The 144,179-nt window shown below is 45.6% G+C and overlaps 2 protein-coding genes across 2 annotated transcripts; one reads left to right on the top strand and one right to left on the bottom strand.

Annotated features, from left to right (window-relative positions):
- The first annotated feature begins 41,470 nt into the window (after positions 1-41,470).
- On the top strand, positions 41,471-72,865 carry IQSEC3 (IQ motif and Sec7 domain ArfGEF 3). The gene is made up of 11 exons (XM_044416995.1): positions 41,471-42,549; positions 47,794-47,955; positions 57,980-58,102; positions 60,110-60,276; positions 60,765-60,904; positions 62,592-62,717; positions 67,554-67,653; positions 68,946-69,107; positions 71,105-71,197; positions 72,664-72,707; positions 72,791-72,865. Exons 1-11 carry the CDS (start codon positions 41,471-41,473, stop codon positions 72,863-72,865), a joined length of 2,271 nt encoding a protein of 756 aa, XP_044272930.1.
- Positions 72,866-76,099: 3,234 nt separating this feature from the next.
- Positions 76,100-141,843, bottom strand: LOC123016518 (sodium- and chloride-dependent GABA transporter 1-like). The gene is made up of 14 exons (XM_044416986.1): positions 141,693-141,843; positions 138,232-138,363; positions 135,737-135,837; positions 133,578-133,687; positions 132,233-132,365; positions 131,219-131,353; positions 128,670-128,773; positions 125,642-125,766; positions 121,594-121,706; positions 117,207-117,338; positions 114,449-114,551; positions 113,155-113,255; positions 111,377-111,544; positions 76,100-76,177 (listed from the first exon to the last, which is right to left on the bottom strand). The coding sequence occupies exons 2-14, from the start codon at positions 138,239-138,241 to the stop codon at positions 76,100-76,102; spliced, it is 1,413 nt and encodes a 470-aa protein (XP_044272921.1). The 5' UTR covers positions 138,242-138,363; positions 141,693-141,843.
- Positions 141,844-144,179: the final 2,336 nt, after the last annotated feature.

The following is a 144,179-nucleotide window of genomic DNA, read 5'->3' as shown; positions in this document are numbered from 1 at the left end:
ATGGGGTGAACAGCGAAGCTTCTCCTGATGCCTCCTTACGGGGTCACAGCAAGGCCTCTCATCTGCTCTCCTTCCCCACCTGAAAACCCTTCCATCCCTTTTGAAGAAGGCCAGTGCTAACACTCTGCTCGAGAAACTTTGCTAGGTGACCCTGAAGCTACAAATTCTCCCACCCCCCACTCCAGCGAACCCTCCTGCTCAAAATCCGACAAGAAATCCATCTGAGCAGCCTGCAGTGGGTGAGAGATGGGCCCACTTTCTACAGTCATTTATAACCATCACAACTTGTAGCCATGGTAGCCTTTTAAATGATAATGTCCATAATCCTAACCATAAGAACATTTTAATACATTTTGTGCTATATTGAAATAAGCTCCTAGATCACTTATATTCCCATTCCACAAAGTTCACAGCCTGAAGGCCTTTGGTCTGATCCCACAGATTGTTATTGGCCACCCTGCCTTGCTTTCAGTTTCTTCAATGGAGCAGTCCAGCTCCTTTAAATTTTATTTATTGATTGCACTGATGGATATCCCACCACTTTTTCAAGGAGCTCAGGGGTGCTTACATGATTTCCCTCTTCCTCTCCATCTTATCCTCACAACAACACCGCTGTGAAGTAGGTGGGCTGAGAGTTTGCAACTGGCCCCAGTGTGCAGCACGGCCTGAGTCCTAGACCTGCACTCCAACCACTGCACCCCACTGGCTCTCTAATTTTTTTGTCCATTCTCACTTGCTGCCCCCAACAAGTTGAACTGTTGCTTCACGTGTTGGACCACCTCCCTCCCTCCCTTCCTGCAGGGCCCTCCTCAAGCCTGGCTGATTCCATCTGGCCTTTGGCTGATTTCCAGAATCCTCACTGCACACTGTGACCAAGTTGGAGATCCCTGTAATGGTGCTTGGTCAATATTCTTCTTTCCCCTCCTTCTGCTGTCTCCCCACTGTTTATTTTACCATCATTCTACACTGAGCTATAGGTCTTAAAGACAGGGCAAGCCGGGTTTTTCTCCCTGCTCCATGTCACTTTTGGAGATAGTCCCCCTTAAATCCATTCTGTCCTATTTCCTGCAATAATCTGTGAGTGGTTTTATTTTATTTTTAATCTGCTGAAAATTTGCATTTAAATACATATTTTAAAACCTATCTCCTTTTAACATAGCATTTTAAAACCTATTTTTGATAAGCTTAAGCTGCTAGAAAAAGCCAACAACAACTCCAAGATGGGCAGTGCCTGGTGACTTCCTATGTTCCAATTCACACATTAGTCTGAAAGGCATGGATCAGGATCATTCATACTGGAATTTGAATTCCTCCAACATCTCCGATTTCAATTGTCTTTATTTTCTGGCACTTATCCCACGTTAAATTCTGCTTTTTTGCCATTTGGAAGGCCTTATCATTTTTTCCTAACTCTTGAGTTTCTAAAGTTGTCATTTTCTAGGGATCTTTCACTGGATTTCTATCTCATATTTCCTCCTATGGCTGGTTCTAGCCCAGAAATGGGGACTCTTTGGGGGAAATCTGTCTCAAAGGACAAACACCAGACAGAGGCCAAAAGCTCAGTGTCACTGGCCCAGCAGACTCAGCCTTTCCCAAGCAGGGTCTGGGGCAGAAGCTGAGCCAAGCCCAAGCAGAGTCCAAGACAAGCATATCCTAGGAGCAGCACCTTATCAGGAGCAAAGCAACACGAGAGATGGGACGAAGGGCAAGCAGGGTCAGGAAAGCTCAGCTGCAAGGCAGTGAGAGCTGCTTTGCTGACCCTTCCAGCCTGGGACTGGGCGTTATAAGGTGACAGGTCCTTCTCACGAGTCCTTTCCTCATGAAGTATCTCCTGTGTGAATGAACACTCCTTCTTGCAGAGGTGGTTCTGGCCTGCCTCTCAAGATGCTGATTCTCCAGGCAGCTGGGTGGTCATTCAGCATCTGCCCTAGAGGCAGGACTCACCTGGGGTGGTGGGCTCATGGCCATCTCCTCCTGGTCTTGTGGCACTGGCTGCTCCTTGATATCATTTGACTCTGGAAGCTCCAGCTTGATCTCTGAAGAGGAACTCTGCCGGGGGGACATGCACCACCCTACCTATAAAGAGCTCAGAGTAGAGTACAAGGTCCCTGCTCACACATGTGAGATGGATGTACTCCGGGAAGGACATTAGGAGGGTGAGTACTCGGAGGAGGGCTTTCTCCGCAGTGGCGCCCAACCTATGGAATGCGCTCCCCAGAGAGGTCTGCCTGGCGCCGTCGTTATTTGTTTTTCGGCACCAGGCCAAGACCTTTTTATCTGAACACTATTTTAATTCTTAAGGCTTATTTATTGATTTTAAACTGACCAGGCTGTTTCCACTATTTTATGTATTTTATTTATTCTATGTATTTTTTTGTATTTATAGGCAGGATTTGAACGATTGTAAGCCGCCCCGAGGCTTATGCGAAGCGGGCGGCATATAAGCTGTCTAAATAAATAAGTAAAACAAATAAATACTCTGTCAAGGAAGCCACAGCCTTGAATTGACAATAGCTGAGCAGGGCTGTGAAGGACAGGAAATTTTGGAGGGCTTTCCTTCACATAAGTTGGAGATGTTTGATGGCACACAACAGCAGCAACAGCATGCTAGACTGAAAGATGGCGACTGATCTAAGCTTTTGCTCTGAGTGCGGATCTGACCTGGAGTCTCCTCAGTCTGGGCCTAGTATACTAACCACTACCGTACACCAGCTTTTAGCTGCTGCCTCCACAGCTTCCCTAGAAGTCAACTGAGCAGGGACCTCTTTTTGCTAGTGCACATTAAGCCATTGCATGGTCTGCTGTCATTTTCCATGCTGTAGCTTCTGATCTGTGTGTTGCAGATAAGACCTTCTTAGGGAATGGTGTATTCCACCATCGTGGCTTGGAAATAATGCAGGAGAAGCTGTTGCAGAGTAAACCAATACAGGAACAAACATTCAGCAAAGATCAATAGTATATCGTTGGTGACAGAGAGGTGGGGTGGGGATACAGGCAGAGCTTTGGTGTAAGAATCAGGTGCTTTCATCTATGAAATGTTGGAGACTATGTTACCCTGATGCAGAATTTGGTGCTCCCCATCTTTTTTTGACTAAAGGATATGCAGTTCTGGATCTAGGAGGCTGGATCTTCGGTAGACAGGGACAAGGTTCAAGCTGCACCTGGAAAAAGTGCAAAAATGGAAATCTAGCAGAGGTGGATTTTTAATTACTGTAAAAAGGAGATGGTGGGGGAAATGTTCTGCCCATGGGTTTTGCATGTGTTAGTTTCCTTTTGAAGTTTAATTTTCTCATGTATAAAGTGCTGCTTAGATCAAACTTGAAGCATGATCAATGCAGCTGGTAAGTGTTTACTTCATGATTATGGAGCAATTAAATTCCAACTCAATACAGTTTAGGCATCAAACAGCTGTGCACTTATTCCTGAAGTGCCCACCAGATCACTCATCGTGGCAACCAGGCTGTTGCTTCCAGCTGCAGAACCAATTAGTGATGAAGAAACATCACATAATCAATTTCTATGGGTCTTGTCCCTAGACCAATTCCTTTTGTAGCCTTGCTCAGACTGTCTCCCTCAGTAGTCCTCTCAATTGCTGGATGCGTCTAACCTGGAAGGGAAGCTGGTGAAGGGTTTGTTTTGATCCCTGAAGGAAACCGAGTGTCCTCAAACCAAGCAGCCAGTTAAAGCTGTCCTTGAGAAGACACGCAGGAAGTCACAGGAAGAAGCTGTCCCTGATGCATGTCCACTGCTGTGTTTTGGAACATCGACAACACATTTTCACATAAATGGAACTGTAAAGTCTTTCTGCCGCCAGAGGGATTAAACTGTTAGTAAGGGCTAAGCCAGAATAGCTCTTCCTGTTTCCCAGCTTTACCTGACGACAGGGAACCAAAAGTGATTATACTGATTTTTTTAAGGTGGGCAAAAAACGATCCCAAACTGTTTCAGGGGAGGTATTTGCTTTTTAATGGTCTCTTTCCTTCTCCATCATCCCAGTTTGAAATGTGCTTTCTCTCTCTGTCTCCCTCTTGCTTCAGAGTGACTGAGTGAGGGAAGGAAGGGTGGGGGGGAGGTGAATTATTCACCATTATTCTTCTCCCAGAACACACTAGCGCAGCATCACAAATTGGCATCAAGACACAGCACCATCACCACGCCTTCTGGGGAGATAATGATGGCAATCATCATTAGAGCCAGTGTGGTGCATTGGTTAAAAGCACAGGACTGGGACTCAGGCAATCTGGTTTCTAGTCCCCGCTCAGCCATGGAGCCAACTGGGTGACTTTGGGCCAGTCACGAACTCTCAGCCCAGCCTACCTCACACGGTTGCTGTTGTTGTGGGGAGAAGCCTGAGAGCATCAGGAGGAGAATGATGTAAGCTGCTTTGAATTCTTTGTAAGAAAAAAAATACGGGATTTAAATCTAATAAATAAAATTAATCATCCTCATCAGTCACCCAGAATAATGCTGTTTCTTCCTGCTCAGAGGAAGCACTTTGTAAACTGTGTATTTGGTAGTGGAAAAATAATGCAGGGGGGCCAACTGTGCTCTTTAGAGAGGATGTTCTTCCATATGAACTGTTGGAGGACAGTTCTGTATTTGAAGGTATCCTCTGTTTGCAGTGGTCCCTTGTTCAATTCTAGCTGAAATACAAAGAACCATAAAAACTGTTCCCCACTAGCTCTTAGCACTTGAATGGCAGATGGAACAGACAAACATACCGGTCACTTCATCTGTTTTCCACACTATGGTGAGATGGTCTATATGCCTATTTAAATTATCATAACTATTTCTAAATTTGCATTTATCTACATGTATAACATAGGCAAATTTTATGGGCCCTCTTTAGGCTTTTTTTCTGGGTGATACCCTCCCTTCCTTCCTTCCTTCCTTCCTTCCTTCCTTCCTTCCTTCCTTCTTGCGGTGGGCAATTCTTAAATGGCCACTTCAAAAGGACAGCACCCCCAGAAACAGTTTGGGGAAGCTGTACCTCCCCCTGCCCTTTCATATGCTTTAGTGCCGGATGTTGCTGCCAAAACTGCATTGGTTCTGGGCCAAACCAGTTTGTATTGACTAGTTTGGCGCACCTCTTTAGCTCACCTATTTATGTTATTTTGTGCAAAACAAAACACTGGTGCAAAAGGCTCTTTGCAGATTCATTCTTTAGCCAAACTTCTCTGATGAAATCCTTCTTGATGTCACACTATCTTCTTTAAAAGGCAATGATAAATTTTCCCTTGAGGTCAGCATCAGATCTCAGTGTCAGTTAGTCCACTGAAGTTCGTGACCCATAAAAAACCTCTGTTCTTTTATGGTGTGAACAGCAATATTTTCACAGAAATTAATGTGGTCTTTTCCGCGATTCCCAGTTTTGTTAAACCATCCCTTAAACCAAAGACTGACATGCTAGGCACCTCTAGATACTAAAGATTAATAATGATTTTTATAATGTTTCTTAACAGTTTATATTTCTCATGGCCTTATTTCAGCAATAATGATTACTATGTTTAATTATTTAGTTTATTTGCTATATTACAAAACGTGATGGAAGGCTGATGAAAAAAATTGCATGTTCAATATTATCCACTGAGTTACCAGTTAAGTAGAAATGTGAACTTGGATATCTCAAGTTTAGCTTCCAACAAAGATTTAGAAGAAGTATGAATGCCAGTGAGCTTAGACTCTGAATAATCATCTGAGAGCACAATTTTTACAGCTTGAGACTGACAAAATGTTTACAATTCCCATCATTCCCTAACCAGAAGTATTTGCCATTATCTTCTACAATTATGTTAGCTGGGGCATGCTAGCAATTGGAAACCTTTTCTTTATCTAAATGTGCATATGATTGTACCTTGAACTGAGACACCAAAGTTTGAATCTATCATTACTTCCTGCATGCAAAGCATGGTGGTTTGGTATTTATTTCTGTTCGCAGAATTCAGCTTCTTGACAGTTCACCTTCCCTTTTTCCCTCCCTTTGCATTTATTTTAAGAGCAATGTTTCCAGGGAACAGAATTTCAGAGTCTTGCATAGCTCTCTACCATGACAAGAAGTAGCCAAATAAATTTAGACTGGTTGCAGAATTCTGCTTTTCTCAGCATGGAGGTTTGGGAGCAGATATGTACAGAGTTGTTTGCTATATTAATCTAACTTAAGTCCCATTCATTTTGATGAGTCTAAGTAGGATTAACTTTGGAGACAACCCACCGTATTTCTTATTAGCACATTGGATACAAACTCCTGCCAGAAGACCAGCCCATTAGAAAGGTACAGTCACTATCTGGGTGATGTTCTAATTGAGGCTGTGAAATTGCTGTACTTTTGCAGAAGATAGTGCTGAGAATGCATTAATAGTCTTTATATTATGGGATAAGCCCTGTCCTTTAAAACAGGCTTTGAGCTTCATTTCAAATTAAGTCCTGCTTGTTGATAGAACCGATAGAAGTAGAAGTGGGAAAGTATATAAAATTCCCTTCTAATTAACTCAGAAATTGCCGTATTTCTTCTGGTGGGGGGTGGGAATAGGAAGAACTTGGCTAAATTTTCTAGGCACAGAAAAATTCTGCCTGTTCCCTGTTGCCAAAGGAGCTGAGGCAGCTGTTAGTTTGGGGGGAAGTACTGCCCCCAGTGCTTGCCAAGCGGCAGGCTGCCCTGCTTACCCCAACCGGGTATCTCTCCCAACCACCCAGTGCGAGCCAACGGAGCAGCCTTGCCCCATTCACTTGCAGGAGAGGCAGGTCATGCACAAGCCAAATCAGAAAGAAAGTGTCGTTTGTGGGGTTTTTATTCTGGGGGTGGGGGTTATTCTTGGGGTTCTGCTTTCCTATACTGTATTCTGCAACCACAAGATGGAGCTGCAGTATAGTGCAATTCTGGAATTACATGAGCCTTTCTTCCAGTTTCTTGCTCCTTTAAAATTAATTTCCTCATTATTATCCTTGCTCTGAAATAGCTGTGAAAATAGCTACCAAATGTGGGAGAGGCCCTGGAGGGTGATAACGACGCATAAAGAACCTGCCAGCTTCTCTGGGTAAAGCTCACATGTGGACAAGAAATGCCTTGTGTAGAGAAGCGCATGGAAGTATGGTGCAGGCCCTGCTGGATCCCAGTTGGTGCCTTCCTGCTGACCTGTATATTTATTAATTTGATTGTAAGTGTGCTGGCAGAGCCTCTATTTAAAAAAAAAAATCAATGAATGGTAAGTTCAAAAGCATTCTGAAATAGCAATAACCAGCTTTTTCTACATGAGGTTTTTATAGTGTGCTTGTCTTTCTTTTATCAGGCGTATTTACAGGGTTCTAGATAAAGTCTTGGCTCTCCAGTTTCATGTCTATTTTTTAAGATTCCACCCCCTGCCCTTTTTGTTAGAGCAATAGAGCATGAAATGCATTACAAAATAGGTACCACATCCCTGAGGTCAGCCACCATGGAGAAGGGCTGGAGAAAGCCAGTGTAGCACCCATTCTTAGCATAATGCCTGTTCCAGTAAATTGGTTGAAAGCATTATTGAAGGTAAAATTAGTAAGCATATAGAAGGACAAGCCCTGCTGAAAAAGAATGAACATGACTTCTGCAAAGGTAAGTCCTGTCTCACTAACCTTTCAGAGTTCTTTGAGAGTATCAACGAACATGTGAACAGGGGTGATCCAGTAGGTGCTGTTTCTTTGGACTTCCAAAAGGCCTTTGGACTTCCAAAGGTCCTTCAGCAAAGACTCCCCAGCAAACTCAGCACTCACAGAATAAGAGGAGAGGTCCTCCTAAGGATCAGGAACTTGTTAAAGAACAGAATGCGGAGAGTAGGTATAAATGGTACATTCTCCCAATGGAGAGATGTAAACAGTGGAGTTTCACAGGCATCTCTATTGGGACCATCTGCAATTGGGAGTGAGCAGTGAAATGGCCACGTTTGCTTATGAAACCCATTTATTTAGGGTGGAGAAAACGAGAAGAACTTGCAAAAGGATCTCTCCTGACTGGGAAAATGGATATCAAAATGGCAAATGGGTTCGAAGTAAGCAAATGTGAAGCCATGCACGCTGGGGCAAAATATTGCAACTTCAAATATAAGCTGATGGGATCTGAATTAGCAGCGACTGACCAAGAAAGAGGTCATGTGTTTGTGACTAACAATTCAACAAAAATGTTGACTCAGTATGTGACAAGTGCTGTTGTAAGCCGCCCCAAGGCTTCGGCGAATGGGGCGGCATAAAAATGTTTTAATAAATAAACAAATAAATAAATAAAGTGTAGAAAAGGCAAATTTCCTGTTGGGAATAATTTGGAAAGGACTCAAAATGCCAGTTTCATACTGCCTCATACAAATCCGTGGTGCAACCACATTACAAATACTATGTCCAGCTTTAGTCACTGTTCCTAAAAGAGGACAATGTGGAGTTGGCAAAAGTGCAGAAAATAGCAAGCAAAATGATCAAATGGCTGAAGCAACTATCTTATGAGGAAAGGTTACAACATCTGGGATTGGTTAGCTTAGAAGAAGAGAGAATAAGGCAAGACATGATAGAAGGACAATGGATAGGGAGATTTATTTTTCTCTCACACGCACACTTCCTGTCCATCATGCATAATAATGCTGTCTTCACACAGCACATAATTAAACTGTAGAATCCACTCTGCACGATATAGTGATGGCCACTAATTTGGATGACTTTAAAGCAGGATTAGACACATCCATAGAGGAGAAGGCTATCCATGGCTACTGCTCCTGATGGCTATGTGCTATTTCCAGTGTCAGAAGCTGTATGCCCGTGTGCACCAGGAACTTGCTGCGGAACTTGGGCAGGAGGGTGCCACTGTACTCATGCCCTGTTTATGAATTTCCCGAGGGAAGTTGGTCAGCCTCTGTGTGTGCTGAATTCTGGGCTAGATGTATCCTTGGCCTGATTCAGTATGGCTGCTCATAAGTTATTATGAGTATTACTTGTAGAAGAGAGAATAAATGTCTTTTTGTGCTTGTGCAATTGTGTTATTCTGCTATAGCACATCACGATCAAGAGCTTACGTAGAGGAAATGCAAGAAAAGAAAACCTCTTTGTGAAGCTTTCAGATTCTGAAACAAAACTGAAAGTAGAGCCTATGGATTAAAAACTAGAAAAGCTCAGTAATAACAATGAGGATTATAATGATAATATTTACATCAATAATAGTACATTATGAATTCTCAGCTCAACAGTTGGGTTTTACTGGCTTTTTTGCAAATGACTTGGTTTCTTGCAGATTTAACCCAGAAATAGCTGCGGCTATTTTCATCCTGCTTGTTGAAGAATCTGCCCTGAACGTCTGCCCTTAAGTGGTTGAAAGGTGTTTTGTGAACAAACAGAAGTGTTCTTAAGCAGCTTCCCAACACCGCCCCCCCCCCAACCCTGTCCTGGTTGCAGGCAGAATTCACATTCATTATGTCATACTTCCTTGAAAGTGAAGTTCCTTCCTCCTGGAGCCAAAGAAGCAGAAAGAAAGCTCATTTCAAAGGAAGTCAGAATATGTTCACTTCGAATCCTGGAAGAGTCAGTCTAATCCGACATTGTGTGTATTTTGTGGACAACTCATCTGACAGCCTCAGGCAGAGAAACACAAAAGGAACAATTTTTATAGCTTCAGGTTTTACCCTGCTTCACCCTTTCCCTCTTTCCCTTGCTTCAGAGTTCAGCCTATATTATTGTTACGTGCCACCCTGCCTGAACAACACTGAAAGGAGTGCCTTGTTATTGTGCTGCCTTGCCTTCTACTCCCTTGGATAGTCAGGGCACTGTCTCAGGTGGCTGCCCATACCCTTCTGAACTCTGACCGTGATGGACATCTAGTCGAGTGCAGGAGGAGCGTGGATGGAAGGGTTGCCTCCACACTCACCTCACCTGCAAAAATACTCTGATGGCTGATTTTGGCCATCTGTATGTTTTCCCTTTCCCTGTGAGGAGGAGAGAATGAGCCTGAACCTGGGGTGCCGTGAAGGAGAGAGGTCCAGCTGTGTCTTCTAGACCCACGAGGCTTGTTTGGCTGAAGTTCGCACTCGCTAGGAGGGACACTTGTGGATCACTGAAAATGAGGACAAAAGAGGATGTGGTTGTCTATATCTGCCTGGACACTAGGATCAAGTATTGGGGCCTTTCTTACCTCCAGCTGGGAAGAGAGAAATTTTTCAACAGAAATACATAGGGCAATTTAGAAGATGAAATACCTATGGCAATTTAGAAGATGAAAGATGTGGTTGTATTGTGCATGGACAGAGAAATGGCGCATCGCTCCCAGAAAGCTGCTATCTGCATGTCCGGCTGGGGCATGCTGGGAAGTTGCAGGCCTTTTTCTGTCTGAGTGTGCATAGGATTGTGCCCATCATTGGACTGAAGAACCATGAGATTTACAGGGACAAAGTAAGACAGTGGCTATTGTGAAGGAAAAGCCAATTGCATCATCTTGACATTTGGAGTCTGGGACTGAACCAAATGCCTGGATTTCCTGAGGATCTGGATTGGGATTTGAAGGTCATGTCGCCATCAAACTGATGAGCAGAATACATTTTCTCTCTGCGAGCTGAGACTGGTCTGGCTGTTGTGGCTTGTTGTGACAGAAACCCTTTCTGCTCAGGTTCATGTGAGGAATGGGGAGTCACTACAGATTGTTGTCATCTTCTGTTCTTTTTTATTGTGCTGTGCTGAGCATGGGGGATGTCAAAAGACTCCTCTGACCTTACAGAGGTAAACAGTTCTGGGCATGCATCCACAACCACTTCCCCAACTTGACTGCAAGCAGCTGACACATCAACTGGGTTCAGACACAACGAACCATGGTGCTTTTGTTTACCATTGTTCGTCTGTTGTGTTGCTAAAACTGTCATGTCATTTCACCATGATAAGTTTGGTCTTTAGAAACCACAATATAAACAATGGTGTGTTCTGTGGTTTCTCTGCATTACCATGGCTTTCATGTAGCCCAAACCCAGGACTGTCGTTTCCACAATCCTAGTATGCAGCTATTGAAAAAATCCCCTGGAAAGAGAAGGAGCTGCTCCACCATCCAGATCTACTAGCCTTCTCTGCCCAGTGACAGATATGTGGACCAATGAGAAAGAGTCAGGCAGTGTAGGCAGGGAGGGGTACAGTTTGAGATTGAATTTCAGGCAGCCTGGTGGCTGATGTATGTTGGTATGTATCCCAACAGCAGGAGGACTGGACAGGGAGGATGGAGACCATGATAACATAGAAACCACTTGATTGTCTGCTGGGTAGATCATGGTTAAAAACCACAAACCACAGTAACCATGCAGGGTTACTTGTTGTGCTGTGTGAACCCAGGCATTCTGTGGTGAGCTTCTGTTGTTTTTCAGCATATTCTTGTTTTCTGGGGAAGAGCTCAGGGTGAGAGTTCAAAGGCAGAGCACATATGCTGCACATGGATGGTCCCTGGCTTATTTGGCTTAGGGCCAAATTAGATGTGGCACGAAACATGTCATTAGGAAGCTCAATTGCAGGTTGTGTGTGTGGGTGGGGTGGTACCCAGAGTCCTGGCAAAATTGCCCCTTCCCATGCTACAGTTTCCTGCAGGCCAATGCAGCATGGGGTAGAGGTAGTTTCTGATCAGAACTGTGGCTTGGAAATGGAAGGTTAAACTTCCTCTCCTTAGTTGTTATTTGACTGATTGATTGCTATACTGTCCAACAGCTGAAGCTCTCTAGGTGGTTCACAAAACTATGAACTAGGGGTGCAGAGAGTCTCCCTGGTCTTGCTTTTAGTTAAAATGATTATTGCCACCACTGGCATCAACCTTCCTAATTACTCACTTAGCATCACATGTTTTGGTCATAAAACAAGGGTAGATGACTCATAAAATCATAGAATAATAGAGTTGGGAGGGGCCATGAAGGCCATCGAGTCCAACCGCCTGCTGTTGCAGGACACCATGTCACACCATGGCTGCCCAGGTTCTTTTTGAATGTCTCCAGTGTGGGAGTGCCCACCACCTCTCCAGGCAGCTGGTTCCACTGTTGTATTGCTCTGACCGTGGGGAAGCTTTTCCTGATGTCCAGCCTGAATCTGGGTTGTCACAACTCGTGGCACTTCAGGTGTTCTGGACTGCAAGCCATGGGCTACGCTGGCTAGAGCTGATGGGAGCTGTCAAACAAGACACTTGGAAGGCCACGAGTTGCCCATCGTCCCCTGGAAGACCCATGCCGCTTTTGCAAATGTTTGTCTAGGGCTGCTTCCGCTCAAGAGGGATGGAGCGGCTTCCTGTGCTCATTGTATATTTATCCTAGCTGTACACAGGCAATTTTCAAGTACAGAAAAATCACTTGGGAGTGTCAGTTGAGGATTACCACATCTAAAAATATTTCCCTGAACAGAGAAAGACTAGCGTATCAGAAAGACTATATTAGGATTCTTCTCACTGGCAGGTTTTGATATGGGGGGCATTTGGCCGTATAGCCTCTCTTTCCCATTCTCCTTTGACATTCTGAAATAGTATAAATTTCCATGTGTGATGTGATTTCATTGAATGCTTTATATGAGCTCCAAGATACCAGGCTTGGGGCGGGAGGGGGGCGGCGGGATCCATTCTGTTGCTTTAAAAAAAATGTTGCAGTTTCCCCCAGTTCTTGCATCCCAAGCCTTTCAGCAAGCTGAGACAGAGTTGTGTTCCAAAATCACACGTTTATAGGCTTTCTGATGCAGCTGATCCCTCAAAAAAATAGGCACACAAATAAGCATTTTGGGAGAAAGTATGCAGAAAATGTGCATGTTTGAGAAAAGCGAGCACAAAATAATATTTCAACAATGCAAAGTACTTGCAGGGGAAATGCATATGATTAAAGGAAGGGCATAAACATTAGAGGAAATGAACACATACAAAGTACTCATTTTGAAATGGGATTTTCTAAAAAAAATATCAAAGGAAATGGGATAAATAAGCAAAATCCCAGACAATCTCAGCAAGGGTATGTCTTGTAGGGTTTTTGCAAGAATCACTAGACTATGCAGGGGCATGAATTTTACTCCGTGATGTGACGGACACATAATAAGCAGTATAATGTGCTAGCTTACCACCACCCCATTGATTCGTACATGATGAGGAGAATCTGCCAGTAATAGCATGACAGATAATAGAAGCTTCTGGTGAGAGAGTTGTAATGAGATCAGTCATTGTGTGAAAAATGTGGCTGCAGGAAACAGTCCACAGAAAGCTTGGTTTAAAGGCACGATCTTATGCAAGCATGGACAAGACTCCCCGCCCTCCCAGCAAGTCCCAGCTAAGCTGAGTGTTGTAGGCTCTTTTTCTGTCGATGTCTGAATCAGATGGTGCCGTAAGAGATTTTAGGAGATGTTGTTCCACTGAAGGGCTTCGATCATGTCAAACCACCCACTTGGCTAAAACAAGTGCTGCATAACCAAAATACTCACATAGGGCTGGTCTTACAATGAAGTCATGGGAAGCAGTCCTTTTGTGTACTCCATTCCAGAGGAAACCATATTTGTGTGTTTCTAGTCTTTGCAGACGTCTAGAGTGGCAGAGCGCGGGCTTTCGTGCTGCTGTACCTTCAGGTGCAAAAATAGTTATGACACTTGTGAGTTTCCATTACCCAAAGGGCTTTTCAGTGTAGTAAAACAGACATTGTTTTTGATGCATTGTTATCCACCATGAGCCTATGGAATGAACTATGCATTTTATGAGGAGGGCACTGATAGATCTGGGAAAGCTCAGTTCGTACTGGTGTTCGGCAAGACCCAGGAGTGACTTGAAATAGCTTAAATCATACTTCCTAAGCCTCATTTCTCCTGTCTGTAAAATGGGTGCAGCAATAATATACTTCATTGGCTAGCGTGAGGAAGAGCATGGGCAAAGCTTTGCACTGAAAATGGTGAATAAAAAGGACCTTAGCCATAATGGGATGTATTTTCTATGCAAGTTTATATTTTTGTTGGATGAAATATATTTCTGTCCTCACTCAGCCCTTGCTGCCTTGCAATGCTCAAGTCCACTCATTGTAACAGTGAAATCTTTTCTTCTGCTTGGTTGCGCCAGCAGGCTTTTGTCAGCAAATTTGGTGATGCTTGAGCCTGCCTTGGGCAGCAGGAGCCGAGAGAGATGACTCGAAGTGGCAGAAAGACTGCTGCTGAAAAGCCAAGTTTTTCTTTCCTGGGGCACAGAACGGGCGGTTAACACTAATTCAGGCTGCCATCTGTTTCTTCCTTCTGTAAAAGGTCATGTTTACCAAATAAAGCAAAGGCAAGAGGAGTCTAGGGTTAAAGTGAAAGTAATTAAACCTTGCAGCAAAGAAGAAAACGCTGTCTTCTTCCTTGCTGTTTCCGATGGATACTTCCAAACCCCACTGGGGCATTGCTCCTCCAAAAAGGGGGGCAAAAGAAGACACCAGTTTACATAGCATTCACATATCTGTAAGTTCCAATTTAGAAATCATAACTATGATTTACGTAGAAATAGAAGATATCTTGCCACAGGAGAGAAGGCTGGCCAGGTGTCTCCTCGTGTGTCTGCCCAGTCTGCTGCCCAGGTGCGCATGGTTGCAGGTGACCTCAAGACCTCTGCTCTTCTGTAGGCTGCTCTGACTTCAGACCAAACTTGGGCTAGAGAAGCCATCAAAGAGAGGACACATATAGAATGTCTTCTGTAAAGCAAGCCACCTGGGCACCTTATCCTATGGGGAAAAGGGCTCCGTGGAGTCCCCTCAGCCAGCAGCAGCAGCATGTAGACCTCCTGATTCCAACATGCCAAGACAGGGTGGGAACTTGAGCTACTCTTCACTGAGCAGGAAACTTAATTCTGCCCCGGGAGAATCCAAATTCTACACCAAGAAATAATGAACTCCATGAACTAGCTAAATTATGTACACCAACATGAGGGGCCCACCATTTTCCCAGTGGTGGCAGTGGCAGCAGCCACTTTGATTTCCTGAAATTTCTTGGAGTGATGCAATAAGCATGGACATTGTAGGAAACACTTGTCTCCTGCTACCAGGTAAGTCCATGGCCAGGTGTCCAAGGCAGGTATCAGTGGCAGAGGGAACCAAGTGCTGCAGCCAGGCCTGAGCCAAACTTGTCTGCATAGATTTGCCCTGTTTTGTGCACAGGTATGCAGCTCAACTCCCAAGGTTGCCAGCAGGGGAACTTATGAGATGTTTCAGATCAGCCACATGGAAAATTAATTACATACATGATCAGTAACAGCATGGGACATGTCACCACCCCAAAAGAAAGCAGGATTGGGAGAAAGTTGTGGGAAGAGATAACAAGCACGAAACTTGAATTAGTAAGTTTATTCATTATATTCATAGCCTATTTTTTTCTTGCAAGGAACCCAGGACCACTTGCATAATAATTCTCCTGCTCCTCTCCATTTTTATCCCTACAACAATAAAGAGAGACAGTGGCTCTCTCTGGCTGAGAAACAGTGACTGGTTCAAAGTCACCAAGTGCCTAAAATTCAGGGCTCCTGAGTCCCAGTCCAGCACTCTCATTGCTATGCTGCAATTTTTAGCAAAACTGAAAAAATGTGCTGAAAAAAAGAAGAAGAAAGCAAGCACTGTTTGTAAAGATCAGGATTTTCCTCACCCTGGCCTGCTCTTCACCCTCCCATTAAGAAATCCTGTTCATAATGGATTTGTTGGCTCTCCGGCAACTTCATGGAATTCACTGTTTTTAGAGGTTGTCTCAGGTTAACAGCTCCTAAAATAGCCCCCATCAGTAAACTTGGGTAAGAGAATGGGACCTCTTATGGATCAGCAACTGTTTAAAGGCCAGGAGACAGTAGAAGATAAATGATTATTAATGTATTGTATTCATTATAGCCGTATGCTTGTCCACAGATGTTCCCACCATGCAGGGCTTCAGTTCTGACCGGACTGTCCAGAGGTGGTAGCGGAAGGATGCTCTTTATTTTGTAACTTGTATCTTTCCTTTGCAACTTCCTCAGCTGCTTCTGCTTTCTAGAAAGCTCCCTGGAGGGCTTAACCAGGACTTCCTCCCTTGGCATTTTCCAATGTTGCCTCCGAGGAATGCCTGCACAAGGCATTTTTGGTTTGGTTTCAGCAACAAACATTTACTCAGCTTTAAAAAAATGTATAAACATCCATAAACATTTTGTGCTCCTTTCTTGTATTGCATGCAATATTGAACACTTATATGCCATATATTTGTGTGCTGCTAATAATTGTTGCACTATTATGTTTTTTTAATGGGGGGTTTGGTACTTTTAGCTGCAGTTTCTGACTGGTGAACTCCATTGAAACATTTGGAGGAGGGTGAATTTTGAAGGCTTACTGTGTTTCAGTTCCTGTCATGGTTTGGAAGTACAACATTTGCCCCCACTGCCTGCTAAGACTGCCAGTTGCTGATGGAAAGGGGAGAGCAGGCAAAAGGCAGGCAGTGGCAGCTGTTTTGCATGAAGAAGGCCTTGAATTCAATTGCCAGCATCTCTGGCATTTGTCAGGGGGGAAACATGCCTGTCTGAAATCCCAGCAATCTGCTGCCAGTCAGTGTTGGCAGTACTAGTTTAGAGGGGTCCATGGACTTCTCAGTCTGATTTTCCAGTGGAGAATTGACTTCTACTGGATGAATGTTGACTGGATAACCTACATCCCTGATCTAGCAGGGCTCTTCTAAAGTCTGAATGCCATCAGCCAAAAAGCCCATTAAATTCTCAGCAGTAAATTCCCTACATCTGTTTTATATAAATCCCAAAGACTACTTTTAACAATGTGTAAATGATGCTGCCTAGTTAAATTTATCTTCAATGAAGTAATACTTCTGCATTTGCATAAATGTTGCCTTATTGTGAAAGAGGTGCTATGGATTTTTAATGGTGCTGTCACTGAGTCAGTGTTTCCCGCTAATGCACTGTTCTGCTCCTTCACAGACCTGTTGATGGATATCTAATTGAAATTAATATTTTAGTCTGCACATCTCGCTGTAGGCCATTTTTTAAATCTAATGGTAAGTGGCTCTTTCTCTTAACTGATAAACACAGGAAAAAATTTGTTTCTTGAAAAAATAATCCAAAATGCATCTAAATCCAGAGGCATACATTAAGTATTCATGGTTATTTGTCATTATTCAAGATGAAAATGATAACAATAAAATGGGATTTCAAATGTTCGCTTTCAAAGTGAGTATTGAAAATGGAGAAAACTTGGCACAGCAAAAATGTAAATATTTTCGTGACCAGTCATGGGGGAAGCCCTGTTGCATCTTTGCCTGCCAAAAAGACAAATCTGTAGAAAGAAGAGAGGAGTATCGCTCCGTTTTTGGAAGGTAGTAGAGTAGAGGTATAGATCCTCAGTTGTTCATGCTCAGGTCTCACATTCAGTCCTGGCATCCTAGGGCAGCTGGCAGAACATGGCCCCTTCCTGGACCCTCCATACCTAGCAGCCATTTATGTAAGCCTCCATTTTGCTTTCCCACAATGCTCCAGAGCTATGGTGGCCAGGCGTTCTACTTTGCAGGGGACGGTTTTGCAGAGCAGGCAGAGCACAGTCCTCTCTTTGAAGCTGTCCTCTATTTGATGGGCTATCTACCCCAAGTCTGGTGCAAAGTCAAAGAACCGTAGAAAGGGAGAGCAGGCAGACACTCTGAAGTTGCCTATCAACCACGACAGTAGACTGACCAGACCAACATGGCACCCAGTCAGTCTTCTCCACGACAGAGAGATGCCTTGCATTTTATTTTAATATGCATCATTATTTCCAAATTGGCGTAAGTGTCCCTATTCTAATGTTATGTGAACTGTCCTTTTTGGTCTCTTTCCGGATGATGCATTTCATCTTTTTGGTGATGCACAAATGACCACCCAACTCAAAGTGGCAGTGTGTGTTGTGGGCATTGTGGGACATTGACGTGGCAGTGCACAGCCAGCCTTGCAGTGCTGCCAGGTAAACCTGAATGGGTTGTAAAAGCAGGGGTACCCCAGGGGGCACTTGGCCAACGTGCTCATTCCACCCCGGCTCTCGTTCATTGGTCACACACCCTCTGAAGCATTTCAGAGTCTAGATCCTGTATTTTTAAGGGAAAGTTACACTGCGTGCACTTCCTCAGTAACAGAATAGTGAGAACTTTATTTCTCCACTATAAGATTGCTTTTAACTGGCATGGAATTCAGACTGTTAGAGGCTGTAATGTCAATATCTTTTCAATAAAGATAACGTTTTATATAAAAGAAATTACAGGATTGAGACAAACGATTGACTATAAATCAGTGTGGGACTATTGCCTAACTTTGGAGACCGTCTTTGCTGGTACAGAAAAGTCTTGCTCTGGCCTAGATTCCTGGGGGTTACGGCTTAGCAAATTCTGGGAGCAGATGTGGGCAGAGAAGAATTTACAGGGGAAACTATCAGGACACGCATAGTCGGATCTCATTGTGAGACCCCACTGGAGCACTGCGAGAACAGAGGGGTGGAATGGAAGCCCTCCTCCTCTCCTTCCGTTGCATTTCTATCCCACCTTTCTTCTTGCAAGGAATTCAAGGCAGCTTACAATGTTCTCCTCTCCATTTATCCTCCCAACAGCAACCGTATGAGGTAGTTCAGGGGGCTTCATGGCTGAATGGAGAGCAGAGCCCAGATCTCCTGAGTTCAAGCCCAGCCCTGCAAATTGCTATTCACCTTCCTTTGGCCCTGCCTAGGGTGGCCAGATGCCCGAGATGACAGCCGCACTCCTGCAGTCTTGCTAGTTGTGTGGAAGTGAGATACCTCAGCTGGTACAGATTGTTTTACCACTTGGGCATCTGCTTCAAAAGTCACGCGTGTGACAGAATGCCGGAAAGGACCGCTGCAGAGGGTCCCTGGGTGCTGGAGGCAGGGCCAGCCCTACCCTTAGGTAGAGTGAGGAGGTCACTTCGGCCAGCAAATGCTGGCACAGGGGTTGCTGAATCTCTTTCAGCCCAAGGGCCAAATTCACTTTAGAACATTGCGTGGAGGGGTGTGTGTGAATCTAGTTGTGGGTGGAACCAAAGGCAGAAAGGAGCAGGGCAAAACCAGCAACGATGCCAGTTTATTTCAGCGTTAAGTGTTTACTGTCAGCAACTCATCCTTAGAAGTATTTCAGTCTTTCAGGATGGGGGAAAACTGAACAAAAGTCAGGAAGCCTCCAAATGATCAGAGGTTGGGAAAAGGGGTGGGGGTAGGAGAAGGTCATGTGGCCCTGTGGGGATCGTAGGAAGGCCGGCTGTGGCCTGTGGGCCTGAGACTGAGCGCCCCTGTGGTAGGGGTCTGCAGAGCAGCAGTATTCTGGGCCCTGCAGCTCTCAGGGCACCAGAAGATGCCCCTCCACGGGGCGTGGTCAGTGTCCCAGTAAGATTCAGCAGACTGCTTTTGGCATGCACTGGGAGGCAGCATCTTGCCCTACTGTCCTGCAGGCGCGGCCAGTCCGTACATGGATGCTGGAGCGAGGTAATGGGTGTGCTACAGCCCTCCCCTTTCAGTGGTTGCAACATGTAGCTGGAGGGCAAACCTGTGGTGTGGCGGGTGCCCATCATGTCCGCTCCAAGAGCCACGTCCCCCACGGAAGCATCAAAACTGCGGCCAGCTGTGTGGATCCATGGCCAAAAGCCAGCTCCAGGATTTTCAGGCACTAGGGACGAGTCTTTTGCAATCCCAGGGGGTCTTACTTGCTCATTCAGGAGAAAGCCACCCTGAAATGCCTCCTGTTACAGTGAGGAGCAGTGTGTTGTTGCTGAGCAAATCCCTCCCACCCCGGCTTGAGTGAGGGGGGCTGCTAAGCTCAGAGGGGTCAGGGGATTTTAAGGATGGTGGATGACTTAGCAATTGTGCTAGTGAAAAAAGTGCAGGGACTGCCTCCCTGTGAACCCAGGCTCCTCTGTGCCACCGGGGCAAATGCGCACACAGCCCTTCTGACACGTAGCAGACTCTCTTGGTCGCCGGGACCTGCTGCGTGCAAAACATGGATCTGCCTACAGGGCTCAAGCCCTCTTTTAGGCATCAGGCTGACATTTGTGTCTTGCCTGAGGACAAGAAGGGTCGTGTGTATGAGAGTGTCTCTTCTACGATTTCAGAAAGGTCTGAGTAAAGATGGTATCTGACAGATCCCCATTGTACAATGAATAAAAGCCGGGGAAGCTCTGCTTACCATCTCTGCTCTAAAAATAAACTTTGCGACCATTCTCTGGCCGTACAGACAGTCTGAAACAGTAGAGGATTAGAAAGTTTAAATTTAGCATGGAAATAAGTCACACTGAGAACTGCCTCAGTGTTGCTGCACTGTTTCTTTTCTCTCTGACCGCATTGTGACCCCTATAAAATCCCTTGCAGGATGAGCGCGAACCATTCGGAAATTGGAGTGGGATGGCTTAGACTTGGTAAAGAGCGCAGCAAACCCAGGTTGCTTGCAATGGGCCATTTCATACCTCTGTTTGGCCTCCTACAAAGGCAGGCACCTGATTCATATATTATTACTTTCAGCCTGCTTTGGACTCCCTTCTGCTAACAGCCACGGCAGGGAAGTGGTGTAGAAAAGACCTACAGAGTAAACCATTCTATCTCAGCACTGTGTGCAAATGGGCTTTCTGAAATCCTCCACCCTATTTGAGGTCAGAGACCATTTCGTGCTATTTCTCCAGGGACAGCAGAAATTCTCCAACAGTTGCCCAGTGAAATGGTTCACCATCACCAGTGGTGAGAATGCCATTTTTCCTACTTGGCCACAGTAGCAGCTGTGTTGGCACTGAGGTCACCCTTTTTCATTGCCCACTTGCCCCCAGCTGTGGCCATCACACAAACAAATCAACAGTGCAGAATATTTGGAGAAAATTCTGCAAAGCCTCCTGCTTTTCTAGGGGGCTGGGAAAAACTTGAATCTCAGAAATGTCAGAAAAATGAAGAAGCTTAGCTTAGCTCCAGCTTTAGCTTCAGGCATTTTCAAAGCAGGGACAAGATTTACAGCAAGATTGAAAGGCCTGTTCTTGGATATACTCAGCATTAAATGGTTAAAAAAACAGTGTGGTTGAAGAACATTTGTTGAAATTACATTTCAACCTGTGACTTTAGAAAAGTCAACTACCCAAGATGTGCTGCACAGACAGAACAAAAACACATCCTCCTGTCTTTTAAAAGACATAGATATTTGTGACTTTTTGATACCAGAGCCTTTTTAATTGCTTATAACTATAGTCAGGTTTGCAGATTAAGCCCCCATCTGCAAATATATTTATTCCAACAGGCCAGTATTGGGAGAGCTGGTCTTTTGCACTAGGTCTGAAAAAGACATGGCTGTAGCCCAGTGCTTATTCAAGGCTGGGCGATTAGATTCTACTCTTTTCATATAAAACTGCAGTACACCCCTGGGTTCATACTCTAAAGGGTCCACCGCCAACACACTGCTGGAATTGCTTCTCTTCTTCCTGATGCATCCCGCTTGTTCACCTGCCCCTTGCTTTGGTCCAGCCTTTGGAGGCGCTGAGAAGGTAGAGAGCGGTAGAGTCGGCTGCCTGCTTGCACTCTTGCTCTCTGCCTGCCCGATGAGCAATGATGACAAAGAGGATGACCTGCCACCAGTGGTGGAGAGAAGGAGGGCCCCTGAGGGAGTCTTGACAAGGAAGGACTCAACTCAGCATTTTCCTAGCTAGTCTGCCGGGATGGCCAGCTTGTGGCCTTCCAAAGGTTCTTGGACCTGTACTTGTAGAAAGGAGGGGACAGGGGAGAGGAGGGCATTTGATTGTGGAAAAAACTTCAGGCAGAAAGATTCAAGGAGGAGCAGCAGCAGGGGAAGCACATGGTGGGTGGCCAAGAGACAGCTAATCCAGGGAGCTCACCTGCAACATCAGGGTAGCAGGAGCCTGTGGCAGCAGGGTGGAGAGGAAGGTGCCCTCCCGGAGGTTCAGGGCTCCAGCCTGGTTGGCTTCTCCCAACACTGCCTGTGAACAAAGCAGTGGAATAGCGCTAAATTTTGACATGCTAGTTCTCATCCTTGCAGTTTCTAAGGAGAATCCCCAGTTTGCAGACTGCTGTCTTGATCTATACAACAAACCAGTTCCAGCGGTTTGCATGTTCAACCAGGAACAAGCTCTTTTTCTAGCTAATGGGTCTTAGTTGCTCATCCAAGACCAAGATATGCCAAAATACTTTGCATTACAATGAGGAACTATGACTGGCTACAAACAGTTTAATAATCTACACTCAGAAATGGAGTATGGATTGAATGTGGGCTATTCAAATGTAGATTATTCTGGTGCTTAAACCCAGCTGTACTAACAAGGCATGGTCTGTTGGCCATGAACAATCCTTGAAGAGAACCCATGCTTTATTGTTGGGTCTTGAACTATGGGTTGTTCACCATAGAGCCTTATATTAACTGGGATCAGACAACACGACAACCCGTGTTTCAACAACAACCTACAGTTCAATGACATCTCATACACAGTCCCTGGGTATGGGTTATTGTGTTGTACAAATCCAGTCAATATATTGTTTCTGGGAAAAGTCATGTCGCTTCCACATTCAGAGGGAATAGAGAAATCTCGGGGGTGGGGTGGCAGATGACCTTGTCTCTCCTAATAAAAAGTTCCAGGGTTGTATTCCTGTGAGCCTTGGACCCACCAGACCACTGCAACGGAGCCCTTTTCCTGGCATGTGTGCGCGTGCTCGTGTAGACCATGCAATATATAGCTATTCAACAGGCTGAGCTTTCCCCAGCAAGAGTCTTTTCCTCACACATACCTGCTGCATGACATGCAAAACTTCAAGGACTGCAGCTTTCTTTGCAGGAAAATCCCAGTGGTGCCTGTGCCTGTTGGATTTGTGCATGTTACAGAACTCAGCTCTTTGTAGCATTTTCTCTATATTCTGTGGGTTGGTATTTTTTTAAAGTAACTTGTTGGAGATACATCATAAATCACATTTAAACAAGAAGTCAGCATAGTGCAGCGGAGAACAAGCGCTAGCAGAGGTAAACCACCTACACTCATGCATGCATGTTTTCCAGTCTGCGATCTCAGATGCTGGAATGCACCACATCTTGGCTTGTGCCATTCCAGGGACGCTGCTCATTTGCAGCAGGGTGTTAAGTGCTGAGCTGGCGCGGCTGCTCAGCAGCACAGCTTGTGCCGGCGTGCAGAGGTCCCCAGGTTCAGTGCCTCATCACTCCGTGTCGATTGGAGAAGACACCTGGCTGGAGCCCTGGACAGTTGCCACCGGTCATGCTAAACTAGGAGGACAGAACTCCAGGGTTGGGGCCAAATCCCATTCTTTGGGGGGGTGTAAATGTGGGGTTTCTACAAAGGCCCCACCCCTTCTTCTTGACATCTGATTGTTTGCTGGGTTGCTAGCTTTCGTTTGGTTTTTTCCCTATGCTGAAATGTTGATATCCCTCTCTTAAATCTTAGTGGCTGGCAGGAGCAGCTTTGAACGGCAATGTGCTGCCTCTCTGCCTTCAGCTGGGCCCTTTGCCTTTGGCCCTGCCCATCCTGGGCCCGCGGCCCTGCGAGCATCTTCAGAACAGAATCTGGCTCTTCGGCCAAAAGAGATTCTGTCCTGCTGTCATGGACTGCACTGAGCTGGATGGACCAAGGGTCTGATTTGGCCTAAGGCAGCTTCCTGTGTTCTTTGAGTGTATGTCTTCAACTGGCTACCTACCTCATGTTGTGGACTGCAACTCCCATCATCCCCACACTGGAAAGGCACCAGACTGGGGGGAGTCTCTCAACGTAGGTTTGGTAATTTTGAACTAACCACCGCACATGCTTGTAAAGTGCACCCCTTTCTTCTCCAGTTGGATATCCTGAATTCCCGATACGGTGATACCGTGTACCTGGATATGATGCACTCCAAGGTGGTTTCCAGTGGCCAAGCAGGCTGGCCTGTGCAGCACAGAACCTCCCGCCACCCCAGGCCTGTCTGCAGAATCTGTGTTAGTGGTGGTGGCCGGTACTGGGTCAGAAGATAGCCTTGGCCCTCTGGTCACCAGCCTTTCCACGCCATCACTTCGCATTGCTCCATGGGAGGGAATGGAACCTATTTCCCCACCTGGGAAAACATGGGCACACACATTCCGGAAGAGGCCTTTCCCACCCTTTCTTCCTGGCTGCACCTTCTGCCTGGAAGTGCCTCCCAGAATTCGTGTGTGATGCCAGCTCCCTTTCTTCTTTCAAATCCTTCCACTGAGAAGCCTTCACAGAAAAGCCTTTGGCTTAATCCCTTGACATGAACACCCTCTAGGAATCCAGCCTAATATGCTCAGCTGAAAGAAAGGCGTATTCTTCCGTTGCTGACATGGTCCACGTTGCCTTGCTTTGTCCCCCTTGTCTCTCCTATGTCGGTTTTCAGACTGTAGAGCCCTTGCGGCAGGGGCCTGGTCCCATGCTTTGTAACCCACAAAGTGCAATAACAATAGTATGAATAAGAAGCAAAAAGCAAACCTCCTCTGACAAAAAAAGCTCCAAGAGTGGCTTGAAAAGAATGCGTAAAAATCCAAGCCAATCTCAGTCCATGGGGACTGTGTAGTTTTTACTTGTCATTTATATATAAATACGTATATATAAGCCACTCTGTACATCATTTGTCTATCATGTCTTTCTGCAATCTAAAAAATACAAGGTTACACAAGGAAAACGAATGGGGAGGGAAGCGGAAGAAAACATTCCATTCTTTTAGCCAGGCTGGTTAAATGGCCCCGCTCCTCCCTGTTATCTGCCTTATACAGGCCCTGCTGGGACAGCAGTGATGCGACCAGAACAACCCATATCCTCCTCTGCTGCTTATTTACAGAACAGTCGGATTGCAAGTTCCATGCGCAATCATTAGCACAGGCATATGACAACTAGTCTAGCATCCCTCTTGCAAGGTGCTATCTAGTGCACAGCTTTGACAGATGGGGCTGGCATTTAGCTTGTTTTCCTGAGGCCCCAAGAAAGAAATCCCAAACTTAAGTGTTAGGGGGAAAGCCCTACAAGGGGTGCAGGCTTGGGTTTGGGTGACTGGATGAAAAGAAAGACAGGGGCCCAGTACTTTTAAGAGCTGTGTGAAAGCAGAAGACACAGCTTTTCAGATTTGCTAAGTAACAAGTGAAATCTACCCGGATTTGTGTTTCTATTCAACTATTAAGAGATGGTTTTGGTTACCCTCTGCTCCCGTGCTCCTCTCCTTCACCATGTAGCTTGCAAGGAAGAGTTCAGAAGCTTTCATTTCTATTTTTAATTAACCACTATGTAGCATGTCATTCAGCCCCTAAATTTTGGTTTCTGCTCTCTGTATTTTGTTTAAACAAGGCAGCATCATAGGCCATGGTTTGAAGTTGGCTTGCTTAAACAAACCATAGCTTAGATCAACATTGTTTGTACAGTTTCAGTAACAGTGCATGATCCCAAAGCTTGCTGCAGCCCAGTCTTGTCATGCAAAAATATGGTTGCGCCTGACATCCAAAGTAGGTCAGTGTTTCTCAGGAGATGTTGATACTCCACTGAGCCAGCTTCATAGGATTTGTTGTATTATTTTTTTTGCTGAGTGATAAAAATCCTTTGCTTAATTCCTTTCCATCCTGCTATTTTGGCAATCGTACTTAATAAGAGCTGTCTCCTTGTGTGCGCTCTCTCTCATTCTCTCTCTCTCTGGGAGAGGGGGCCCCTGATTAATCCTGCAGCACATTGATGTTCTTCTCATGACATCACAGTGTGTTACCATGGAAATTATTGCAATGTCACAAAAATTAGCATTCTGGATTCACTGGAAAGAAGGGGGCAAATTCTGAAGCATCATTTTGGACCAGATTTGCTCTGCCATTCGGCAGTAAGTCAAGAGCAGTCAGTATGAAGCCATTCAGGCTTGTGAAACAGAGCAGAATATTTTTTGAACCATTGGACTAGACTGCTGTCTCACAGAGTGTACATCAATGTTCATTTCTATATCACAGGGGTGGGGTGTCTTTCATTTTCACAACAGTAGTGATTTCCTTTCCTACCAAAGCACAAGCCATTTTTAAAACTGGGCAAAGTTGAAAGGAAGTCGACAACCTGATGTGTTGCGGAAGAGATATGTGTTGATGAAAAGTAAAGATTTCTCCGTTTTCTGCACGCTTTTAAGTGTGCAAGTGTATCTCTTCTGTGTTACTGACAATGATTGCTTTCTGTTTTGTTTTTTGGAAGGAAGAAGGGAAATCCAGATGTTGATTTGGGATTTACCAGGTCCAGAGGTCTGTAAGGAAAGGTTCCCACAGAGGCCCACAGGGAAAGAAAAGGCATGCTAATTAGAACTATTGCTATATACATATACCTGGAAAAATGTCTCAATCTACGTGGTAGCCCTTACTTCTGAGAACACAACCTCATGCTATAACCAGGCTAAGCGGGGGGCCAGCAACTCCTCATAATTTAGCCATTTTTCTTTAGTTGGCACCTGGTTGGCAGCAACTTTAAGATCAGTGACTTCCTTTTTTCCTTTCCTTTTTTCTGTCACACTGGTTGAGTCAAAACAGTTCTCTCTGCAAAACTCTTTTGATAAGAGCACTGAAAACCCCCACAAGTGCCAAAGGAACAGACACAATATGTCCTGCCCTGCCACCATCACGGAGCGAATATACAGATGAGCCTTGCGTAATGCTGCTCGAGAGTAAGACTGAAAAACAATGCAACTCGTGCTGTCTCTGTTATGGCCTAATTAAGCCCTTCTCCCAGACGGACGTCGTTTTAGAGCTCGGCTGAAAGAGCCAAGCATATTACCTCTGAGAGCTGCTTGCGTGGTGTGGTGAAGTTTGGCTGCCACGCTGAATCCACACCCTTCCTGCTGGAGTGATGCCAGTCGTAAATACAGGGCTGCATCTGCCATGCAGACAAGTGGCAAACCTCTCCGTTCAGGCCTGTAGAACCGGTGAGTGGCCTCTCCGGTCAGGCGGCCTTCGCCTCAAGGGCTGGGCTCGCTGAGGTGCAAAGCTAGCCTCGTTCTGTTGCCCGCAAAGTGCCGTCGGCCTCGGCTGTGGGCTGCAGTGGCTGCCGGAGAGGAAAGAGAGGCTGCTTTGCCCCGCCAAACCCCCTCCGGGGTCTCGGCCTACTCGCAGTGCCGCTTTCCCCCCACTCCCTGCAACTTCCTTGCTCGGGCTTCGCCATGCCACGGGCTTTCTGCAGGTCTGTCAAGCCAGATTAGCTGAGGGCTAGAGGATTTAAGAGGAGAGAAAAAAAACCAAATAAAAAAAGAGAAACATTGCATTTTGTTCACAGTGATGACCCCTGCGGTTCAGCCAGCAAGAAACCCGGGTATGATGCGGAGGATCCGAAGGAGTCCGGCAGACACAGTGGCCAGGAAGGCAGGTCCGACACCTTGAAGTTAAAAGCCCGGCACGCGGCGCTGCAGGAAGAGCAGGCAGCAGGGTGCTCCCTGTTGGTGCAGAAGCCCAGCCTCCACCACACGGGTTCCCCTGTGAGAGGGCAGCACAGCAAAGGGGCAGCCACCTGTTCCCATGCCGCTGCCTCCGATTATGAGCTCTCCCTTGACTTAAAGAATAAACAGGTACACTCTCCTCACGCCATGGGAGAAGCGGGCTGGGGCGGGCTGGGGCCATCTCATGGGCGACTCTCTAGCTTAGCTTCCATGTGCATCACACCCTGCCGGCCACCACATCGGCATGCGTTGGGAGTGGGCGGACGGATGGAGGGGTGGACGTAGCCTGGGGACACAGCACCGGCTCTGCATGCAGAAGGCTCCAGGGCCAGTTCCTGGCACCCTCGGGATAAGGCTGGGAGGGAATTTTGCTCTGGTTCCATTTTGAACAGGATTCACCAACATTCCAAATGTTCTTCAAAGAAAGTCGAGATTTCAAAATACAGAATATGGGAGAAATTGAAACTGGCCAATTCGTCCATCCCAGCCCAGAGCATTGGGTGCTTTGCTCCTTGAAGTCTGCACTTGCACCCGTGTGTTCAACCATCAATCCTGAATCCGGCTTAACACTCCCTTTTCTTCCTGATGGTCTCTTTTCATCTTTAACAATGGTACGGCAAGCAGACACATCATGGTCATTTCCATGCTGGGAAAACACTGGGTACCTAATTAATTGTTTCATTTTCCAACTTGTATGAAATACTTCATATTCAAAAGGGCTTGACTTTTTAAAAAATTCAAATTGGACAAAAGCTAAACTGACATTTGCCTATCCCTGTTGCAGGGTCAGGTGATGGGAAGACCCACTAACACAGCGCCTAGATGATTAAACAGCCTACACTGTTCCTCTACAATGACCCTAATTCAGGACTTCTGCTTCTCCACACAGCCATGAGTTGAGAAATCAACCGTGGAGTTGCTGATCTCTGTTGCAGAACAAGCACCGCAGTTCTCAACCCCTGCTAGTTCGGGCTTGCAGTACTCACAGACACATCCTTCATCCCACACACCCTTCCAAGCAATACTATCCCAGCCATGGTCCACAATTCAGAATAGTTTCTCTGTTCCTGTGAATGCAAGGTTGAGGCTTGAGTACAGATGTGAAGTCCTGGAAAAATAAGCCAGAAACAAATGGTGGAAAAAAACAGGTGGTAGTGGGAGGAGAATGTTTTTTTCAGAGCATGGGGAGAGTCGAGGTTTGTTTACAAAATTAGGAGAATTTTCCTCTATTTTTTCCCTGGTTGTTCTGCCTCTCCCACAATTCCCCCCAGGCATTCACATCTCTAGGGCTTTATCTAATCTGCCTCCCATGGTGCACAGCATGTGGAGTAATGGTGGATATTCAACCTTTCACCTCCTTCTCCACCTTTTTCATGTCAGCAGTTCTCTGCACCCCCTCAACAGATTATCAGAGCACTAGGCAAGTGACAAGGAAGAAGGATACATGGATATTTGCATGCAAGTCTTTCTGGGAAAGGCTCCTTCCTGTGCTTTTAATGGCTGCCTTTGACAGGTTGAAAATATAATAGCTGAAATGTTTCCTGCAGTTGTATCTCTGTCAAGGGAAAAGAGTTCAGCTGTTGCGTTCCTGCAGCTCTTGGAACAAGAGCCTGTTCCTTCAGAGCAAATCAACACGGCTTCCTTAAGCACAGGCAGTTTGCAAGGCAAGAATATCACCAAATCTGTTGGTAAAAATCCCTTTTCTAGGCAACTCTTGAATGTACAGGAGAACTCTCACTGCAAACAGCCCTAACATTCATTGCTGTAATGCCATAATGAATGTTAAGCAGCATTTTATTAAAATCATACGCAAGAACAAATGACTTTGAACATATAAAGATGCCTTTGGGTGCTGCAGTTTCTCATGGACAGTATGTCCTCTTGTCTAGCCAGGTCTAGTGCCAAATCTCATGCTGGCTTGGATCCAACCCACGGGCAAGCAGAGGTCTTGCAGGAGGATTTCTCTGTCTTCTCATTCCCCTCCATCATAACCTCATCACAGCCCAGGATCTGCTCCTCAGGGTCCCCCAGTGCTCTGGAGCAAATCTGAAGGCCACTCAGGAGCCTGCAGGTGGAAGAAAAACTGCTCCATCAGCAGTTTCTTCCTACCAGCAGAACGTGTCTTTTTATATCTTGTGCACCCAGGTCTGTGGTTTTGCCTCCCTGTGAGGCAAGCAGCCTAAGTTGCTTTGCCACCTAATTTGCATACGAAAAGGCCATTTCGGGAAGGAGCCATAGAAGCGTTGCGGTGCAGACCAAGGTCTTTGCGATGGGCTCATGTCCACAGATGAATCAAAGATGTACACCTAACTACACGTTTTAAAAATAAGCTACTTTGCTGTTTTTCTGGCTGCTTTCTTAATAATTGCATTTTCATGAATATGTTTGATGGTGTTCAGGCCTTTTGCCAGATGGGATTCTGGATTCAAGATGCAAGATAGAATTAGGATTTCCAACTTTAGTGGCAAAAACTCCTGGTCAGGAGGTAATGACAGTTGTGGTGGATGCTGAGCTGAACTGGTGGGTTGGGAATGAGCCTTCAGGAATTGGGTTGGTCAGGCTAGGCAGATCAGGACTAGCAGATAAATCCTCACTTTATTGGCTTTTTGTATCTTGGTATTAGTTACCTGACAGACACAATTTTATTGGTTGTGCCAATGAAACTGGATGGCCAACAAATCATTTCTTCGAATGGCAAAATTTGTAGTCCAGTGCCAGTCATTTTCAAAGCAAAACAGGGCCACTGACAAACATGAGGGAGGTTTCTGTGCATCTGGAGGAATCTTTTGGTATGTAGCAGTATATTTCTTTTGAAAATAGGCCTCCTGAAAGATTTTGCACTTCATAACAATGTACATAGAAGAGGTTTGCACATGTGGCTGCCATCAGATAATCCGGATTAATAGCACAAACAGATGCATCTTTAAGTGGAACTAAGTCTCATAATGTTCTGTGGCAGATCTGCTGATTTTTTTTCACCCCAGGGATGAGTTTCACTTCGGAAAGGCCCTCAGGGGCTGCCTTGCACCCCGAACTCTGTGGCAGCCCTGCATGAGAAAGTCACTTGGAGTTCCTGTCTTTGGGATCCTGCGCAATATTTTGGTACAGGTCCTGCTTCTGCAAATCAAACAAATAACACACAATAACCTCAAGCGGCAGAAATTTAGAGGGCCCTCCTTGGATGACTGAAATGTAAATAGATATGCATAGGCATGAAATACTAACTGGCTAGGCATGCCAAAGCAGAACGAAAGGGAATGATTAAGAAATGTGTGTGCGATAAATTGAATGCAGAACGTACTTATGCGGTGTAGTTCCAGAAACAGGTATATATCAACAGAGCCCACTAAAAGCCAACAGAGCTATTTTGTATTGATGGGCATGTCTTGAATATCTTAATCCCCCCCCCAAACCTCTAAACATTTGTCATCTGCTGCATTGGAAATTCACCCTAGGAGGATGTGATGCCATAGAAAATGATATTTTTGATATGGAGTGGGTCCTGGCTTCTTTTCCACAGCAATCTGTACAGTGCTTGGTTATATCATAGGTGGGTCAATTCCCATTTTAGATGAGGAGGACATGCAGAATCACCATCCTCTCCAGGCTTCATCTTTTCTAAGCAATTCCATTCCTGTCTAAATGCCTGAACACTACAACTCTATTCAGGCATTTTATTCATGCAGTCTCCTTGTGAAATGGGGTCATATTGAGGAACCACATTCCCCACACCATGGATGCTGAACAACCCCACTCTCTGCCATCCACGTATACACAAAAGCTCCCACTTGCATGCTTTGCAAGTGGACTCCAGGCAGTGGAGCCATTTGGCAGCCGTGTCTTGGGCACATGGTGCTCTTCGTACAGAACACAGTTGACCGGAGCAACACAGGGCAGAGGGCTGCTCAGTGTAAGCAGTGCTCTCCCATACATACACCGGATATAAATTCCTGCAGGGCGTGTGTGGGCAACATGCAGCCAGTATGTTGCACAACCTTTTCTTATGTCTCTGCTGCCTCTCTCCACAGTTCCACACACAGCTGACTTTGCTGTGGAGGAGCAAGTAAAAAAAACGATGGATTCTTGTTGAAAGTTGATGTGGTGCCAGCTGAAGGTAAATTACTCTGGGCTGCAAAAGCAAGGATGCGGAGGAGTCAAGTGAGAGAGCAGTGCAGTCCCTTGACTCCTGGAGGTTGCCTTCCCTGCTCCAGGGTTTTATGCCTATGAATATGTTCTGAATCCTGACCTTTCGCTTTGTTGCCACCACCTTTTAACTGCCAATTCATCGTTGTAGGGAAATCTAGATACACTGAGATGTTTGTGCTTCAGCTCACCAAGGTACATCTGGGTAGGATACAGGGAAGGTTCCCAATGAAGTTTGGCCAACTGCAGCAAAGGACAGGGCTTCCATCCCTTTGACAGAGGTGGTGCAATACCTGTTGCCAGGGATGCCTCGCCCCTGCCATCCTAGGTGTAAAAGCTGCACATGCCAGAATTCTAAGGGTACAAAAGCCCTGTGCTGGAACAGGGAAACATGGCTTGATTTAGCTCAACAGATTTTCCGCCCACTTCTGCTCTGGTGATTGGAAGTGGACATAGTTGAGCTTTTTCTATAGATGTCTGTTTATAAGATGGAAAATTTGTGCATAACTGTTTAGCTGCTAATGAAATTTGCACAAATACATACCCCAAAACCCTGTGCCTCTAATGTGATATGCATAGAACTGGCTAATTAGCACAAATGGTAATTTATATAAAACAGAAATTCCTGCAATCTTACTTTGCAGAGTCCACATCTGATTTTTTGCCTATTTGAAAATATCAGATGTGGACTCTACAAACTAAGGCATGACCTTGGCTTGGTTTCACTTACCTTGGTTTAAATTCTCTTAATTAAACTGAGGTTGGACTAAAACTAAAGCAGATCCATTGCTCACAGCGACTCCAGGAAAGCAGGGAGAGGGATCACATGGGCCCCTGGGGAAGCAAGATGCATTCTCATAACATTAAACCAGGGTTTAGTATTACATTAGAATGCCACCTGTGTAAACTGCTCCTAGTGTTTTTAGTGTCAAGGTGCAACTTGAATGTCAGAAAGTGGCCATGGACTGTATTCTTGGAGAAGAGTGAAAGAGACCTGTGATTTTTTGATATGCTTGAGAGAATTTTCCATCAAAAGAAACAAAGAATACCCCTGTGATTTTCTCATTCATTTTGTTTTTATTAATTTCACCTAAACAGTTGAAGTATTAAGTATTTCGAAAAGTTCAAATTATTCTCTTCAACTCATGAGATTGGTTTTGAAAAAATGAAAAGTATAATTGGAAATATATTACACAGCCTGCAATAAATCCTAGTGAATAAAATCCTGTTGGCATAGAATGAATCTGGATGAACACATTAAATCTACAGTAAACAACAGGGAATGAAAGCTACAGCAATAACATAACTCTGTTCAAGTGGGCAGCTGATCCTGAAAAATGAAGATTAGCAGCACTATCCCATGCATGCCTACTTGGAAGGAAGTTCCTCTCTTCTATGGCAGGAAAGTTGAACCCCTTTGGCCTGGAACTGGCTTATAATTTGGGAAGGGTTTCAAAGGCCATCTTGAAGAGCTGGGTCTAAAGTCACAGGGCAGAGTGAAGAACAGAACAAACCAAGTGGGCAAGACTGGTTTAGATGTTTTCCTGCCAAACATACAAAACACAGCTCATTTATAAGCCAGTCTATTCAGGAGTAAGGCCCAGAGCAAAAGTTCCAGCCTATGTAAGGTATGCAACTTTAATTGCCTTTCAATGCCCTCTTATCTCCAGCCACTGCTCAGAGATGAGAACAAAATCAGCTTGGAGGCTGAGGATTACTCCCAGGAATATGTACATCGGTTTGCAGCGTAACTCAAACATCTATGTTTGAAGATGGTTCTGCTGACATGCTGTCCTGTAGCAATGCTGGTTCTAACCCTCAGTTAAGATCGAATGCCTGCTGAAACCTGGATGGCGTTCTCATGTGCCATGTCCTATTCATGCTTCATTGTGAACATGTGCTTCCAAACTTGGCTTCACTGCTTCCTACCAAGGCCCAGACCTCTGCAGGCACTGCTTTGTCAACTCTTGTGCATCTCCTCCTCTCCTTGGGACCAGTGACAGGACTGAGGATGAGGAGGAGGGGTGAGGATGGCCTTCACTCACTTTGATCTTCTCTGGGTGGTGATATAGGTTTGGCCCAAAGGGAGAAAGCGAGTACATGGGCACCAGCCGCAGCAAGGAGGCAGAGGAGTGGCAGCCCAGGGAGGGGGGCTACTGACTACTTCATGCCCAAGACTGTCCCAAATTCTGGCAATGTCATGGAATAAAATATGAGAGTAGATAAAATAAGAGCAGAGGCACAACTTCACAGGATAGTGAGTAGAGGAATAAAACCAAATGGGGTGAGCTCTTTAACTGAAGGCTCAGAAAAGTAGCTTAGAAATGGATAAATCGAGGGCCAGCTGTGTTCCCTGCCCCACCCCCTGAGAGAACTCCATAGGTTGACTGCTACCAAGGAAGGCTCCAACCTAGCCATTTAGGTTCCTGGAGGCAATTTGTAGCATGAAACAGGGTGAGAAATTACTGGGCAGGTCAATTTGTGTGAGGGGAAGGTGTTTCCTTATCCCAAGGCAGTTAGGTTGTACCAGTCTTATGACAACCTGGAATAAATTCTGCTGATATCCAATTTTAGTCCGACTTAAAATTAACCCATTGAAATGAACAGAACACAAGTTAGACTGACATTGGGTATAACCTACCATCTGGCATCTCAGCATTCTTTCTCTTAACTCCAAAAATATAGGGATATTTGTAACCTGAAGATCTTTGGATGGTAAGATTGTTGTGTAGCTGCCATCTTGAGTGATCCAGGTCTGATGCAAGTTTTCTTTTTTTATTATTCCACTAGCTTGTAGCTTTTTTTTTAAAGTCTTTTGACAAAGTCTTTCATCCTAACTAGAGCAATTTTTCAGTAGTTTCCAGTTGCCTAGGAAGTCTCAAATTGCCACATTTCTGGATCCAGAAATGGACTGAGTTAACCATTATTTTCAGAGTAAAACTCCAAGGAGAAGAGTTTTAAGTAGCAGGCACTTTCTTTCATCAGTGCTTCACTTTATTAAAATGACACACTGGAAGTCCAATTTCTTACTTTCTTCACAAATGGAGAGCTCCTCCAAATCAGAGCAGGCAATATAAGTGCTCAGGAAGAGTGCAGATGGAGGTCTTTGCCCTCCCAAAGCAAGAGGGAGATGGTTGCCAGACTGTAACTGGAGCAAGGCCAGATCAGGGTGTTTTTCTTCCTGATCTCCCAAGATGGCGCCCATCCATTCCTTCTATAGAATCCAGCTGGACCAGCAGTTTAATCTTACTTCAGCACGGATGAGACAGCATCCTTTACTACATCTGGCAGCAGCAAACCAGATGACGAAGTACATGCCAGATTATCTTAGGGGATCCAGGAATAATGGTGGGGACTGTTGCCCACCCCACCCAGCAAATAGAGGAAATATATCACTGGAAAATAAGACAATGGAGGATACAGATTTGCAGAGGTGCCAATTGAGAAATAATGTTTTTACCTTAAATATAAATACATCATATCTCACCATTGCATGAAAGACTGTAATCAGGTGACCATTACCTATTCAGTCTGCTGTCTTCTGGCTGACAATGGGCAACTTAAAGGCCTGGCTCTTCCTTCTTATTGGCCTTTATCGTTAAACTGGACTTGGACTGGATGGGCTTTGCCACAGAGAATGCCTTAAGAATAGGAGGCAGTCCTTCAAATGCAGCAGGGTTAGGCAGCAAGTAGATTTGCAGTTGTTTGAGACCACTGGCCATGCTCACAGAGATATTTGTGAGTTGAAGTCCAAAGCATCTGGAGTTCTGCCCATTCCTTCAAAATAGTGGATGGTCCTCTGGTAGCCTTCAAAGAGATGATAGCAGCCTTTAAAAGAGAATGCGTGGAAACCACCATAGCAATGCCGTATAAAAAGGCTTAGATCAACAGATGGAGGTGAAGCTTCTTGTGATGTTCCAGGCATCTTCTACAATGTCCTGGCCCCCAGTGGTCACAAAGCAAGTCACTTAGCTTGTCCAGGTGTGTCTTGCTCCAATTCAATAAGGCAGCATCCATGTTTTTCCTTTCCTTACAAGTCAAGCACTCTAGCCACCACACATTTTTGGTCAATATCTTTTAAATTTTACATAGTATTTTTTTTATTTCTCTCTCTCTCTCTCTCTCTCTCTCTCTCTCTCTCTCTCTCTCTCTCTCTCTCTCTCTCTCTCTCTCTCTCTCTCTGCTGCCCAACAGCTGAAGCTGTCTGGGTGCCAAACAACAACAATTTTGTATAAATAATGTAATATCTTTTTAAATAGAAAGGTCTGCATGTCCATGGGTTCTGCGCAACTTGTGAAAAGCTGGTCTGTTGTAGAATCCATGGTTGGATTCTTTTCATTCTAGTCCATTGAGGATTTCTCTGACATTTCTAGCTCCAGCCCCTTGCAGTGTGGAGTATGCAGCAGGAATGTTTTCCCACATTGGAAGTGTGAAGAAAGAATGCTTGTCCCAGGTGACGTCAATGTGTTTGGAAGATTGGAAATTAACCAAATCACAAGGGTTTGTCTGCACGGCTGATTCTACCCCAAGCAGCAACTAAAGAGAGGGTCTGTGGGGAGGGGCCATAGAGCCATGGGAGCGTGCAGGCTCCCTTCATGCAGATGGTCACTCCCCAGCCTCTCCAGGTAGAAGGAACCAGGTAGCAACTATCTCAAAGACTTCTCCCTGGAGAGCCACTGTCAGAATAGACAATTCTGACCTAGCTGTACAAATGGATTTTAAAGTGCATGAAGCTTTCAATCCATGCAAGAACATTTGGCTACATGGATCATGCACACCCTTCCATCCAAAGTATTTCAGTTCAGCAAGCAATACTCCACACAGGCCCTTCTGGTAGCTGTTCCATATATGACGTTCGCCACAGACATTGGGATTGCTGTGGGAAGTTTCTCATCCGGATGGAGCCAACTCACAGCACATGTTGAGTGTTGTTTGCTGGCCCAATTGGCAAAGAGAGTCGACGAGGTTCATCTTGCTGCAGAAATTCTGCCCGTTGTGATAGGAAACGATATTGGAAAACTGCATGATGTAAGCGGGTCACTCACCCTGTTTAATCTTGTCTTGCTGTCACTCTCTCATACTAAGTTTGCGGATTTGTGCACTGCAGTATAATGAAAAACAATTTCCCCTTTTATTTCAAGCGAATCATTCTATTTCACAATGTCTAATGTGCGAGTTTGAAAGATTACACTGCCCACCCCCTGGAAAAGCTGTTGCTTTGTCAGAAGCCTCTGGTAATTACATGACTGAAGGCTCCAGGCCATATTGTGGACACAATTTTGATCTTGATTAAGAGCTGTGTACTCTGAAGTCTGCTTCAAAACAACAAGGCTATAGGTATTGTGTTCTGAGCTGTTTGTCAAACTTAAAAGGGTATATAGAATGAGCTTCTCTTTCTTTAGCAAAAGCAGCTGTGGAGGCCCTGGGATTCTGGCCAGGGTGGGGAACCAAATCTGTCCTTTTGACTCACCCTCTGTAGTTTCCAGATGTCACCCTCCTTCCCTGTAGTGGCTGGTGGCCCCAGTGTTAGTGGAGCAGTGTATCCACTCTGGGTTTCACACTGAACTTTAAAGAAGTAGTCGATAATGTTGAACCTATTTTGGAAATAGGTTTTAGCACTACAGCTAGCTCCTTAAAAGTTCAGACCAAAGCCTAGAGTGGATACACTGCTCCACTGACATTGGGGTCACCAGTCTTCAATGACTCATTTCCTTTTGTACAGCACCCCACCACCACCATTTGAAAAGTTTGTGATGCCTTCCCCAAGGCTTAGTTGCTAACAGTATGAACTACAATAAATATGTATATTTTGTAGTTATCCCTGCCCTTTGGTGTTAGCTCCTCCCACCACTAAAATGTATCCCTCAAGAGCTTGTCCCAAATCATATTTGAACCCCAGACTGAGCAAATTTCCCTGTCTTTGGTCTATGGCATGAGTGAGGGAGGGAACTCATACACCCATTTCATTTTCCCATCCAGAATGAAAACCTAAAATTATTTATCCTGGAAAGTGTAGGAGTGGCATTTTGCTACACCTACATCATTTTGTGGCTCTGATTCTCTGGATGCCTGCATGAAAGTCCAGAGGTTCAGGTTTATGGGACAGATTTGGTCTGCCCCTCTGATGCAATGAGTGAATTACGTGGGACAAGGATAGTTTGTAATTTTGCCCTGCAGCTTTGATCCTGGGAGTCCAGTGCACATAACCACTTTCATTTCATAAAATGTTGGTGGCCACTGTGGGACTTGGCCCTTCTAGTGAATTTGGTCATCCTGAATTGGCCATGCAAAGGCCTCCACACATAGGACTGGACTGTGGCTCAACTTGATGACCTTCCATCTATTTTGAAGTTCACTGCATTTTAGGACATCAGAAGCTGCCATCTTGACATGTGTTGGAGGGTTTATAAGACCGTTTCAGCAACTTAACATCAGTGACCATTGCAACACATCAGCCTCAGCATATGTCTTTTAAAAATTTATTTTCTGAATCATGTGCTTCTGCCATCTAACTCACATGCTGGCTAAAATGGGTTTACAGCCATCTCTTATTCATCAGTGTAAATGCCCTGTATTTACACGGCAGAAAGAGAGAGAGGAAGGTCACTCCACATTGTTCTTGGCCACATGTTAGAGAGATTCCATAATGAGGCAAAGAAAGATATTCAGCATAGGTGGGCAGTCCAGGGCCAAGCAGAAGCAAACCCTGTTCACTGAAGGGAGCCCCACAGTCCTCCAAACTCAGGAGATTAAGGGCATCCTAGGTAGGCAATCTCTGCCTCCACACTCCTTACCCCTGCAAGTCAACCAGATGGCCGATTTCAGCCACCTAGCAGCATCTCGCCTCAGATGGGGAAGGAAGGAGGCTCAAGCACCATCGGGATGTCACATCCTGGCTGCCACAGGCTTCTCCTCTGCTCATACCCTGGAAAGCACCCTTTACCCCTCTCTCAGGTTGCTCTTACAACCTCGAGGAAACAGCTGGCATGGTTCTTTCCACACTGGCTGCAAGTGCAGGGGAGGATCTGAGAATGGATCATCAGCTCCAAGGTTGGAGGCCTTTTCCAACCTTGGATCTGGGAATCTAAAAAACACTGTAGCCCCTGTTTAAGAGCCATAGGATTCTTCTGCCCTTTTTCGTGTGTGGTGGGAGAGGGAAGCAGACCTCTAGGGCTCTCAGTATTACAGCTACATTATCCTCCATTACTGCAGTTGAGCAATAGTTGTTGCAACCAACTACTCCCAGATGGAGCTGCATATCCCAGAATGCATCTTATTGGAAGCCATCCCGAGGCTCATGCAAATGGGACAGCATACAAAAATTCCAAATAAATAAATGCATCTGGCCAGCCCAGTGGGGCCTGCAGGATGTGCAGACATGCATATCCACATTTACATGTTCATCACCTGTGTAGGGGGGCAGACATTCCCTGAACCCTGTGGGATAGGAGTGCCTGTCTTTCTACTAGCAGCTGATGGATGAGAGGAAGAATTCGAAGACAGTGTTGCAGTACGGGAGTAGCAGGGGAGTAATTACCTTGCTTTGGGTATACATAGTCTTTTCTTTGTGCATACATATAATTAGCCTGGGTGCTGTCCCATAATATGCACAGGTTGTTTCTAACCATCTCTATCTCCATCTCCAAACAGCTCTCTAAAGCTCTAGCATTATGTAAGTACATGCATTGGCAGGAGCCAAAGATTGTTGGGAGAGCCAGGGAAGCTCAGAGTGTGCCACACTTCTCCAGACGTCACTTCAGTGTGACTCACTCCTATTCTCATTTATGATTTGTTTGTTCGAAAGGGAAAAGCAGGCCCTTTTTCTTAATTGATCAAATAATAAAAATGTGATTTTTTAACAGTGCCTTTTAAAAAAGTGCACATTCTTTGGAATTCAAATGCAAGTTTGGGAATTTGTGAACATTTTCAGAGATCCCATGCTCTTGCTTTTGGAGTTGTGAGCAAAGCACATCAGAGTGATTTGCAAACTTAAATGAAATTCTTGTACATGGCTAGAACCAAGAAGTGAGGCACACAGAGGATGGGAATCTGCTGAAGCATCTCTTGAGAAACAGCCATATCATAACTTCAGTATGATACTGTAAGAGTCTTATCCTTATACAGATATTTTTAATAATGGCACCATTAGGAAAGGTGGAGGGCAGCTGATGCTTTCTGTCAGCCTGGTTAGTTTGATCTCCGCATGGCCATCTGCTCATTGACCCAAAGCTGACTACCACTCAGTTCTCCTTCTCCAGTCCTCTTGCTTGTCCTCATATGTTAACAAAAACTAGTTTCCACCGGAACTTTGAAGAAGAAAGTTCTTTATCAAGCAACCTACCTCAGCTGGAAATCTCTGTGGAGATAATTAGTACTCATCCCATCAGCTTTCTCCACCAATGCCATTGTCTTCTAATGATCATTTTCTGAGACCAAGGGTAGGATGATATACGGGGTGGAGCGAAGGCAGCCTCCAGTGATCTACTTGTTAAGCTTTTATCAGTGAGGTAACATGAAAAAACTATTTTTACAAGGACTTTTCTAAGAAACCAGGCAGAACATTCAGGTACAGAAACTGCTAGTGTGTGATGCCCATTTGATGGTTTTTCATGGTACGTGTATCATTAACCAGCCCAGCTGGGATTCTTTTATAATCACACTTCTCTTGACATTTATCTCTGGTGGCTTATTGCACCTATTAAAACCACATTGTGAGAACTTTTGGAAGGGGAAAGAAACTCCAAGACTTCTTTTCTTCCCTAGCTGATTTCTTTTTCCAGTGCTATCTATCTATCTATCTATCTATCTATCTATCTATCTATCTAACTATCTATCTATTTGATTTCAGTGCTGACCCACTAGCCATAGGCTCTCTGGGCAGCTTACATCATGATAAAATCCACATATACAACATAATAAGCATACAATATACAACACAATAAACTCCACAGTTACAATGAGGCCAATAACAATAAAAATCCATAAATAAACTACCAACATTAAATAAGACAAAATAAGAATAATGAAACAGATAAATAAAATGAGTATTATACAAGGGATCCAAAAATAAAACATAAACCAATTAAAATTTAATTAATATCTAGCATGTATAATAAAATTATGAAGGCAGCAGCATTTAATAGTATAAAATCTTTAAAACTTCATTAAAATCAGCAATTCACCTACTAAAATAACAATGGAACAGAAACGTCTTAAGTTGGCACCCAAAAACGAGAAGAGTAAGTGCCAACCAGACCTCCAGCCGAACTGAATTCTTGAGTTGGGTTGGTATGCTTGAAAAAGAACTTTTCCTTACAATCCCCCCACTTACTTCATCAGGGAAGAAGAGGAATGCCGAGGGGTGTACACACTCTAGAATAGGCATGTGTCCTTCAGAAGAGACAAGCCTCTATTTTAAAGGTTCCGTCCAAATCTGAACTATAAGTAGGGAAATCAGGGCCTTGATATGCCCATTCAGTGCGCACCTGGACAACAGACTTGAATACACACGCAGGAGGTCACTTGGCCAGTCTTCCCCATTATAATGAGTTGCACTACATTCTTATTAAAATAGTATAATAATTATCTCTAAATTTACATCTATGTACATCTGTTTGCATATGCCCAAAGTATGGAAATTGGTGTCCTCTTTTCTTTTACAGTGATGCCTGTCCTTTTTTTCTTTTCAGTCATGCTAGAAAGCTCACTGCTGTGCTTGTGATGGCCTAGATTGAGTGGGACGGGGGAGAGAGTGTTGTCTAATCTATCCCCTCAGTATAATCAGAGGTGGGCACTGCAATGAAGGGAAATCATTCCATTGTGAACAAAGGAGATAGCTTTCAGAGTACCACAACATAAGCAAAAATAACACAATGCCATATTGAGTCCCTGAAAATACCACTAAAAGTTATCATCTTGTAAATTGAGGTCATGGAAACTACTGAAATCAATTTTTAAAAACTTGTCTGTATGTGTTTCAGATCGAAATGCTAGAGCACAAATATGGAGGCCACCTGGTCTCTCGGAGGGCAGCCTGCACAATCCAGACTGCCTTCCGTCAGTACCAGCTCAGCAAAAACTTTGAGAAGATACGGAACTCACTCCTGGAGAGCCGCATGCCCCGGCGAATTTCCCTAAGAAAAGTCCGAGTCCAGAACTCTGAAAGCTTCTCTGCTGAGAAAGCACTTGTGGAAGGATATAACTTTGTTGGCATCCCCTTGGTGAGATCTCCATCTTTGCCAGCCACGATCAGTGGGGCACTGACTGAACTGGAGGACTCTTTCACCGAACAGGTCCAGTCTTTGGCCAAATCTATTGATGATGCTCTTAGCACATGGAGCCTGAAGACTATGTGTTCCCTTCAAGATGGCAGCTCCTATCAGATCAGAGAAACATTCAGCACCAGCTCAATGCAACCAAACCAAAACTTAGAATCTGAATTGAAGGACCAACAGAAAGAGGAAGGACTGCTGCCAGATACACTGCCAAAGAGCAGCAGCACCCTCATGATGGCCTTCAGAGACGTCACGGTCCAGATTGATAACAAGAACATCTCCGTCTCCTCATCTACCTCGGTGTCAATGGCCAACTGCCTTGCCAACAACACCCAGGCTGGGATTTCTCAAACTGCCAAAATAGAAGAAATCCCAGAGGAAGTGGGGAAAGAGGGCCAAGAGTTGCCAACTGCCCCTGAAGGGCAGCTTGATTCTGGAATCCTCCAGAATAGTCATCCAGTAACTGAGGAAAACATCAACACCAATGGCTTGGGGGAAGGGGAGGCAGAGCAAGAGCAAATGAAGCTTGCATTTGGCTCAAACAACGAGGCTGGACAAAATAAAGGCTCAGAGGTGGAAAATGTAGACAATTCAGAGCAACTGAGCAGTAGCAGCACCTCCACCTCAGCCAAGTCTGCCTCAGAGTTATCTTCCAAGGAAGCCCTGCAGGCCATGATTCTGAGCCTTCCGCGATACCACTGTGAGAATCCAGCCAGCTGCAAATCGCCTACTCTTTCCACAGACACCATGAGGAAGCGTCTGTATCGCATCGGGCTAAACCTCTTTAACATGTAAGTGGTTAATAATCATAAATCTTTTAATCCTCCACAGCTTTGTTCAATCTATGCTAACAATAGACTCTTGCAAGCAATTAGGTTAGACTCATCCCAGACATATTGCTTTTGGGTTGAGGGGTTCAGCCATCTAGGGACCAAAACCCCTATTATATTTTAGTCAGACTACTGCAATGAAGCTTTGCCAGAAATGGGAAAGGAGGAATCTGTGTTTCTGTGGCTAGCATCCTGAGCGCCATAGGCAGATCTTTGGCTGCCATCCAAGCATGCGTCTGTGTGAATAAAGGATAAATATCCCATTTAGCATCTGCGGGTTTGTTTGTATGTTTGTTTGTTTGTTTGTTTAAAAGAAAGAAAGAAATGCCTAAGTTTTCATGCATTCTTTATAGAAACTCACCCCCCTAGCCTCAGCATTCGGTCTGCTATTTTTCTTCTGGTGGGCTTGGAAAACTCGGTCCTAGCCTAAGGACGGCATTCTGTGAAGAATGACTCTAGTACTGGAAAAAGCAGAGGCACCGCAGCCCGAAAAGCTGAATCAGAGCAGCTAAAAAGTCATTCTAGATTTGTAGAGAAGGGCCTTGTTCCCCCAAAAACATTTCGCTTCTGTTCCGTCAGCCATCAGTAAACTTCAGGATGGGGCATGGGAAAGTGCCTGCTGACAGAGACTGCCTTTAGTGAGCAGCGGGGGACTGCTGGCTGGCGACAGAAGGGTCAACATGGCTGTGAGGCCCTTGCTGGGAGGAGCACTGGAGCCAGGCGAGAGAGGGTCACCCTGTCCCTTTCCCTTTTGGTCACCTACGTGTCTCCTTCTCTTCTTCTTTGCCACCTGCTGTCAAGTAGCTCTTGCCAGAGTTCTGAACTGATGAGCTTTTAAAATTAGGCTGAGGATCACAACTTCCCTACCTCTGCTTTAGGGGAATACTGCAATTTGCCCTTCTGTATTTTGTTATTGCTGCATGCATTCTATGGTCATAGCAGATAAGATGGTTACTTGTATTGACGACACCAAGATGGAACTAGAAGCACATTTTCCTACCCCCCTCCCTTCCTCCAAGGAGCCCGGGGCAGTGCATATGGGAATTTTATGCTATGAGGAAGAGGTAGATCAGACTGAGGTGATGTGACTGACTCTCAGGCATCTATTGAACTTCTGGAGTGGAGATTTGGACCCAGAATTACACAGATTGATTTGCATGACACAATAACACACCATGGTGTATTAGTGAGTTGTCTGAACCCAGCTCTCTTTCAGAGGGGTGGGTTATACAGTACATGTGGAAAATTCAGAGTTAACATGTTGTGCAAACCTACCCACTGTCTTTCATACCAAAATCAGACAAGCAAACTCCATGGAATTAAGGACAGTTTTATATTGGGAGCATTTGAATTGTTGCCACCTTAATGAAACCATGAGAAAGCTGTTTTATGCTGCATTTTGGAGAGGGAGAGTACACTTCAGCTGTGCAGCAATATAGAAAAAAAATATGTTCTCTACATAGACCGAGTCAGAAGGGGTCTCCCGGGCCATCTAGTCTGACCCCTGGCTTCAGCCAGCTCCACTCATGAAATGCCTACCATATATACTTGGACATAAGCTCCCTTGAAGACAGACTTATTTTGGGGTAAACATTTAACCCAATGCTGTTCCACAAAGAAATATCCGGGGACCTGTATTGCTGGACTAGGCCCACAGGGTGCAGGCTCCCCATCCTGCACTGTGACTTTCCTGGCTGCTTATCACTGTCCTGTAGAGAATATAGGGCAGTGATGGTGAACCTTTTAGAGACCGAGTAACCAAACTGCATCCAAAACCCACTTATTTATCTCAAAGTGCCAACACTGCAATAAAACCTGAAAACTGAGGTTTTAGTTTAGAAAAAGAAACTCACAGCCAGTCCAAGCAAATATACATATATCCTTGGCAGCACACTGACCAGCCATATGAAAGCTCGGACAAGTCACGGCTAATGAGTCACAGCTCGTGACGTCTTCGCCTGACACCGCTTCTCCTTTCCGAGCATGCCCATGGCCCCTGTGTGTGCTGTTATCTGATGCTCAGCTGCTGGGGCGATGCTGGGGCGACTTGGCTCACATGTCAACAGAGAGGGCTCTGCGTGCCCACTGTGGCACCCGCGCCATGGGTTTGCCACCACTGATGTAGGACCTTCTTTATTCTTATTCTGGCTACGTCTGTGCCTATTGTTTGGAGTCCTCTATGGCAGATCGGCAGCCCCAGATCACAAAGCTGCCTTGAGCTGCTTAGGGGAATTGGAAAAAGTAAATACAATTACTCTAATATCTAAAAATGATTAAGCCTTCCAGGATACAGCCATTCATGCAGCCCTGAATGGACAAAAGGCAAAACTGGGGTAATTTTAAAATTCAAAAGGTAGCAACCTTAGATTACATTAGTCGCCACTGACATGGCCTAAGGTTTATTCAAGCAGGAAAAAAACTTGTGCTAAATGTCTAGAGCTGGGGATATGCTACCCCTTTCCTTCACGTGTGTGTGTGTGCGTGCATGCGTGCGTGCGTGCACACACACACACACACACCCCTCTCATTTTGGATCGCAAGATCCTTTTTGTTCTGCTTTCCCCAATGGAATTAATTACCCCTTTTACAATACCCTCAGTGACAATAAAAAATAATGACTTCAGGTTGCCAAATAGCTTTAATGTTATTCCTTTTCACCAGACGGCCGGGTATGTGAGCCTTCAGTTCTAGAAAGTGCTCCCTACAGAAAAACAACTGTTATTGCTACCACGAATAAGTGCTAGGCTGCTTGGTTATATAAACCTTCCTGACAGGATTTAATAATACCAGTGGTTTACCTACAGTTATTATAAGAGCTGCCCCATACAAAATTGGGCCTGGGTGGCCCAATTGGTCTTTGGCCTGGTATTATTCTCCATGACGTCACTCCTGTAAGTCTCCAGTGAGCAGTTATTAAGTAATATTCTGAATTGTGACCATCTCCTGCGAATGGATCGAACGCTTTTGTGACTCAGCATTTCAAGCGGCAACGTACTCCATGGCGAGTGGGTGGAATTCCTGGAATGGAGGAAGCCTCATTATGCAGTGTTGCTCTAATAGCTGTGTTTGTGTAGGCAGCCATCTCTGTAGGCGGAGGGGAAGCCAGGAGAACTGAAGGAATTCCACAGCATCCAGCCAAATGTGCTTAGCTCCTCAGGAAAATGAGAGGAAATAGCACCAGCTAAACCCCGGAACAACAAAAGTCTTTGTGGTGTAAATCATACTGTGTGGCGCACTTATGGGTTATTAGGGAACTGTTACCGGACAGTCACCAGCAGTTACTGTGTAATGCCTAGTCATGTAAACGGGATAATGAAGAAATCCAGCTTCAGATAACCATCTGCAGAAACGGTGGCTGATCACGGTGGCTTTGCAGGTCTGGTTCACATGGAAACCTGTAGCTTCTGCCAAACAAGGCAGAGGTTCTCCAGACATGGCTGAGTTATCATGATAGCCAAACTGGGAACTCTGATTTGTCTCTCCTCTGAGAAGCAAACAAGAAGCCTTGGCTGAACAGTCAAGCCTGTCAGGGGAGAGACAAGACAGAGTTCCCACTGCAGAGGTCATGCTAATCGAGCCTGGAAAGGTAAGGTCTGGCTGGTGTGACTGCTCCTGCTGGCAGGAGGAGCCAAGAAGGAGCAATGCAGCTTCATGCACTGGCAGATGGGCTTACTCAGAATTGCTCTGGATTTTTTAAAAAATGTTTTGCTTCATCTGAAATGAGCCATTGCAAGAGTTGGTCTCTTTCTAAGCCAGTGTGGGATGGGGGTCAGAGTGTGGCATTGGGATTTGGGAGGCCCGGATGCTAGTCTCCACTCACCATGAAGCTCACAGGCTAACTTTGGGCTGCTCACTGACAGCCTAACCTGAAAAGGATAAAAAGAGGAGAAGGATGATGTATCCTTGAGGGAAAGATGGAATATTCCTATAACCAAGAATTCGTAAATAACAATAAACATTAGAAAGATCTCTGCCCTAAACCTTCAAACACAATCAGGCGGGCCACCTATTAGGACCCTGTTTTACCTTGTCATGGTTTCATTTTGTAGGTGGATATTTTGATACCACAAACAAAAACCTGCATCATATTGATAGACTGTTTGATACTCCAGCTTCTATCCAGTAACTCAAGGCAGTTTACAGTTGAAAACAGTAGCTTAAAGTGCAATCCTATGGAGCATGCTGGGAGTGGAGACCTTTTCCTGCTTAAATTTTCATCAGTGTGCACCCTAGGTGTCTTAGCAGATAAAGAAGGGAGTGAGGAGGATAGGGAGGGAGGAAGAGAAGCAGCAGTCATGCATGAGTCCTTGTACCATCACATCATGAAGTTACATAATGATTGGAATGACCATTGGAGGACTGAGGTTTTGGGAGAGGAGGAGACAAAACAGCAGGTTCATAAAGGGAGCTTTTGCTGTCACACATCTGCTGAGGCAGGCAGGTAAAATGACTGCAGGTGGAGACACCTCTGGAGGCAAGTGGTCTTTGGCAGGACTAGCAACTGCTCTCTCTTCAGTTCCTTTGGGAGGAAGCTATGAGCAAGAAACACTTTCATCTCTTTCCTGAATTGCTTCCAGTGTCAGGCCATGCTACCATCATGGCTAGGGAATGAAGTGTGGAAGGCACACTAAGATGGGGGAGTCCAGATGCTCATGCTGAGTCCTTACTCTGAGAAGAAATTATTATTATTATTATTATTATTATTATTATTATTATTATTATTATTATTCCCAGTTATATACCACCCAATAGGTGAAGCTCCCTGGGCAGTTAACCACAATTCAATTGAGACTTGGTATGAGGCAACATTTTCTCCCAGGGAATTCCCTGTTGTCATTCTCCATTCCTGGAGAATGGCAACAGGTCTTGCCTAGCAGGTGCCCCCGTGATCCAAGAGGCCTGTTTGCTCTAAGCCAGGAGTGCCATCGTTCTTTCAGCCCAAGACTACATTTCATTTCAAGGCAGGTCTTGGGGCTGAGTCCCAGCAGTGGCCGGGGAAGAAGGCAAAAGGTGGCAGAGTCAAAAATAAGCAACATCTTTCAGAAATCAGGAAACCACCAAACAGTTGGTGGTCAGGGGAAAGGAGATGTGCATCTGGAAGAACCCAATGACTGGATTTGTCCCAGAGCCTGAGGCTTCGCATCCCTACTCTTTTAAGTGCTGGAATACGTATGCCATTCACCCAATCCTCCCTTCCTTTTCCAGAAATCCAGATAAGGGGATCCAGTTCCTGATCTCTCGAGGCTTCATCCCAGACACCCCAATTGGAGTGGCACATTTCCTGTTGCAGCGCAAGGGGCTCAGCCGGCAGATGATTGGGGAGTTCCTGGGAAACAGCAAGAAACAGTTCAATCGAGATGTTCTAGAGTAAGTGGCCTCCTTTTTCCACCCTGTGCTTTTTCCCACTGCGCATTCTTGACATCCTCCTTTGACACTGACCATGCATGATTACTAAGGTGCTTGCACTTTTCTGTAGGAGGGAAAAGCTATCCATAAAACTTGTTTGAATAAATGCATTAAAGAGGGGCTGTGGCTTGTCATGGGGAAGTGGGCAGACCAGAAATTAGGGGATCTGGACTATCCTCTTGTAAAAGCTGACAAGACTTGTACCCTCAAATCCATTGAGAAAGTATCCACTGTTCCCTTTCTGCCCTTTGACTCCACACTAATAAATGACACAATCAGGACTAGTGATTTCACCATATTTTGTAATTAGTCAGATTGCTACTCAAAACGTGTGCATTCATAACTGTCCCCTTTCTAACTCAGCTCTGGATCACTCTCTTACAAATTCATTAATAATTTGAGAAGAGATTGCATTCCTTGGAGTAGATCCAGCTTGCATTTAAACTATTATATTTTGGGGTATGAGTTGCTTGGTTTAACCCTTTGCTTTCAGGAGGAAATGTAGCGATGTTCCTTTAACCCTTCATGGAAAGGTTGACATTTGAAATGTTCCACGAACCAACCATGTTCAGAGAAACAGCCAGATAGGTTGCAAGCACTTTTGTATATCAACTTCTATCTCTCTCCATATGCCCATTGCCAAAAGCAAGTAAAGATTACATAGGAACCAACATGAAAACAACCAATGAGGAAGAGGTTTTGCCTGAGAACATGATGCTCTACATACAATTTCAAATTACAGCTCCCAAGATGCAGTTTAGCATTGTCCATGTGCAAAAACTCGTATTCAGAGAATGAGATCTCAGAGTACAGAAGAAGCATCATTTGCAATTACACAGCTGAACTCATTACTTTCTGAGGAAATGCATTATTTCTGGGCTTTATTACTCAGCTCTTGTGGTTCCATGAAGGAAAGGCACTTTTGATTATTGGTAATTGAAATAAATAAGAGTAGAAATAGACTGGAGTAGAACTAGTGGAATAGAAATAAACAAGAACACATTCCTACGTGACAAATTCTTGCAGCGGGGAGCGCTCTGTAAGTGAGCACTACTTGTGGGAATTTTAGCTTTAACAACTGGCCAGGGAGCCATGGAACGTGTGGCTCTGAACAGGTTCTGTCTTTTAAATGCATTTTTTATAAATGGCAACAGGGAATGAGAAATTAGCAAATCTCAGTCCAGGAATTCTGTTTTCCATTGTGGATTTTGCAGTTTTGAGGATGGCTAAACAGTTTGCCATTCTTGGGCATACCAGCTTCACTTGTGGCTGAAGCTCCCCCTTGAAATAGGTTTTGCTGCTCCCCCACCCAGTATTGCATTGCTTATTTGTACTGCCCTTTGTATATTTTTCTGCTGCATCTGGCAGACAGTAAATGTTCCATCTTTTTATAGAGAAGCTTGGACTCAGACCTTGATTTGCACTGTTACAAATTAGAGAACCCCAAACCAAATTACTCCTGAACTCTCATGTGATTATCACAGCAGGTTCCAATAAATAGATGCCTTAATTTTAAGTTTGGGTTAAGTTCCTTGCAACTGGAGAACTAAATATTGATCCTCCCTTTTGTGCATGTGTGTTTAATATACTGTATGCATATTGATCTGGATCAAGCAAAGGGATGTCTTTCCTCCAATGTTTTCCTGCCGAGCACCACAATTACAAGTAACTAGGGCAGAAGCAATAAAGATTGCTGAGGTAAAGGGAGGGCTGCATGCATGCAACCATGTCTGAAGCAAAGGAGAAACAACTCTTGCCAACCAACTAGGGGAGCAAGGGCTGCTTGGGGGTTGCTCCCCTTGCTTCCCCAGATGAGCCTTCAGCAGGGAAAGCCCAGCCTGGTTCCAGCTGTCAGCCAAGAAGAAGCTTTTGGTAGATGGAACTGGAAAGCTTAATCTGCCTTTCCTCCCCCTTCAAAATAAGAACGTCTTGTTGCTCTGTGGCTGCTAAACCAAGAAGAAGGATCCTCTGTCCTGAGGAGCATGGGCCAGTGCCATAAACATGGAGAAAATCCGGTGGACTCCAGTTGGCTGTAAATTTCTGTTTAAAGCTGTTTTGTCAAACTGATCTCTGCTTTTTCCCTCCACTCACCTTCCCTTCTGTCTGTCTATTATAAGTCCAAGGGGCGGGCCCTGTGTATGGTGGTGGTGAAGACAGTAAAAGAAGTGTGTCTAAAAGAACTGTGCTGACTGTCCGTCAGCACCATAGCTCCAAGTCCATGACATCTAGACACCCGAAACTTGGCATGCATGCTGAGGGGACTCTTGGACAAGCACTTCAGATATATTCAATGCAATTGATCCAAATGTGTTCTGGTGGTCGAAGGATGCAACATCTGCAACCATTGGGAAGGACTTCCCTAGGCCACACAACTTTCGAATTCATTTTGAAGTCAGTGGGGATTAAGAGACTGAGGGACGGACCCTCTCCTTCAGGGTTCTGTAAGCTCCGCCATGGCAGGGGCCATGCCTAAGGGTGCCAGTCAACATGGCTTCACTTGCACGGAGTCAGTCCAATGTGTCCAACTCATCTTTGCTGGATTAAACTAGGGGCTGTTTCAAACCATGCAAAGACGGGCCCAAATTATAACTACAACAATGATGCAAGAATACTTGGCTCAGCTCAGTTTCTCAGGCCTGCCTGGGGATTGTGGGAGGGGGCAAAGTCTGAGTTTCAGATAACCAAGTTGATATGAAGTTGAGTTCATTTTGCTCACTGTGAACCCAGGACTTTCCTGAGTTTGGGAATTCAACTGTCCCTTGCCTTCCTCTCTCTCTCTCTCTCTCTCTCTCTCTCTCTCTCTCTCTCTCTCACACACACACACACACACACACACACACACACACACAGCTCATTCTTCTTTGTGAGGAGAGTGAGCAGAGAGCGCCAAATCCATCACAGCTCCAGGGAGTGAAGGACATGGCACGCTAGCTCCAGCCACCCTGCATGTGGAAACATCTCCCCCTCCTTTGAGGATGCATTCACTCTTCCCAGTAAGGCTTCCCCAGCCCAAGACCACTGCAAGAGAGATCCCAGGGGTTCCCAGGGGTTCAGGTGCAGGCTGCGCCTGATTGCAAGCAAAACTGCTGCTGTGATCAAAATCTCACAAAAGGAAAGAAGAGTGTCTGTCCCGAGCTGTGGACATCCAGATCAACCCTCCCCAACCTGGCACACTCCAGATATTTTGGACTATGACTCCCTGGATCTACAACCGGGAGCTGTCGTTCCCACACATCTGGAGGGCACTAGGGTGGGGATGGTTACAGTAGATGAATGATCCTCATGCCACGTGGTTTTCTCTCTGTTACAGCGACCAGCCCCTTCAAAGGACTGGCTGTTTGTCTGGCCAGGCAGTTTCCCTGTGCTGGAAGCAAGACGTGCAAATTGCAGATGAACAGCTATAAAGCACACCATGGTGGCCGGTTCTCTTGCCCACTTAAACACACATGTGCACACTTACTGTGTGATTCACTGTAATTACAGATTGTCCTTCCTGTGTCTGCCTAGGTTTTGCCTCCCCTGAACATCACCTGAAAGCGTTACGTGGGAGTGAGAACTGCACACTGGCAGTCGTGTTCCTAGCACTGCCTTGTTAAATTAATCAAACCCAAGCGATGAATAATAGAATACTTTTTATAGAAACAGTGAAATTCTCCATCCTGTGTCCCATAGGAAGAGAGCGCTGCAGCCACCCTAAGTCATGGTTTAGGTCTGATGTTGTAATGTCTCAAACACATCCCAACTGGCTTTGGACATGACTCAGTAACTCACTGTCCTTGCACCTACCAGGCACCCTGCTCTGCCTGATTCTGATTGCATTTCTTTTTAGTTTATTTTTTAAAAAACTTGCAGGCAGAAATGCCTGGTTTACCTTCTCTGTGGTTTAGTGCTGCCTCTGCAGTGGAGAAAGCCTTGGTGAATAGTGCCAGGTTTTGCCAACTTTTTGTTGCAATGGGAGACCTAGTTCTTATGAACAATAGTTAGTTGTAATCCTAAAACTCAAGAAAATGGCAGGGGAATACCTACTGGAGAAGGAAGGAGGAGGAGACATTCCTGCCACGCTTCTTACCACAATTAAGAGATCAGCAGCATTTTATCTGCTTCTCTCTCTCATTCTTGCTCACTTCCCTTCCCTTCAGCCTCCCAGATGTCCTTACATGCCGTTATTTTGCTCTCGTCCATCTATTTTGCCCTGTTTCGGTTCACCTTTTGTTCCTTCCATTCCGTCCCGAGAATGCCCTGCTCCCCTGGTTTATTCATAAGCTCTGCTATGTAAGCAGCAGTGGGTAGCTTGCGCTACTCCGAGAGCTGGCAGCAAACACCAGGGGTGGGCTGCTTGTTCTGCAGGTCGAAGGATTCTGGGAAGGTCAGACAAAACTGTCTTCTTCAATCGCTTTTCAAACTAGAGGTTATTTTTCTGAGCATAAGAGGCATTCTGGTGAATGGGAGCAAGCTGCTTGTTAGATTGGGGGCACTATTTTCTTATGCATTTTCCTGCAGGGTGAGCTGGTCTCCTGGCTGTCCAGCATTTGCAACTCCTTGAGCTTTGCTGAGAAAATGGTTGAAAGCAGATTCCAGAATGCAGGCATGTGATGCTGCCTCTTCTGGGCAGTGTGTAGGATTTTTATGAAGGAGGGGCATGGGCATGGGTCAAGTTCATGTTCAGGAGCAGACCGTGCTGTTCCCAAAGCCTCATGAGCACAATGACGGGACATGGCTTGGCTTCCCCTTGCAATCTCATGTGGAATCAGATCACTGGCCCAATGCTGTATACACCAGGAAAGGGCAACCTGCTTCGGCTGGAGGGCAAATTCAGCTTTTGAGACAATCTCAGGGAGGCGTGTTCCAGTGATGGGTGAAGTCAAAGGCTAGAGGGGTGGGAGAATTAAACAATGCACAAGGCTCCAGTGACATGACTGCCATGTTTCTGTCTTTTATGTAGTCCCCCCTTGCCCATTTTACAAGGTTGAGATGCCTCTCCTACTGGTTATTTAGTAACCAGAAGAGTTTTAGCAAAAATGCTGACTTCTTTTGTATTTGGCGCCATTCACCCCTGGAAGGCTGAGGGGTTCTCCAAATTGGAATTTGGCCCTTGGGCTGAGAGGTTCAACACCCCGGCTTCCTGCTTCTGCTCATTTAAAAACTGGTGTGGTTGTTTGTATATGCCCTTATTGAAGGACCTGGATGTCTCTGCATCTTGGAAGAGACTGACATGGGAAATGAGGCAGCAGCCAAAGTGACCAGACTTTTCAGGAGGGCAGAACTCCTGCAGCTTTTAAGTAATGCCAAAGAGGGGATTCCTCTGTGTGTGTGTGTGTGTTGAAGAGGGAGTCTTTCCCTTGGCTCACTGGCCCTCTATTATGCCCAGTTGTCTCCTTTGCCTCACATCTCCTGTACACTGTGCATAGATGTTCATATAAGAGGAGCAACTGGTGTGATTAATGCATGGAGTCAAGGAAGATATTAGAGAAGAAAGCTTCCCTCGAGAAATAGAAGGCTTGCCCAGGTAAGAAAAACAAAAGGCATCACAAGCTTGCACAGGTGAGATGCAGACAATAATAGAAGGAAAGAAACAGTTTGGGGAGCATATTGGTAACATCAAGGCTAACAATAAAGAATGTTTTAACTTTATCAGAAGAAAGAAACCAGCTAGAGAAGCAGCTGGACCATTGAATGTCAATGGAATTAAAGGAGCACCATAGGAGATTGCAAAGAAGCTGGATGGTCTGGTTTGGTCTGGTCTGGTTTGGTTTGGTTTGTCCCCACAGTAGAGGATGCAGAACACATACCTGTTTCTGAACATCTGTATTCTAGAAAGGAGTCTGAGGAATCAAGACAGATCACAGTGACCAAAGATGAAATATTGACAAATTGAAAGTCAGTAAATCATCTGGCCCAGATGCTATCCATCCTAGAATTCTATAAGAACCGAAATATGGAAATGCAGACCTTCTTACCAAAATATTTAATGTGTCCCTAAAATCAGGTCTCGTACCAGAGAACTGGAGAATGACCAATGTAACACCAATTTTTAAAAGGGGATCTAGGGAATTACAGCGCAGTTGCTTAATGTGGGTTTTGGATAAGTTGCTTTAAAGTATTATTAAAGATAGAATCAGTAAGCAAATGCTGAGAACAATTCCACATGGCTTCTACAAGGGTAAATCCTATCTTACTCAGCTATTAGAGTTCTTTGAAAAGGTCAGTGAGCCCATGGCCGGGGCAATAAGTAGACATTGTTTACTTGGATTTCCACAAGGTTTTTGACAAATTCCCTCACCCCATTCCTGAGCAAACTTAGCAGTCATTAAATAAAAGGGGAAGGGGCTCTTATGGATCAGGAATGGGTTAAAGAACAGAAGATAGAGCATGGGAATAGATGGTAATTTCTCCAAGTGGAGGGATGTAACCGTTGGTGTCCCACAGCCTTCTATATTAGGATCAAAGATTTTCATGCTATTAATAAATGATCCAGAATTAGGAGTAAGTAGCAAAGAGGCTAATTTAACAATGACCCCAAGCTATTCAGGGTGGTTAAAACCAATGGAGGGATTGTAAGGACCTTTAAAGGGGTCTCTCCAAACTGGGAGGACGGGCCTCACAATGGCAAATGCAGGTCAGTGTAAGCAAGTGTAAGGTAATGCCTTTAGGGACAAAAAAAAAATCCTGACTTCAAGCATATGCTGATGAGATCTGAGCAGTGCCTGGTCAGGAAAGGGATCTTAGGTGCTGGTGGACAGTTCAGTGAAAATGTCGGTCCAGTGTGCAGCTGCTGTGAAAAAGGCAGACTCCACGCTGGGCATAATTAGGAATGGAACAGAAAATAGAACTAAGATCATGCTCCCTGTATACAAATCCTTGGTGTGCCACAGTTTTGGTTGCCTTACCTGAAGAAGGACATTATTGAGTTGGAAAAAAGTGCAAAGAGGGGCAACTAAAATGATCAAGGGGATGGAGCAGCTCCCCTATGAGGAATGGCAACAAGAGTTAGAACTGTTTAGCATAGAAAAAGGGCAAGTAAGGGGAGATATGACAGAGTTGTTTAAAATTATGCACGGTGTGGAGAAAGTGGAGGAGATATTTTTCTGCCTCTCCCATAATGCTAGAAGCCAGGCCATCCCATGAAGCTGATTGGTGGGAAGTTAAGGACAGAAAAACAGAAGTCCTTCTTCACACAACATATAGTTCAACTGTGGAATGCACTGTCACAGGAAGTGATGAGGGCGATCAATTTGGGTAGCTTTAGAAGGGGATTGGGCAGAGTCATGGAGGAGGGAGCTATCAGTGGCTGCTAGCCTTGATGGCAGTGAGCTGTCTCCTTTACCGGTGGCCGCATGCCTTCGTCGCTGAAGGACTTGGGCAGGCAGAGGTCTTCTCCCCATCCTGCTTGAGGCATCCCTTGCACTGCTGGGTTGCCACTGTGTGTACAGAACGCCGGACTGGTCTGAGGTAGCATGGCTTTTCTTCTGTTCTGCTGTTCTTAAAGTAATGGCATAATGGTGGATGTTTGGAAAGAGAGCAATGGCTGAATTAAATGTGACCCCTGTTAGTGACTGTTAGTGAGTCCAGGTGCTGCCAAGATTGAGGCAAGAGGAGCTTTCCTCCTCCAGGCTTGTCCTGAAGTGGTTTTCCTTCTTGGGGAAAGAACGGTGCTGTTACTTATTAATATCTTTGTGCCTTGCGGTTTTAAGAGTTTCCACCTGGCTGCTTCTCCTCTATTCCTTCCCTAAGTGTGGTTCGCCAGTTCATTACAGACGCTTTTAGTTGGAAGCCGGCTCCCACTACATTGTCACCTGAGCGGAAAAAGCCTGAAAGTAGGTCATTGCGCTCGGCTGAGTAGATCCCTGGCCCACAACAGCGCAGCTGCTTCCTGCCTCTCCCAAATCCTCGCGCTAGGAGGCCTCAATGCCCCAGTGAGTCCTGTTCTAGGCGCCTTACGGCGGAGGAGTACCAGTGGGATGCAGGCCCTCATCAGCCGGGGAGGCGGTTGCTTCTGGTTTTGTTACCTGTGGCCAGAAAGAGCAGGAAGAAATAAGGACCGTTGAAGTTGAAATGACATTGATCTCATGGGCTCTTGATTCCTTTCCCCCTTCATAATAGTAGCATCAAGGGAGGGGGTCGAAGCTGCCCTGGGACTCAGTGTTATCCAGGTTTCTTGAGTGCAGAGAGCTAAAGGGCAGCTAAGTCGAATCCTTGCTGCTTTCACCTCTCCATGTGGCTGTGCCTTCTTCAGCCACAAAGTTCTCTCTGTTGCGTGGGAGCCAGGAGCAGCTCAGCGAGATGCTTCTGTATCTTGCACTATCAAACTCGATTGGCTAATGGATAATTGAATCAATGTTTTAAGAAGCTACACAGCAAAGTGAAGTTGGGCTGGACCAGTCCCCTGGCAAAGTGTGGAACAGCCAGTACCATTCTTTGGGAAAATTAAGAAGCCCTCTTGAGAAACTCTTAGGCCCATTAGACATTTGGGGACAGTCATTGAACAAAGCCTTGGCAGGACAAGTCTGATGTCCTGCTGATCAAAATTATGAGATCTACAGTTCCCATTTTGTTGGCAAGGCTTCAAACTTTAATGGTGTCTAAGTGCAAAGAAGCAGAGTGCCCTAAAGGACTTGATTTCTCTGCCTGCCTGCTGCCTGCCTGCCTTTTTTTTTCAATTTAAGATCCCCAGAGGTGACTTCCACTGTGAACCTGGTATTGATTAATCAGGATTTTTTCAGCAGTTATCAAAGCTAAGTATTTAGCAGTGAGAAGCCTTGATGGGACCCCTTGGGAAGAAGAAATGCATGTGCTAGTAAAATAAAAATAAAAAACAGAAAGGAGGGAGGCAAAGGGGGAAGGAACGGTTCTTTGGTGTACCTTCTCCCTCTGCAAACAACCTCTGATCTCGCACTTGGAGTGGGAAAAAAAAAGAGTGACTTGGGAAAGCAGTCACACTGATGCCTCCCACCCTTTTATGCTTCAGTTCAGTTTCAGCAGCTCCTTTGGCACAGAAAGGTCTCTGTGGCTAGAGACAGATGATCAGTTGTCATTTCCCCCCCAGAGAGTTAACCATGGTTTGAAAGAGGGGAGCACACTCATGTTGCTTCCATTTATGGGAAATGGTTTATGTAGGGTTTTATATTTGATGAAAGTTGATGGTGGGGAAAAGCAGCAGGTCTGCAAGTTTGGGCTGGCCTGGCTGCTGAAGCTAAAACTATCAAGTACCCCCACCCCAGTCTGGGAAACGTCTTGCCCTGTGGGCTGTCCTCACAGAGGGTGGGGAGCTTGCCTGGTTGGCTCAGTGGAGCTGAAGAGCAGAGTAGGAGGGAGGAGTTTCCTGGTTCAGCCCTGCAGAGCTGCCCGCCAACCATAGGATGATGCCACTCTTGCTATGGGGCGTTCAGGCTGCAGGATTTGTCGAAGCCGGTGCAAAATAAGTGATGTGCACATGCCATTGGAAGCAAAATAGGGCCGCTGTTTATGCATCATGTGAAAAAGAGGAAATGCTTCACCAGAAAAGGGGACGAAGGGGGATAGAGCATGAAGTGTGCATGTGCTAATTTCAATATATCAATGCAAACCTAGAAGTCATTAGTTTACTGTAAATAGCAGTACAGTCCCATCATGGGGAAGGCTGACCTGGTGACCTGTGGGCCAAATGCAGTCAGGGGGCAGCTTCAGGGGCCCTACTCTCATCTTTAGAGGACAGCCCATCAAATAGAGGGTGCCTTCAAACAAAGAACAGTCCTTTGGCAGCCCTCCACACAGAAGAATATGCTTTGTCAAAGAGGAACCAGGCCACCCTAGGATGCCTCTCCTCACCAGTTTCCCCTCTCTTAAAAACTACTTTTGCCTGCCTTCCAGGCATCCTAGAGATCTGTTCCTTGAGGACCTTTGGTTACACAGCCCTCTGGTATTGGGGTCCACGCCTACAGTGACACAGCAGCATTTGTACTCAAACTCAGGGTGGATTCTGAAGCTGTTCCTTTCCCTGTTTCCTTAGCTGTGTGGTAGATGAAATGGACTTCTCTGGCATGGAGCTTGATGAAGCTTTGCGGAAATTTCAAGCCCACATCCGGGTGCAGGGAGAGGCCCAGAAAGTGGAACGGCTGATCGAAGCGTTCAGGTAAGAGCTGAGCCAAGGCATGAGAAATATGAGATTTGAAAACTGGAAGGGAGAAAGGGATGGAGTGAGAGAAGTGCAGAGATGGGCGCCAAGAGGCAGAAACCTCACCTTGAGTTCCTTGCAAGGGGGCAGGAGGAGGGAAAGCAAGATGCTGTTGTTATCACATGTGTGTAATTAAAACAAGATATGGTTAGATTTATATTACTGCATTTATGAAATAATATATAAATGTAATAATAAATAAAAGCTAACAGTGCACAACAGATGTCTTTCAGGCTGCCAGTGACCTTCATCAGAGGGAAGGTGTATATTTAGAAGGCACATTCTCTCCTGATGCTTCCGTTGCAAAGACGGTGCTTTCTAAATATGTTCAGCTCCACAAGCAAAGGAGTGAGACTGTGCCCTTTGCAGCAGGCTTGGAAAAGCCTGCCCTCTGCCCTGTGTGTGTGTGTGTGTGTGTGTGTGTGTGTGTGAGGGGGTGAAGCTGCTGCAGTGGGTCTCTGTGGGCACCGCTGTAGTGTAGAAGACCACTTTCTGCACCACATACAGACTGTTGTCACACAAAATACCTTTTAATAGGAAATGCCCATGGCTGTAAGTCCACCTATGAAGCATCCATGCTAAAGGCAGCTGGTTGCCTCAGTGAGGAAATTACGGGGGGGGGGGTGCATGGGATGTGCGCCAATAGATCCCTGTACATGTTTCCTCATATTCACCTGAAAAGGAACACCTGCATTCTTATTGGCTAGAAAAGCAGGGGCCCCATCTTTCCTTGTTGCACTGACAGAATAGATACAGCGCCTCTTTCTCCTGTTCTCAGGCAAAAGAAAATTGACACTGTAGCCAGTCCTTACGATGCTGTAGCCAGTCCTCACCTGTTTTTTCTTCGCAATATCTGTGGGACAATTACTTGTTCGGCACACGTTAGGCAAGGTGTGCTTTTGTTAGTTTTTTGTTTAAGTTCTCACATGTTTGTATGAATTCAGATCAATAATTAAGACGGCACAGCTATACACTGAGGTGGGGATGTGGCAGCTCACAGACCAGTTTGAAAAGTTTTCTGTAAACAATCCATTCAGACCTCTTGCAAGAGCAATTTATCTGCCTGTCTGGCTCCCTGCTGGTTAGGGAGGAAGGAAGGGGTGAGGAGAGAGAAGGTGTTAGAAAGAGAAAAATGTGTGGCAGTGGGAGGGGGGAGAGGGGGAGAGGGAAGGGGTGGCGGAAAGAAGGGGAGAAGAGGGGTGTGCCCACGTACCTCTGGCTTTGGACACACCCTGCAGACAGCATGTGACCCGCAACAAATTTCCCCTAAGGAAATGCAACCCCACTGAGATGAACCTCAAGGAAGTGTGGCTCCCAACAGATGATTCCCAAGGAAATGTGGAACAGGTTCCCCACACCTGCTATATCGGCTTACCTTGGAATAAACCCCATTGACTTCCATCCAGGTTATGTCTGAGTAGACAAAGGCAGGGTTGCACTGTAGGTTACAGCTTCCCTACAGATAAACCCTGATGCTGGAGATCTGCTTGCACGTGATTAAGTAGTTCTGCGAAGAAATGGCAGGGTTCCAGAGGCTGCGCTTGGCCAGGTTGTCACGGGACAATCATCCTGTGCACCAAGAAGACTCTGGTGTGAGTCTTCAGTTCGGGCAAATGCAGATGAGACATTCTCCCATGAAAGCTGTCTTTCAGATGTTTGAAATTCTGATAATGGACCAGTTGCTGTAGATAGACATCCTATCAGAGAAGAACCAATCAGTGTGAGACAAGCTGGAACTGGCTAAGCTTATCACAGGTTACCTGGTCTTTTGAATCCACACAAAGTGAGCGATACGTTCATTTATTCTGAGACACAGCTTGCGGATTTGTACAACTTTGTTATAATCATTGCTAGGTAGAGAGTAAACACTTTTAGCATCTCCAGAGAGGTCTATATGCATATTAGTGACTAAGGAGCCTTTGATTTCCATTGACATGTATTGACTTTGTCTCCCTCTTTCTGCAGCCAGCGGTATTGCATGTGTAACCCAGATGTGGTCCAACAGTTCCATAACCCAGACACCATCTTCATACTGGCTTTTGCCATCATCCTGCTCAATACAGATATGTATAGTCCTAACATCAAACCCGACAGGAAGATGATGCTGGAGGATTTCATACGAAACCTGAGGGGTAAGAATACTGCTTGGATGAGCCACTCTTCCTTGTTATTTGAAATCCTGCATTAACTAGACTTCTAGTGAAGTAGAGTTCAAGCCAAGGTTGTGTGGAGTTGACATTGGGATAGCTAAAATTTGTGTGTCTTGCGGGAAAGAAGGTAGGATTTCTACTTCTCCTAGAGAGAGAGGGAAAGAAGGCCAACAGCTTTTGCCCATTTACCTTATAGATATATTTACATTTGAAATTGCCTGCTAGTGAATTATGACACTGAAAAGAAATGTATAGTTTGTGGTCAAATTATGTGACAGATTTTAGTTGTACTTCTAAACCATGTGATGCTTATTTGACCGAAGTGCCCAGTGGGCGGGAAATAATATACCCTTACAGAAGACGACTACTATATCTTTACTTTTTTCATGTCCTTAAGAACAATATGCTGCAAAACATCCTGAAAGTTCAGGTATATACCTAGCCTGTTCTTTGCTGTTTGTGCTCCACAGGTGTGGATGATGGTGCTGATATTCCCCGGGACTTGGTGGTGGGAATTTATGAGAGGATCCAGCAGAGAGAGCTCAAATCCAATGAAGATCACGTGACCTATGTCACCAAAGTGGAAAAATCCATTGTTGGGATGAAAACGGTGAGCCTTTATACAGCACTGCAGGGTGTCTGCCTGACAGGGATGATTTCTCACTTGCAGTCATAAATTTTCTGCAGTTGATTTTTCCTTAGGAAGTAACCTCATACCAGAGTGGTTGGTAATTTAGCCCAGTATTGTCTAATCTGACTGACAGAAGCTCAGCAAGTTCTCGGGAAGAGCGAGGTTCAGCTGCTGCACAGCCCCTCTAGCTTGAGGTGCCAGGGACTGACCTGCAGATTTCATTTCCCTTCCCTCTCCTTCCCAACGTAATATGCCCATCTCATCAGCTCTTTCCTTTTATCTTTCCCTAAACCCAGGTGTAATTATTTTTACTTCATTTGGCAATTCTTAAAAATGTATTTGCCCTTTAGATTTTTCCCGGCAGCAGAGGCTTCTGCAAAGCATACCTGCCTTCAGCCTTGGAAACTTCAGTTGCAAAGCAGGGAAATTCTTCAAGGCCCATCTGTGAGCACAGCAGTTACATTAGGAAATTAGTTCCCTAATCCTGACCCCATCTGCAATTAAGCCCCAAGGAAAAGGCTGCATCTGCACATATTAGTTCCCTTTCCCCCTTCCCTCTGTCTTTCCCCCCACTCCTGTCCCTCTGCTTTTCTTCCATTTAATTGGGCTATAAGTTCTCTGAAGCGGGAACCAGGTATTGGTATTACATTGTTTTGCAAAGTGCAGAGTGTATGATGTAGCTGTATAAATCATTCCCTCTAGTAGCTAACACAGGTAGTGAGTTTGGGAAGAATTACTGTCCATCTGGCCACTGAAAAGCAAAGGGAGGGAATCATCCTGCCCAGAGGAACAGCAGCGCGTACAGAAGTACAAAATAGACTTGACAACTCATGAACATGATGTGGCAGTTCCCCCTAAACAGCTCAGTGAGAATTGAGCATGTGTGAGAACCTATCCTGAGACTTTTATGTATAGAATGAGTATAAAAGTTTTAAACAAACAAACAAACAAACAAACAAACAAACAAACAAACCATGGAATGTATAGTGGTTGTTGGAAAATAAAAATGGAAAACCTGTAGGACAAGGAAGAAGGAAAGAAATGGCATGCTTGGAGGAGCACTCCTTGGAGAATGAGGATACGTTCCGACATTTTAGAAACAGAAACTGAGCAAGTCAGAAGGTGTCTCCTGGGTCATCTAGTCTGACCCCCTGCTCCAGCTGGCTCCACTCATGACATGCCTACCATGTGCACGTCTAGCCTATCCTTGGACACCCTCACCAATGGGGCTTCAACCACTTCCCATGAAAGCCCATTCCATACCCTCGGGGTCCTAACTGTCAGGAAGTACCTTTGTGGCTGGGCTCAGTTGTAATAATAAACACATGCTTTTCATTCCCCATTTCTTGCTGTCACAGGGTTTAGAAACTGCCCCACTGAACACACCTAGGAGCTTTTGCAGTCAGGCCCACATCCCATGGTTTGTGGTGGTGCAGGTTCCTAAGCCTTCTGCTTCTGCGCCCATCAGGCAGGGTGAGGAGATGCACAGCAGAGGAAAGCCCTGAAATGAAGGAGCCCTGCCAGCCGTAACTGTGATCTGGGACACTTGGTGGCATGGTCACTTTTTCCATGGCCAGTGAGACTGTGCAGCTTCATCCATGCGTAATGGTTCTGGGAAGGTAGACAAGGCAGGGGACCATTCCTCCTCAGTCTCTCTGCCTTCCAGGTCCTCTCTGTGCCGCATCGCCGGCTGGTCTGTTGTAGCCGCCTTTACGAAGTGACCGACGTGAACAAAGTGCAGAAGCAAGCCGCTCACCAGAGGGAGGTTTTTCTCTTCAATGACTTGCTGGTGGTGAGTGGTCTTTGGCCTGGAGAGTCACAGCGCTGCAGGAGACTTCGCACCATCATTTGGAAAGAGCACATGGTGCAGCTCCCTTAGGGCTGTGCCATGCTGGCTTTCAGGTGGGGCTGCTTATACAGCTCCCTGTACATAGAAAGCTAGCACACCAGGGAGAAGGCTCCACCGAGCTGAGCTCCTTTCTCTCCGTGATGTGGTAGTGTTCCATGGGCTGGAGGTTGTTGGGGGGCGTTTGCTCAGGGGAGCATTCCATCACGAAATTCCCCATTTGCATCATTGTCTGAATTCCCCATCTGCTACAATCCAGGATGACTATCCCACCTGTTTCTTTTGTTTTGTTTTTCTTTTGTTTTGAATATGTAGACCAGTGCTTAAAGTCAACTAGTACAGTGACCTGCCATGACTCAAAGAGTTCTTTGCTCCAAAAAGGTAAATACATAAATAAAAAGAATAACACAAGGAAAACCATACACGGAAAATAATAATAATAAAAGAAAACGCCTAGTCACAATAAGACACCAGAAATAACATGGGCATACAACGGTTCATTTGCTGTCCTCTGAGATAACAGGGTCTTATCTAGATCCAATTAGGGAAGGAACTGAGTGGTGGACAACTTGTGCCATCCAGATATTTGCCTTAACACTAACCAGCATATTGAATTAATGTGTTCATATCTTGCCAGTTTTCCTCATGGGAGGAGCCCAAGGCAATGTACACAATCTTTTCCACACTATCTTGTTAGGCTGAGAGTCAGCAATTGGCTCAAAGTCACTCGCGGACTTCATGGCCAGGTAGCAACTGGAACCCAGGTCCCCCCAGTCACAGCCAACTCTTGAGCCACTCCAGCACACTAGCTGTGTCAAGGTGAAGGGTACTGGAAGTTGTAGGCCAAACATTTCAAGAGCCGCAAGTCGCTCTCCCCGGTCTAAAACATTGTGACTGAAAAGGGCCTGTCTCATGTGGAGGTTTTATTCAATCCCTTTTGACTGCATTATGTGAATCGTCAGGTGGCTGCCATTCGGGTGTCCACCCACAGAAAGACTTGGCTTTTGTGCAAATGAGTTCACAAGCATTTGTGCAAATGTGCTCAGCCACAAATTCCTATTCCCAAACATGCACAAATCCCTCCACCATGCACATATTCACCCTTTAGTCTATGGAGCAAATGTGCATTTTCAACAGCTCTTTTATTCTTCATATTTTTCTACAACTAAATTTGCATGAAGGTATGGAAATTTTAAAAAATGCCCCATAAGTCCATGGAATCTGTGTGAGTCAGGAAAACCTGGCCCACTTAGGAATCCACAGGCCAGATTAATCGAAATCTGAACTCCTTTGAATTCACTGTAGCCCTAGTCTCATGTAAACATCTACTGCAGATCAATCAAGTGGGGGAACACGGAACAAAGTCTCTGAGGAAGAGCTTAGTGGGTGATTCAGTTTCTATGAGAAAATGACACTCCTTGAAGTATCCTGGTCTCAGATCCATTTAGGATGTTAAAAGTTTACAACCAGCACTTCACAAAGAGTTCAGAAACCTATTGGGAGCCAACTGCAGTGATACATTTGATTGGAGTGACTCACTTAGTCCAGGTCCAGGAGAAGTGGGAGTTCTATGATCGTTTTCTCCAATCAGCCTCTCACAAAAGTGGCATTAAGGATGAGAAAATTACACACTGACACACTTTTTCCGTGGCCTTCATTGCCTTCTAGCAATACAAGGGCTGAAAGGTGACAGGCTATAAAATGTTGTTGATAATAGTCCCTGGATTAGTGACTGTAAAGGCTGGTTAATGCTTCTTAATCGACATGGAAGCACTCCCAGGTTTTATAATGCAAGATGAGAAATGGCTGTTCACAGATAAGGCGGACATCAACTCTGGTACTGCGGCTGGGAAAATTCATCCTTGATGGGCTCTATGATGGTTTGGTTCACACATCATTTCAGCCACACACATTTTTTGCAGATGCTTGCATTTGGGAGGAAAATTCTTATGTGTTATTACCACTCCATTAACAAGCATTTAAGAGTACGATGCAAACTGCAGAGGAATTTAGAATTACACTTGGAAAAAGGTTAGGGTTAGGGTTAATCTCTCTTAATGCTGTCCTCTGATGGGACATAATATACCTGAATGAGTTTCTCAATAATATACCTGCCAGCTGTCCAAAAAAGCAGACATTTCCATGGAAACAAAGGGCAGGTTTTATCCATCAGACATGAGCAAAAGTGTGGATTCACACTCTGAAAATGCAGTTTTGTCTGCCTGGTGATGGAGAAGTCACCACAGACTGAAAATGCTTTGTCATTTGAATCCACCCTGCTCAGGTTCACAGAGCTTAATGAAACTAAAAGAAATACATATGTGAAATTGACACAGGCAATTTGACAGGAGTCTTGTGGGGGGAGTGGCTGGTGGAAAGTACTCTCTACAGTCGAGTTCTCATTAAACACTCTACATTATTTGTATATGTAACCAGTCTTAAGATTTTGAAACTGCACTGTTTCTTTGGGAACTAGCTATTCAAATTAGCTATTACATGAAAGTATGGTGCACACAATGCAGCTTGGGACAATGACAGAGAGGTAAGGGGGCTTTTAAGCCTTTGCCCCTGCTTGGTCCGGATACAGATTCCTCTCCACCACCATGCCTATGTTTTACATTGGAAGGAAAGCTTCCACTGGCACTTCTCCCAGTTCAAATAGCAGGTGCTGAGTGGAGTGGTTTGATCTGGATTGGGACCATGGCAGGGGGAAACGGCTATGGTTCTCCCATCCCCTGGCTGGGGCCCAATCCAGATTAGGTTTCCTATATTTGCTGTATACTTTAAAAAACCCACATGTGCAGACAAATTGCATGACGTACTAATCCTGCCCAGTCTGGCCCTGTGAAGACAATATTGCTGCTCTGGAGCAGCAGCATTTCAACCCTGGTTCAAAAACCAGAGTCAGTCGCAGGTACATCTTCGAATGGGCCACACGGCCTAAGTGAAAATAAAACCCAAAATGGAAAACCCCAAGATTTCTTGGAGGTTTCCACCATGCACTGCGGAAGCAACCTGTTCTCTCCGGTTTTGCATCATAACATTTGCACTGAAATAGCAAACCTAAAAACAAAGCCAGCTTCCCTCTTGAGCAGTGTTAGCAGCTGCTGCCATGGAAACCTTACCAACATCCTTCCCCATCCACTCCCACACCTTGGTTGTGTGCATGGTTGGTCCGCGGTGCCCAAGGACAGTTGTATGGGATCGTGGCAGCAGAGGTCAGCTGAGAGCTGATTCTGCAGCCTCTCAAGCATCCTTCCATGGCCATAGGAGAACAAAAGTGTAGTCTGTAAAGTCAAAAGAGACTAAAACAGCGATCCATGCTATTCTATGATATTTCTGAGCCATTGATTTGCAGTGAATGGATCGTGCAGAAGAGGGGGCATGTAAAACAGGTCCCACAGGCTTGTGGCCCCTGAGCAATGTAGGGACTGATTGCAAAAGGGTCCTCACAGCTGTGGTCCAAGTGCCAGCAATTGTCCGTGGAAGGAAGATGGGAAATGAGAAGATCACAGCTGGTGCAAACCCCCTGCCATCTCAAGCAAGCAGCTTGAGACAGGGTCTAGCACACAGAGGCCCTCTAGTGCACCCCAGTCTGGTGCCCTCCAGATACTTCGGGCTGTAGCTCCCATAAGCCCTAGTCAGAACAACTGCTAGTCAGGAATTATTCCCACTGCAGCTGGGAATAACGGGTGTTGCAGCTCAACACATCCGGAAGGCCCCAGACTGGGGAGGACTGACCAGGTTCTTCACTGTGGTTGCCTTCCTGTCCTGTTCTCAATTCACCTTCCAGATTTGAACAGAACAGACAGAACCTTGTAGGTGAACCTCAGAAGATTTGCGCTGGCCATGAGCGTAACTAGTGTTTGCTTGCTTTTAGCCTAATACAGCATGGAGAGCACCAGCTGTTTGGACTAGAGAGGATGGAGGTCACACTTCTTATTTTTGAGTCAAGGCAGGAACATCACCTGGCAGGCATAACCCTTGAATTATCCTTGATATGGATTTTATATGGATATTTGTTATGTTATTTTAAATAACTGTAAATCATTCTGAGAACATGTGCTAATAGAATGGTGCATTAAAACTTTAAATAAATAAATAAATCTGGAGCTGCATTTGCCAGGCCTGATAAGATACCCCTACTCCTATCAGTAAATTAAATTCTTTTCTTTGACTTTATTTGCATACTCTTTGAAGCTTTCATATACCCGTACTTACAAAGAAGACAATACCTCTCCCAATTATTCATCAGTATGTAACATTTCTTCTCCATTCTTGCAGAGCTATAAATGCAAATATAATTCATATGTGGTAGGCTTGCCCAAATAGCCACCATTCTGCAAGCTGGTAACAAAAGAGGGACAGATAATCACTGGTGATACTATCCTAGATGATGCTTTGATTATGCTGTTATGGGTCTTTAAAGAGGCAACTAGAACTGAATATTGCAAGTTAGCATAGAATCCATTGGTGGTGGCTAAGCACTGGAAATAATTGGCATTTCCCATGCATGCAACGGACATTTAAAATATGACATATGGCCAGAAGAGCAAAGTTAAAAGAATTTGTACCATTGAGAAATGGGAAAAGGATAAAAAGCAAATTTCAGGAAACACTGACTCTTTAAGATATAGCTCTGCATATTATGGTCTAAACATGAATGCAGTAAACTGCATTATAAGCCATTTGCACTTATTTGAGCCTCACGCTTTCCCAGACTCCGTTGCTGGTCCTGCTGCTTCTGAAACACTATCTTGCTTTCTCTGCATCCTTTAACAGATCCTCAAGCTTTGTCCTAAGAAGAAAAGTTCCTCAACCTACACATTTTGCAAGTCAGTCAGCCTATTAGGAATGCAGTTCCATCTCTTTGAGAATGAATGTAAGTTTGTCAGCATCTCAGTCCTTTGCCAAAGGACAGAGAAGGCTAGGAGCCATCTTGTGATTTCTCACAGAGAAGTCCATAGAAACCTTGTATCAGAAGCAAACTTAGCCCACCCCTTAATGCAAGAATGACTTTAAGGGACAGGATCCAGCTCCAATGGTGAAGCTAATTTTAATAGTACTCTATTGCCCATTGTCCCCATATTCCAGCACTAGACAGTATGTGTGCAGCAGGTACCTGTGACAACCAAAGGTATTCCCATTGTGCATTGTGAAGAAGTGGAGAATATCCAGAACGATCTTGTTGCCCTGATCTTGGCAGTCTTCAGAATTAACCTTAAATATACACAGCTGATTTTGCCTGCTGAAAGCCAGATCCCTCAGGAATGTGAATATTTAATGTGGCTCCAAAAGGTTGTCATCAAAATTGCATCTATCTTTACAAGGCTTCCCACCAAAGCTTTACTTTGGTATAGTTAGACGTGAAGGACAATCCCACCACAGAGTGATCCAAACCCAATAAGCTGGCATCTCAGGCACCCCCAAAAATGTAATTGATAGATAGCCTTACTACATTGACCAGAAAATGCATGAATAAGCCACTAGCAAGTTTATATAATTTAAAAATGTATATAATTCCATCCCAATTTTTTGCCTAGAAATTTTGAGTAGAAAAGGGTAGAAAATGAGCAGTCATAAAATCATAGAATAGTAGAGTTGGAAGGGGCCACGAAGGCCTTCAAGTCCAACCCCCTGTTGTTGCAGGACATCACATTACAACATCCCACTCAGATGGCTGGCCAGTTTCTTTCTGAATGCCTCTAGTGTGGGAGAGCCCACCACCTCTCCAGGCAGCTGGTCCCACTGCTGTATTGCTGTGACAGTAAGGAAGTTTTCCCCGATGTCTAGTATTTATGAACCTCAGATACAGAAGAGAGATAATCCTGGTCTCATGATGACAACCTTTGTTGCTCTTTGGCTGCTATGGGCACCAGTTAAAATGTTACCCAGTTTTAGCGGGCAACAGCAGGGGGCCACATACAGACTGCATGTTGGCCACCCTTGCAGTACTGTCAAGAGGCAAAAGTTTTTCCCCATTTGCCCTTCTACCTTATGGAGTTGCCACATGACCCTTTTAACAAGAAATCCCTGAGACTGGACCTCAGTTCTTCTGCATTCAACAAGTTAGTTCTACCATTTGGCTATGATCCCTCCTCCTAGGATTCCAACCTTTCTAATATGCAAAACACCAGTTTAATGTCTCACCCCCTCTCCTATTCTCCTTCATAGACTACCCCCATGGCATCACCTTGGTGACTCCAGTTTCAGGCTCAGAGAAGAAACAGGTACTCCATTTCTGTGCTCTGGGTGCAGAGGAAATGCAGAAATTTGTGGAAGACCTAAAAGAATCAATAGCAGAGGTGATGGAGCTAGAACAGATTCGAATTGAATGTAAGGCTCCCAGCGTGGTCCAGACTCCTTGCAGTCATTCTGTCTGTATGTACATATGTCTGCATCCTGTGTATTTTTTGTGTCTCTTCTTGGCAGGGGTGCCATTTGTATATCAGTCAGGGGCAGGGGGCACGGCTACTGGTGAAGCTTATATATATATATTTGATATCTGTTCAGTATAGTCCAGTTTAAATTGCCAAAACAGTGCTGTCTTTAAGAAGATTTCTTTGATGCTTCATAGTAACTATAGGAATATTATTAACACTGGATATTTGGGTATCCTTCTTGCCTTTTTCAGCATAATTTTCATTACGATTTGTTATTTAGAACAACTACCAATGTAGATGTAGTGAATTTGCCGGAAACACTGATGTTCCGAAAGAGTAACCATGCAAAGTCTGAACCCCCATGCTCCCACGCCCCAAAATGGCACCCCTGGCTGTGGGGCTGGAGAGGGAGGAAGGAGAATATACCTTTTTTTGGTGGGAAGACATATCTGAAAGGGAGTGTATGAACTGGATTATATTCTTTGTGATTCTGAAGTGTAAATGCAAGAAGCTTGAGGATTTATACACATGAGCACTTTCAATTTGCTTGCCAATGGAGCATATTTCCAGACCAGGCCTTGCTTGTGCAATTGCACTGTCCAGTTTACAGAATTTTCAGGGGCTCCTCCAGATGTCATCATCTTCCATTCATAGCCCTCCCATGTAGCTTCTTCCTTCTCTTTTCTTACCAGAATAAAACAGATAAAGGAAGAAAAGGAGAGCTGTACAGATTTTTTTTGATACAGTACTAGAAGTCCTCCATCTGAAAACACCTGATGTAGCCATCTTGCCCAGGTGGACAAAGTCTGCTTGTTTCCGCTGCATCAGTTTCAGAACATCTTTTGGCATAGGACTGAATTCCTCTTAGATAAGTTTTTGGGGGCTGCATTCCAGTTATGGGTGGGACTGAAAGCAAAAGGGGCAGGACCAAAGGAAAAGAACTGGGTCCAAAAATACCAAGAGCTAGCCTATTTTAGCCTAAAACTCTTGGTGCAAGTATCTATGCCTTAGGCGAGGCATTTCATCCATTTAAAATTGCAATGGCAGGGGAACTGCACAAAAGCTAGGAAACCATCAAATAATCAGTGGCTAAGCAAAAGGGCTGTGACCATCTGGAGAAGCCCAGAGAATCTGACCCTCAGCTCTGAGGTTCTGCACTCATGCCTTGCATTATTCATACTTCCCAGCAGATTCCTCCCAAAGAACTTGTTCATAGCCCACTCCTCCAATTCCTTCTTTCCATCCCTGGTCCTAGGCAACCAGTGGAAGAAGGCCCCATACATCACTATGTTCATACAGAGGAATTCCTGGCAAGCCAAAAGCAATTAATCCATGCATAGGGTTATGAATGGAGAGTGGTGTGGGAACTCAAGGAGGCGGAGCATCAGTGCCTTGTCATTCTGGGTCCTCCATTATTTTGATCAGCAGACACCAGGATAAATACCGTGGCTCATGTCAGCCTTCCCCAAACTGATGGCCTTCAGAGGCATATGGACTGCAACTCCCTGAATTCCCATCTAGCAGTGCCATTGACTGGGAATTCTGGAAGTTGCAGTCCAAATGCCTCTGAAGGCCATCAGTTTGGGGAAGGCTGGCTCATATATGCTGACCACTTTCCTTCAGTCCCTTGGGTGGTCAGCTTTCAGAACTTTTACCGTATATTTGAATGTGCTTATTGTGGCTCATTGGTACAGGCTACAAAATGTGTGCTTCCTTGGCACAGAAAGTGGATACCATGGCTCATTTTCCATGCTTGTGTGTGCACTCATGTTTGTGCATGCTTGTAATATGTAATCTGTGACTGCTACTCATCTGGCTGTCCTCTGTTGCACCTTTCTGTCTCTTCTGCCTCACTTCCGTGTTTTCTTTCCTCTTTCTCCTTTTGAAGTACTTTCCTACTTCTCCCCTGGCCTCTCAACTCTCTTACATTTTTACCATCTTATATCTCAGGGGAGCTGGAGAAGCAGCATGGAGCGAAGAACCTGTCCTTAAGGACTAATGGGGCTCAGATGGAAATGCAGTCCAAGCAAGGATCTCCAACAGGTTAGAGACTTTCTGGACAATTCTTCTCTTACCCAGATGTTTAGTTAGCCCTATGAGGTTTGGAGGGTTAAATTGCATGCTCTGTTTAAGCATGACCATGACTTTGATCATGGAGCTGATCCTAACTTTGCTTTATTTTATTGTAAAAGTTTTAAATATGTATTTTGATTATCAACTTTGACAATACCAAACCATAAAAACAGAAAGAAAGGAAAGACTATAACTATATAGATTTGACTTTATTAATTTTATATGAGCTTCAGTATCTATTCAAGAGTGTTGCCTATATGACATCTGTTCAAATGCTAGTAGTATTGTTTGCTTTAATCCTTTGCTTTATAAGACATGAGCATTTTTCATTTCAGTTTTGTAATATCAGCCTTTTAGTTGTCAAAAGGATGTGGAAAATCCATTTATGTTGACCATGCATTAATTTCCAAGAAGTGGGTAGATAATTTAAAAGAATTATATTAATATTGAAGTAGGTTCCAATAGAAATTTTATTCATATTATAACCTCCGCCCAAGAAAAAGCAGCTGCTAGACTTTGCCAAAACATATGATCAATGAACTGATAGTCTTACACTTCCATTTCTTAACCAACTCAGACAAATCCTTATTAAATTGATGTGCAAACCAATAGATATGGAGAAAACATAACCTGAGATGCATCAAAGTTTCAGATATAGACAATAAAGTAACAATCCATTCATTAGACTACGTAACTAGGACAATCCAATTCCTTATTCCATTCCTGCTGAAGACCTTGTATATCATATTTATTTAAATATTTTTAAACATGGGCTGTAAGCTAATTTTTACTGATCAGCCTCAAACAGTATTTTTAACAGTGGAAGAGGCCATGAAATGTAAAAGCTACAAGGTCAAGCCTAGATTCTAATAATTCCTGCAGTCATAATTATTACTGTTCAGCAATGTCAGGCAAATGGTTTTTGGCATGCAAAAATGGCAGAAATTCATCAACAACCCTCACTAATCAATCCAAGGTAAAAATCAACTGATCAAATCAAAAAAATATTTTCCTACCTATTTTTAAATCTTAAATTTTTAGGATTACACCATGAAGTTAATTTGGATCAGACCACTGCAGCTGTGTAGGGGAGGATAAACCTTCCCATCTGCCTACTTTTCCCCTAATAAACCCCCCACAGCACAGCAGCTAATAGGAGAGACCCTTACATTGGTGTAGAGATCCGGGTAGTAGGTAACATATTTTCAGTTTACAGGAATAATCCTGTAAAATTGATTGTTGAAACATTCCTCAATAAAAGCTATTGGGAACGTTTGTTTTGCTGTTGTTAGAGTCCTTGAATTTACCAAAGAATATATTCCATGGGGCCATACTTGAATTATAATCCCTGCCAAAACTTTCCCCAGAGTGTGCAGCTTTCCATGTGTGCAACCTCTAGAAACTCCTGACAGAAAAGGTCTGTTTTATTTTCAAAGGCAAAAAAGAATTGGGAGAAAAGGTCCCGGATAACACAGTGGAGGTAAGTAGAATGCGCAGCAGCTGAGGTAAGTAATTCTCCCTCAGTTCAGCTCTTCTTACATTCTCTGTTGTTTCTTTTCTCAGGTTTTAATCAATGCCTCCCCAGCCAGACTGACAATTTTACCAATTTCCAGAGATACAATAAAAAGTTACTGCTAGGACGGGTAATACAACTTTCAAATCCAGATTAAACTTCAAAGCATTTTTTTCAAGCCGTTTCTATAACTGTTAACACATCCTTCATGGAGCGAGCGCCCGAACTCTGGAGATTAACCTGCTCCTTCCTCATCCCCACCCCAACACACTTTCAGGAGAAATCAGAGACGCAGCTGAGATGAGCTCCCTGGGCAGATCACCGCCATCGCAGAACCCTCTGCTAAAACTCACCGCTATGATCTTTCCCCTCATAGGCTCTTCTGCCCTAGACACTGCACCCCTGTCAAGGCTTTGAACATACTCATGGGGACCCTGCACAGGGTGGGGGCTTAGGCCAAACATTGCCCAAGATAGGAAGGGGCGTTGGAGACCTCTATGGCCTGCCTTTATTTGGGAAACGGGACTCTCTTCTAGGGATCACAGCTCACTAGAAAACTCTCATTTGGGAGAGACCTCCAGAATACATCATCTGCCCTGGCTTCGAGCTTTCCCCCAAGTCCTCTTTCACTTGACAGAGATCTCCAATCTCCATCTCCCTGCAGGTGTTGCTTTCCATGGGGTCAGGAGCCCAAGTTCTCCATCAACATTCATTTGTGCAATCAGCCTCCATTCCAAGACTGGCAACCAGCAATGCCCTCACTCTTTTTCTCACTGCTTGGGCCTCCACTCTCAGGCCATGCTGCCCCTCTTTTGGTACCCAGTCTGGGAGGAACACCAAGCCCCAGCTCATCCCTCAGTCCTCAGCCCCTGCCCATGATAAACTGGTTTGGTAAAAGCACACTCATTATCTCACCAACTCTTCTGCTAACAGGAAGAGACATCTTCATGGCCTCATACACACCTTCTGGGCCTGCACAGGCATTTCTTCATAAAGATATGTTTTTCACTTCCAGATACAGAATTCTAAGGAGGCAGTTCACACAGAACTGTGCCTCGAGGTAATTTCAGAGTCCAAGAGGCAGGAACGCCACTTCAGTCCTTAGTCCCTGACCGAAAAGCCCCTTCTCTTCACGTTGCCCCTTGCTCTCTGCTGCCCAGTCCTCAGTTTCCTGGGAACAACACCCTTCTGGAACTCTTTATTTATAGGAGCGTTGTGCATTGTTCCAAAGATATCCCCTTCTATAGCAAACTCCATTCCATCTTAGTTCCTGTTTTCAGAATGAGATTGGGAAATCCTCTGAGCTTTCTCACTGAAGACACTTCAAGCCCTTCTTCCTCCCCTCTCCCTCCTCTTACTCCTCAGCAGAAGCAAACATCTCCATTTTCTCTGAGATTACCTGATCTGCTGTCATTTCATCAGATTTTTTTATATCATTGAACAAGCTGGATGGGTACTTTTTGCTTTTCCTTTTTTGGCATATGTAAACTCATTTCCTTTCACTTGCAAACCATCGAGTGAATCAGAACGAGCTGCAAGTTTGCTGAACAATGTCAGATCTCTGCTTGGTTTTTTTCCTTTTTAATTTTCTCTTTTTGTAAACAGATTAGTGAGTCATGTATGCACCTTCCTGCTCAGAAAGACAGGAGCTGGGAAGAGCTCAGGTCTTTCTTTGAGCATCAGCAAAATCCATTTCTCCCCTCCCTGCAAAGATGTGCAACCTCAATTATCCTTCCTCCCCACTTTGCCTTAGCTGGCCTGTGGATATGATGATACAGGCAGGGGCTTCGTAAGAGCACCAATCACAGAGCACAGCTCCCCTGAAAAGCAAATTGTGTCATTATCAAGCCAAAAGAATAGGGAAGTCTTTTTCTCCCAATTGCTTTCCCTCTAAGTAAAAGACAGCAGGGGATGGGATGTAACTCAAAAGAACAAGCGGAACAATAAGGTGGTTCTTGCTGGTGTGAGAGGCGGTGGACCTCTGCCTGCCTCTTGGTCGGTTAAAGCCTCTCTCTGGCCTGCTTTAAAAGCTGCATTTGCTCAGTTTGGATAGTTGAGGTTGTGCTGTACGTAGAAACTGCATTGCTGCCTTTGCTATAATGGGATTCTTTTTATTTCTAGAAGGAACTTTCAGGGTCAATGCCCATAGACGTGCTGGGGAAAGGGGTTTGGCAGGAACCTGGGTTGCTGGGGGTGGGTGGGGGAGATTCAGGGGATGGCATTTAAGGTGGGCTGTGGTTTGGAGGAACGAGTGGCGGATGGAGGGTGGGCAGGTGAAGGGCAGCCCACAGCAGCAAATGGGAAGAAGTCTTGTAACATTTAATGCTTCTTTGACTGTTTCTAAACTAGGTGTCAATTCACAACAGGCTTCAAACGTACCAGCACAACTCGGTCCCGGGACTCGAGAGTGGAATGCAGCCCAGCACGCTTCCTAACGTGCCGCGGGAGAGGCTGGAGTCCGCCCTGGTGCCCTCTTACCCTGCCTCGGCAGGGACACTTGTACAGTGCCAGCAGATTGTCAAAGTGATCGTCCTGGACAAGCCGTGCCTCGCTCGCATGGAGCCGGCCCTCAACCAGACTCTGACGCGTTACGTGTCCTCTGATTCTTGCAGCTCCACCCCCTTGCACGGCCTAGGCAGCGGGCTCCAAGGGACCCCGGTGAAAATCATCCATCAGCCCCCACTTCCGCCTCCGCCGCCACCTTACAACCACCCCCACCAGACCTGCCCCCCCAGCTCCCTGCTTCAGAGACGCAGGCACTCCAGCGGTTCACGCAGTCTAGTGTAGCAGCCCTACCTGCACCAGCCAAACACAGCACAGACTCACCCAGGACCCTTTTCTGTCTTCAAAGAAAAATCTAGTTTGTGATTTATTTTTTAGTAAAACAAAACAAAAAAGAGAAAGGAGGAGTGAGAGAAATGCAAGAACCTAGCCACACTAAAAAGAGAAATTGCAGTATGTCCAATGAACACACCTGACTCCTTGTCACCTCTCCCCACATGCTAATGTTTGGGAGGAGCCCTACCTGCAGACACTGGCTGAGAGCTTCAGGAAATGGTTCTCGGCCCACCTTCCAGCCTTTGACGTTCACAGATGCACCGTCCTCCTTCCTGCTGCCTGTAGGAGCATCCTGCTGCCCTGCTTCTGATGAGCTCTACGGCCCTCGGCTTTCTTTGCTTTCTGTCTTCTGTTCTCTCTCTTTCTGTCTCCTATGGCTTTACGTCTGAAGCTTCCCTGTTTTCCCATTACCAAATTTCACAGGTTTCTGACCAAAACCAGACTTGACTTACCTTTCGGGGGCATTAGTCCATCCTGTTGGTGCCGAGGAGTTGCCGTCACTGTCACCGCTGCTGCTGCCACTACAGCTTGCTATGCCGGAGCTGAAAATACTCATCGCGCTTAGTTCTCATTGCCTTTTGGAGCATCATGTTCTCTCGCTGAGAGTGGAATGGAAGAGAAGGAGAACGTAGAAGACAGAGAGAGCTGCTCTCCACCCCAGCCTGCAGCTGAACACAAAGACAAGCCTCACTCTGGGCATCAAAACCCTTCTGCATTGTAACGGGAAAGCTTTGCTGGACACCAGCAGGAATGCACTACTTGTAAATACAACACCTTTGTGGTTGAATGTGTGTGGATCCTGCCCACTGAAAGAAAAACCAGCCCATTCTGGGGAAGTCAGGGGAAAGCAAGAGATCTGATCTAGAAATCTTCCTGGCATGGCCAGTTGCTTAACAATACTGCAACCGTGTCCCTTTGCTGTCTGCTTCTTTTAGTGTGCAATCCTATGCAAGTTTAAGCAGAAAAAGCCCCACAACCACCAGCTTTCCGCATCCAGCAATGCAGTGAGTTGTAGGACATTTTTCCATCCAAACATGCATTGGGTTGCATCCTTAGACATTGCTTTTTATTTCGGTCTGCTGATCACATGCCCCTCACCCACATGGCAGCTCACTATGCAGAATCGGGACTGATTTGACAAGAGGGAGGAGACTGGAGGTGCTTGGAAAGGCCTTCCGTATCCTCCCGGCCAACGCCTGTGCTTCCTTTACACAGAGCCTCTATCTCTAGTGCACAGTGTTTGGGATCTGTATTAACTGGACCTTCTATGATCCCAGGGAAGGCACAGCAGCAGGGTGTGGGAGAAGGAAGGTGGTCACGGCGTCCCTTCTAGTGCCATGCTGGAAGTGTGCACCATTCAAAATCTGTCCCACATTCACTTTCCCCGCAGCCTCCCTCTTATTATTCTGAGCTTGCTGTACTAAAGCGTTAGTTTCTCAGAGGTTTACTTAGAGACATCGCCTGAGGTCAGTGACATGTTACATAGGCATGGAAGCAAACCACCTCGGGTCAGCTTCCACGCCATTTTGTGTTCTTGCATTGAGTTCTGGTCTTCACCTGCCTTAGCGTTTGCAAGAGAATGGAGAGAAATGAAATGTTGTTTGCGATGGTGAAAGCAGGAGGAGGCAAGGAGCACCTCACGATTGAAAGTCTTCTATTTGTACTTTTGCTTTTACGAACACACATCCATTCTGATGGATGAATTATGTGAATTAAGGGGATTCTGCCTGAGGGTAGCCAATCATGTAAGCACAAGCTCTTCACAGACTGAGTGGGCTGCTCTTCGCTTCCTTCTCTCGCTGCAACAACTCCCCTTCCCCACCACAGCCCCAAAATGGCAAGGTGTGGGGAAATCTCCAAGAAGAGGAGGTGAAAGCAGAGCTCAGCTTCTCTTACTGGAGATGCTGACGTGCAGAAAGATGGTATTAAAATGGGCTATGGCTGTATTTTTAGAAAAAATATCTTCCCCACGCATGAGGGAGGAGCAGTATTAATTAGCTTAAGGGCTTTGCTCTTGCTCACCCTATCTCCCTTTGAGGCTTAAGAAGATCAACTGTAGGATTTGGAAATAGGACAGAACAAGTTTTAAGGCTCTTATTTATTTATTTTTAAAGATGTGTGTGTGTGCGTGTGCATCTGTGTGCGTGTGCGCGTGCATGACAGAGAAAGAAAGAGTCGGCTTTTCATGCAAAGCAGAAAGACAGGAAGCAATTATTCTGTTGTTTTCCACTGGTATGCCCAGGGCTGTTACAATAGATCATAGAATCATAGAATAGTAGAATTGGAAGGGGCCATGAAGGTCACCAGGTGCAGCCCTTGCTGTTGCAGGACACAAGGCTACACCATCCCACTCAGATGACTTTCCGGTTCACCCTTGAATGTCTCTAGCGCAGGAGAGCCCACCACCTCTCTAGGCAGCTGGTTCCACAATCGCATTGCTCTGACAGTGAGGAAACTGGAGAGTGGCGGATACGGATCAATCATGTTAATAGCACCGGATATAGTCTGTGACTCTTAGGGTGCTCCCAGTTCAGGTTTTATTCTGCAACCATCCTGCCTCGTTCATGGAACTGCATAGGAAAACTTGATGTTGACATCTTCCAGTCATAACCCTTCCGTGACTTTCCACTGCTTCTTGGCCATTCTCTCTCTTTCTTCACACAGAAAATTCATTAAGGAGGGAAAGACAGAATAACTGAACAAAATTTCTGATGGGTAGTGCTTGGACTCTTCCATCTGAAAGTACCTTTAAACTCAGGAGGTGGCTAGCTGCACCTTTGCCATGCTGGGCCTTTTGTTTCAGTGGAGGAAGAAGGCAAAAGCAGGTTTTGTATCACACTGAGTTTTAGAGCCTTTAAAATGGCCAGTGTACTCTGGCTCTGGTCACCAAAAGGGAGGAGGGGAAACCTTGCAAAATACAACACTCTCCCATAGCTTTATTTGCCTTTCTGTGCAGGGTGAAGGAGCCCCTCCCCTCCCCTCCCCTCCCCTCCCCTCCCCTCCCAGCACACACTTAGCTAGGGGCCCATGCCTGTGCCTGGCCCCATTGAGAGAGCTCACGGCATCCCTGGCAGGGACTGCTTTGGACACCTCCTGCTCTGGAAAGCCTGCCTGTTTCTACACAGTGCATTAGTTAAAGCACGGATGGATTGGTGTGTTTAGATAAATAAATTAGAGTTTACTTGACATTTAACACAAAGCAGCCACAAAAACCTTAAAGTATCTGATGAAATCGTTGTTTTTGGATGAAATATTTATGACAGTATATGAAGTTCCTAGAAGAGTGAGAGATCAGGCTTATTAATAATAGATTTAGGATGATGAGGAGGTATTCATCATGGAAGTTATTTTGCCTGGGATGCCAGTCTCTTCTTTTGTTTGGCCTGGTTTCTAAAAGGCTGGGGCTCAGGAGTCAGGGTCCAGGGCTGGGATGTGGACAGGAGGAGACAAGACGGAGGCACCAGGACCAGACCATCAGAACTTGAGGCAAGACAGAGCCCAAGGTCAAGAAACAAGGTTTAATGACAAGTCCAAGTCATAGTCACAGAGTAGGCCAGGGTCATGAACCAGAAGTATGTGTCAGGACATAGAAACATAGAAACAGAGCAAGTCAGAAGGGCCTCCCGGGCCATCTAGTCTGACCCCCGGCTCCAGCCGGCTCTGCTCACGACTTGCCCATGTGCATGTCATGGACAGAACATGCAGATGGCTGCAAACAAATCGCAGGTCAAGAACTACCCAGAGAACTGTTATTGGGCAATATAGAAATACAGTTGCTGTTATTGTTGTTAACAATAGTTGTATTGCTATGATGATCAATTCGTACATCAATCCTGAAGCCCATTCTTTGCCCCCATTTACAAGTGTTTGCAGTCAACATCTGTGGAATGCTAGGAATTGTTTTCTGCTAAAGCCCCTTTCTGGCATGTGCCTGCTCATGTGTAAGGCTAAACTGGATATGGGGATGTGGGTGTGCACTGAAACCCTGCTTCCCACATTCTTTTGTACCCGCCTTCTGTGGAAGAAGAGCCAGCAAACACATTCAGCTGAATACCCAGAGTGCTTCCAGTCCTGGATCCTGACAAGGCAGAACTCATGATGCTGGGAATTCTGCAAATTATTTCAGTTGTGGGGAGAAAAGCCAGAATATCATTGTGCATGAACCTATGGATCAATGACTTACTTTGCGCAGTATCTCCTGCTTTAAATATTTTAAGGCTGGAATCCTACAGTGGGAGCAATAGAAGTGCAGTCTAATTTAAGCATTTAGTTGAGCGGCCACCAGTTATATCCTGTTGTGTTTATTGGTAAACACAAACTTTACAGGCAGTTCTTAGGCCCAGGCAGATAGAGGTATGAAGAAGAGAGTGGCTACCACAGTATAAACTGGTGGGTTAATATCTGGCCAACCCAGCAACATAATAAAACTAACGACGCTCCATGTATTCCCCAATGAGCAGTAATTGCTAGGTTGCCCATGTTCCAGGACTGGTGTTTGGCATACAACCCTCTTCAGGCTACAGGTTCTAACAAATCCTAACTGTAGAAGAGAGGTGGGAATGCACCTATCCCACCCCTCCACATCTGACTTTACTCCTCATGTGGACAGGGCAGGTCTGTAAAGAAACCTGAACCCACACACTAAGCAGTTTTGGCCAACCCCCTTTTTGCTGCAGACCTTCCCTGTTAATAGAGGGAGATGATCTCCCCATTTCTCTGTCATGGTTGGGTCCAGATAATCCCTGGGAAGGGCAATTAAGTATGGCTTCGGAAAGACCTGATATGCACTGGAACCTGCATGGCCCTGTATCCACGCATCTGCTTTATGCTTAGTAAAAAATGTCATGGCTGTTTAATCTTTTGAGTATAGAACTGTACTTTTCTTGGGAGTCTTTATCTTTTCTAAAACCGTAGGAAACTGTTCAGTTGAGGTCGATGTTGAAAGGACTCCGTGTGCCTTGTCAATCAGATAGCATAGTAGAGTCAGACTAGCGCCCTGCTAGGTCTGACTCTTAGATCATACTCAGGTTGCCTCCAGACAGAGGACTCCTAGTGCTACCAGTCAAAAGACACTGCACTGCTCTTCCATTTTCCCTTCTATAATGGATCTTCTGTGGGAAGGAGAAAGACTGAAGGAGTGCTGCAAAAGCAGGAGAGGCTTACTAATGGAAGATGATATCCGAAGCACTATAAGATGCTGTGAACAGAGCAGGGAGCCTTGCTCATGACCCCAGGTCATGTGAGGAGAGGTCTGCTCACACAGTTGGGCTTCCCACTCTTTCATCTGTGACCCCCAGAATTCTCTTACTTTGCTCTGGTGGGTTCTCCAGTCCTCTGGAGCAGATGGATGCCAGGAACTGTGGGATGGAATTTGTGCTTTCAGCTATTTCCCTTCCAGAACACCACCACTGGATCCAGTCTAGAAGCATCACCAATTTAACCTCTAGCTTTGTGCAGTTAGACGGATGGCAAATTAAAACCTATTAAATTGGTGGTGAATCTCAAGGCCTGCTGTGCCACTTGCTATGTGTGATGATGTTGCCCAAAGCAATTCACAGATACAGGTGATGGTGTTTTTCCGGGGATGAGAGCAGCAGGGAACTTTCTGGTCTCGAGTGCCAAAAGGTAGTTTTGCTTGAAGAAAATCTGCAAACTTGACTGCACTACTGACTTTTGGTGCTCTCTTTGGTTTATTCAGTATTTTAAAAAGAAAAACAAACAGTGATCTAGGGAAGCCAAGCAGTGACCTAGCCAGAGTAGTGTATATCTATGAAACACACTGAGGTCAGCATCAGCCAAAAAGTTGATCATAATTTCCACAAAATTAAACCCTACAAAATAATCTTTCTGGCCATAACACAGTGCATGGTTTGCATGCACACACAGATTGACTGTTTTTCAGTGGGGCTTGAATACTTATACCCTTGCATGAAAGTCATTTCCAGATTTATACACAGGTCCCATTAAGGATTTGTATACATTCCATTCCAATTAAGGGGTTAGCTGGAGAGGTTCAATAAAAATTAGCAAAATAAAGGACACTTTGGAGCTACTAGGAATGGAAGAGGGAATGCCCGCTAAATTCTGTGCATCTGCAATAACCAGCTCACCTTTTGTATTAAAAAAAACCTGTGAAAATAAAGGTCTGCATCTGCACTAGCTAGTCTTAACCCAATTAAACATTCATTTCTGTTTTAGAGAATGGTGATAATAGGCCTGGATATAGGGAAGGACATAAAGATGTGTAGCAGAAAATTCTCTGCACACTCATAAAAGCACCATTCTTAGGTGTCTGTGTGGGAAGTCAGACAGACTGGTATAAAAGTTCTTATGCAAATGGACCTCTAGGATTATTTGGATTGATACATTCAGTGATCCACCTTTGGATAGACAATTTCCCTCCAGGTCTTCTGCATGATAATCTTTAGTCAGGGATATGTGCAGCTGCATCAGAATATAAGACAACATCTTGATTGTTGTTTTCTGTTTCCTTTGATATTGAAAACGCTAGTTGGTAGGACTCAAGCCATTGTTTTCTGGTTATTGCTACATGATTTTGTATGACGTACTTCAACAATACATTGTTCACCTTTTCCTACCCCTTTTTCCTGCTCCTAAAAGTCTGTTTCTGGCTCCTTAAGATAGATGTGTAGGCTTTCAATGGAAAAGAATTTACTTTTCTTCTAAAGGAAAACAGCACCAGTAGTTAAAGGAACAAACTTTCCAGCTTGCAGTTGCATTACTGTAATGCTTCCTGTTACTTTTAAAAACTCTAGTCTAATAATCATGTAGCCTTATTGTTTTGAAGCAATGATTCTTAGAAGTTTGTGGGACAACGGAAGCAAGTACTGTTTCTTAGATTTCTGGAGCTGATGCCTGCTGGGAAGATCCTGTCTTTAAAACAAAAAAACAAACCTAAAATGTTTGGTGGGCAGGCAAAGAATTGCATCAAAACTGCTCTGCTGGGCCAATATAATTATTCCATCTGCTATAAACCCACCCGTGAGAACAGAGCCTAGGACTGTTGATATTATTTCTTGAGTGAGGTCTGTAATTCTCTCGCCTGTTGTGTCTCCACTGCTCCTTAACAGCCACGCCTGGGTCAGAAGCTTTAAAAATCTCTGTCTGTTCTGTTTGCTCTTCACTTGGTTATCACTTGGCACAGCCTACCAAATGTTTCTTTTTGTTCTCCAAGAGAGAAGACAAATAATGTTACTTACCTATGTGTGTAGGCTTTTCAAGAGCACCTGTCTGTTCATCTGTCATTTCCTGCTGTACATATTCTGGAGAGAGTGTGCCCACATCTAGCAAAGACTCCAAATGGCTAATATTTTGTAACAGAAATAGACAAGATGTATTTTATCTGTTCAATTAATAGAGTTTTAGAAATTATATTGAGATATGTCACTTGTGCAAATACGTCTTCTTTGCCTCTGCCGCATGCAGCGTTTCCCCTGCCCTGTTTCACGCGCGTCGGCCCAATGGGGGTGGAATGGATGGGAAGAGCCCTGCTGGATGGGACCACAGGCCTCTTGAGCCTAGCACCCTGTTGCCCACGGTGGGCAGCCAAAGGCCCCTGGAAGCCCATGAACAGGACACAAGGGCAGCAGTTGTCCCCGGCTGTATCCCGCCGCATCTGGTATACACAGGCATGCTACCTCTGCTACTCCAGCGGTCACAGAGAGCCCATGTGACTGGTAGTATGGATAAACCTCATCCCTCCTAATGCTTTCAATCCCTCTGTCCATGCTGGTAGAGATCGCCACTCCCTTTGGAAGCACATGCTGCAATTTGACTGCAGCACGAAGAAGTACTTCCTTTCATTTCTTCTAAATCCCCCACTGATCAGTTTCATGAGTTGACCGTGGCTAGGACTAGACCTGGGAGCCATGCGGCTACCCATGGTGAAAAGCTGACCAGGGCAGCCCAAGCAAATTCCATCTTCTCTCTGAGGTCATGATGGTTCTGTGAATTTTGTGGGTTTAAAGGGTGAAACGGCACGTGCTCAGAGTTAGTGGTTTGTTCTTGGTTTCAACTCGGCTAGCAAGCAGCTTTGTTGCTTCTGCTTCGCTCCAGTATCTCGGGAGCACAGAAACAGTTGCAAAGCTCGAAATGGTGACTGGGGAGAGCAGGATGGGGAGAAGTTAATCCCATGCTTCACGACTGAAAAAATGCACATGACCCTCTAAAGGGCTCCCTGTAAGACCATTTAGTTCAGGGATGGGGATGGTTTATTACATTGCATTTATATTCCACCTTTTTTCCTCGTGATGAAACCCAGGTGACCTAACTAGTCCTCCTCCTTTCCATTTTTAATCCTACAACAACCCCATTAGGTAGGTTAAGCTGAGAAGTAATGACGGGCCTGCAGTCACCCAGTGGAAACTAGAACCCAGATCTTCCAGGTCCCAGTCCAGCCTTCGCACCACTCCAGCTCCTTACTACCACACGTTCCAGAACACCAGTCCCATCTACTTCCCCGTTGCGCCACTTGCCTTTTTTCTAAACATTTCTAAGCAACATTGTGGCCTCATAGGAGATTTGCTCTAGGCCCCAGAGCCTTTTGGCTGGGCTTGTTCTGCGCCTTTCCACAGCTGTGCTTCCTGTTTTGGAGGTACTGCATCCAGAAATGTTAGAAGCACCATCTTCTCGCTGTGGTTGTGCCATGGCTTTGCATAAAGCATTACAGATATTGACAGCAGCATTTACAGCCCCTCTCAGAATGATTCCCAGCAGGCAGTTTGCCTTTTTCTCAGCTGCCGCACCCTGAGTCAACATCTACATTGACACTACCTGCCACGGCCCCCTTTCTGGGTTCTCGCTTGCCTCTGTGCTCTCCTAGGAAGGCTGGGTGGAACACCAAATTCTCTGCCGTGTGGAGTGTTTTTGTAAAGCACGCACGTAAATGGCAGTGGGGGACCTAGGAAGAGGCTGCCAGACAGGGAAGGGCTTTTGTGCCAAAAAGAGCAAGGTCTCTCTCAGTTTTCGTGGTGCAGAGCAGCCGCTGTTGGCAGAAAGTGGGAGGGGGGCCTGAAATCACGTTACCACCTCCCCCCACTCCTAGCCACGGGCAAGCAGTGCTGCTGCAACCGTCCCGATCAAGTGACCAAAGAGACTGTGTCAATCAGTGAGAAATGAGCCACCCATTTTGAATAGCACCTTGTTATTTCCATATGACATCTCAGCAACTGAACTTTGCTGCATCCAGTTCCTGAACAGGCGCTTTGATTAGATCCCTGACCGACATTTACTGAAACCTTTCCAGGAGTCTTGCAAAGCACGGGCACAATCTTCTGGTTGGTGCGCTTGCTGATGTGCCAGTGAAACAACGCATCTCTCTTCCATGAGCGCGAAGGCAAAAGCACGGGCCTCTTTAGGCAGCCTTCTCCCAACCAGACAGGTTGGACCCTCCGCCCCCGTCCCCATGGCGGCTGGGATGATGGGGTGGTAGGCAGCCGTCTGGCATGCACTGGGCAGAGGAAGGCTGCCTTAGCTCTCCCGCCTCAGTGCAAGCAAAGGCTTGGACAGTGCCCACCTTGGGGTTTTGCACCTCGGCTGCTCACTCCCCAGGGGGGAAAGAGGCATCCCTGCCTTGTTCCTGCCAGCTCTCACTCATTTGCACTGTGCTTGGCAACTTCCTGTGGGCCTGCGCCCTGCAGTCTGAACATGAAAACCCACATGAGGTGACCGCAGAAGCCTTTAGAAAGTTTTGGTAGCCCTGCTTTCCCCTCACACAGCCAGTTCCGCCTTCACTCTCTCTCCTCTGAATGCCATTCCCTCCCGAAGGGAAGGGTACCAGCTATGACTCACATCCAGGTCAGGAGAGAATGAATCTGGTCACTGGGAACTCGTTCAGTTCCAAGAGACCTGTGAGAACAAATTTCAAAGAACGCTCCACTAATAACTCTATGGGCAGCTTCATTGCCAGCCCCGGAGCATGCGTTGGATAGAAGTGACAAGGATCACTGCCAAAGCCGAAATCAGCTAGCTGGTTATACGCATTGCAGGCCATCACTCACTCATTCACTCGTCTATACACTTTCCCATCGCAAGGAACTCAAGGCAGCTTAGAAGTTTTTCTCCACATTTTATCCTCACACAAACCATCCTATTAGTAGGTTACTCTGAGTCAACCCGACTGGTCCAAAATCACCCACTGGCTCAGTAGAACCCAGTTCTACTGAGTCTGAGTCCAACACTGTAACCACTTAGCCATACTGGCTTTCAGTTCGCAAGGTGAAATCCTCTATGTTTCTACTCAGATGTAAGCCCCACATTTGCATTCAATGGGACCCACTCCTATGCACTGCAGCCTTGACTTCCTTCTAGTTATGGTGGACTCTGGGATTTTCCTGTAAACCTCAGCCATGTGGAGAAAGTAACATGGTCCCAGTCCAGAATAGAGCAGTTGTACTGATACTCAATTGAAATCAGTGGGACAAGTTACAGCTATATTTCTCGCTAATTTCAAGAGCTCTTAATTTAGCTAATTTGATACATTGATTCCAAAGGGACTGAACCCCAGTTAACATCATACATAGGCACTGAGCCAAGCAAAGTTAGCTGGGATTAATATCTATTATTTTCACAAGGGAGTGCAACCGAAAAGAAATATGTATGAAAAGAAATCCTAGTTATGTTGTGCTAACTAGATAGGTTTATATGCATGGCTGGGAATGCTTGCCAAAAAGTTGGATAAGAAGCCCTTTTTGTCAGGAGTTTGTCAGGTTCAAACCCAACAATGGTGACCAGTCATGCCTTCATAACTTCATATTTCCTCCTTCTTCGACCTGGTGTCCTCCAGATGTTTTGGACTCCAACTTCCATCAGTCCCAGCCAGCATGGCTAGCAGCCCATAATGTTGGGAGTCACCATCAAAATCTGAAAGCCACCAGCTTTGGGAAGTCTGACCTAGAAGCTAGGTTACCGCAGCAGGATTCACATGGGTGTGTCCTCAGTGGCTGTCAGAAAGCATCAGCAGGTGTCAGCCATGATGGATAAGGAGCATGTTACACTCATTCTGTGGACAGGATGGCTTTTTATTGTCTTCCAGACAGGGCACCAAGTTCCACTTTGTCCAACAAAAAAACTGGGTATGGGCTCAAGAAACTCAAGAGGCTGCCATTGTTACATGAGCACAAAAATTACAATCCTTGTATCCAAACAAGATGTATATTAAAATTGCCCCACCATAAAGCAACTCCTTTCCTGAGCTTGGGTCTTTGAAGTGGTGTCTGAGCCAGGCAGAGCAGGCAGGGAAGGGAAGACTGACAGAACAAAGACTTAACACAGCAACAAGGATGAGCAATATTCTGCCACCCTGTGAGTTCATCATTGCCCTGAGGATCTACAACCTACACATCTGTCCCACTCAGGATGCAGATGTTTCTATAAGCTCTCTGCCTATGCAAATTTAGTATAATCATCTCTCTCTTTCATGGATGCAAACATAAGAATTTACCTTTCCATAGGGATGAAAAATGTTCCTAGCTTGAAGGTATCTTCCACCACGGTGCCTGATAATTTACCCTTCTGACCTTTCATCTTCTGGTTTCTTAGGTTGCTTCCATTTTAGCAAGGCAAGCCTGACTGAACAACGTAGTTCTATCTTCCAGCACCTTGGAGATCAGACAATACACAGATAGCACTGATTTGTACAAAGCAATGTCCGATAGTGCAAATATTGGACTCACACGAAGACCAGTGAGAACATTTGCCAAGTCCTCCTCAGTCCTACAGCTGTGCCTTTCGCCGGTTTTGACAAGAAACATCCCCAACACCTTAGTCTACCTCACCGTGCATCCCATAGCTTCACCATAACAAGCAATATGTAAGCATTTCTGTGCCTGACTCAAGCCATGCAAAGAACTCATGACCTTCATTCAACAACCTTCTCTGACCAGGAGGCCATAGATACAGATTTGCACACATACAGAGAGAAACTGCCTGCACAGTTTACAGATGTTTTGCACACGTGACTCACTATGTTTGGATCAACAACTCTTCTTCTCATTTGGAATGAGGTCTGTACTCTCCATTTCAGGCCGTAAGTCTGACTATGGAGCATTCTCTATGTAAGACCTGCAGGTTCTGTTAGATGTTCAGAGTTATAAACCACAATTCTCACCTGTATCTTTGGCTCTCCTGTAAGGTAGAAAATGAAGATATCCCCTGGGCTAAATTGCTAGGGAGTGTTCCTAAGAGCAGCAGGCCTATTTCCCACCTGCTAAAATAGTGACAAAGCAACCCTTAACTTGGGGGACAATAGGCATGGCCCACGGCAATCCACTTAAACATATCCTAGAAGATGACGTTCAACTGGGTTGGTGGTTCAGGATCAGGCCCCTGGTGAGGTGGAGGTGTTCTCCTTGCTTAAGTCACACTGGACTCTCATCCACTTTCACTTACACTCCTGGACGAGTGACACAAAACTTTAACGCTCGCTTTAGCCGGGCGCGTCTCCCTGCTCGCCTTCCTGCCACAGTGGCTAGGCCTGGATCAGAAGCAGTACTGGCTGCGGGGTGGGAGAGCCCTTGGACGAGCCCATCGCTTGCGTCAGCCTTCTCACAGTCACACTACCAGCCACTTTTGTGCCTCCTCCCCTTTCCCATCATTGCAACCACTTGTTTGCTTGGCAGGCAACAAGCCAGGGAGCCAGGAGGCTGCGGCATCTGCTTCTCCTTCCCCTCCTCTCCATCACCGCTGGCCCGGTCAGAGCAGGAGGCGGCTCTACAGGCAGATGGCCATGGTGTTGAGAAGGGGCAGCTTTTTGTTGGTGGGCTCCCTCTTAGCCGAGGGCTTTGCGCAGGTGCCCAACCAGGTCTACTCTATACTGGGAACTCTTTTTGCTCCTTTCCGGCCTTGTGTTTCATCTCATTTCCAGATCTTACACACACACACACACAGAGACACACACAGCAGTTTACAAATTAAAATATCATCCAACACACTGAAAAATGTAAACCCACAATGCCAAACAGCAGTTCCTAAAACAATACACATAATGGAATAGGGTTAATAGAGGAAGCCAAGGAAAAATCAAGCAGTAAAAGCCAACGTCATTCTCAGCATGGAAAACATAATTCTAGCTCTCTGATCCTGTGCGTGCTTCTCTGAGTGCCTGCCTTCCCAGCCCCTCCAACACACACACGCAGGTCTTAGTACCACATCCACAGCAAAGCAGCCCGGGCACTTTGCCAGCCAAGCCCTCCAGAGAAGGGCTATTTCCACTGGTACCTCCCTCTTGCAACAGCAGACTGAGAAGCTGATCCACCTTTAAAAATAACCCAGATGCATTAGCAGCTCAGGGACGCCATACTGTTCCACAAAAAGAAACTCCATATCCTCTGTATCCTGAAGGAGAACAGAGCCCGAATCCTAGTAGCAAGAGTAAGAGTAAATGTTTGCAGACATGTTTGGGGAGCAGGCATATCATCACTTGTGGAGGAGCAAAGAGGATAGAAAGCTGCATAGTATTTGCACACACCAATGTGTATGTACAGGCGCAAATTTAGAACAACTAGGTATTTAAATTGAAGTGCAAGCCGTTTCGCACAGCACAGTAGAGAAGACTGAGCAGCAAGATTCAGGCTTGCTTCACCTGCTGTCACCTGAGTGCTGCCGTTTGACAAAGCCCTGACTGGTTCATCTTTCCGATGCTTCCGCACCTTTAACTGGACACCCCTTCAATCAGAGGACTGCCCTCCATCAGCTCTCTTAGAAGACGGCCCTCTGCAAGGTAGAGCTCCTGGGCACTTTAGCACAAAGGAGCTTATGACCTCAAGAATTTGTATTTTATTGTATTTTATTCTGTGCTGTGAGCCGCCCCGAGGCTTCGGCAAGGGGCGGCATAGAAATGTTTTAATAAAGAAAGAAAGAAAGAAAGAAAGAAAGAAAGAAAGAAAGAAAGAAATAAGAATCCCCTGGGAAGCCTGAGCATGCCATGTTGGTGGGCTTCCCAGGGGCATGGAGCTGGCTCCTGTGAAAACGTCCGCTGAGCCGTGGTGGATTGGAACAGAGGCCTAGGACATCCCTCCAGCTTCTACCAGCCCAAGTATGCAGTACTGATCTAGAGGCATCGAGCTGCTCTATCCTGTGTCAGCCCCTGCTGGACCATGGAGCACAATGCTCTCAGTCATCCTGGCCACCGGCAGCCTTCTGAAGTTACAGGTGGGAGGCAGGGAGGATTCCTGTCTTGGGAAGATACTTTAGCTAGAGATTGCAGGGATGGAACCTGCAGCAATATGAAATCTGCAAAGTGTGTTCCATGCCATGCCAGCCTAAACTAGTTCTGACAACAGGAGACGCAGTCATGGGTTTCCTGCTAGTGTTTTGCTTTGCTTCGCTTTCTGCAGAGTTAAGTGCATCTGTAGGGCACGTACAAGTGTGTGCATGTGCATTTGTGCAAGCATCTGAGCAAAGCCATGGGGGTGGACAATGGGTGAGGGAAAGAAGGTTAGCCCTCCCTCCTGTACTCTTTTCCTGATAAAGTATCCCTTCCCAGAAGTTGCTCTTTGACCTGTGGGGGGACCACAAGCCAAAGCACTGCCACAAGGCAGCAGCCATTTCATTTGGGAAGGTGGCATGTGCAAAAAGTTTCTTCCTCACCGAGGGCCTTAGTCCCAACTGGCTGATCTAGCATGGCCTTCCACTGTGGTCTCCTGACTTTTTTGGCCTTGAAGGTGGCCAGATGATGGGGTAGAAGAGCAAACTTCCCCAGCTCAGGATCCTCCAGATGTGTTGGAAGACAACTGTAGGCTGACCCTTCTGGGGGGCACCAGGTTGGGGAAGGCTGACATGGAGAGTTGTGACAAAGATGTGCTGTTGGATATGCTGGTGCTGAAAATGCTGTGCTGGGAGAAATTCCAGCCACAACTTTTAACAGGAGCCTGGAGAGCTGCCGTTGTCCATTTGGCCCAACCCCAACCAAGGACGCTCTCAGGGTGTTGTACTACAACTCTAATCATTCCCAGTTAGCATGAAAGGAAGTATGAGAATTACATTGCAACACATTGCAAAGTCCAAGCCCAGGATTTAAGAATGGGTGGATCTGCTGGTGCAATCTTGGTTTCTCAATTTCTTCTACATAAATCTGCACCTATTTTCCTGCACACTTTTCAAATGTATGCATTTCTGAGTATAGAACAGAAAGATAAATTTTAAAACCCTTGGTGGAGGAAGTTTCTCCAGCGTCCCTGCTGAGGTTGTGCACTCTGACTGGCAGTGATCTGCCAAGGTCTCAGGCAGGGGCGGCAATGCCAGGGCCTAAAGCTGCATGCAAAAGAGCTTTCCCAGACTGCAGTCTGTTTCCCTGAGCTTTGGCTTCTCTGGCACAAAGTTGATCTATCATTTCATAAGGTCTAAGGCCAGATTGCCAGATTCCCCCCCGTGAAAGGGCTGTTGAATTCAGGCATGGCATATTTCATTCTAGGACCACAGCCATGGAAGAAACTACAGCAGGCACCATATCTAAGAAAGATATAGACCTTATATCCAGTAGCTAAGTCACAAAAGTCTTCTTTTGAGATCTGCACAGGGTGATGTTCCATTGGCTGAAATTCCTTCCACGGCCCCTCTTTTCAAGCCAGGGCTGCTGAAGGTCTTGTGGTGGGCAAGGCTGAAGACAAAAGGAACAGTGTCCACAATACCAGCAGACGCATCACTTTCTTATTGACAGCAACTAGGCTGCACAAAGACTGGGAGATTTTGGGGGAAAAGGGGTGAGGCTGGGGAAAGGGGCATGGTCACTTGGGAAAAACTCGAGGGGCAGATGGGACACAAGAGGGGTGTCTTTGGCTTCCAGGACTGAGGTTCTGCACCCCCTGCCTTAAAGGCAAGCTTTGCTCTCAGTCATCCTACTGGGGTGCCTGCAAAGACTTCTTCAAAGTGTGTTATTAGCCAAACTAATAACAGGAATCAGAAGGTCTGAACATACACCACCAATTTTGGCCCATTTGCTTTGGTTGCCTGTATACTGGCCCCATTTTAATCTTTAAAGTCCTATACAGCTTGGATCAGGACTGCAGGTGGTGCAGTGGTTTAAACCGCTGTGCTGCTGGGCTGGTAGATTGAAAGGTCGCCAGTTCGAATCTGCACAACGGGTGAGTTCCCGTTGTTCCATCCCAGCTCCTGTCAGCCTTGCAGTTCGAAAGCATGCAAATGCAAGTAGAGAAAAAGGTACCATTCGGTGGGCAGGTAACAGCGTTCCGTGCACTTCAGTGTTTAGTCATGCCGGCCACATGGCCACGGAGACTGTCTGTGGACAAATGCTGGCTCCCTCGGCTAGGAAACAGAGATGAGCACTGCCCCCTAGAGTCAGGCATGACTGGACTTAATGTCAAGGGGAAGCCTTTACCTTTTACAGCTTGGATCCAGAAAAGCTGTTGGAACTCCTCTTCCAGCTGTAATGCACCTGGACATTATGAACAAGACCTGCCTCTGATTGTCACCCTCAAGGGAGGCTTGGTTGCTGCCAGAAAGGACCTTGTCAGTGGTGTCCCCATCCCCCAGCTGTGGAACAAACTCCCCACTGAGGCCTGCCAGATCCCAACTTTAATATCCTTTCCAGAACCAGGTTAAGACTATTTTCTACCACTGGAAATTAAATTTGTTTACTATTATATTGGGGCTTATGTCAGCTTCTTAATCAGGCCTTATGGCTTAATTTGTGTAAGTTATTGTTGCTTTTCACATTTGCTTTAAACGTGGCTTTTAAAATTTACATGGGAATGTTTTTGATGTCCAACTGCGTTCCTGGCAGCACTGGTTTCAAGCCAAAACATGTGGGTGTTTTTGGCCCTGCTGCATTTGCCTCTGGCTCCACTCACCAGTGCAATGCAATGCCCGGGAGTCTGTCTGCAATGGAATCTGGCCCTCAGGCTGAACGGGGGTCAGTGCCCTGGTCCTGCACCTCAGGAATGGGCGAATGAGCTGAAACGGCATCAGTCATTGGCAGGTGTAGAGAACTGCAGCTGCTCCACAGAGCGACTGCAGCTTTTGCTGCCTTTCTGATGTGTCTGATCCATTATTCTGGCCACAGTGAAATGCCAAGTCAGCCTCACAGATAGGCTGCACAGAGGACAATGGGGACAGGAAACACGAAGGCAGATCTGCTCTCTGGGGATCATTTTGCCTGTCTGTCTGCTGTGCAAATTCCCCTACCAAGCCTGTAATAATAAGCTTATACTAAGTGCAAAATCCACCCCCCCCCCACCGCCCACCCAGCCATCCTGTGTTCATCTGGAATCTCTTCCACATTTCCCTCTGCTTGCAATTATGATGCCAGTACGTCAAGGCAACAGATGGCCTTGGTTTTATCTCTGAGTGCACTGCTTAATCAGGGCTCTTGGCTCTGCCTCGTTTCTTCTTGCACATGTCTTCCTTGGCTGGCTACATACGGCTGCCTGCCTGGAGCATTGTCCTTTTTTTGCGCTGCTCTCAAAGAATAGCTTTCCACAAGCCAAAGGGCTCGAAACTGTGTGCTTGATCCAGAAATTCCGAGGGTGTGGGTGCTTGGATAACGCAGGTGGAAGACGCAGAGGGTGCGCGTGTCCATGGCATGCTTCTGCTGATCACCACTGTCATCCTTATCCTACTTTTTTCTTCTTGCAAGGAACCCAGGTGGGCTCACAAGTTCATTCTATCCTTTGAGAGTTGATGAACTCATTTACTAGCTATCTGCACTAGAGCTCCTCAACCCTTCTTCTGTCTGTCTGCCACACACACACACCAATGAAGATGCGTGTCTGTCTGTCCAGTCTGTTGTTTGTCCATCGCTTCCATAGCTCCAAGGCTGTGAAACCTAGACCTCGGAGCCTGAAATCTGGAATGCATATTACAGGGACTTTAGGAGATTCAGGGTTATCGCAGAGTTATTTTGTTTTTAACATACATTAATTAATTTTAATTAAGTTAGATGTGCCCATGCTGTTGAAATTTGCCAATAACAGCTTCAAGCACTAGAGGGCAGACTTCCCTAACCAGCATATAGTTTTGCAGCCCATGCGTCCGAAGCCAGGAAAGATGGCCAGGCAGAGGGACAGAGTTACATGCCTGACCCTCCTCCTGCTGTGGGACAGCCCTCTTCTCAAGTTAAAGGAGCAGACGGCTCTCTCCCTTAAGAGGCTACAGAAAGAACCTAGAATGGCCCAGGTCTAGAGGTGTCAGTGGGCATTTCTTCATTAAGGCAGTGTGGGCAAAATTTGTCCAACTCTGACCGTTGCATAAGGTTTGCTTGAAGCCTTCGCCATATCAGATTAAAGGGCATTCTGTCACACACAAAATGGGATTCAAGCATGCGTGATTTCCGTGTCTTGTACAACGGGTCTGCACATTCACTTTGCCAAGTCACAAGCAAACTCACTGTCATCTCTGTGCTTTCAAGAGGCATCTGGTTGGGCAGAGCATTGCAGGATCGATGGTGTTAGACTGGACTGGCCTTTGGGCTGTCCTAGCAGTGCTCTCCTTATGTTCTGAATAGGAACCCGTGTGGATTTCTGCACAAAGAAGACAGATCAGTACACATGTTCCTTCTTTGCCAGGCACAGTAGGATGTTCTGCAACAATCCGTTCTCTTGCAAGTGCAAGCCTGCCCAGCTGGTAATTCAACAAGTTGCAGAATGACTTCCTCTGTGAATAGCCATCTTCCTTTTGTGTATTCTCAGACGGGGAAAAAAGAGCAGAAGATTGAACAAGCCTGGATGGAGCCCCCATGCAAGAGAAGCAAAAGCTTCAGGTCATTTGCTTGTTCTTTGGGGAATGGTCTCCTGGAGAAAAGATCTTGGCATTCCTTTTCTTCATAAAAACGGTCTGTTATTAGTCATTGCCTCCTAAGGAAGGTGTTTTGGTTTCTTTAATTGAAACATGTGGGGGTTTTGATAGCTCTTCAAAAATTAATCTTCAGAAACAGTTTGAAGCTCTCTCCTTAACTGTTTTCATGGCAGGCTACAGCCACCTCTCCCTCTGTCCCTGTGTATTGTCTTCCTAGAGGCATCTGGCCAAACACCATTGGAGACAGAATGCCAACCTAGATGGAGCTTCATCGAATTCATCCAAGCAACCCTTTGATTTGAGATTTAAGAGTTGAGAAATTGTCCCTTTAAATGTCAATGCAGACGCATTCCTCGGTTTAGAGCCGGGAGAGGAAATGTGTTGGTGAACTCCCATCAGACCTACTTACCTCCCCAGGATCTTCCAAAGCTCTTCTCCACCCACATCAAAAGTGCGTTGATCTGGGAGAAAAGTACATAAAGTGGTGCACAAGGGATAATTTTACAGGGAAGGGGAGTCAGCTTGACTTACCCCTGGTGCCCTACGATGGCATTGAGCAGCCTTACTCAAGCTCTCATCCACCAGGCAATATAGACTACAGCTCCAAGCATTCTTGGTCATCAATCACGCTGGCTGATGTTGATGGGAGTTGTAGTCCAAAACATCTGGAAAGCATCAGGTTTTAGAAAAGTATGAAGTAGATGTCACTGGTCCAAATCTCAGCCATGACCTTAGTGTAGGGCATTCAGCAAACTTCCTCTCTTGCTTATTTCAAGAATTAGTTCTCTAAAGGAACTGAATGCCATGCTTTATGTCCGCATAAAGAGAAAAGAGGAGAGCCAAATCAAGCAATTACACATATTTTTATTCAGTGGTTTTTATATATAGAAATGCTGGGTTTTTGGCACCCTTGGAGTTCTATTATTTTACATTCCACATGCATGCTAGTGAACCAGAATGCTTTCACACCAATCGCAGCACAATTAGAAGAGGAGATTCCAGGGGATAGACATGTGATCTTATGGACTGCTACTGTAATTGGATCTGTGGAGTGGTGGTGTGCAGCCCTCAGTTGTGAGAAGTGAAGGGGCTGCTCAGGCACTGCTGTGCCTGGCGTGTGCCGCAGAAGGCCGTGAATCTCTTGTCCCCCACAGGAGCCCAGTGACTCCTACGTCAGTAGAGCGCCGTTGCGCTTTACGGGAACTATCCATGGTACTGAGCGCCATTCCTCAATAGGTCTGCCATCGTGGAGCACCATGGATAGCTCCTGCAAAGGCACAGCGTGCGAGGGGTGCCACTGACATTGGAGTGGCCTTCATGGAGAAGCAAACCTCCTGACAGGTTCTCAGAAATTGTCTACACCTGGGTGAAGGACCTCTGGTCCAATGGCCAAAGCTGGCCTGCCTGGGGTCCCAAGATTCCCCTTATGATCGTACCTTCTTTCTGCAGCTGTGTCTGTTGGTGGTGTCCCAACTTTTGAGCAGTTTTGCCCAGTCAGAAAGGCCATAGTGCCATTCTTGCAAGGATCACAAGAAGAACCACATCAGCTACTTTTTATGTCAGTGTCCTTCAAATGTGGAGGCTTCCAGGCATCCCCATTACATTTAGCTTTAAGCTAAAATATCCTGGAAGTGTTGCCTTACCTTTCATCTTTGGTCCCACCCTCTTTGCCTTCAGTCCCACCTATCCCTGGCATGAAGCTCCCCAGAGCTCCAAAATTTGGCAGTCAGGCCAAAAGAGGTCCGACATTCCTGGTCTATATCAAGTCTTGCCTTTGTGTAGTGATGGTTTATAGCAGAACCCCATGCAAGTCAGCTCTGAAGTAAGTCATTTAGTTCAGTAGGATTTACTCTGAGGTGAATAGCATTGTGGCCTTGTTTCCCTTCCCCTGCTTGGCAGGAACAATGCAAGAAGATTTGGACCTCCTGTCAAACTTAGAGGTGCTTTTTGAGTTAGAACTGAGATTTCAATCCTTCACTCAAAGGCAGCTATTTTTATACAACAGCAATCATAATAAAACATACTTATGAATTCTTACCTAGCTAAGAACCTTGGCATTGTCCAAAGAACAGTTAAAGTCAACAGTCCCTGCTGCCTGTGGGCTTACAATCTGGAAAACTATTAGAGAATAAGGCAAGGGAAGAGAAAAGCCAGGGGAGAAAGCATGCAAGACAAAACTGTAAAACTGAGGAAATTCCTGGTAATCAAATGTAAGAAGGTGTTCCTTAAAAATGGAGAGAGAGAGAGAGATTGTGTTCCCATGCAGGCATTCGATACACTTATATGAGGGCTAAAGGTGCAGAGAAGATATGGGTGTGAATAGAAGGCCTAGCGTCCCAGTTCCTCAACCCCCTGCACCCCTTCCCCTCCTCCAGAAAGGCCAGCTATGGGGTGGAGAGGGACAGGGCTGCTGGCACAGTCCATTCAGGCCCCCTTCCCAGTTTTAGCCCTTCTGTGAGTAGGCTGAATACCTGCACAGGGCTCCTGTCAAAAGAAGGTCTGTGGCTTGAGTATTTCATAGACACAAGGGAGGTAGAAGGCGGATCCAGATCTGATGGCAGATGTGCAAGAGATCGGCACATGTTTCTGCCTTCCTGTTGCCTACAACAACTGAAATGTTTCCACAGCCTGTAAATGAGCCTGTTGAAAAAAAAAATGCATGGGAGGGAAACCAAGAGTAGATGTTTGTGTGAAAGGATTGGAGGACATGATTCTGGCAGCACCCTTGCTCTTCTGCAGTGTTTCCAACCACAGAGGCAGGCAACATGGGGTCACTCAGATGCTTTAAACTGCAGCTCCCATTTGCTTCAGCACTGGCCATACTGGCTAGGGCTGGGGGAACTGAAGGCCGAAAGCTGCCCACCCTTGCAGTATGTTCTGCATGCTGGAACTATGACTTCCAACAGCATAAGTCAGCAAGTCTAATGGTCAGTGGTGATTGGAGTGCAGTCCAAAATGTCTAGTGGGCTGTTTTGGCATAAGCCTTCTCCCCTGAGCAAGGGCTAGTTCTCCAGGCATTAGCAGAAAGGACCTTCTGGAAGTCTGAAGTCTGTTTGCTACTACCATAGATAAGGAACAGCCAAGAAAAATGGGGAGAGATCAAAAACCATGCTTGGGTCTGTGGGCTGAAGCAACAGGTAAGGACCAGAATAGTGGAGCTAGAACAGGAAGGAAAGAAAAGTAATATCGCTGACTACTCAAGTTTAAGGGGGCTTATGGAAAAAAGGAAACATTTTTAAAGGTTCCTTGAAGGCTGATATTCATGCTGTGGACTAAGGAGATTCCTTTCAAGAGATCACATAAAGGAAGGGGGTCATGAAGGAGTGAGATCACTCCTACACATGGTCCTGGAGGACATTCACATGGGTCTGACACCACTAAAGAGTTGTGGGAAAGGCCTCTCCATTAAGAGCCATCTTCTGTTGACTGAACATGCTGAGATGGGCCAGAGAAGGTCCCTGGGCATGGCCAGAGCAGCTGCAGCCCACAGTGAGTGGTTGTCTCCATCTAGACAACAGCTTCAGAGATGCTCCCATTTAGTGAAGTCTTTGGTTGCAGTCCATTATGCTGGCCATCTATGGGGATGTCCTGCGTCGGCTGGATCATCTGTTGAAAACGCTGGACAGAGAACAAATGAAGGACACAAGGGAAGGGCGAGAAACAAATGTGGCAGGAATAAGTGATAGAAATGGCCACGCCATATGTTTGCTGCTTTGCGTTCACCATCCTGTTGCTATCAGTCTGTTACCTTGGCCTTTGACAATGCAACCAATTCTCACCTCTGATGCCCAGTTGCACAGCCATCTCTATCACAACCTCCCCCAACCTGGTGCCCTTCAGATGTATTGGACTCCAATACATCCCATGGAAGCAAGCTATTTAAAATTCAGAAAGATGAGAGACATATACAGTGATAGAAAAGGCTCAGCTATTGGTGAAGATGTTGATTTCTCATGACCTGTATTTTCTACACCTGTGCACTGATGCCGGACATAAAACATGGAAGCTTCAGGAGCTTAGAGATGCTGAAGCTTAACCCTAACCCTCATAGTAGTTCTGGTGCCAGCTCCCTGTGGGGTAAGTAGACTTCTACCAGCACAACAGAAAGGGATTTGTGCAAATGCAACTTGTGCAAATCAGCACCCCAAGGCATGTTGTTCAAGTGTTACTTGTGCAGAATCAGCTAAAGTACATCCCTGGGGTCTACATGCATAGAGGTAACAGCATGCAATCTGCATCCTTTAAGGGAAGAGTTGCATCACCCCTGCTCTAAATGCATGCACACTTCCTGGCTCGGAGGCCTGTGTGCATATCGTGCCCCAAATGGAGTATGGTGGTGGCCTGATTTGCACATGTTGCACCCCGATTTTTATTTGGGGCATCCTGATAGAGCTAAGGGAGTGGCAGGGCAGGGGCTGGGATCTGGAAGGAATCTGCCTGAGTCCTCAGGCCCAGCCTCCTCCTGTCCCTGGTCCCCGTCACACCCCTTTTTCTTCCACCCAAGGTGTACCTGCAAGCTTGGGAGAAGCAGCTAGTGCACTTCTTTCTGAGCCCACTGTTTGCCTGCACAGCCCCAGCGCCGGAATCACAGAATCTCTTGGTACTCTTATGCCCATCCTTAAGAACATCAGGATGGATTGTATCCTTAGTCACATAAAGTATAGAAACCCCTGCATGGTTTACACCTGTGCATAGTGGGCACCAGGTGCCTAGGCCCTCAAAAATGCATTCCTTTCTAGATACACCATGAACCTTAATCCAGGCACAGCCTATGTTAGCAAAGGGACCAGTTTAGAATAGGGCTTCAGCGTGGTTCCATTGGGGGGATCCCTCTTCCCTCTTCCGAGGAACCTGGCAGTGCTCCTCAGTGCCCAGGCATCAGCTATGGTCAAGAGCACTCCTGTCGCACTGGGCTGCTGCATCTGGTGGTGCAGCTCAGCCATTTTAGACTCCAGGCCTGGCAGTCTTCTGGGCACTCCCTTTGGCGTATTGCCTCTGATTATACAGCACACAAACAGCAACTTCCCAGCCTCATCATTCCACACTCTACCACTCCTCATGCATCCCTCATATGCCAGCCCTGCCTTAACAGTCTGCTGATCAAATTCGCAGACGACACTAAAACTGGAGCAGTGGCCACAACTGAGGAACAGGTACTCCAGATCCAAAAGGATCTGGACAGACTATGGAAGTGGGCAGGAGACAACAGGATGGCGTTCAATGTGGATAAGTGCAAGGTCTTGCCCGGTCTTGCACTTGGAGCATAGGAATAGCTGTCATAAGTACAGGTTAGGTGACAAGTGGCTGGAGAACAGCACTTGTGAAAGGGACCTCGGGGTGCTGATTGACTGCAGGCTAAACATGAGTCAGCAGTGTGATGCGGTGGTCAAGAGGGCGAACGCCACCCTTGGTTGCATAGCCAGAAGTGTGGCTTCTAGATCAAGAGAGGTATTACTACCACTGTATACAACTCTGGTGCACCCACAACTGGAGTATTGTGCTCAGTTTTGGGCCCTTCATTACAGAAAGGATATAGCCAGGTTGGAGTCAGTGCAGCGTAGGGCCACAAGGTTGGTGGCCGGTTTGCAGGGGATGGGGTATGAGGCGAGACTGAGGGTACTGGGTCTCTTCAGCCTGGAGAAGAGGAGACTCAGAGGGGATCTGTGGGCAACATACAGGTATGTGAGGGGATGTCACATGGAGATGGGTAGAGACCTGTTCTCCCCTGCAGAGGAAGGCAGAACGCGCTCCAACGGAACAAAGCTCAGGGAGCCAAGGTTTCGTTTGGATGCCAGGAAGCACTTCCTGACAGTCAGGACCCCGAGGGTGTGGAATGGGCTTCCACGAGAGGTCGTTGAGGCCCCATTGGTGAGGGTTGTCAAGGATAGGCTGGACATGTACATGGTGGGCATGTTGTGAGCGGAGCCGGCAGGAGCCGGGGGTCAGACTAGATGGCCTGGGAGACCCCTTCTGACTCGCTCTGTTTTCTATGTTTCTATGTTTAAACTACAACACCGCTTTGGACTTGAATGATATTCCCAATCTCTCTTGTCCTTTGGGCCTGAAAAGGCCTGTTTTTTGTTTCCGTCGCCATGTATTTTGAGAACCAAGAAGTCTACAAAGCAGTCTGGCTGCCAACAGTTGCTAGTTCGTTCAGTTCACACCTTTGCACTATCTGGGGTGCCGGAGGAGGTGAACTAGCTCCACACTGAGGTGATAGCACCTGCCCCTCAGTGTGACTGTGGGTTTCCACATCAAACTGTACATCATACTGACTGGCTGTAAATTGAGGGCACATACTGGCCCATTGTCTGAATTTTTCCATATAAATGCTGTTCTTCAATGGTTGGATGACCTAGACATAGATGCTTGAATAGAGATCTTTTTAACATTTATATTTTAAATGCGTTCTTAGCTTAGTTTAAATGCTATTTTAATTCACCAGTCAATGTATGACAAGTCATACTCTAAACAAATTAATACAACCACCTTGGAGCATGTGGACCTTTGTGACGTCTCCCCATCTCTGGATGAGCTGCAGGGGGCCATGGACTTTGGCCCTAAGCGTCCCCCCACCTTGGGGGCCACCAGCTGCTGTTTGACTAGGGGAAGGGCAGGCTTAGCTGTGGTGGCAAAGGCCCTCTCTCAGTGCTTGGATCTGCAACTACACGACCTACAGCGCAGCTGCCTTTGAAGAGCCTTTGGGTACTTCACCCTGTGCTGTGTTGCACCAGGATTTTGGTGGGTGACTATCCTTCCAGATACATAGGACCTATTTTACATCTGGCTTCCAGTTTATTCCCAGGCATGATCATTCAAGGATCTGGTTGTTACCTTTAAGGTCCAGAAAGGCTTGGGCTCGGGATTTTGAAGAAAGCATCTCCTCGCATGTGAGCTTGTTCAGCCTTGGAGACAGAGGTACATCAAGGAGAGGGCCTGCTTGGGGTCCATGTCAGGGATATGGAACTCTCTCCTTTGGAGAGTCCATTTCTGCCCTCCCAGGGCCTTCTAGCCTTCCACCGCATACCCAGGGCCTTTTTATTCCAGCAGGCATCTGACGTACCTGAATGAGGACTTTTTTACTGGCCTGACCACTTGTTTTTAAATATATCTTCATCTGCCTTTGCTTATGTTATTTGCCTGGGTTGCAGGGGGTGGGGGATTTTAATTTATTTTATTGAAGCTTCATGGATGGTTTGTGGCTGTCTTTAACCTGCCATAAGATGCATTGAGCCTGCATCTATATTGAATGGGCGGGCAATAAGCATTCCACATCCATTCATCAAAGGTGAAATCTTCGGCATGTTTGGACAAGGAAAGGCTTAGAACTCTCAGCATGTTGGGAGTTATAGGCTGACTTTCTAGCCAAAGAGGCACAGGATCGCTCCCTGCATCTCATGGATGGAAGCCCAGTTGGTGAATCAGCTTTGCCCAGAGGATGAAATGGGTGTCCTGAGCCGCCTTCTCCCACCATGGCACTGAGGGTGAAAATTTCCATTCAATCCAATTTTGACAGGAATTTACCAAAATCTGCAACAGGTGTCTGTATTTGGAAAAAAAGCATTGGAGATTCTAAAAATAATCAAATGTATTTGCAACCCAAGCTATCGGTCTTGTCCATTCAGGCTCAGAGGTGTGAGTATTTTGTTCTTCATAATCCAGGTTTGAATCCCGGTGTATGTAACCATGTTTGCTGCCTCTTCTCTTTTTGGCAGGTTTTTTTTTTCAAGAGCGACACAGCAGGCACATCGTGGTCCTTTCCATGCAGGGAATTGTTGCAGGTGGATGAGAACATAATTTCACTCATTCTTTTATAATAATTCACCAAAATTTGTGATGTTCCTCATATTTGGAAGAGAAAGAAGCTGAGGTTTTAAAGTTTCAAATGTGGGAAAAAGCAAAGTGGTCAGATTTGCTCTTCTCTGACATGAGGAGAATTTTTTAAACCAGGCTATCAAAAGAAAGGAAGAATCTCACATGCTCCAAAACAGAATCAAGTTGAGGGCAAGGAAGCATTTGGCCCATTGTTCCTGGCACTGAGCTGTTGTTGTTGTTGCTGTTGTTGAACCTCTTTACATGTCTGTTCAGTATGACTGAAATGGCCTATAATCTGCCTGTCAGAACCACTTTGTTCTGCATCAATATCACACTTCCTCCAAGCCTCAGCTCTGTCACAAACCAGTGCAGGTTCGTTGCGGATGGGAGGGCACAGCCTCACGTGAAAGTCTCCATGCTGCCACTTGCTGCCTGCTGTCACAAAAGTGACTCAACGGCAGGAAAGTCATGGCACCTGGGTGATGGGCTTCCTTACCATACAAATAACATTTCAGCACACTGTGGAGGAGGCGAGATGTCCTGCTTTGCTTAGGACAGTCCTCTGCTTGACAGAAGCTGCCAGAAGTGAGACCTCTAGTGGAAGGTGTCCTCTGTCTGAAGGTCAGGTCTGGTAGGCATATAATGAGTGGAGCCATCTAGAGCCGGGGGTCAGACTAGATGACCCAGGAGACCTCTTCTAACTCACTCTGTTTCTATGTTTCTATGTCTGTCCAATCCTAAAGCTAAAGAACTTAAAGATAAAGAATGCCCAGTCTTAAAGACACGAATGTTGAGTTTTCAGGAGCCTTGATCTTGCCTATCAACAGCAGCAGCGCCTGGACAGCAGCCAATGAGCAAGCACAAAGCTCACCTGCTCATTCTTTTCCCTGTGTTGAGATATGCTGTATTTCTATTTATGAAGAGTCTTCAGTATTCACACATACACATATTCATTTGCACATGCAAACTTTATGAAGATTGGCATTGACTTCTGTCCTCTTTTTTTGCAACACTGAAGTGGTCAACCTAAGAGTCAAAGTTAGGGACCAGCAAGGATTTTGTATGGTTCTTTTTTAGAAACATAGAAACACAGCGAGTCAGAAGGGGGCCTCCCGGGCCATCTAATCTGACCTCCGGCACCAGCCGGCGCCGCTCACGACATGCCCACCACGTGGACGTCCAGCCTATCCTTGAACACCCACACTGATGGGGCCTCAACGACCTCTCGTGGAAGCTCATTCCACACCCTCGGGGTCCTGACTGTCAGGAAGTGCTTCCTGGCATCCAAATGGAACTTGGCTCCCTGAGCTTTGCTCCGTTGGAGCGCGTTCTGCCTTCCTCTGCAGGGGAGAACAGGTCTCTACCCATCTCCATGTGACACCCCCTCACATACCTGTATGTCGCCAACATATCAGGACTTGCCAAACATTGCAAGTGCCTTCATCATCTGGAGGAAAATCACATGAGATTTAAACAACTGCAGGGTGGAAGGAATAAAACATGACAGATTCATCCATCCAGGCAGATGTTTGTAGGTCTTAGTAGTTTAGCTTGGAATCCCGATTATTCAAGAGTGTGTGCGGTGCTGAAGCAGCCAGCTTGCCACCTGCTTTTTTCTTGGTGGGCTCCTCATCGTCAACAGCTGCACAGCAGGCAGATGTGACACAGTCCTCTTCATGCTGCCAACAGCTTTGCCTATCCAATTTATCTGGTGCAGATGGGCGAGGCTTTTGTTTGGTTCACTTTTTATTGAACTTTGCATATTTCTTCATAAATGGCAAAGAAAGAAATGGAGATTTTAAGACTCAGAAGGTGGGAAAAAGCAAAAGTGACAGATTTTTCATTCCTAGTCAGAACATAAAGGGAAATGTACAGAAATTTTATATTTTGGGCCTACCCTCAAAAATCAAAACAAACTAAACCCCTACCATGTACATAGAAGCCAGATGTATCCAACTAAAAAAAATGTAATGCTTGAAGAGGCCCTTAAATGAGGCTCAGGGTCTATTCCCTAAAGTACTTTTTGCTATCATGAGGGAAAATCCAGCTCTTGTCCCTTTGCCGTCCTTTTCTTTCACATTTACCTTGGATGCACTTTGCATCTCTCCTTTGTTCTTTGCCAAGTATTCTTTCTTTTTTTGCCTTATGCCAATTCTTTGCCCTTCACCACAAATTATATAACAAAAAGCATGGAGATCTCTCTCGATTTATTCTCCAACTGCTCTTCATCACTGATGCCCTAATTGAATTGGGGTGCAGGAGTACAAATCTTCACTTTGCATTTCTTTTTTTTAAACCTTGATGTGGAATATAGTTTCTGACTGCAGTAATAAGCCAAGGAAATCCCCTCCTGTGTTTCTGCCATGGGTCTATTCATCATTCACTTGCCTTGCTAGCTTGTCCCCTGTGAGTGGTCAGCAAAGCCATGCAGCACATTCCCCTGTATCCATTCTGCTATCCCAGGGAAGATGGTCAAGACCCTGTATGAGCTTTGGAGACCTGTCCTGCTCACCTGGAAGAGGCATGCATGATGAGCCCCTGAATTCTTCTGCAGCTTGGAGAAAACCTGGAGCTCCTGGCTTGCCACCTAACAGCTTCCTCTGTTGCATGTCCCAACATCTCCAGTTCCCATTTCCCTTCAAACAGAACTTACCTGGCTGACATGAGTGTTTTGGCCATAGGAAGAGAGATTTCTCTCTTTCCTTGTGTTTGCTGATGGAAGAAGGGTCCCTTCAGCCTTTGGAAAACGTAGCTTTCCCAAGGGCAAATGCAACTTGATTTCTGAAGGAGGATTAGCTAGAAAATGAGCCAAGCGCTTCCTGATTTTTAGACAGACAGATGGATGGACAGACAAATCATTTCCAAACTGATCAAGCACAAGCCAGAGGATAAAGAGTGACTCACCTCTACCCTTGATGCTTCCACTTCTCGTGGGGAAAAATCAATGGGTGAATCAGGAGATCCTGACTTTCTCTGAACAGAGCTGCTCTTTGACCGTATGAAATAGATGGGGAGCCCTTGCATAGAATGGCCTAAACAGGGGTGCAGCACCTCAGGGGCATAGGCCAAGTTGGATCTGACTGGGGTCCATATCCCCTTCCCCAGCTGAACAGCCTTTCCTCCAACCAGCCCTGGCGTATTTCTTCTCTGCACCCCTCTCCAAAGGCCAAGTTACTGGCAGTAAAGGATTTAAGCTAAAACATGCCAGTCCTTTGGTATTTCTGCCTGCTTTGTTTGCTTGTAGCTTCACTTACTGCTGGAGCAATTCCCTTGAGATCCTGTGCAAAGCTGAATTAGGCCTTGAAAGAGTGTCTGCTCACCTGCTTTTAAAGGAGTGAACTAGGAGCTCCAAAACCTTAGAGAACAAGGAGGTGTTTTTCTGTTTTGCTTTCTCAGAGCCAAAAAGCATAATTTTTAAGCACCAGTGGCCTTGGAGCTAACTAATTTTCCTCAGTGTGAACACATGAATTTTGACTTGTGGTAGAAGCTTGAAAAATAGTGCAGTAACTCTTCTTCAGGGGATTTGTATTCAAGCCTCTCTTTGTTAGGATCAAGCAGATTTATTTCATTATCCAAGCGGCCTGTTGGAAAGGCCACAAGCCTGATTAACCCCAGCCCTTTGCCTATCATTCTTCTAGACATATTTCTTTTGTCTTCATGTAAGATCATATTCAAACCCATCAGCAGTGATGGCCTGACCCCATCAAGTAGCCTCAACTCTGCAGTTAAAACCAGAAAAAAATAACCTTTTTGCACTGATCTGGACCAAATGATGGAAACAGAACAGGAAGGACCATACCAAAAAGAGTAACGCATCCTAATAGGCATGTCCAGCTGCAGGGGAGGTCATCCTTTCCCCATTTCCCTGAACATCAGAGTGCAATGAAGAGAAATACAACATTGGTGTAACTATTCTCTTCTATGCTACATGGCAGGAACAAGATGGCCAAGAAAATGTTCTGGTTGGCGACTCAGTGGCTACTTTTTGCTAGAACGAGGAGGATCTTCCCCTGAATTTAGGCACTACATTTTAGGGCAAGGAGGGAGTTTTCTCCAAGATAAGATGGCTCAGGATGCAATCTAATGCACGTTGCATCAGCAAAACGTTCTACAGTTTCTATCATGTCCCAGCCCACATGCTTAGTGGAAACCTTCCTCTAGCTGAAAGAGCAGTGGATGGCACCCTTAACGACCCTGAGTCTCCCTACCTCCCTTTCCTCTGTAGGCTGTGAATTTTCTATATGTGGCTCTATCTACCCACAGTTTCATCAAGACTTGTTTTTTTTAAAGCAGGGAAAATGCAGAATTCGTCATGCAGGCAAAAGCCAATGCTTATTCTGCTTGCATATTGGCAATATTCTGCTGTACCATGATGCCACCTAGGGATTATGTAGCAGAAGATAGAAAAGGAAATGCGTCTTATCTAATGCTTGGCTCTCAGTTCTGTAACAGAACCTAAATTAGATGGAAAAGCACTTACCAAAGCAGTTTTCACTTCTGCTTAAAACAGAAATTGAGCTAGAGGGTCACAATATTGTCCAACCCCCTGCCCCCCACAAATGGTTGTGGTTTAGTGGTTAGAATGCTGTACTGAAGCTTAGCAGATCCAGGTTCTAGTCCCTACTCAGATGTGAAGCTATCAGGTCAATCCCTGACTCACCTACCTCACAGGGCTGTTGTAAAAATAAAATGCAAAGGAAGAGGATTGTGTAAGCCTTGGTTTCCTTGCAGAAGGAAAAAGGGTGGTCTATAAATGTAATAAAACAATCCAACCAAAAACAATTGTGAGTGAAGAATGATAAACACATAATAAATACGAAAACATGAATGGTTAAACTCTTGCATAGAATACCTGTTTTAAGGGGTGGCTGGTTACTCCGATGTTATTGGAGCTCTGGAGCCATTGCAGCTTTAATTTTGAGATGTATAGGAGTTATTCATGGAGGTGACCCTACTTTGAGGAGGAAGTTCAGCACTGCAGCTAGCCCCTACAAGCCTCCTAAGAAAAGCAGCACTGTCGCTAGCTCCTATGAACCCCCGCTGCCTGTTTCCTATGCCTGCATGTTTCCTTAATGAAATCCTACTGTGGAACACTCTGGATCCCAGTTTTCTGCACTTCCACCCCTTATCTTCCACCCTTGCCACACCCCCAGCCAGTCAGCATCCAGAAACATCCTGTCTGCTTCCTGGCACTCATCTGCTGTTCCTTCACCAGTCTCCCCAGTGAGCGTTCCCATTGCATCTTTGGAGAGGGCCTGAACTCAGAGGTGGTGGGTCTGCCCTGCATGGAGGAGGGCCTGGTTCAGTCTCCAACTTTAAAACTCAACTTCAAGGACGAGGTGGTGGGCAAGAGGCTGCCTGAGAATGCAGGGGGCCACTGCAAGCCAGGAAAGCCAGACTACCCCAACGTGGAGGAAATCAGTGGGGGAGAGTCAGAGCCACATGTTCAGCATCAGACTTTCTCAGTGCAAACTCTGGGTGGAGTGCCAACGGGATTGTGGCCAAAATGGGGATGACAAAAGGCATGCTCAGCATTTGCAGAAGCTCACAACGACAAGGCGTGAGTGTGCAGAAGGGGGACAAAATAGCCCCTTCTGCACACTCTGCACAAAATAGAAGGGGGGGGGAAATGAAATTTGAGCATGCTCAAAAGCCGTGGAATGTGGGCTGATGAATGGGCATGCTGGTAGCATCAGTGGTGCATGTGTTGTGGGGATTGAATGGAGCCCCCTGCTTGGTAGGGGAGAAGAAGGGCATCTGGCTAAGACCCTGAACCAAAAGATGTTGTGGCAGTGCAAGCTGCATTTTGCCAAACTGTAACTAAAAAAAAAAAAAAACACATTAGCTGAAGCCAGACCAATGCCTCAGACAGCCTTTGCCATGGACTAATAAGCACAGGTGGGATCCTGGCACCAGCCCCACATCTGAATTCAAGATGGGGCTTCTCAGCACAGGAATGGATCTCAGCACAGCACTGTTTTGAATTTGTCACTCTCCGCTGCTTGTGGCAGGTAAATCATAGTTTAGGAGAACCGTATTAATTTATTCTCCCGGCAGGATGCAAATGATGTGTCAGGAAGATGAAGGTGTCCAAAATCAAATCTCAGGCTAGTGCCTATGAACACTGGAAATTAGATTTTAGCAATAATTACTGGAGAGTTCAGGGTGAGAGACAAAAACCCCATCTCATCATCCCTTCTGGAGTGAGGAGTAGTACCACATCCTGCTGAAGACAGCAAGAAATGCTAAAACACCAGCAAAATCTCTGAATTCTTCTTAGATCAGTGGCGATCTCTTCACGTCCTCAAAGGTCACCCAGGCCTGGAATAAGCTTGGCACTGTTCCGTTTCTAAGTGTGAATTCGATATCCAGCCTATGGCAGTGGTGCACAGACTACAGGCTTCCAGGATCTACTCTGTTTTTTGCTAGAACCACGAGAAATACCAGAGACCTTTACAAGAGATTCATGAATGGTAAGGTGACTAAGTCTCCTGCTCTACAGGGTTAGGTTTCTTGTGAAAGGCTTATGCAGTTCAAGTCCATATAAAGCCATCAGAAGGGAAAACAGCAGACAGCGGGCTGGCATCAGCCCCTGGACAGCTGCTTGAGCAGACACATGATTCACCTGTTCAATCTTCTCCACTGTGGCAAGAAGGCTTGCATTTCCAATTAGTACTCTTTTTAAAAGACTAAATGTGCACCTATAAATATCTATTTGAATATGAAAGTGTTATGCAAATAAAGGTAAAGGTTTCCCCTTGACATTACGTCCAGTCATGCCTGACTCTAGGGGGCAGTGCTCGTCTCGGTTTCCTAGCAGAGGGAGCCAGCGTTTGTCCGCAGACAGTCTCCGTGGTCACGTGGCCGGCATGACCAAACACCGAAGTGCACAGAGCGCTGTTACCTGCCCACCGAAGTGGTACCTTTTTCTCTACTTGCTTTTGCATGCTTTCGAACTGCAAGGTTGGCAGGAGCTGGGACAGAGCAACGGGAACTCACCTCGTTGTGCAGATTCAAACTGGTGACCTTTTGATCACCCAGCCCAGCAGCACAGCAGCTTAAACCATTGCACCACCTGCATCCCTTTTGTCCTCCGTTTTGGAGAATTTCCTTCTTTTTGGCAGGATGGAGATGTTCATCCCAACCAGCTGGTGCCAGATGCAGAAGAGCAGCTTAGGGGGAAGGACAGGAGCGAAGGCAGCCTTCCCTAACACGATGCCCTCCAGAGGCCTTCACCTCCTGCAGGCTTGAGTTGATGGATTGCAGCGCAAAGCATCTCGCCTACTGCAGGGCTGGGCCCACCTGGCCTGCGGATGCCTTTGCTTTCCTTTTCCCCCAGTCATAGCCAGCATGGCCAGTGTTGTGGGGCAACGGGAGTTATGGGTGAAAACAGGTGGAGGGTCACAAGCTTCCATGAAGTACCAAGGCAGGGAAGGCTGCACTGCAAATGCAGGAGCGAACTGCTTCTGAGCACATGTTCAGTTTAAGGATTCACGATCAGCATCCCATTTTCCAGGCATTTCTCAAAAAAATCTACCCCTGATTTCTCCCTACTTCTCTGCATCTGGACCTACTGGTAGACCCTCATCTACCTTCTGCCAACCTGGTCTTTGCAGATATGAGGACAAAAGGGGGATTTGGAGGGAAACTGCTTGGCAGCTCCGCAGGCACAGCTAAACAGAAGAAGCGGTCTTATTCCTAGCTAAACCTTTTGTGTCCTGAACCAGCTATGCCTTTCAAAGGAGGCAGATGGAACTTTTTCCCAGCCCTGCTACCTGTGGTCATTTTAGGAACTTAACCTGGGGTGCTTGCCATGCAAATTCATACCTGCTTATTCTGCGTAAGCATTGTAAGGCCTCTTCAGATGACACAAGGACCCCTGTTTGCCTGCCTGTTCCCTTTGCAACTGAGTCAGTTGATTTCTGTTTCTCTCCCTTTCTTTTCCCAGCCTGTCCTATTTTGGCATCAGTCTGCAATGACTGCCAAATGTCCCCACAAAGATTTGCATGTGTTTTCACATAAATTTCTCTTAATACATGCATTTTTGTAGGCACTGTGTCAGGATGGGTGCCTTTCTCCTCCCTTAGGTGACTGTTTCCTCTTATCTAACATTTTGCACATTTTTTTTTTTGCATGCATGGTTCATTCAGAGCACTGAATTGCAACCTTCTGAGAAGTGGAAATGCCAAAAGATAAATGTGTTCTTGTTTGCATATTTTGGGAGCTACAAACTTGGCTAGTTCTTATCAGATTGTGAACTTGAACAAAATCCCTCCCATCCCTGTGCCCTACATCTTCTATGAATAGAAAATACTTGGGCATTGATGTTCAAAACATTCCTTATATAACCACATCTGATGAAATCGCATATCATTTTCAGTTACACTGTATACTTCCACAAAGAAAAATAATGTATAAGAAAAACTTGCGTAATTGTCTCTTTTAGCCTCTGTTATTGATTTGTCTCGTGTGTGTACAGGATTTTACCTGCAAGCTTTATCACTTGTCTTCTTAAATTAAAGCCAGAATTCTTTACATTACAGATGAGCTTGGATTAACTGCTAAGTTTGGTTCCCTAGCTAATGAATTCCTTAATCATTACTTTAAATACATAATAGCAATAGATCACTGGCATCTTTTTATTCTGTTTCTCACTTTTCTTTGATGCTGATTGGTTGAGTACTTTTTGTAATGAAGGCTTATTATAGTTAAGCCACTTTGAAAGGCATGCCATTAACAGAAAGGCAATATGCAGTGTTCAAAAACAAGCAAAATTCAGAATATATCAGCATATAAGGCAACTCATGAATATGACGAGGTCATTATTTTGGGCTGTTTTTCTGGTGTTTGTTAATACAATATTGTATTGTAAACTGCCCAAAGAGCCCTATGAGCTAATGTAGCGGTAAAGAAATGTATTAAAATAAATAAAATAAGATAAATAAAATAAAATCATCAGACATATAAGATGACCCCCAATTTTTGCTTTGCCATTTTTAGTTTCGGGGTCGTCTTATATGCTGATATATATGATATGAATATTCTTTCCTTCCTGCCCAGCAGCAGATGCTTAAAGTGAGTTTGGTGAGGCTGGTTTCTGCTCTTAGGTAATGTCCAGATCGAATTTCAGGCCCTGTCAGGGTGCCCTGACTGCTATTTTGCCCCAGTGAAGTTTTCATTTTAACCAAAGAAGGTGCCTGTGAAATTCTTCTTACCTCTCGGATCGTTCCTTTCGCAGTGCAGAAAAAGTACAACATGTATCCCGGGATCAAGATCATGGAAGACAGGGCCATGAACCAGCCAATGCCTTGACCCCAGGCAGGATAAACGTACTTCCCCAGCCTCAGGGGAGCCATTTCAATCACACTGAAGAAGAAAACCCCCTGGGAAAAGAGAAGGAGCAGATGCTAAGTGCCAGCATAGAGAGAATCAGGGGGCTGACAGGCATTGACTTTCCATCTAGGAAAGGGGTGCAGAATCCCTATGATTTGCCAGGGAGCCCTGCCTCCCTCCTCTGGCCTTGCCCCTGATCACGCAGTACTCTTTCCCCTGCATTGTGTCCCTCCTCAAAGAAGATCTAGAGCTCCCAGAAACCAAGAGCGCTCCAGATCCAGATCAGGCCAGACGAGGAGAAGCCTAAGTCCTCAGGAGAGAGGGCAGCAGGCCCACTTCTGCAGGGAGAGGGGGCTCAGAGGGAGCAGCTGAACAGCCTTTGGCCCCCAGGAGCATCTTTGCCCCAGATGGCGGGCCAGTGGGTTCCTGCGAGAAGGAGCGTTGGCTTGAAAGGAAAAGGGCTGCTCACAGGTGGGGTCTGCACTGCAGCCGAGCCCTGGGGGTGTCTCAGAAGGCTCTGGGGGCAACAGCTGTGCTGGAAACAGTGCTGCTCGTTCAGCTCCAGCGTCTTCTGTTTTATCTCCTGCAAGGGACCCCGCGATTGATGCTCCCGCCCGGGCACTGCTGCTTTGGACTGCGCAGTGCATCTGATGGCCTGCACTGTGCTTGGACCTCAGCCTCCTCCCTTGGCCGCTCTGCCTCAGCCTGACCGCCCCTGGGCTAGACCATGAACATGGTCTGTTTTGTTGCCTTTCCTTCTGAACAGACCCTTCACTCAGAATCTGCCTCGGCCAAAGCAGGGCAGCCCTTCTAAAGGGTTGAAATTATTCTCTTAAGGCTTCGTCATTGGCAGGAAGTGCTTTATGCTAAAATACACTGGCATTTTGGCCCCACCACTTTTCCCTTTGGCCCCTGAGAACTTCAGCGCTTGGCTAAAGGAGGTTCAACGCCCTTGTTTTAGAATCTCCATAAATGACATAGTCAATTACATCAGCTTTCATCAGCTTGGTGTGTTTAGATTGCAACTCCCACCATCCCAGCCAGCATGCCCATTCCTCACCTACCAGAAGCAGAACTGCCTTTCTTTTTTAAGGAAGATGCATGCTAGCTAAAGACACAATTAATGTCACATTTGGTTTGGCCCTTCAGGAAGACAGACGGCAGCCTTGGAGCGACCACTGAAAGTGATGGACCTGAAAAATGTATTGTTTCCTGATGACCAAACAGCAAGGGTCAATTACTTAGGGTTCTGTCAAAGAGACACAGGAGGGTTGAAAATATAAAATACACTTCTGTCAAGAAAGTAATGATAAGATAAGCCTGGAGGTAGATGTTTTGACCCCGAGGAAAGACGTATACGTCAAGATAACCATTTACAAAGGTAACTGAATGTTTGCTGCTCTGAAGTTCTCTGTTACCACTCATTACAAAATATAAATTTGCTGTACATGGTGAGTGTGGCAGCTGGTCCCGACTGGAGACGGGCTCACTCTATATCGCTAGTGTGCACCTACAATAAAGAGCTGATATAAAAGAAGATATAAAATGACTTGCTGTGCCGCTTGTCTCTCTCACAGTCAGACAATGGACAAGAGGGGCTTTTTGTTTCTGTCCTCAGGAGACGTTTCCTTGATCAGCTGGTTTATCCTTCAAGTCTTACCAAGCAAACAAGTGGCGTGAAGAAGGCCCAGCAGATCTTCCACCACCCACAAGGCTTATAGCCAATCATCTCTTCAATGTTACTGTAAAATCTATTCACACCTGTAAGGAGAAATAGCTCTTAATGGGATGGAGACCACGAGCCCTTTCTTCCATGGGCTCAGCACACTTCAGGAAGAGTTGTCACAATCTTGAGGTGTGAAGCAAGAAGAGGAGCTCAAGCAGCATTAACGCCAAAGACTAGCTGTCCAATGCTTGTTTGAATGGCTAGGGAAGGTCTTATTTGGATGGCAGCTGGTCCTGCCAAAACCATCTCTAGTTCCAAAGGAGGCTTCTATTGGCAAAATTGTTCTTGACTTGTTTTATTTAATTGGCTTTGAAATCCTGGAGTGAAAGGTTGTCTGTGAAAACAGAAAGCAGCCCGCCAATAGGGTCCAGCTGCATATATTATACTTACTGCATGGTATGTTGCTATGTCTCTTCTTTATATTAAATTAAGTATAGATTCGGGGAGCAATTTTAGGAGTGGGGATCACAGCTACAGTTGGGTGAGTATTTAATCTGCTTTCTTTTGTTTTTTGAGAAAAACGTAACCAATCTACACATTTCTTAAGAAATTGGATGGACAATTTTTAAAGATGAGGTTTCTTATGAGTTAATCTTCTTTAACAGCTACATCACAGGTAGGTACAACATGGTCCTCCTTATGCTTGGAAAAGCTGTATCAATTAAATCTGGCTGGTTCAAATGCAAGAACATTCTGTTTACTTCACTTCAGGTAAGAATTTACCAACATTCGCACATGTTTTTGTAAACAGAAAGTCAACATATGGTAGTAGGTGGAGGGCTGGACTGAGAGTTTGGTTCTGGTCCCCACTTGGCCACGGACCTCGGCGGGTGCTTCTCGGCAGGTCACTGACTCTCAGCCTAGCCTACCCACCACGGCTGCTGTGAGGATAAACACAACGGAGGAGGCTCATGACGGCAACCTTGGGTTCTTTGCAAGAGGAAAGAAGGCAGGCTGTAAGTGTGAGAACACATTGAATGCACTTAAAAACTGGAAAGTTGTTGTGGTTTCTAGACCAGCACAGAAGAAAGCGAAGCCGACAGTTTTGTCCATCCCAATTATGGGATGTGGCGAGGAAAGACTTCCCCTTTCTCTTTCCTGCCGTGGCCCCTCTGAAATAAGTCTCCCAGCTGCTATGAGCTATTGTTGCAAAGCCCCCATAACTCAGTCCAGGCACTGAAAGTTTCTGGAAAGAGGGAACCGCAAGGCAAAGGCCCCTCGCACGTACCGTAGCACCAGGAGATGGAGATCGTCTCGAAGAAGACCAGGAAGAGGAGGCACATGCCGCTGGCTGAGTAATAATCAAACAGCTTGAAGACGTAGATGCCACCCTGAGGGGACACAGCGAGAGGCCTTAATACAAAGCAGCCAAGGCAAACGACAATATAAAAATCCCATTCAAATAAGTTCTGCAGAAGGTTTGACTGTGAGTATTTCTATTGCTCTAAAAGGTGATGGCTGTCTGAGGGTCAAAGTGAGAGATACACAACATGTGCAATCACATTTCCGGTGCTGTATGTACGAAGGTTCAAAGTAAATAGCAAGCCTGAGGAGGAGGGGACAAGCAGAACTGGGGCCACCCATTTAGGATCACTTGGCCAAAATTCCAGAGAAAGGGATGGAATTGGTTTAGCAATTTACCTAACGTTGGTGAACCAAAATTCAGTTATCCTCTGAAATTCACATCTCTGAATTTAGAAGCAGAGTTCTACAAAGAAAACACAGGTACAAAAATACATGTACAGAAGCTTCAAATGCCATCCTCTCCAGCCAGCACAGCCAATGGTCAGGGATTATGGGAGTTGCAATCCAAACCATCTGGAGGGCACCAGACTGCCTTCCTCATGTCTACACTGTCACATGTCTGAATACACGCCCCAGTTTAAATGTTCTGTATCTGCCGGATAAGTCATGAAAAGTGCTGAAGGAAGGTGGAAGTCAGTGACAGAAATCGGACACCTGCTGAAATTAGACATCTTCTCCAGACCTGGCTTTTGCTTATTCTCAGTGTTTATGGTGCAGGTCAATTTAATATCACTTTGCTCTTGTGGGAACTGATGACCGTAGGTTATTTCACATCAAATGAGTTGCTGTATTAAAGATCATGCCCCAAGATCAAATCACAATTTTGTTTGAAGTCTGTGCCCTGGTTCCTTAACTTCCAGAGACCTGTGGGATTTCCGCACTTATTCTGCATTCCAGATTAACAGCCCACCTGAGTTACAGGGCAATGCTATGCATGTCAACTCAACAGGAACTGAATTCAGCTGGTTATACTTCCAGGTGCCTTGGACTCTATAGGATTTAAGCTTTTTCCTCCAACCCCGAATGTGCTATTCATCATATTCACAGAGAACCATGAGAATCTCACTTAGCATGTGACCCTGTTGTATTCCATGCCTGCCAACTTTGCTTCTTTGTTAAAGAAGAAGTAAAAGGTAAAGGTAAAGGTTTCCCCTTGACATGGAGTCCAGTCATGCCTGACTCTAGGGGGCGGTGCTCATCTCTGTTTCCTAGCCGAGGGAGCCAGCGCTTGTCCACAGACAGTCTCCATGGCCATGTGGCCGGCATGACTAAACACCGAAGTGCACGGAACGCTGTTACCTGCCCACCAAAGTGGTACCTTTTCATCTACTTGCATTTGCATGCTTTTGAACTGCAAGGTTGGCAGGAGCTGGGACGGAGCAACGGGAACTCACCCCGTTGTGCAGATTCAAACCGGTGACCTTTTGATCAACCAGCCCAAAAGCACAGCGGTTTAAACCACTGCGCCACCTGCAGTCCCAAAGAAGACGTAAGGTAGTCTAAACAGATGTGTGTTTCCCCCTGCCATCGTGCAGCCCTGCCCTCTCTGGGTTATTTCTCCTCCAGTTGCAATTCCAGTGAGCTTCGTAGTCAAGTGGATACAAGAACCACAATCTCTCAGGTCCCAGCCCAGCACTCTGTGCCAGACTTGGGCTGCAATCTCATACACATGCATGTAATCTGGGAGTAACCTTACTGAATTCACTAGAACTTACTCCCGAGCAGGAATGCACTGCATGATGTCACAACATCTGATATAAAGATGACAGGTAGGCCACAGTGCTGACCAAAAAGATGTTGAGAACTTCAGGGCTTCCATGCGGCTATCCGTAACCTCCCAAATTCAGAAGTTGTGGGCATCCCATCAAGTGCAGAGGAACTGCAAAGGTGAGGATCGCCTCTGTGATCCCCTTGCCCTGGTGATCCATTTTGGCCTCCTCAGTGGTCTCCCCCTCCTCATGAAGAGGAGGAAAGGGCTGATGAACTGCCTGGATTTGGCAGAAGCCAGCGGTGTCTCACACCAGAACACCCCTGGCACCACTTGCAAAGACAGTCTTCCATCTCTGGGGCCTCAGCTAGTGTGGGGTCCCTGCTTCAGCCTGAGAAGGCTTTTCCAAAGCCACTGTGGGGATTCGGTCTATTCCTGTGGCTGACCAGACAGCATCTACCAGGCAAAGGCCTGTACCCTCACTGGGTTATGTTGACCACACAGGTGTTTTCTGCACACCTGTCACATACACTGCAATCAACAGAGAAGGATCTACTCTTTGTGCATTCCCTTTGCCCAACCCAGTAATCCTCCTTTCCAAGTGACCATGTTGTAAATATGTACAGTATAATGGCATTTGCCAAAGTACTTTCCTTGCTACCTTTGTTTCTCCCATCCCGTTTGTCCATCATCATTTATTTGTGATAACTTTTTTCCTGGTGGTGCCAAATCAAAGGTTGTGGCCAAAGTACTTGGAGGATCACAACTGCTGCCATTCCTCACCATTGGCCACACTGGGAGTTGTGGGCCAAACTGACTGGAGGATCTTGTGTTGGCCATCCTTGCACTATACCATCTTCACATTGAAACTCAGAATACTGGCCCTGGGCAAGTCCTGATGCAAGGACCAGAAAAGGAAATCCATTGCTGCTCTTACCAGGTAGTGGGAAAAGAGTTTGCTAATTGGGTTTACCTGGGTGATGTTGGAGAATCCTATGAGGTAAGAGATAAAACACACCACAGCAATGAAGGTTTTCTTCCTTGCTCTCAGTATGTGCGGATACTCGTCCATCAGTGCTGTGATGAAGCCTTCCACAGTGCAGAACTGCAGAGAAATTAATAACATGCAGCTTCAGAATTGAACCCACATTTCCCCAAAATAGCACCTCCCCCACCCCCTGCCCCCCGGCAGCTCTTTGCTTCAATCTTTGCATCCACACCTTGGTTTGGTTCACATGTAACACCAAGCCATGAGTTGGACTCTGAAAACAACGCTTCCAAAAAGAAGTGGGCTTCATGCCACACACATTGGCTGATGTGTTTTTCTTCCACTGGTACAGAAGAAATGCATCAGATGCTATACTTACGGAAGGATGCATGAAAAAGCACATTCCCTGTTTCCTTTCGAACATTGCTCAGGGTGACGCAGCTGAAGATAGTTATCGAGATGTAGCTCCTGTCTTAGATACCAGCAGTGGTGAATTTAGAAGTGCGTGTGCTCAGGCAGCAGTCTCCAATCCACAGCCACAAGGAGAGCCCCAGAATACCAGGCGATTGAATGGCACCCCCTCTTCTTGGTGTGCTTCACCTATTGAGCTCCCTCCCAGAATGCACAAAAGCTGCTGCTTCTCTCCTCCCTCTGCTAAAGCAGCTGTTTTCATGTGGTCTTTGCCTTGGCCTCACTCCCTAATGTGACCACCCAGTCCCTAATTAAGCCAGCTGATGGATGTGTGCCAGTCTTACAGAGCAATTCCATAGCCTCTGGACCAGGGGTGGGCAACATGTGGCCACTGAGCCATACACAGGTCCCAGAGTGGTCCCTGCCACTGCAAGCGGAAGCCCCCATTTTTAGTCAACTGTATCCTGAGCTGCTTTTTTGTTTGCAAGCTCCTTTGACCTTTTGTGACTCCACAGCAGCGACAAGCACCATTTTGTTTTGTGTTTTGTTGTATGTTGGACTGCCATGGGGCAGAGGTTTCAACCCACAGGGAATTCTAGGGGTGAAACTAGACCCTAGCTGCCCAGTGGCTAAGGGGATAGTGGGGAAGAGGTGCTCCAATTGTGGGTCTCTCCCCATTAAGCTCTGCATTGGTCTGTCTCCACTCAGCAACCGGAGCTCCGTGTTTGGCCATCATCACGACAAATAATCCAGCATCCCTGGGCTGTTTAGCTCCTCCCATTTTCAGCAAAAACAAGCAGGCAGTCAATCATGGCTTTGCTCCACTGTCCGTGCTGTACCAACAATTGACATGCAACATTGAATAGGATAGCAGAGAATAGGACTTTAATTTTGCTTATTTTTAATGCCTTGCATTGGTTGAGCAAATATGGATTCTTGGCTTTCCCCAATGGTTTGGCTGGTTCTCAATTCTTAATCCAAAAGGCTTGAGTGGTGGGTCCTCTTGACATGTATAACATTAACAGCGGCTACAAGAATGACAGCAGACAGTGCTCAGATGCTACTCTTCAGCACTTTCCTGAGCACTGCACCCTGTGGGGCACTTCAGTGTGCCAGCCAATTAAGAAGCAAGCCTGAAAGTAATTACTTTGGGAAGCATCTAAGAGAGTGGAGAGAGCTGTCACTTTAAAAGTATCTGGTAGCCACCTGGGGGTGGGGGTGGGGGGGAGGAAGGCGCTCTCAAGCAAATCATGTAAAATTAAATGCTTTAAAAAGGGCATTTAGTGGCATAAAAAAGAACAAATGAATGAAACTAGTTCTTCAGTTCGTATTTGCATCATTTTTAGAAAGTCTCTAAATTATGAACCAGGTCAAATTCAGCCACGGCTGCATCTCCGAAGAGTATTAATTTATAAATAGCTGACACAATGCAACAAATGGATTTTGTAGTAAAATGAAGGGGTGCCTTTTCATCTGAAAAGGCTCTGAGGCAAACTGAATTTGAGACCGAATCAATTTGTCATTGATTCAGCAGAGTTGCTCTCCATACACTGCAAAAATCACATTTGTCTTTTCCCTGGGTTGTGCCATTCTAAGGGGAAGGGGTGGATTGAAAGGCCTCGGGCCTGGGGGTCACAACCAGCCTGCCGAAGGTGACAGTCACCACCTGCCTGGATCCATGGGATGGCCCCGCCCCCTTGCCTGGGCCCCGCCCCCTTTCCCTGACCACGGATCATGTGCTCTTCTCTCAGTTTTGCACAGGTTTTTTCCCCCTTTGTGGAAAGGTCGAGACACAGCTCCTAGGCACTGCACCCATGTGCTTTCAGACACATCATGCTGGTATTTTGATTCTCCCCTTTCAGCTTCTGGCCCAACGTCACTCGAGCAAGCCAGTCCCCAAGAAATTCCGCAAAGTAGAATTTGCCCTGTAGATCGAGGCATGTGAATTACTTGCCCCTTCAATGAAAATAGCCCTCCCTGGGCCTGCAAATTAGCAGGTTTAACGAGGAAAACCACTAATCTGCATAACCTCTAAGAACTACCTTTGGTTTAATAAACCTTATTTCCACCATATCAGACCAAGCAGAATTTATTTTAAAGATTAGCTAGAAGCTCATGTTTTTCTATTTTAGTCTAAGGGAAGTGCAGGCAGCCCAGTTAAGAATGAGCACCTAGTGTGGGTGCAGGAAATTTTAAACCTTTTTGCATGTGCTGTCATTCCAACACGGATCGAAGTTTCATAATCCCAGTAGTTCTCTATTGTATGGATCACTCTTTGGTCGGAAAATTGTGGCAGGGCAGGGTGGATCAGGTCCGGAGCAGATGTGGGTGGCGGGTGGGGGGGGGCTCACATCTCTTTAAGCTAAAGACTTTTAGGTTCCAAACTCTCCACTTGTGTGCCACCAGACTTGATCCCAAGCCTCAGCCCTCTCTTTCAGAGTCCCCCTGGGTTTCCCACCATTTCCCAACCTTTCTTTCTTTGTGTGATCAAGGATAACTCTTTGCTTTTTTCCCTGCTTCAGACAATAGCCAAGAAGCAGAGGATACTGAGACAGGAAATCTCTAGACTCTGCAGTCCCATCAGAGGAGTTAATTTGATTTGCAACAGTGAATTATGGCCTTTTAGCACAGTACTTTTTCACATTAGAAAAAAGCAGTGACCTGCCCCACCCTCACCTGGCTCTGTGGGAGGGGTCCACAACTTTGGGGGTTGATGGGCCCATTTGGAATCTTGAAAGACTCACAAAATGGCTCCCATGGTGTCTTGCCCCATCATGAAACGCCTGCCCTGGTAGGTCACAAAGCACTCATTCCCCAGAAGGAAAAGCAGTGAAACTAAAAGTAGTCTTCCAGTTAACCCAAGTACTTGCCAGAGCTCCAAAACACAGACATCACTCTTTTGAACCCAAATAAAGATGGTACTGGCTGGTAACACTTCACTTCACAACATGCCATAGTCCCAGTTCTTCAAAATAATTTAAAAATTGATAATAAAATCCCAAATCCACAGGGGCAGGGAGCTTAGCCGTCACCAAGAGAGGAGTCTGTGGACAAACTGGTACTGCAGGTGCCAAGTAGGAATCCCTACTGTTGTGCTATCTTTTCAGGAGAGATGGAGATGCCCAGATCTCCCAGGCATTCTTTGTTCTGAAAGGGCACCTGGCAACCTATAGATCTCTTAAAGGTGATTATGTGATGTATGCTAATGCTTCAGGAGTGAGCAGCATCAGTACTTCTCCATTTATGAGCTGGAAAGCAGAAGAGACTTTCCCCAAGTGCAGAAACACTTGGTGTGGGTCTGTTGGCCTTCTGTCTCTCTCAATTCCTATCCATGTGGTTGGCTGCTGCACTTGACAGACTGCAGAGGCATAAGTGGCTGTTGTCCACAGGCAATAGCTGTGCAAATAATTCCATTGTGATCAAACATTCATTCATAAGAGGGGTAGAGGGCCCTTGGGAACAGAATCTCCCGTTGGGCCCAGATGAGATGTGCTGGTGGTCCTAAATAAGCTTGTTGCGAGCCAAGCTCCTGAAAACTAGTGCAGAGGGAATTATTGGGAGAGGGGAGAAATTTGATCCTTGTGTGCTAATAGTCATCCAATTCTGGCCTCTGCATAATTAGAACAGTGCCATCCACCAGGAAGGAACCATCAGCGGGTTTTGGGGAAATCCTGTGGTTTGGAGTAGTGCAAATCTATTTAGGAATGCAAAGACCACCTTCCCCCACCACCCACACACCCTGCCCAAGGAAGAGTAAGCTGACAGTTACGGGGAGGAAATTGAAAAGTCAGGGAGGGCGATGGAATGGGGTCTCCTGGAAGGAGGCATAGTCAACTGGCAAGACCCTGAACAGCATGGCTCTACTCTGCTATTGTCATTGCTAGATAACCGGAAGCACCGTACAAGCAAGAGCATCTTATGGGCTTTCCACAATTCATGTAAAAAAAAAACAAATCCTTACCTGGCTGTCAAGTCCAAGCATCATTAACATTGAGAAAAAGAGAACTGACCAGAGAGGCGCCATGGGCAGTTCGGTGACCACCTGAGGGTAGGCGAGGAAAGCCAGTCCAGGGCCTGCAGCCAACAGAACACATGGAATGGTTACGGTTGCATCCTTTGTATTCTTTTCCAGCTTGCTTCCTGATATGAAGCTTTGGAGGGTTCGGAAGAGTTGATAAGCAATCCTGGTGAGCCAGGACAGAGTTGGAATGAACCTGCCCAGAATCCATCCCTTTACATTTCCTCACATGCCAGCTGCAGTCTTGCAAAGCGAGCCGAGCCAAGGAAGCCCATGAATGCTTGCAGAATGAAAGTTGCACCTTCTTCCACATCAAGTGCAGTGGTGCTGATGCATGTGAGAGAAAAAGCATTCCTGCGTGGGCAGAAGTCCTGTGGGGTTTGGCAGGACTGCAGTCCTGGGCAACGGTTGCCCAGGAGTGTCCCTCTTCCACCTCAGGTGCAGCAGTGCAAAAGTCTGCTGCATGAGGTGCAAAAGAAGGAGGTGGCTTGCACAGCAGTGGGGCTGGATTTTTGGCTCAGCAAATGCTGGGCTTGCTCAACAGGAACTCAGACTCAGGATCACGGCAAAGCAAAGCAGACCAGAGCCCTGGAAATCAAGCTCCAGGAATCCAATCCAGTTCATATGCCTCCACGTAAGTCAGAATAGACTGGACTCCAGAAGCATTTGCACTGCTGCTGTTGCAAAATTTTCCTCCTACTGTTAACTGTGCCATGCTGTAAGGTGGAACTGTACTTGCAGATTCTGCAAGAAATATGTTGAATTGTTCAGTTTGATCTGAATTTGCCACTGTAGCTGTTCCAATGTGAATCTGTTAGGCATAAAATTGTATTTTTAAGGTTTTTGATCACTGTAAACTTCTGAGAGTTCTTTGACTGTTGGACAATATGCAAATATAATAAATACATGAATGAATGAGAAGAAGAAATAACTAACAGGATGGTCACAGGATTTCTCAAATTCTCAGCAATGACATCAGAAATCACTCTAAACTCATACATGGGGATCCACACCCAGACCCCCTTCCCACATAGTGTGGAAAGAACCATGCCAGCTGATTCTCTGAGGTCATAAGAGCAGCCTTGGAGAAGGTTTTTGGGGGTAGGGAAGGGAGGAGACCTCTGGCTCCACTAAGATGCTATGTATCTTGGAGGCACCTTGGCCTCCTTCCCTCTTATTCCAATGCTCTACACTTAGAAGGCTGACACCGGACCAACTGATGCATTGTAGACTGATACAAGTGCAGAGGTGGCCTTCACCTGTGTACTCCTCCCAGCCAGCAGAGGATGCCCATAGTCCTCAGACTTTGGAGGTTCTCAGGCACCTCCACAGGATTCAGCCCTAAATCTAAAGTTATTACTGTTGTTTTTGTTAGTCGTGAAGTTGTGTCCGACCCATCACAACCCCATGGACAACATTCTCCAGGCCTTCCTGTCCTCCACCATCCCCCAGAGTCCACTTAAGCTCACATGGACTGCTTCAGTGACTCCTTCCAGCCACCTCATTCCCTGCCTTCTCCTTCTTCTTTTGCCATCTATTGTTCCCAGCATTAGGCTCTTCTCCAGAAAGTCCTTCCTTCTCATTAGGTGGCCAAAGAATTTGAGTTTCATCTTCAGTATCTGGCCTTCTAAAGAGCACTCAGGGTGGATCACCTCTAGGACTGACTGGTTTGATCGCCTTGCAGTCCAAGGGACTCACAGGAGTCTTCTCCAGCACCACAATTCAAAGGCCTCAAACCTTTTGCGCTCAGCCTTCCTTATGGTCCAACTTTCACAGCCATACATTGCACCTGGGAAAACCATAGCCTTGAGTATACGCACTTTTCAGCAGGGTGATGTCTCTGCTTTTTAGTATGCTAACTAGATTTGCCATAGCTTTCCTCCCAAAGAGCAAGTGTCTTTTAATTTCTTGGCTGCAGTCCCTGCCTGCAATGATCTTGGAGTCCAGGAAAACAAAATCTGTCCTCCATTTCTTCCCATCCATTTGCCAGGAAGTGAGAGGACCGGATGCCATGATCTTAGTTTTCTTAATGTTGAGTTTCAAGCCAACTTTTGCACTCTCCTCCTTCACCTGCATCAAGAGGCTCTTTAGTTCCTCTTCACTTTCTGCCATGAGAGTGGTATCATCTGCATATCTGAGGTTGTTGATATTTCTCCCAGCAATCTTAATTCCAACTGGTGATTCATCTAGCCCCGCCTTTCTCATGATGTGCTCTGCATATAAGTTAAATAGGCAGGGCGACAGTATACAGCCTTGCCGAACTCCTTTCTCAATTTTGAACCAATCAGTGGTTCCATGTCCAGTTTTCACTGTTGCTTCTTGACCCACATACAGGTTTCTCAAGAGACAAATAAGATGGTCTGATACTCCTATCTCTTTAAGAACTTGCCACAATTTGTTGTGATCCACACAATCAAAGGCTTTAGCATAGTCAATGAAGCAGAAGTAGATGTTTTTCTGGAACTCCCTAAAGTTACTACTAGGCTATTTTTAATGCTGGAACCCCCTCATAATAATAATTCTAAGGTAATTAAAGGCCTGGCAAAAGAGTGTATTTTGGTCTGCCTGACCAAGGGCCAAAATAGAAATTACTTTAAATGTGAATCTAACAAACCTGTGTGTGTTTGTTTGTTTAAATCTAGAGTGGATCAGATCCCTAATGCGGGAGCTAAGGGAGTATTTAAGATCCAAATTGGACCACCCAGGACTACTCTAGCTTAAAAGGCAGAGCTGCCAGACTACATCTGAAGAATTGTTTGTTTTGACCAAAACACTCAGTGAGGACAGAGCCAACCTGACTACTCTTGGGAGGGTGTTCCAAAACTCGGGATCTTCCATAAAAAGAATCCTGTTTTGGATACTTGGATTCAACTTGGATACTTGGACTTTAATTCCCTAGGTTGTAGGGGGGACATATGTCCTCTTAGGGTGACACATCCTCTGTGTGAATTTCAAGTCCAGTTTAAAGATAGATTACCATAAGAACAGTGAGCACCTGGTAGCAGGTGGAAAAGGCACATACCCAGATTACATAGTCAATAATAAGTTGAGATAGATTGTATTTCTTTTAAATTATAGTTATTTTCTGAACTTAGATGTATCCGCGTCAGTTATCATATGCACGTTCTGTACCAATTATTATCCTCTTCTTTTGGTAGTTCATAAATGGCTACCTACTTGGTGGGAGGTTCAATAAGCCCACTACAGAAAGCAAAAATTTAGGCTCATATTTGGAAAGATGAGAATCAATCTTTTATAGAAATTCCTCTCCTTAACCTTTTGATTGCAGCCTACAGTGTCTCAATAATCTAGGAAGGAATGTCCAATTAACAGTGCAATGCTATGCAGACTGGCCCAAATGATTCAGATAGGGCTTACTCCCACGTAAGCACATATAAGATTACAACTCAAGGTGATTGAAATGGAAAAAAGGATATGCTGACTACAGAGGAAGAAGAAACAGACCTATGGTGTCACTCTCCGTGCTGGATGAGTGCAACCTTTTGCAATATACACATAACTGACATTTATTTCATTGATCACATCTTTCACTTTTGGAAACAAATCCTTGCATGGACTGAATTTTGGAGCTCCGCCAAGATCATTGCCCACCTAGTAGAATACGATAGAGTAATACATTTTTTAAAAAATGATATAATTAATACAAATTAAACAGTGCCTCCATCCCTTCAGAGCACACGGCCTGCTTTTGCCTTTCAACCATAAACCTTTATGGCTGGGGAGGTGATTCCAATCCCAGTGGGGCTCCTTACCCATTGCAGCTTTTGTTCTGAGCTGTATAGGAGTTATCCGTGGTGCTGAGTGCTGGTGAAGCTATTTGAGGGATTGCATGCAGCACCATGGGTAGCTGTTATAAAGCTCAAATGGAAAGCAGCAGCCCACTGGCTGAGGAGGCACCACGGTGGCCATATGTAGGACTTTGGTGATCCATGCCTGAAGTAGGCGCAACTGCCCGCTCAGCAGACTGTACCTGAGGATGCCAGCTCAGCTATCGATTTCTTGGTGATGCGAGCCATGAAGCCAACGATGGAGAAAATAACAAATCCCGCAAAAATGCTTGTTGTGGAATTTATGCCACAAACGATGATGGAGTCTCTGGAAAAGAAATGTTTCTTTCAATCAGTTGATCAATCATGCCTATCCTGATTTTCAGTCTCCAAGGCAGCTTCCAAAGTAAAACACAAAAATGGAATGGCTTGGAGCCAGACTCATCTCGAGCCTTTCCACCTGTGCAAGGCAGTTCCACTGGGCTTCCCTGCTTTCTCCATCCCATGCAGCTGGCCCAAAACATCTCATGCCGTTCCCCAAAACAAACAAATGCATTGACCCACATAATGATACCACGCCAGTGGTGAATTCATTGGCTATTGGTGTAATGGTAAATTCCAAGTGTAGATGATCAATCTGACAGCCCTTCAACCACACCTCAGAGGAAAGTCCTAGAATTGCTGGAGGCAACAGATCAGTTTTAGTATTTCAGACTTGTGGTGCCACTAATAAGAAGTCCACACTGGCTGGCATCCACCAATCAAATATCCTGAAAGTTACCTGCCCCAGGACTTTGGGGCCAGGTGAAATATAGATATGATGTTCATCATCATCACCACCCTTTTTTCCTCTTGTAAGGAACACAGAGTGGCTTGCATGATCCTCCTCTTCTCCATTTCATCCTCATAACCACCTTGTGAAGTAGTTGAGGACTGAAAAGAATCCATGACTGCTCCAAGGCCACCCCATGAACTTAATGGTGAGTGGAGACCAGAGCCACATTCCTTGAAAGCCAGTCCAGTCGTCTAACTACTCTACCACACCAGCTCCTGAATGGATAGAAATATATGTGGCACGGCACATTTTGAAAGTTCTGAAATATTAAAATTGCATGATGGCTGGTTGCTAAAAATACAGTCAAATGCATCTTAATCTCGATCCACTGTGAATTTTGAGATAAGAAAGTATGTCAGTGACAGAACGGAACAAAAGAACATGGCTGAGCTTGCACAGAGGAAAAGAAGTGAGTTAGGGAAATGAAAGCAAAGGTAAGCTTCAAGTGTTCATCCACCAGCTTGGTTGACAAAACACATTGTTTCTCCGTGGTTGGATGGGGTCTCTTGAATTCAGCTTCAGGTTGATAAGCAAGGCTCTGGTTTCCATTTAATGGACTGAGAACAGGAAAGGGTTTAAGAGGTTTCCCCTGTGAATGTTTAAGGCTTCTTCAACCATCTCCTGAAATTTTCTAGTTTCCTTATCTTTAATAAGGAAAGGGTATCAAAATCCACTTCTGATTATCAGCAACCTTGAGAAAGACCCTTTATAATAGAAAGATTGTGCCGAGAAAAATGTAGAGAGTTTGGGTATGAGTGATCAGCACCTCAGAGAAAATATTGTCAAAATTGGATGTGAGATGAATTGTGGAAATTTTAAAATCCCGACTGCAGGCAATTTCTCGTGTGATGAGCAAATGCTGTACCCCTAATGAATTTGTGCAATCCATTGCAAAATCGAGACAGAACAAACCTGGCACTGGCAAAATGAGAACCTGAGTGAATTTGTGCTTCACCAATTCACCAGTCCCTAGTGGGGTGAAGTGGCTGAGAGTCCTGGACTGGGAATCTGGCTTCTAGTCTCCATTTAGCTATGAGACTCATTGGATGACTTTGGGCCAGGCACAGGCTCTTAGCCAAACCTACCTCACAGGGTTGCTTCTGTGAAGAAAAAATAAATAAGAGGTGAACCTTGTACACCTCCTTGGATCCCTTTCAAGAGGAAGAAAGGTGGAATGAAAATGCAATGTAATTATAATGTAATAATGAATGACCCCGGCCCTGTATGGAATAGATGATTTTTTAAAAAGGAAAGCAACTTCTTGTTTTCTTTCATGTTTTAGAATAGAACTATTTTTCATAATCTGTATTCTAAATCTCTAGTCTTCAACTGTTTGGTTTGGACCTTCTGTTGGGTCACAGCCCGGCCTGTCAGTTGCAACAGCATTTACATCATACAAATGGAGAGTAAAATAGTAAGAAGTGGTTCTCCAAGGACTTGTTTAGGCCAAAGGTAGCCCTGTGTCTGAAAAGGCTGAAGGCTAAATGGCTCCCAGATTTGAATCTCCTGTGCTAGTTTATGCACATGCTGTTGTGATATTAGTAAACAGTTATTTTGGATTTTTAGGGGAAAATGAAAAAAAATCCTAAACACTTCTATAAGAAACTGTGGGATATTCCATTGCCTGGCAGGCTAAAAGAAAACTAACAGATGTCTGGGGTAGTTTGAATTCCAACAGGTTATGTCTGAGATTGCAAGACTAGGGAAGTTGTAAAAGCCCTACTTGGCCTTTGGGACAATCCATTTAAAAACCAAGCAGGTACCCTTCTAAGGCTGGGCTGCAATGCCAAGTGTAGCTGCACTGAACACTGTAAAAAGATGCTCCCAAGTAAAGATGCACAGGACGTGGCTGCACCTGTAACCGGCTGAGCCATGATGACGAAGACCCCAGTTCAGAGCTCAGCTCCACTGTAAGCTGAGGAAGCAACTCTCGCTCTGCCTCAGCACATCCATTTGCGCTGCGGGAATAAAATAATGGGCTGCATTCACTGCTCATTCAACTGAAGTCCCATCCATTTGACTGGGTCTACTCTAAGTATTCTCCATGCTGGGAACAGATGCCTATTGGGTTTGGAAAGTGCAAATGGGTGAGCATTTTGTTGCCATTCATGTTTTAATCAGAATTTATCCAAATTGGCAAAATCCTTCATACTCAAGAAAGAAAGAACTTGAAATTTAAAAAAAAAATCAAATGCGGGGGGAAACTAACACCATGATTGCAATTGCAATAACATAAAATATGTGAAGTGCTATGCATTCTAGAAACAGCTTTCCACAACTCCCAGCATCCTCAAAGAGCATAGCTATGGGCAGCCTCCAGTAACTGGAGGACACCATGTCGACAAAGCCTCGCTAAAAGTACCAATACTACTACTATTTCTACTACTACTACAGACCTATAGACGTTATTCTGAAACCTGTTGTAGCTTCCCAAGGCAATTAGCGACCCCAGCCCAAGGCCATAGGAAAAGAAGATCTGTGTGGCTGCATCCATCCAGACCTGCAAAGGAAGAAGATGGATCACAATTCCATCAGCTGATCATTGTCTCCAGCTCAGAGACTTCCCCATGCTTAGTAACTGCCACTCCCAGTTTAGAGGATGCACGTTAGCAATTCTGTGAGTGCCAGATCCTCCTATCTGATCTACTACCAATACGCCATTACATCCCCTAAGCCAGATTTCCACACCCCAGTGCCCTCCAGACATTTGCAGCAACGCCCACCTTCTCCAGCAAACATGGCGAACGAACATGGGTGATGAGAGTCATGACCCTAAATATCTGAAGGGCACCAAATTGGGATGGTTGCCCTGAGTTTGCCCTGAGGAGATGGTGGGCAGTGCTGATGTTACCCTCCATTCTTTCAAACTTGGCCCACTGTGAGTACCATCCTGTTTTCCCAGCTATGGGACAGTGGAACGTCAGTGTAGGGTAGTGGTTAAAGAGTTGGACTCAGACTCAGGGGATCCAGGTTCTAGTCCTCGCTTGGTCATGAAGCCCACTGGGTGACTTTGGGCGTCACTGTCTCTCAGCCTAACCCACATCACATGGTTGTTGCGTGTTGGAGAAGGAGAAGGTGAGAAATTGAGAAGGTGAGAACATGGAGAAAATGAGAAACTACTTTGGATTCCTTGCAGGATGAGAAATGGTGGGGTATAAATATAATTTAATAATAATAGTAATAATAATAAAAATAATAATAAAAATAGCTGGGACATATCGGCAGGTATAACAGCACACCGGAAAGGTGGCAGCAGGTGTTAGATCTTGCATAAACATTCCAAAACAGATTAAAGAAAAGCAAACAAGTAATATTTATTAAGAATACAGCATGCAAGGCAGTTGACTTATTACATGTGTAAGGCAGAACACTTTGGAACTGTGCAGCACACAATCCAAACAAAGCTTTTATAGTTTACCTCATCCTCTGATTTGTTCTCCCTCCATTCATACGTCATCCAAGGACAACCCTTTCAAGATGCAGCTCAAACACTCATCCTTGGCCTGGTTCCTTCCTGTTCCCTCTTATCTAGGACCAGTTCCCCTACAGCTACATACACACAACTTTTCTCTTTAACCCTGTATTTGTAAGAACAATGGAGGCATCATTTTCTTCAACACAGGCCAATTAGAAGAGCCCCTGGATCTCAAGCCCAACATTGGGCACGTGTATCAAGCTGATAAACAGGCGGAAGGAAAGTTGCTTGGCAGGGCACGGAGAAGCACTTCATTCAGGGGCAGTTGCCTGGACTGGTGGCAGGTGGCCAATCATCTGGGAGACACCTGCCTGGCGCTCTGAGACCCTCTCATCTTCCAGGTTGGGAGGGCTGAGGGATGCTTTGCAAGCATGCCAGCTGCAGCTTCCCTCCTTTAACTGGCAGCCCTCAGAGTCAGTAAATGCTTCCCATTCAAGTTCTGCAGCACCTGATAGTGAGGTGATAGCAATGAGAGCCAGAAAAACTGTGTGGTGTCCCCGCCACCCCCATCCCACTTGCTATGTGATAGACCGCAAGAACTGCTTACGCCTTCCCCCAGGATCTGCCAAGATAGATAATGCAGACAATTCAGATAATTGCCTGCCAAAGGAAAGTCCAACTCCCAAGTGAACTGTTTTGAAGAAAAATCTGCCCATTTTGCTGCTGTGTTGCCCAGTTTCAGCGGCAATCTGCCATTCCCCTGCATCATTGCCTTGGGTCTATTATTCAACCTTTGCTTCATGCTAGCACAATAATCATTACTGCTTGTGCCAGGCCAACATTGAATCCTATTCCTTGAGAGTAAAATATATCCGTCAGAGAAACCAAGGCTGAAAGATTAATTCACCCAGGGACAGGGCTTTTAGCACCTTGCTTAACATCTGGGTTTGAATCCACATCTATTTGATCATATTAATATATGAATTAGGGTTCCCACTTCTTCTTTCTTATATGCTTCTCATTTCTAAGAGTTCTATGGCAGGCAGGTCTCTGTATGCTGGGAATGGCTATCCCTATCAAACCTGGCCAATATGGATGGATGAAGCTTTTGGTTTCAGACTGGTTTTGTATCAGAATTTTCAAAATTCACAACATGTTCAAGAAGGAAAGAACTTGAGATTTTAAAAATCCAGTGCAGGAGGCCCTGTAACGGATGGATTTCTCTCTATCGCTAAATGTGTGGTCTTTTTAAGCACAGCATACTGTGGAAAAGTGGCACACAGATCAACTTGACTAACTCTGTGGTGATGGTGATGTGAATCTGTTGTCATGCAGAAACCATGCCAGGGACTTCCACTACACAGTGTAAGAACCATCCTTGAACCACACAGCGTGGCTTTTAGGAAATGATAGTTCAGAAATAAGGATCCAAATAATTCAGCTCTGATTTCCACTTCGGGTTTCAGGACCTGCTGGGACAATTGGTGTTCACAGCTCAGTCACAGGGGGCGTTTGGGTAGGGATACAAACCTCAGACTGAGAGAGCTTGCTGAAATCTGGCGTAATATAAAAAAGGATTCCATCTCTGGCTCCTGGCAAGGTGACTCCACGGAAGAAGAGAATACATAGCATGAAGTAAGGGTACGTAGCTGAGAAGTACACAACCTGCATGCGAGAAAGAGAGGGAGGGAGGGAGGGAGGGAGGGAGGGAGGGAGGGAGATTTTGCATGCGGTTGAGAAATGTAAAACTGGGTTTGCCTCAGAATTCTCTTCTATGAATTATTTGTATATTCATTATTTGATAGTATTATTATTATTATATTACTACTACTACTATTATTAAGACTTCTTTCCCACTCATTAGCCATAAGGTATAATGAATATTCCCTGGCTTTGTTCTGCTTTTGTGGTCAACATTTGGTTGGAGCAGTAGTTTGTATTTGATAGTATAAGGAAGCAGATTAATAGAGATGCGTTTAGCCAGAACAGGCAGATCTCAAACTGCTGGGGCAAATTTTGTTTGAGAAATGTGAATGCTGAAATTTGAGCTTATATGTCACCACCAAAATCTGGCTTAACATTTGTTGGCTTTCAAGATGTGAAACTACAAGTGAGATTTTTTAAAAGTAACACAGCAAGGTGCTATTTGGCTTACAACAAGCAACAAATGTCTTGGTTCTACGGTGCCTGGAGCCGAAAACCCCAAAGCCCTTACCAGTTTCTAAAGTTGCATCAAGAAGCATTTTATAGCTTTGAAAAGGGCAAATTGCGTTTTAAAACAGTTTGCTCTGCTTCGCGTGGTGGTGGTGTGTGGGATTGTTCAGCAAAAAGCATTCATGACTTTTGCTATTATGAAAACTTGGCGGGGGGATGGATAAAAACTGTATACCACCCACAGAAATTTTGTCTTGGAATAGAGCAACTCTAATTATAGGCATTTGGGGGGGTGGTGGGGGGTGGAATGGAATCGGAGGATGTTTTAAAGTAAAGGAATGAGTGCAGCAATCAAAAGTAGCATTGGAGCACATGGTTCACACGAAGTACCTTTCCAGTCCACTCGACGCCTTTCCAGATGGAGAAATAGACCAAAACCCAGGCTAATGCAAGCGTGCCGGCCAAAGGCCAGCGGACATTACCTGGCTCCCCCAGGCCTCCAGAGATTTGATGCATATTTCTCCTGCAAAGGGAGAGAAATCAGAACAATGGGGATCTATGGCAGCTGGATAATTAGAATCTCTGGTAGAAGAAGGGGAGAGAGAAATACACCTGGAGTCAGGAAGGGGGGCCACTTATCCATCACCAAAAGAAAGCAAATGCCTCACTCAGAAAGATGAAAGAGGTATAGATTTGCATAAGCTTTGCAGAGATACATACACACACAAAGAGGAATAAAAGTACTATGGGTTGGATCCAGGATCTGTCCCTCACGAGGACTAGTGACTTATTTTGAGCAGCAAGGCTTCTCTTGCTGCAGATCCCTCTGCCTGATTTGGGGATACCCACTCCCATCCAGACATCGCAGCTCATCCCACTCAATATGGCTCCTGTCTCTGTGCAGCAGCTTGAGCGGCCCCAAGGAAGTCCGCTTCTGCCAGTGCACTTTTCTCCACGAATCTGCCCCCAGACTGAAAGAAAAGACACTCCCTCCCCACATGATCTGGGGACATGCCTGCCTGCCACCCAGTCTGCTGCCGTCCAGGTGTTATGGTGCCCAGGTGTTACGGAGTGGCTTCCGGTCCCCTGCTATCGCTCCTCGGGGTCCTTTATCTTTGACTGGGGCCAGACTGGGAATCCCTTGAAACAGAGGGAAACTTCAGCGCTGGCACTGTCTTCTGACAGCCCTTTGAGCAGTAGGCGCAAGCAGGACGATGATCCCTCCGCACCAAGCCTCCCCACAGCTGTAAGAGACCGTGAGCAAAACAGCTGCTCAGCTCCTGGTTCATTGCAGCACCACCTGACTGCCACGGCCAGGTAAAACCGCCAGAGAGAAAGGGAGTGCAAAGGGGAGGACAGGAGGGTGGGTCCCTCCAAGGGTCCAAGGACAGCAGCAGATCAGACATCAGCCCCCATGGCCCCTATTGGGGTGCACAGGCCTCAACAAAAGTCCCACTAAGCCAGGTGCTGTTGACACCAAAAAGCCACATGGGGGGGCAGGACAAGGAAGAGGAGGAGGAGGAGAAGGGAGGAAGATGAAAATACACCCACCAAATTATGACCACATGTATGGCTCTCTCATCTCCTGTGTCACCATGAGTACATGGATGCTGCATCAAAGCCTTTCCCTACGGAAGGCCGTGAGAGGATCCACTTCCCACCCATCCCACCCAAACCCCTGTGCTGATGAGCTGGCCCCAAAGGTGGCAAAACCTGACTTGGCCTGGAGACGTACTCCCAGAACTCGGTCACAGCGCTGGTCAGGTTGGATGTGTCATTCCGGGAGTAGTTGGAAAAGCACCTGTCCGTGTTCCAGGTATTTCCACAGTTCTCCCAGGGCAGGTCCTGTGGTGAAGATGGGGACAAGAAGGAATGGAAAAGAAAGATCACCCTCACTTGTTGAACGTCAGGCTTTCACACAGAATCCGCACAGGAGGCCTGCTACAGGCATCTCACTGGCAACTCTCTTCTCACACTCCTGCCATTCCAAAAAAACTGTTAAGCCATAAAAAGCCAAAAACTTTACACTGCAAAATCCTGCACAAACCTTCTCAGACATAAGGCCCCTTGAGTTTAACCTGGCTTACTCCCAGGGAAGTGGGTCTAGGCTAAGACTGAGCCTCAGATGGGAAATAATACTCATTTATCTGCAGCACAAGCCTGCAAAGGAAGAGAAACCCTCTTCTTGTGAAGAAGGATTGAGTACAGCTTGAAGCTCTGGGCCTCTGTTAGGTTTCATCCTAAAAGAGAACAGTTTGCATTTCGCACATGAGGAGGTGTCTGTCTGTCTTTCGGTGGAAGTCAAAGAATATCTCAAAAATGTTACAAAATCTCAGCAAAGCCGCACGCTTTGGCAAGGTGTGGTCATGGCAGCAGGACAGCTGTTTCTTCTCTCTTGGCTTAACATCTCTGCAGGTGCTTTTTACCCCATGGAGTGGTTTTCTTTCATAAAGACGTAGCCTCTTGCATAAGGGAGAAACCATTTGGGGGAAGTGGCAATTTTGAGCAGGAAATGGTAAGAGTTACACAGAACGCACGTCCACAGAGCACACTCCCTAGACCAGTCCTCTGCCCAATCCTGCAACGTCCTGTGCTTCTTTTGGTAGGAAGTGTGTTTTGGGAGCATCCATGTAACTGGACATCAGCATCTGTCGTGCTGAGCATGCGGGGCTGGAATTCAGGTGGTCCGGATTCCGGCCCCACTCAGCCATGAAGCTTGCTGGGTGACTTTGAGCCAGTCATTGACTCTCAAACTAACCTATCCCACAAGGGTGTTGTGAGAATAAAATGGAGAGGATTATGTAAGCTACCTTGGGTTATTTGGAGGAAAAAAGTAGATACAAATGTAAGAAATAAATTCATAAGAGTCACACATGGTTTTAGCCTCAGGTAACAGGCATACAAATAGGTTGGAAAGAATGGCACCACTTTCTGTGATGGTCCCTGGTGCCACAGAAGCGACGGTCATCTCTGTCCTGCCTATTTCCCTAGGCAGTTCCTGGGGCCAGGCTTGCATTGCAGAGTCTTCTTTCTGGCAAAATGCGGCAGGTTCTTCAAAGACAGCCTGCTCTCTTCTCTCAAACGAGAATGCTCCCAGCTACATCCACAAAGGTGCTCAAGAGAAGACAGGCAGACGGAGAGACAGACTCAGCGTGATGTGGGAAGTTCTTCTGTGAGAGCCTCTCTTGTATTCATTGCAAAAATTGAGGTTAACAGAGGGCAAAGTCCTGATCTAAATTTCCATGCGGGAATCTTCCCAAGCCACCAGAGTGAAATCCAGCCAAATGGCTTGGCGGTTGTTGTTTTTAATGACAGTAACAGAAGCTGCAGGTGTCTGGCGTAACTCGAGGGACTATTGACATATGGTTTAGAAAGAGCTAAACAAGGCATACATTTTGGCAGCAGGCTTCGCTGATGTTTGAAGATGCAGTCAAAGGAGATTAAAAGCCAACGTGGACGGGAGCTAGACAGCCAGCTGTGGAATCCCACAGGAATGATACGCACAAGTGCATTTTGGATCTATTGATGGCTTAGAGAGTTATAAACAGCAGCCTTGAAGCTCATAAGAATGGCCTGGATGTAAACAAATGTAGTCTTTCAGACAGAGAGGCCAGCTGGAGTCCAAAACTTGGACTCTTTTCTCCCCAGCCAGTTCAGGAAAGAATTCACTGGAAGGCAAGTAGGTTAATGAGAACATTGCCTCCATTAAAAAAAAATGGCAGAGAGCAAGGAAGGCGACAAAGCCTAGGCTACATATTTGGTGCATTATCAGTGCAAAGACTGAGCCAACAGTTTCATCAATGGGTACAGCTCATGGCAACTGATGGCCTCCAGGCAGCCATACTGTCCCACCCCACCCAGTCCCACCCCTAAGAAAGGACAGTAGAAACTCACTGCGGTGAAAGAGTTGAAGAGGTAATAGAGTGCCCAGGCAATGATGACAATGTAGTAGATGTTCAGCCAGAAGGAGAGCACCACTGCGGCCAGGCCCACTCCTAAGAGACAAGAGACATCACGCCTTGAAAGGTGTCATAAGAAGAGCTGTGCTGGACCAGGCCTAACGCTAATCTAGTCTGGTGTTCATGGCACAGAGGAGCCCACCAGCTGCCCATGACCCCTGAGCAAAAACAGGACCCCTGAGCAAAAACAGGGGTCCTGCTGTTGCTTTCTGGTGCACAGGCACATTGCCTCTGATCCTGCAGTCATTGTTCAAAGCCTAATCAGCTTTGGCTACGGGCAGTACTGAAATGAAATGAAGAAGAATTCTTCATGAATCTCTCTAGACCACTTTCAAAACCTTTCAAGCTGGTAGCCAGCATTTCATTTCATGGTAGCAAAATCAGGGGGGTTTCCTTCTGAGTAGACCTGTTTAGGGACTACTAGAAAAGTTTTCCCTTTGGAAGTCAAATGTGTTAAACTTCACCAGTAGCTTTCTACTGAACTTTCTGGATTTTATTCATCATAAAATCACTTGGCATTTTGGAGATGACAGAGATCCTCCCTACTACTAAATTACATTAGTAAATTGCATCATGCCAAAGCTGACAAAGTTCAGCTGAAAGTCTGTGCTGGTGAAGAAAGTAATGGTGGGAGTGACCTGAAGACCAGCTTTGCACTGGCGAATAGTATCAGCTTGGAGTTTACTGTCAAGATGGCAAGTCAAAAGGAGAGGAGTTGCAAGTCACAACCAGAGGAGTTTGAAGAGCGGGGATTCTCTAGTCTCTTTATGAGATCATTTATGGCATTTTCAGAAGAATCTCATGTAACTAAATTCCCCCTTGGGCACTGAAATTATGTGCTCCAATGAACTTCCGTGGTGGCCAGGAGGGGTGGAGGGCAGAGCGCACTGGGCGGACAGGCAAATCTCCAACAAGCGCAAACACTTGCAGGCATTTGCATTTCTGTTTTAATCCGATTTTTTGTACAGAATTACCAATTATAACCAAGCTCTTTCAGAACATAGGAGAAAAGGGGATTAAATACCGAATCTGGCAAGTTAATACCGAGAACTACTGCCAAAACATTTAGGTGAGCTTGTGAGCTAGGTTCCTCACCTCACAAGAATTAATTTTAAAAGTAATAAAATTCTGGATCTGGTTTGTAGATGTCCGTCTGTTGGTCCATCCCAACTGTGGAATTTTGGGTTGTTTCTAGACTGCTCCCGGCCCAATTTCCAGCAGGGACAAAATGGCCAAGTACACTCTGAAACACCTGGCCTTCCACAAAGGTGAAAATCTTGTCTCCAAAGCAATGGTCAAGGTAAAGAAAAGGGCTGGCACAGGATACATTTCTATATTAAGACCAAGTCCTGCTCTTTCTGCACAACCTTTTTCAAAATCCAGTGAGGAGCTGTGGCCATCAGAGCCTTCCTTCTAAGGTCTGACGTTCACGGGGCTGTTGGGAGCCCGCCCATGCCTGTGCTGACTTCTATGGCACTCCATCCATGAAAGGGTTGGCGTTGGGGTGTTGCAAGATTCCTTTCCCTCTTTCTTTCTGGTTATCTAACACAAACAATCCTTTGAAGTGCAATTCTTTGATCTGATCTGAACAGATTACAAAACAGTATAAACTCTAGATAGCCTCTTCCAAAACTGAGCGAGACCCATCTGCCCATGTAAAGTCTTGAATTCAAACTGGAAATTTCCCCTTTGTTCCTCCCTTCAGTAAAGCTCCTGGCTCTACCCTCAGTGTGGCTCTCGTTGCTTGAGGGAAAGGCAGTGGAAATGCCGGAGATATCTAACTGGGCAGCTCGTTTCTCCCATTGCATCCTGACTGGGTCAAGGACTAGGTCTGGCATCTGCTGCCCTCCCATCCTGAAAACTCTTCTCCCCCTTCCAAAGAAAGCCGATCCTCACATTCTGCCTGAGAAACTTCTCTAGATGACCTTGAAACATCAAAGTCCTCACATCCCTCTTGTTCCTCCACTTCCTCTTCAGAATCAGATGAATCTATCTGAACAGCCTGTTATGAGTGAGAGACGGGCTCACTCTCTACAAAGGGTTAGGCTAGGGTTGGGCTTGGTGACCTCTTTCAGCCCATGGCCAAGCACCATTTCAGAAAAGCTCTTGGGGACAGCATTTCCATGGTAGGTGAAGCCAGAGGCAAAGAGGATGGAGTCAAAAGCAAATAGGGTGGAGACAAAATAGCATATTTTAGCTTAAAGTCCTTCCTGCCAATAAATAAGCCATAGAAGAGGCTGCTCAACATTTTAGAACAGTGGGAAAACAGACACAAGCAAGGAAGTTACCAAACTTCCTGGCAACATGGGGAAGTGAGATGGCCATTTGTGAAACCCTGGAGGTTCATATTGTGAACCCAGGTCAGCTAGGTGTAGCCCCCAGCCCCGAGATTTGACATGATTTTGCATGTACTGTATGAACTCACAGGACCTTTAAACATGGGTGCTAGTTTCCAGACCCCGAGGCCACCAACAGAGGTGTACTGTCCAAGCGCTGTCTCCAGCAGGAAAAGTGGAATCCCAGCAAATATCAGTGTCAGGAAATATGGAATCAGGAAGGCACCTGGGTAGAGGGAAGGAAACATTTCACTCCATTTGCTTCTTCTGGTTTGTATCTGTCAAGGCTAAGGATGCGAGAAAAAAGTGTACTTTGCACAAATTACACACAATCTGGAATTATGTTCTACAGCATACTTTTTAGAATTTTGCTTATGAATTAAAAATATGCAAAATGCATACAGTATATTAGGGAGAAGTGCACAGAAACACACCTTTAGGAGAAATTGTCTGCAAAAAGTAGGGACGTGTGGACACAAACATTAACATATTTTAACTGTTAATATTATTGGATTTTATCTGGCCAGGGTGGCTTATTTTATACTGTATTTTTGTATTTTTAATTTAATGTTTATATTTTTGATTTATATTATAATTATTTTAACTTAGTGTTGTAAGCTGCCCCGAAGCTTCGGCGAATGGGGCGGCATAAAAATGTTTTAATAAATAAATAAATATATGATGAGAAATGCACACAATAATCCTTAATCAAGACCTACGTGAAATGCATAAAGACAGATTTTCCCAGTGTTTAAAGTCCATTGTTAATCAGTTATTAGTTATGCAGATCACGGATGCAAAAGGTAACATATATTCATTATTTAACTTTTATTGTGTGATTTACAAGTTCTTTAAAATTGTTCTTAGTCATTTCCACATTAAAATTATTACTACATATACACTGAGTGTTCTCTTTGCAATCAGCTGGAACTGGAATTAAAATTGCTGTTCAGTACAGCAGTTTATATAGCACTATTCCATCTGGCAATGCCCAGCCTCATACCACAGATCCTTCTATAATTATTACTCAGAAGACAAAGTCATTCAATAGAGGTAACATGCAATGTTAATTAAAAGTTTTCTGCATTTGTCCCATTTATTGCGTCCTGTTAAGTGTGGTAGTGGGGTTACTCATGAATACTCTGCTAATTGCCCCTTGAATTGCCAAACACAACTCATACACCAGAGCTGACAACTCTAAGCTAAATAAAATAGGCATTTAACAGAATATTGATTGGCTAGGCCTTTCCTTGGGAAGACTAGTCATATATTTTAGAGCTTTCTTTTCCATGTCTGTAACCCCCTTAGAAATATTTTCCAGTAAGAAAGAAGGAGACTTTGAAATGGCTTCAATCAGCAGCTTCACGCCTTAACAGGACAGCTAGTGATTGCTGAACTGTTCCTTTTGGGGCAGCAGTGAGCTGGGGATTCTAATTGGAACTGATGTGGGAACAGAGGGGTAGCAATATAATTAAAAGCAGTCAGCAACCCAGAGAAAGACAAATGAAAAGCAACAGAGCCTAGATCTGAGGAGGTGGGCTCTCCCCCTGCAAGGGTAGCACCAGAGTCTTGCTTGACTTTTTCCATTAGGGTGGTCAGACTGCAGCCTGAAAACCTTTTCTGGCTCCCTTTAAGTCTGCATGCCAGGCTTATTTAGAGTTGCTATAAAAGAAGTCCAGACCACTAATGAATGTGTCATCATTTTAGGTGCAATATTAGGAATTGTCACAAAGAATGCTTAAATCAGCATGGATGTATGTTTTACATATATGTAAACCAAACATATACATGAGGGGTCTTTCGATATTGAACTTTGGGAGCTTAGGAAAAGCTGATTCCCTCAAAGATGGAGTGTCAAAGGCAGCAACAAGGACCTCCAAGGGAAGGAAGAAAGTGCTCATTATCTTCTTTCTTCCCGTGATGTTTGTCACCTAGAAGCCATTTTTCAACATCCATGAGAAATCTTGGGGTGGGGGGATCTTGTTTCATTTTAATTGCTAAACCCTGAAAAGAAGGCTAAAATGGACAACCCAAATCCACTGAGAGGGAAGCCCTTTTCCATCCAAGAGGGGTTCTTCACACTTTCTGTTTGGAAGTACAAGCCTCCACTTTTCTCCTCTCTGTCTCCCCTTCTGTTTCAGAGAAGAACTTGACAGATCTCCTGATTGCTTAGCAAGTCAGCAAATACAGAGAGGTGACCTTCTATTTTCCTTCTAAGTAGCCTCTTTTCCAATTATCCTCTTCCTTCCCTTTTCCTTAATATCGGAATGCATTCTAGACTCTAAAACCCCTTGGTGATGGAGCTCTGCACCTGGTTTCAGTGTTGACGGTCATGCTTGTGACCTTCAGCCTTCTCACTGTTAAGGTGTGGTTCCAGCTCCCCAGAAGGATGTATAATTCGAATTCCCCTGATGTGCTATTTTAAATTCTTCTTTAATAGAACAAAAGGTTGCTTTCAAGGACCTTGTTGCTCTCTTTGACTCTCTTAGCCTTTGGGATGTGTAAGTACTCAAAGTTCAGCACAGAAAGATCCTTCATATATGTGCTTGGTTTACATGTATATAACATACACATCCATGTAAATTAAAGCATGCTTTGTAATAGAATACTAGGAATAAGTAGGCACTGACTGTGTCCCTTTCTGAAGCACTGTCTTGAGTCCTTTGTTATAGAAGGGGTATAAATGTTTTAAATTGATTAATTAATTAAACCATTGATGCTCATAATCTACTAAGCCAGTCCTCCCCAAGCTGGTGCCCCCTAGAGGCCTAGGACTGCAAATCTCATTGTGATAGAAAGTTGTACTCCAACACATCTGGAGCACACCAGGTTGGAAAAAGCTCTTTTAACTTTACAACTTCTAGTGGAGAGCCAATCAAACTAGATGCTGGTTTTGGTAGTATGATCTCACTGGAGAGATTATAACATGCACATACTGAATGCCCAGTTTTCATCTTCTGGCCTTGCCAGACCATCTGAAGGACCATAAATTGCTCCCTGCTGCTTTGGTGAATTCAAAGCACTACAAAAACATTGTGAAAGTAAGTCTTGCAACAACCCTATAAGGTACATCAATCAATTTTACTGTCTCCATGTTGCTGTAAGCTGCATGTTAGATTCCTTGAGAAGCCATTGGAAACCTTTCAATAATGACAATTGGATTTCTATATTTTTTCCAATCCTGCTTTTAGTGATTTTGGTATTTCATGTTTTAAAAGTTTTAAGGCTTCCAACTCTTGGGGCTTTTAACTTACTTCTTCATTTGCTTCTTTTGCATTTTTGCTTTGAGTATAGCTCTTATACAGGAAGGCAGCAACAACTGCAATTCAGTGCATACCCGTTCCTTGTTTGCCCCTGAGCCCAGCAGGGCTTCCCTCTTAGTTGACAGGGCTACTTGTTGCAGTAAATTGCCCTGGAAAACTTCATAGGTATTCAATGTTCGAGACATGCCAAGTAAGTTGGCAATGTACAAACAGGTTTCCAACCACAGCCTACACCTCTTCATGTGTTCTGGTGATATTATCTAAATCCAAACCTTCAGCCAGTTAATCTCACCTCCTCCATTCTTGCCACAGAGATAAGGAAAGCGCCAGACATTGCCCAAACCAATGGCATATCCCACGCAGGAGAGCAGGAAGTCAAATTTGCCTTTCCAAGAGCCTCTGTCAGGGATCTCCTTCTTCTTCTCCTCCTTCTCCTTCTCAACCTCTTCATTCTCTGATGCTGCTGGCTCAAACTCCTCAAGGGCAGCTTCCTTCACTTCAGAAGGGGAATTGAGATCCACAGATGTGTTGTCAATCTTTCCCATTGCTCCTTATAGTGACCTCATGGAGGAAGGGAAATTATGTCCTCAGAAGATTGGGATTGATCAGAAGACTGGACAAGTCCACACTGGTACATGAAAATCATATGAGAAGTTATAATTGGCAGCCAATCAACAGTAGACAGAACAGAATGCTGAACTAGGTGAGCTTTGGCCTGATCCTACACAGCTCTTAGTTTGATACGGTTGTACTTATGGGTCATCCCCAAGGCAACTTAATTCCTGCAGGCTGTGGTATAATACGGATGTTAAGGAAATGGGCAGTGATGCGATCAAGTTCTTTATTAGTCAAGTCTCGAGTCTTTACCTTCAAGTTCAAGTCACGAGTCATTGCAAGGAAGCTGGAGTTCAGTCTCAGGTGTCTTCCCAAGCCTCCCCCTTCCCCTGCCCGTGATCCTGCTCCCACTGCCTCCCTTGTGCCACAACAAGAGCTGAAGCCTTTCCTTCCCCCTGTCACAGTCCCCTCCTCCCTGCCTCCTGGAACCTCCCTCCCTCCCTCCAGCCACCTCCACTGGGTTGGAGCCTGCCTTCCAGCCAGTCACAGGTGCCTTCCACCAAGATCCCCCCAGGCTGTCCAGCCACACATCAGATGCAGGCAGCAAACCCTGGAGCAACTTAGTCGCAAAAACACCAGAAATCCTGAGTCAAGTCACTCGCTCGTTGCTGTCAAGTCTGCATTGAGTCACTGGCACGACTTGAGCTGAATGTGAGAGCAAGTCGCTTGACTTGAGTCCTCAACACTGGAAATGGGGTAATTTTTAACGTGCCTTTCCGCAAACATAGCCTAAGTATGCAGATATATTCAGAAGAAAGTCTTATGCTTCCAAGTACATCCCACTCCATCATACTGCAATATAACACAAGTTGCGGATTTTTTTTCTGTCTAAGTGAACATAGTATTGCACCGGGAGAATCTCAGCTGAAAAGCATGGCTGCACTTAAAGAAACTAACTATGACTGAAAAACACCATATTAGCAGAAAGAAATAAACTTCTTTAACCACGCAACTGAAGTTTGATCAAAGAGCCTCTTCCAAGAAAGTGGCACAAATGATTTACTCCACAAACGCCAGGACTGGAGCCCTGAAACCATTTACCAAGCCAGTAAATTTCATTTAAACCTATGCCCAAGGTAATGACTCAGTAAATCTTCTGATCAGGTTCTTCTCTGGCTGCCTGGCTGGCTGAAATAAGATTGCCATTTATTGGAGTTAAATGAAGACATCTTGATGAATGGTCAAACTTTGCATTGCCAGGGTGCCAAGCAAGAAGGGTGAGCAATTGTCCATGATATCTCAGAAATAGCTTTCTTTCCAGTGATTAAGAGAACTAATTTCTGCATCAGATCCAAAGCATCTCACTTATTAACTCAGAGGGAGTTGACACAGCCAAACCGGGCTGACTCTTAGATAGGCATGGGCAAGTCTAGGTTTCTCCCACTTTCATCTTTTAGAACAATCTCAAGTTCCCTCTCATCCAAAGATGAAGCACAGGTTGTGAATGCTGGTAAATACTTAAAAAGAATAAACTTAAATTCAATTATCTCCCATCCAAACCAGCCAAGACAGCAATTCACTGCATGGGAGGAGCTTGGTGGCTGCTTGCCATTTAAGGCTTAAAGAAGAAAAGCATCCATTTAAAGAGAATGGTGGTATCTCTTATCCAGGAGTTACATAGGGAACTATGCAGAGATTCAAAAGCAGACTTTTAAGTACACAGCACCCTGGGTCTGGATGAACAAACCTGTCCTTTTCAGTGTCGCTCATATTCTATTTTTTAAAAATCTGAAGGGTAGGTTTTTGTTTTTGGGTCCAGAATATGGAGAACGTTGTGCATGTTTATCTTGGCCAGAGTGAGAAGCGGGCTGAGACAGCAAAGAAGGAGAGCAGGCCCAGCCATCTCTTGTCCACGCACTCTTGCCCAGGTGGCCATCCAGCAAGTCCTTCCCTTCATGCCAGCCCTGCCTAGCAAAGCAAGTTCCAATTGGCACTGCCCCCCAAGGACTTCACGTGAAGAAGGGCCTTTTCCCCAGGCCTGCCTGCTGCCACGGTGGGCACCAAGCCCAGGGCTGCCTATGTGCAAACCACACATTCCAGCACTGAACTATCTGGCCCTCCCTGAGCCCCTCCCTCAGTAAAACTGATCCTGGACAGTGACACTTGAGCATACTGTTAAGGGAGAATCACACAAATAAATGCTTCCACATATTCTAGGCTAATT

The sequence above is a fragment of the Varanus komodoensis genome, unplaced genomic scaffold (assembly GCF_004798865.1).
Source record: "Varanus komodoensis strain SLA01 unplaced genomic scaffold, ASM479886v1 scaffold85, whole genome shotgun sequence".
Classification (NCBI taxonomy): Eukaryota; Metazoa; Chordata; class Lepidosauria; order Squamata; family Varanidae; genus Varanus; species Varanus komodoensis.
This window is presented reverse-complemented; position numbering and strand designations above follow the sequence as displayed.

Bases quoted from the DNA above. Each gene is read 5' to 3' on its own strand.
- LOC123016518 (XM_044416986.1), bottom strand. The intron at 125,767-128,669 runs GTCTGTAGTAGT...TTTCTTTTCCAG, and splicing joins TTTCAGAATAACGTCTATAG to AGACTCCATCATCGTTTGTG. The intron at 114,552-117,206 runs GTAAACCCAATT...GTGTCCCCTCAG, and splicing joins GATTCTCCAACATCACCCAG to GGTGGCATCTACGTCTTCAA.
- IQSEC3 (XM_044416995.1), top strand. From the start codon at position 41,471: ATGCTAGAGCACAAATATGGAGGCCACCTGGTCTCTCGGAGGGCAGCC. The intron at 42,550-47,793 runs GTAAGTGGTTAA...TTCCTTTTCCAG, and splicing joins GGGCTAAACCTCTTTAACAT to AAATCCAGATAAGGGGATCC. The intron at 58,103-60,109 runs GTAAGAGCTGAG...CTCTTTCTGCAG, and splicing joins CGGCTGATCGAAGCGTTCAG to CCAGCGGTATTGCATGTGTA.